The sequence below is a fragment of the Parasteatoda tepidariorum genome, chromosome 7 (genome assembly GCF_982258835.1).
Source record: "Parasteatoda tepidariorum strain Cologne lab strain chromosome 7, Ptep-v5.0, whole genome shotgun sequence".
NCBI lineage: Eukaryota > Metazoa > Arthropoda > Arachnida > Araneae > Theridiidae > Parasteatoda > Parasteatoda tepidariorum.
Genome location: NC_141761.1, coordinates 35,946,229 through 36,074,088, shown reverse-complemented (window position 1 = coordinate 36,074,088; position 127,860 = coordinate 35,946,229). Strand labels below are relative to the sequence as shown.

General features: G+C 28.7%; 2 protein-coding genes across 4 annotated transcripts; one reads left to right on the top strand and one right to left on the bottom strand.

The window, feature by feature from the left end:
* Positions 1-13,428: 13,428 nt before the first annotated feature.
* Positions 13,429-111,893, top strand: LOC107440022 (solute carrier family 12 member 2). Its single transcript, XM_087167672.1, has 24 exons — positions 13,429-13,912; positions 65,737-65,820; positions 69,223-69,298; positions 69,550-69,645; positions 70,710-70,849; positions 72,592-72,705; positions 76,282-76,393; positions 77,966-78,093; positions 81,780-81,989; positions 82,828-82,935; positions 85,278-85,401; positions 88,175-88,276; positions 89,299-89,454; positions 89,943-90,042; positions 91,405-91,516; positions 96,403-96,537; positions 96,609-96,715; positions 99,251-99,450; positions 100,578-100,790; positions 102,760-102,874; positions 104,359-104,445; positions 105,688-105,793; positions 105,925-105,992; positions 109,348-111,893. Exons 1-24 carry the CDS (start codon positions 13,529-13,531, stop codon positions 109,481-109,483), a joined length of 3,213 nt encoding a protein of 1,070 aa, XP_087023798.1. The 5' UTR covers positions 13,429-13,528; the 3' UTR covers positions 109,484-111,893.
* A 4,821-nt stretch (positions 111,894-116,714) lies between these two features.
* Positions 116,715-122,825, bottom strand: LOC107440023 (ATP-dependent RNA helicase DDX19A). 3 transcript variants are annotated; one of them, XM_016052796.4, is made up of 3 exons: positions 122,590-122,825; positions 119,566-120,734; positions 116,715-117,599 (listed from the first exon to the last, which is right to left on the bottom strand). In XM_016052796.4, exons 2-3 carry the CDS (start codon positions 120,721-120,723, stop codon positions 117,312-117,314), a joined length of 1,446 nt encoding a protein of 481 aa, XP_015908282.2. In that variant the 5' UTR covers positions 120,724-120,734; positions 122,590-122,825; the 3' UTR covers positions 116,715-117,311. The 3 variants fall into 3 exon arrangements, with proteins under 3 accessions (XP_015908282.2, XP_071039687.2, XP_015908283.2); XM_071183586.2 differs by having other exon boundaries at positions 122,455-122,592; XM_016052797.4 differs by lacking the exon at positions 122,590-122,825 and adding an exon at positions 122,492-122,565.
* Positions 122,826-127,860: the final 5,035 nt, after the last annotated feature.

Below are 127,860 nucleotides of genomic sequence, written 5' to 3'. Positions count from 1 at the left end.
AATTTCTTAGAATGTTTCTCTTGAATCATGCAGTTCAATAGATTATTTTTCATTGTTAGAGGACTACTCTTCAGTAATTTAATTTCAAAATATCTTGCAAGGGTCCCGGAAAATTTGGTGGGCCCTGAGCCTGCATTTGTCTTGATCGGTCCCTGGCTGTGTAGTTAGACTGTACGTCTGCTTATCCGTCCCACAGTTGACTAATCGTTAAGACACCGTTCCCAGCAGATCAGTGTGCGGGTGGGTGAGCACTTGGATCAGTCTGCGTAGGGTTCTATCGCAAAGTGCTCGACTTCGCGTGCAGGTCGTCGGACTACCGAAGCGGGTGTGCCATCCCCTCTGCAGAGGATCAAAATTGTGATGGCATGTCTTCGGATCATCCTCATGGTTGTTTCCCAGACCGTCGCCAATAGCCCATTGTGCAGCTCTAGTGCGACGTGAATGAATTACAACAACAAAATCTAAGAATATCCTCCGACTTTAATTATTTAAGATCAGGACCCATTTTTAAAACAAAAATAATAAAATTTAAGTTTGAAAATTGAAACATATTTGATTAAGAGTGATAAAATTAAATTAATAAATGTCAAACACACTTACCGAATTTAGCATACACTTTCAATTGTCAACATGCGTGCGGCACGAACGGAACTCTGGGAAGCGAGCTAGTTAATATGAAGTGTACTTTAAACAACCTCAAAATAAGCTTAGGTATAAATAAAATAACTTCAAACACCTCAATTAATATCTGACTCTCTTCAGTTGAAATAAGGTAATTTTTTTATACCTCAAAAATACCTCTTTTGTTATAAATGTCAGAAAAACATCCTGTATACCTTAAAAATCATTTCCTCAATCTAGTTAATATGAAGTCAACTTTAAACAACCTTATATTAAGCTTAGGTACAATAAAATGACTTTATACATCTTAATAAATATCTGACTCTCTTTAGTTAAAATAAGGTGACATTTTTATACCTCATAAATAGCTCCTTTGTTACAAGTGGCAGAAAAACAACTTGGTATACCTTAGAAATCACCTTATCAGTCTGGTTGATATGGAGTTAATTTAAAACAGCCTCAAAATGAACTTAGGTATAAATAAAATGACTTCAAAGACCTCAATAAATAACTTGCTCAAGTTAGTTGAAATGAGGTAAATTTTTTATACCCCATAAATACATTTTTTTTAATAAGTGTCAGAATAATAAGCTGCATATTTTGAAAATCACCTCATCAGCTTAGTTGATTTGAAGTGAATTTTGAACAATCTCAAAAGGAGCCGAAGTGCATGTAAAAGAACATCGTGCACCTCAATTACAACCTTTGTGAAGTAAAATTTTTATGGTTGTTTTCTCAGTATCCTCGAATATACGTCATATATCCCTCAAAACAACCTCGATAACTCAAAAATACCCCAAACTACCACAAATATACCTTAAATTTTTCGAATATACGTCATATATACCTCAAAACAACCTCGATAACTCAAAAATACCTCAAACTACCACAAATATACCTTAAATTTTCGTAAGGGAAGAGACATTCTAAGAGATTTTTTTTTAATCGTCGTTTCGTTGTCGTTTTTTTAATAGTCGTGTGCTATATCCAAGTTTTGTCTACCATAGTTACCTATAAGCCGTCGATACTAAAGCCATTGAGGATTATCCATAAATAAGTTATAAGAAAACGTCTAGTAGACGTTGATCCACGATGTCTAGTGGATCACGTGGACGAATTCTGGGCATCTAATCGGATCTTACGTTCTAGGTCGCAATCTGAATGGCTCTAGGATGTGATCTCAAATATGCTAATCGATAAGTGCATTGCAGGCGATATTTTAAATTTCGAAATCACTTCGAAAAAACATATTAAAAAAAATAAATTTCGAAAAACGTACTTTCTCTGAATAAACATACCTTTTTTTCGACGGATTTGGATTTCTGACCCCCAAAATATGGGGGGTAGCCACAATCTGTGAAATATGGTCCCCATAGTTTGGTCAGGAGAGCGCTCCAATGCTTGAACCCCTTAATGTTAATTTTACTTTTGCGTATTTCACTATATCTTGAGAAATTTTTAAGCGAATTAAAAAAATTTTGCACACAATTGGGTATAATATGAAAAAAGCACAACTACTTCCACTTACTAGGAATAACATTTATCTTTTAGTTTAATTAATAAACTGAGTTTTAAATATGCTTACTAAATTCATAAACTTCGGTAAAACAACAATATAAATTATTTCCAAAGGAACTAGACTAATACAATTCCAACCTGGCGAGTACCGACTTATAACAAGACTTTTCGTTTGATGCTTTTACTTGTTGCTAGAAATCAGGTTCGCAGAAAATGCTGTTTACTAGTTAAATTTAGTAGGAATAACACGATCTGTGAAGTAGGCTATAGTATACCATACCCAATTAAAAAATTCGTCCATCTAAAGATAATTCTATGCAAAAAATTACTTTCAGTAAATATTTATTATTTTTTATTATTTTATTTAATAATAATTGAAAAATTCTTGAATTGTAAGGTATTAAATTTTTTAATCATTTTAAAGGAAATAATTTTGCATGATAAAACACAAAATTTGAGCAAAATCGGTTGAAATACTCCTGAGAAATTGAATCTCAAAAATTTATCGGGATATTTGACCGATTTTGCTCAAATTTTGTATTTTACCATGCAAAATTATATTCTTTAAAATGATGTAAAAAATTGTATACTTTACAATTCAAAATTTTAAAAATTATTATTAAATAGAATAATAAATATTTGGTTAAAGTTATTTTTGCATGGTCTTGAATCTGTGGATAAATGAATTTTATAATTGTGTGCAAAAAATTTTATATTCACTTAAAAATTTCTCGAGATATAGTGAATTACGCAAAAAGGTAAAATTAATATTAAGGGACCCAAATTTTGGAGTCCTATCTTGACTAAACTATTGGGACCATATTTTCCAAATCGCAGCAACCCCCTATATTTTGGGGGTCAGTGAGTGGAATCCGTCAAAAAAAGTTATGTTTATTCAGAGAAAGTACGCTTTTGTGTCTGATTTCTTATTTTAAAATATTGTCTGCACTTATTAATTAACATATTTGAGGTCATCCCTTCAAACCATTAGGATTGAGTAATAGAACGTGAAGATTCATTAGATCAAAAGTTATTCTGAGTAATCGTTTTTTCTTCTTTTTTTTTTCATTTTTGTTTTTGCACACTGTACACAACTTATTTAATACGCAGTTTTAAAATTAATTTTAAGTAAAAATAGAGCATTTTAATGTTGTCCCAGGACTTTTTCCAGTCTGCTATTTCTATTCTGTTACCATAATTGCTTTAAATTTGTTGAGTTTTCTAAAATCGGCTCCGTAGCCGTTGGATGGCCTATTTTTAGATTGGCCAACCAGGCAGATTGGTAGCACTTAAAATTTATCATTATATTTGCTGTATTCCATAAAAATAAAGCTTTGCCAAAATAAGCATGTTTTCTTCTACGAGTACTTACAAGTACTCAGATACGCCTTCCCGGTATGGTGATCTTTTTAAATGCAAATCAAAAGATTACTCATTTTTGAGCATATAACCTGGACCCCCTGGTTAATACTCCTAGACCCCCTGCTGGAATTATTTGTAAAGACTTAAAAGTTGGATAAAAATCATTGATTATCTTTAGAAGCTAAATGTGCATTTTTTACCAAGAAGCTATAAGTTGCTCTGAATGTGACTTCAAAATCTTCGATTTTGAGTTTATTGATATTAATATTTCAGCACGGCTACGGCCTTTTTCTTAACTGACTTCGTTATATCCAGACACTTCAACCGTAAGATGAACTGCATCTCTCTGCACCAATGAAGCCTATTATGGAGGAGGTGAGGAAGAGTTCTAAGTATATTGCTCATAATCATAATTATTTAATATCCTACTCTAAATTAGTTTTTTACTGCACATAAATTTGTATAGTGTTCATCTGCATCATGTTAGATAAGCAAATGCGAACACCCCTTTCAATTTCCTTAAAATTAGATAAAAGAGCAGATACCCCATAGGGATAGGTATTCCGTATTTAAGTTTACATACAGCGTTAATTGGATTACGCAAAACATATGTTTAGAAGATTTCCCATCAAGTTAAAGATTAACGATATTCAGTATTATTTGGCATGACGCTAACGCTCGAGGCTTACTCCTCGTGGACAAAAATTAAAATAATCAAAGAAAAAATTTTCAGTGTTTATCCCATTCGGTGAGACGTAAAAAACCTATTTCCAAATTCTATAGCAAGTATCGAGGTACCTATATTAGTACACATAGTACATATTAAAACAGAACAAATAAACACAATATCAGTAATACTTATTGCCAAAAGTTTTTTTTTTTTTTCCGCTTATTTCCTTTAAATTGTAAATAACAAGTAACTCGTCAGCAATCTTTCAGATATGCGCGGATCCGAAATGTTAAGCGTACCTTTTATATATTTGACAAAACTATTGGCAGCTTTTTCTCAAAAATCGGCATGGTTAAGAGGAGACAGATTAAGACTACAATACACTACAAATTATACTTTGATTAAGACAGAGCAGAATTCCAGTTCATCTGGCTAACCATGAGATGTTTTTGTGGTTTTTACCTCTACTGTACGAAAATACTGATTAGTTTCGATTAAAAAAATTCTTCTCGAATGTTATCTGGTTCCTTAAGAAGGCGACCTCTTGTCTTCTAGAATCAAGGCTAAGAAGTTAAAAAGGAAAAAAGCTGCATATGCAAACTGAGTGGATGAGTGCATTCTCTGTTCATCGCCGTAAATTTGTGACGTGGGGACTCAAAGTAAAAAAAAAATGAAAGTCGCATCACCACGATAAAAAATAACCAAAACAGTTTTATGATAATTTTTTTAATTTAAAAAAATATGCCTTTTTTGCTTGAAACTGTTATTTTTTAATGAGAAAATTAAAGCCAATTTATATTTTCCAACAGCTATTAATATTGTTTGTAGTAAAATGAGTAAAAATACTTTAATTCCATTTTAGGCCTACTTTTAGGAGTAATAATATGATATAACATTTTGATCACAATAAGTGCTATTAAAAATAATTTTTTTAAAGTCATAAATTACTAAATTATCTCCAATTTAAGCGATAAATCGCCTAATTACCAAAAATAAATTGAATTATCAAAAAAAGATATACTATATATATTTAAGCGTAAACCGTCCTCTCCGCGAATGTTGAAGTCACGCTGCCTCTGAATCGTTTTGGGAAGACAAGATAAGATAAAATTTTATGCAAATTCGTTCCAAATTGAGTTTGCTAAAATGAGTTCGCTTCGTGAATGTAAGCTTAAATGCGAGGCGCATCCGGAAAGTTAGTTTCCCTAATTTATATATATATATTTAAAAAAAAGAGCTCACACTTTCAGGAACATGTTTATTGGCAGCAAGTACAGAAATGTTTCAGCTATTTTTCAACATGGCCGCCACCAGAATTGAGACACTTGTCGTATCGTGGGATCAACTTTTGTATCCCTCTGTCGTAGAACTCTTCCGCCTGTGAATGGAACCAACGTGTGACAGACGTCTTCAGTTCTTCGTCGTTGCCAAAACTCTCACCGGAGGACAGGAATTTCTTGAGGTGCAAGAAAACGCGAGAATCGCTAGGACCAATATCAGGACGGTGGGGTGGATGATCAAACAACAACCAGCCATATTCCGTCAAAACAGCTGTGGTACGTCATGCCGTATGTGGACAGGCATTGTCACGGAGGAGCGCAACACCTGCAGTGAGCATTCCACGACTCGTGTTTTGAATGGCACGACACAATTTCCGCTGTGTTTCACAGTAATGGTAGACGTCTGTCACACGCTGGTTCCATTTACAGGCGGCAGAGTTCTACGACAGAGGGATACAAAAGTTGATCCCACGATACGACAAGTGTCTCAATTCTGGTGGTGGCTATGTTGAAAAATAGCTTAAACATTGCTGTACTTGCTGCCAATAAATATGTTCCTGAAAGTGTGAGTTCTTTTTTTTAAAAAAATTAGGGAAACTTACTTTCTAGATGCGCCTCGTATATGTATGTTTATTTTAGTTTTTCAGACGAAATTGTATTCATTGAAAAATATTGAAAATCCTCCCTTAAAAACAATCAAATATTAAACACGAAAAACTATTTAAAATTCTTCCTTTATAAAAAAAGCTGCAATCAATTTACCCGCCAAAATTTTAAGAGTTATATCTTCACCAATATACTAAAAACATATATAAAGGGGAAAAGCATAAACGAGGAACGTATAAACTTTGAAACTCATTTACTCAAATTCACTAAAATGTTACTCACCTGATTCTTCCTCTAATCTCTTTAGTTGTTTTAAATTTTTTGCTTTAATGTCCATTTGATTTTTTATGGTGAGATCGAATTACGTTTTTCAGTTATATATAAACGTACCTTCTTTTCATTGAATGAACCTATTCAATTAAATTGACATGCACTTTCTTTTTCTCCTATTTCATTCTTCCTCTTAATTACCATGTTCTGGGTATTTTTATTTATTGACCTTAAATTTAGTATTTCGTTAAAAATTTAGTTTAATAAAAGAACAGTAGTTATGTATCAATATTTGAATGACTAAAATTCAGTTATTTTCTATGGAAGAACATTTAGCTCTGCCATAAGCTTTCCCCTAAGTTACCTCTACCATTTATAAAGCTTTATCTATATATATAAAAATCTCTTGTCACAGTTTTAGTGGTTAAACTCCTCCTAAACGGCTTGACCGATTTTGATGAAATTTTATATGTATATTCAGTAGGTCTGAGAATAGGTTTATAACTAATTTTTTTTCATTTTTTGGACAGATTTAACGTATATTTTAAATATATCTTTATTTAATCGTATTCGGATCCAAACTAGACGTGGAAACATAACAATTAAAAAACAATATTCAAGCACGTTGCAACAAGTCATATTAAACTCTAATACTTATGCACGCCCTTAAAGGAAGAGCATCAAATATATTTGCAAGTATGTGTATAAAGGCAGTGATATAGCAGTATTTCGAGTTGAAAATACCAATGTGACAGGTCTTCCAGTGAATTGGGTATAATATAAAAAAAACACAACTACTTCCACTTAGTAGGAATAACATTTACCATGACGCAATGCTAAATTCTATGCCACTATCCACATAAATGCCACTATCCACATAAATCAATTATTAATCAAAAATCGAATATCAATTACTTTTCTTTATAATGCAATAAAATCTGGCGAGCAGCTATTTAAACGATCAAACACTTCGTTTGTTTATTTGTGGCTTGAAGTTAGGCTCGCAGAAAATGCCGTTCATGGGTTAAATTTAGTAGGAATAATACAACCTGTGACGTAGGCTATAGTATACCCAATAACAACGACGAAAAAACGCTGTACCAAATAGACCGGTTCATCAGCTCCAATGAAGCTGTTTGGCGTATCTTTGGATTCCCAATTAATGAACGGGATCCAACCGTTAGTCATTTTAGCCGTTCATCTTGAAAACGGTCAGAGCGTATATTTCACGAACGAGACAGCGATTGACCGAGCTGCAAATCCACCGAAAACTACACTCGCCAAATTTTTTGAATTGGGTAATCGTACGGATGCTTTTGGTGCCGTTGCACAGACATTACTCTACTCAGAAGTACCACCCTATTTCACACGGGTTCAAAAAAATGGATAATACGCAAGCAAGGCACACCGGTTGATGCATGTCCCGGTTTATTCAAATCAAACGCCTTGGGGAGAATATTTACAGTCAATTCAAGGCAGACTGAGTGCTTTTATTTTCGACTGTTGTTGGTTAATGTCACCGGCTCATTGTCATTTCAAGATATACGTAAAGTCGATGGACATCAGCATCCAACGTATAAAGATGCATGCCTTGCACTCATCTTGCTGGAAGAAGACAACCAGTGGGAATGTATGCTTGCTGAAACAGCATTGAACTGTACTGCAAAGCAAATTCGTCTACTATTCGCTATAGTATTAACTACATGTTTCCCGGCCTGTATAGAAACGTTATGGGATAATCACAAAGATTCGATGACTGATGATATACGGTATCAACATCGCACACGTTGCAACGATCTAACGATAACATTCAGCGATGCTATGTACAATGAAGTACTGATTGCTATTGGGGATCTTTGCATTATTATTGCCAACTTGCCACTCAGTCATTTCGGTATGCCTTCGCCAAATCGAAGTGCATCTGATTTATGACATGAATCGTGAACTTCAATGCAATACGATAGAAATAGCAGCGATCGTTACTCGCAATGTTCCACTAATGATTGAGGAACAAAGGAACATTTATGACCGCGTTATGCTCGCAGTTTCGGCAGGACAAGGTGGATTTTTTTTCCTGATGCACCAGGTGGAACTGGCAAAACATTAATTATTTCGCTAATTCTCGGTGAAACACGATCAAATAATGGCATCGCGTTGGCCGTTGCATCATCTGGCATTGCTGCAACTTTATTGAACGAACCAACGAATTGAATATGTAGATGCAACAGTTATTGCCAGGTAACTTGGTGACATATAAATCCGTTGATGCAGTTTGCGATCCCATTGAAGCTGCAAATTTTCCAACAGAGCTTTTAAACTCATTGGATTTACCTGGCATATCACGGCAGAATTTAGTACTCAAAGTTGGATCTCCAGTTGTTTTGCTTCGTAATTTGAACCCACCACGGCTGTGCAACGGCACGCGATTTGCCGTTAAAAAATTTATGAACAACGTCATCGAAGTCATTATTTTAAATGACAAATTCCGGGATGAAAGTATATTACTTCCACGAATCCCTATGATACCCACAGATGTGCCAATTCAATTTAAACGCATTCACTTCCATATAAGACTGACATTTGCAATGACAAGGCCAAACAATGTCAGTTTGTGTCTTAGATTTGAGCACACCATGTTTTTCACACAGACGTGACATGCTCTCGAGAGGGCAAACCACCCAGTTTAATTGTGTTAGCTAAGGATGGAATGACAAAAAATATTGTATACTCCATTGCACTAAGAGATTAATATTGTTGACTAATATTTTCAGAATTCGTTGTATATATAATTTATAAAAAAAAGTTACAATAAATTAAAAAAAATAATATTTGGTGTGTTGTTATTTTCACATTCCGTCATCGTTCATAGCGCTCCATGCCTCTTCCACTCATATACCACATACGCACACACTTACAATAAATAAGATATATTTTCATACTATAGAAATAATTCATGTGGCAAAACAACGTTTGCCGGGTCAGCTAGTTTCCCTATATAATTAAACAAAAATAAATATTAGTAATTCATGGTGTAAATTGTTCACTGTTTCAGGCAATTTATTTCTTGTTTAAATACTTTTGATGATTACATTGGTTAAAATATTAAAACAACTATTTCTTATGATACTCTGATGTGATTAATAATAACGGATGTCCTTTTCAGAGTCAGAATCAAAAATTGATTATAAAATTATTAGTTTTATGAAATCTGACAAAAAGTTTAAAAATATAATCTAGTCTTGTTGAGTTTATGTAAAGATTTGTAAGAAAAAAAAGAAACAAAATCTAATTATTAAACTTATAAGTACCATAATGAAGAATGTTGGTTCAATTATGGAGAAATAAAAAGTCTAAAAATTTCCTAATGAGATTCTAATTATATATTTAAATTTTTATGAAGGAAGGCTGTTAATGGTAGTACTTTCTTCAGTGTATTTTATTTTGTAGCTCTGGTACCTGTCACACTTTCAAACGCTTTTAGCTATGAGGATTGAATAGAAATGAAAGAAGTGTAGTGCCATTTATCTGAAGAAGAAAACTTATTTCATCCAATTAATTTAAATCATGAAGAAAAAACTTGATAATAATAACTTGATGTGTAAAATGACGCACCTTAAGTTGATAAAAAAATATCTCTTCAACCATAAAAATATATACTTGACTCCTTGAGGTAGAAACATGTGGTAGCATATAAAACATATCATATTTGCAAAAAATTACCTTTACAACTGTCAAAAAATACACTTTAAGTAGATCCATAATTACCTCTGAAGTACTAAATGAAACATCTTAGGTTGTTGAATAGATAGTTCGACTGGTGTAAAAAATATACTTCAGGTTGATAAGTAATAACCTAAGGTTGAAAACGAAACACCTTAAAGTAGTAAATATCTACCTCTCCACAGATGTAAGATGAAACACCTCAGGTTGATATATATATATATATATATATATATATATATATATATATATATATATATATATATATATATATATATATATATATATATATATATATATATATATATATATTTGGCATATTTGAGGTAAATTTAGAGGTAAGTTTTGAGGTATTCATTTGCACCCCTTTTACCTAACGATGTATTGTAAGTAACAACCTCATTTTTACCTTTGAAAAATAGCTTAGAAATACCTCAATTTTTCCTTAAGGGATTGTTCAACAAGCTCTTTTTTCTTATTTTTATAACATTATAATTAATAACAGGGATTTTATAAAATTATATACTGCTGTTGAGTTTTAATGTTTTGAATTTCTGTAATAATTAAATTGAATTTCCGTAATTTGAATTTCTGTAATTGAATTTTTGTAATAAATATAAAATTATTAAAATACATATTGTTGTTCTTTATTTAATTGCGATTTTCACATAGTTATATTGGTATTTGGAATTTTATCAAACCTTTTTTTCAAAATTGGAGTAATAAAAAGCGTTTATAGTAACTTTGCAATAATATAAATTCAACTAGTTGCTATGCAAATATGTTTTCTAATTTTCTTTCCTGAAATATTTTTTTTCTGAGTTTTGTTAGCTCCAGTATGTCCGACAGGGCTCCTCTGATGTTAATTATAGTGAGTTAAAATTTTGGTGCTATGACATTACAATTTCACCATATTTCCTTCGGCTCATTAAAGTTCACTTACTAGTAACTAAACCCTAACCTTCAATTTTACTATATTTTCTTCTTTTTTCCTTCTCATGAAAGTTTACTTAGTTGCTTGTATTTTTTGTTTCAGGCTTGTTGTTTTATATCGAAACGGAAAAAGGAAGATTATCATTACTTTTTTCTAAGTTGATAAAACAATTCACATAATATTGAAAAAATATCGAACCATTTCACCCATATTAAGATATAAAAGTATTTAAATATTATTAAATAACAATTGATCGATTTATATAACCATACTATGCTGTTAACGATATTCTACATTGCTAAAATAGATAGGAGTTTTAATTATTTAATGATTAAATTTCGGTTTGTAGCTGTATAAAATGATAATAAATTCTGCTATATAAAATTGTTGTGATAAAATCTGTGTATAAAATTGTGTTTTGAAAGATATTGTGCACTAAAATTAATTTTTAGATTGGAGCAAATTTTTTTCCTCAAGATTACAGATCTGAATTTGCTACTACATATTTAGTAAATACAGATTTTTAGTCAATATGTTTTCTAAAAAAAATCAGATTGATAAAATCATGAATTTATTTTAATTTTTAAAAAAATCTTTCAGATAAAAAATAATAAATGAGAATGAACAAAATTCAGTTTTTATTCTTATGTTGTTATTTGAGGGATATAAATTTAAACATATTGCATAAAATAATTAAGATGTTATTTTATTTCATTTGAGCATTTTTATGTTATTTTAATCCTTCAGCTTATTTTGAGAATTTTTCGTAATCAATTTCTATGGCAAGATACATTCGTGTTAGATAAAGGACGCAAGTTTTATCTTCTATTCTATTTTTGCCGATTTAAAATCAGATTTAAATAATGGTAGGTTTTAACGTTCATGTGAAAAAAATTTATTAACATGAAAAAACAAATTATTTGCAAAGTTTTTATATTGTTCTCAAAACTTCTTAGTATTAAATTTTTTATTTATTTATTATTATTATTTTTTAGTAATTTGTTTAGAAACAGTGCTTACCATAAACTTCTGTATAGTAAATAATGTATGCCTCTGCGGTATATATTCTGATAATCTTTTAGAATATATTTATGAAAATATATAATATATTATAAATGACTGCTGTTTTAAGTTTAAAAAGGAAAGCTGAAAATTGTGTTGAGGTGTCTGACTTAGTTAGAAATTTTTTAAAATATTAATATAATTTTTTTTTAAGAGATTAGTTTATTTGTTTTATTAGGCGTAAAAACATTCAAAACTAACAAAAAAGTTATTATTTTTAATGGCCATTTTAGGTAATAAAAAAAAAAGAATTTTCTTTTCTGCATTTACGCTAAACACAGTAAAAAATTTCTATCGCCTAAGAGAAAAAAATCTTTTGAGGATTTCATATAGAAGGCTATCAACTATGCTTTGAATTATTATCCTAAAAGCAAGTGCATATATTACAGAGTTAGGGATCAATGTATTTAAAACAAAGCAAATTTTTAGGAACTTTCTCACTTTTCTTTACGCAAAATCATGCATAAAAAAATGAAACCCTACCCTACATTATCTTAGTTTGTAGTTCGAAAAATGAGGGCTATAACCCTAAACACTTCTGACAAATAATACACTATTTTTAGAACTACCTATTGTTATCATCTTGCACAAAAACTGCTATAACTTTGTAAATAATTGGAGTACAAATAAAAGTAAAGTTTTTTTAGAAAATCAAGAGTACGGAGAGAGTCAAGAGAAAATTTCGCCACAATTCATGCTTTTGCACTAGCTAGAAGTCCCTTACATAAGCTAGAGAGATTTAATTTTAAATAAGGTCGTTAAAATTAAAATTTAAATGACAGATTTCAGTCACTTGATTTAAATTGATGATACTAATTTTATTTAACTCATTTAAATTCATTATTTTTCAAAAGTTTGTAACAAATCTCTAGTAATTTTTTTGATCTTTATAAAATATCAATTTTGAACTACAACTATTCCTTTTCTCGTTAAATTTTGAAAAATATGATACCAGTGGTTTTTGTTTTAAATTTCATCTTCACTATTTTATGCTAATTCATTTAATTGAATTTGGAATATTAAAAACAACAAATTGGTTTTCTAATCAGTTCTTGTTTTTTGATTGAGTTTAATTCATTCGCTTGGAATCAAGTAACCTGGTTTACAATTTACGAATTTAAAAACGATAACTCATTCAAGAGTTTTGGTGCAAATTAACAGCACGAGCGTTTTTAAAACACTCATTGTTACGATTTAGTTCATCCTTGTTCAAGAATAACGGAACTGCAACTGATTAAACTTTTTCGTAACATTAGGAAAATTAAATTTGGTAACAGATTTATACTTTGGATCAGGCTCTCAATGCATAGGAATAGGACCTAATGACATCATAAGTTTACTAGTCGTGGTTATTTCATTTTGCAATAGAAGTGAAATGAAGAGAAAATACGTCAGCGATTGCGCATTGAAGTTGCTCCGTGAATCTACTCGCCGTAGTGGCGGAAACTCGAAAAGTCATTAGACCGGTGTTTACATTCGAAGAAGATGGCTGATATGTCAGAACCCGAAAGTGAACTATTGCCTCGAAATAATGATTGGATTGAAATGACGCGTAAAACATCTCTTACCGATCCAAAACATTCTCGATTTCAAGTAGCAAAAGTCGATTTTGCAGCTGATACACCTAAATGCAAATTTGCAAACGATACTGATGTTGCCGAACGTCAACCTCTGACAGATCAACAAAATACAGCTGATTCCGATGGTGATCGATATGATACACACAATGTCCGCAGCTTAAGACATTATACTCGAGAAGCTTTACCTAGAGCTGATCATTACAGAAATGTTATGTCCGTCCATGGTCAATTAAACCGTCCAACTTTAGATGAACTCCATAACCCGGGAATGTCTATTTCACCAGATAAAGTAAGTTCTTTATTATAATCAAATATCTTAAAGATTACTTTTATAGAACCATAAATTCTATTCATCTGATACTGATTTCGAGAGATTTAATAAGCATTTAACTCATGCTGTAATTATTATATCCTACACTATGTTAAAATTATCATAACCATGCTACCTTTACTCCCAGACTCTTATGTTTTAAAAAAAAAAATCTGTTTTGCCCAACTGACAAGCGCTTTAACTTTTATATTAAGCGCATATTTAGTAGAGTTATGGTTATAATTACAACTATAGGACTTTCTTACTTTCGACGCTCTTCCAGTAAATTGAGATGTTTACATGCCTGACATCTGTGGTCAACTAACTAGTGTTTTTTCCCCTCCAAAACGGTGCCGTCAGGCTCGGAAATGTTATAAGGGTTTAACGGATAAAACGTTATTGTCTAAAACCAAATAGTATATTGGTATAAATATTATTATTCATATTTTTAAGTAGTACATTGTGTCAAATATTAAATACTACTTCTATGATACAATTTCATATTTGTAGGACAGATATAAACTAAAACTGTGAAGGGAAATTATAATTTAACTTTTTACTTTTGCTCAAAATATAATTTCGACTAATTACTGTGAATTATATTTATAGCTTAGTATCCATTAGTACACTCCTATTTTCATATATATCTATTTCTAATAAATATTTGGATTGAAGTATATTATAAAAAAAAACTTAACATTGTGATTTTATGACCCAATCACGAGTTTTGATTGTTTTAACTTTCGACTTTTGTTATTTCAAAAAATTTTATATACTTATATTATTTTATTTGTAGGTATTTTTTATTACTTAAAGAAATTTCTTTATGACTTTTTTTCACACATATTATAATTTCTTCTGGGTTTTGAACTGTCTTAATTAGATATTGATACCTGTCATGTCAAAAACCTAACCCTGATTGCACTTATTGATGAAGATATGTTTTAATTAAAAGAGTGGTTTTATATAGGTTAAAAATTTCTAAGTTTTTGTTTTGTTCTCTTACTCTTCTATACTTTTTGTAAGATCAGAGTAATTCATTTAAACTGTAACAATGTGTCTGTTTCTCGCTTGCTTTTATTAGTACATTGAGTACCTATTACCACTGCACATATTACCCCAATAACAGTAATACCTATTATCACTATGAATTAAATTACCCTGCATCAATAATAAATTAATTATAGATAACTGTTCTAATGAATAAGCACCATAATTAATGCCAATTCTCTTCTGACTTGCACATAATTCTCAAAGAGAATGAGTTTTTTATTTATTATTAGAAAAATCTTATTAATATTGAAATTAGATGAAAAAGTTTTAAAAAAAAATTGTTGCATGACAGTCCTAGTTATAAAAATTTTATCTTTGTTATGCATTTTTTGTTTGATATAAAATATTGTTCAGTTTATTTATTGTTCATAATTTTTCTTTTGTTAAATAGTTTGTAATTTTAATGAATTTGACATCTTATTAAAATATTTAAATTTTCTTTTTTATTTTATAATAAGTAACTTGTGCGATTCATATTGAATGATGTAATTATTTAAGAAACTAAAACTTATTCATGAAACTTATCCTTTTTCTTTATGATTAAGTTTTTGAACTGCAAAGTCTTTTAAAAGTTGATAAATAGTGTATATATTTAAAATTCTATTTTCTTGAAAATTATAGTTCAACAATATTCCTAAAAGTCAATAAAAAGATGGGTGTCTTAAGTGATAGAGAATAACCTGGCTGATTTGCCAGCCTTATTCCAACTGAAAAACACTTTCCACGGTTATGTTTCTTTATTGTCATAATTGTATCAAATTGACTTAGTTGATTGTCAGTATAAAATTGAATCTTAGTAATGATCATAGTAGTTTCTACTTTGAGCAAGCTAAATTTAAAATTTAGCATGTAATAGGTTTGTTTAACACAAACATTTTCCTAACTATATTTTTTTATAATTTTCAGTTTTTTTAATCAAAGTAAAATTTATACTTATGAAACATTTCTCTTTGTACTTATATTATATTGTAGTAATTTTTTTAAAGTAATTCGTCTTAGAAAATTTGCGTTTTCTGTACCAAAGACCTTATCTTGGGTGTCATTCGTGATTGTGGGTATATGATATGTCCCCTTCAATAATTAGAAGTCTCTAAAAGTTCTCAATATTTCAGATAAATGAAGAAAATTGTTATGAATCATCCTCGATTTACATTCATCAAAGTTAAAAATAATCAATCTTTTTGCAAATATTTAGCAGACATATTCTGCAATCGGACATATTCTGCATCCCTGTTAATAACGAAGGCCCAGATTTCGGTGACTTTTGCATTTTTCAATTCTGTGCTTTTTAGGTTAAGGCATTTTTGGATTTTTTTTTCTAATTTTCGGCCATTTTTTGAGATTTTGGAAGTATTTTTTTTCTTTTTAGATTTATCTTAAAAGTTTTAGACAATTTTAAATATTAGGGCATTTTTATAAATTCTTGGAAAATAGAAAAATTCTAAATTGTGTCAATTTTTTATAAAGACGATTTTGTCATGTTATGCTTGACGTATAGATTGTGCAAAAACTACATTGATGATTGTTATATTGAACCTCTGAACAATATTTTTACTGAAAAGAGGTTTATTATTTTCATTTATAGGACTTTTCCTGTTTTCAAGAGCATTTTTTGTTATTTTTTAGGATTTTTTAAGTTATAAAAATTGTGGCTTTACTTGTAACTTCAGGGATAAATCTAAATATAATAGAACTGAGAGATAAAAATATTGGGAGGGTAAGGAGTCCATATAAAAAATTATTGAACATTTTAATAATATAATAGTAAAATTAATGCTTTGCTTTTTCAGTAAAGAATTCTTCAATAGTGTTTAAAAAAAATTAATTTCAAACATAATCTTTTTTGGATGAAAGCTGCAGAAAAAATATTAGCTTATGGTGGTGGTCACAAATGAAACAAAAACAGTTAATAGTTAACAGTTAAGAAGTTAGTTATTCATAAATAAAATAAACACAGTATCAATGTGTCTCAAAAAAAAAAAAGAAAGACAATATTTTATCATTTGAAATAAAATACCATGAAACATTTCGTCCATTTTCTTCTGTTTAATATAATTAAAGCGAGTGTCCAATTTTGTCTGTAAAAAAATTTTTTTTTTAAATCTTATTTTGTATAAATTATTTTGATTTTTAATATTTTTGGATAAATTTTTTTTAACATGTTAAATTATTATTTTCATATTTATTACATTCAGTTTGTACATAAGACACTTAGTGCCTGAAGCTGATTGCTAAGTTCTAAATTATTTAACGAATCTCGTTAACTTTGATTTATTTTAGTATATTGATGTAATTTTCACCAAAAAATACTATAAATTGTAAAAATGTTTATTCTGTTATAAAACTGTGTAAGCGGTTCAAATGAGTTTATCTTAAAAATGTAGCGTAATAAATTAATATAATGTAATAACGTTATAGTAACGAATTCATGTAAACGTTATAATAAAGAAAAAACTCTTAGTTTTAAAATGTTAGTTTAGAAAACAATCAAAATCAAAAACTTAATAATTGCGCAGTAAGAAAAGTTGTATAAGAAAAATAAATATTACAGGTAAAGACCTTTAAATTATAAAAATGTTTTATAGGAAAATGATAACTTAAAATAAGAATTATAACAATACCTAATACCTTTAATTTTTAGCTGATGACAACGAAAAAATACGGAAGTCAGTAAGGGAAAACTGGATTCTACCCGTGCGATTTTCCTGTCAACAAACACGTTAACATAACGATCTAACTACAATATGAGACAACTTTATTTTAATTTTATGTGGAGATATAGATTAGTGTAGTAAATTAAGTTTTCATAAATTAAATAATTGCAAAAATTAAAAAAAATTATAAAAAATTAAAGACAATTTATATTAATTAGTATTTTTTTTTTTCGTTTCTTATCCTTACAACATTCCAATCTCTCTGAAAGAGAACATAAAAAAAGAAAAAGAATTTTTTGGGTGGGTTTTAAAGAAAATCAAACTATATTCCATCAGGCACCCTCAACATCGCTTGCAAAGAATGAGTGTAAGTTTACACCATTGATGAAGAAGTTTTGGAGTAACCACAATCTTTTAATTATGGTTTAGTAATTTATTATTGCGTAAAGTAATTTTAAGAAATACATATTTTTTTAGCTCATTCATTTTTTGAAACTAAAATCTGAATGTTATTGGTTTAATTGTTCCCAAGAAATAAAAGTTCCAAAACACCACTGTTTTAAATTTTTTTCTCAATCACTATTTAATTGATAAAATTTATTTAAACTATTTTAATACTGTTCATTAAACTAACATGCAACCCGTTATATGTTTGAATTCAGGCAAATTTAACGTAACATAACCGAGTTAGAAGCGTTGTGTAACCTTCTGCAAATATTACGCATATGCAAAGTTTTATTATCTAATAAGACTTGTTGTTTTATTAGTAGGGACTTATAAAAAATATCATAAAGTGCGATTCTTTCTCTAGTTTAGGCTTGTATAAAAGTTAGGGACACATTTTTCTTTGTTCTTAAGTCGTACTTTTTCCTGAAAATTGGCGCTTTGTGATTTTTTGGTGGTTGTGATTTTTCAAGTGACGCATTCTTGCTTTTATGTTGTCATTAAAATAATTTTTTTTGCTTTACTGCTCCTTTGTTTTTTTTCCCCCAAGGGATGCCGATTCGTTTTTTTATTATTCAAAAATTGTTGTTAGGAAATGATGTATGGGCCCTTTCAGTGTCCATTCTGTATTATTAAAAAGCAAATATGGCTGTTATTTTGTTCGAGGAATGCCATAACGACATTTCGCGTCTTGAACAGCACTCCGTATGCGTTTTAAATTGAATCTAGTGAAAGTTATGGTTAATAATTTTTTGCTATTTAGTTTATTCAGTGGTGTTCTTGTTTTATAATAAGAGAAGGCTTAAGCTAATAAAATGTAGCCTAAGATGCAAACTATGAAAGTCACTATTTACTTGTTTTAAGATATTCACTTATTTATCTCTTTTTAGAGTGAATAAGTTTATAAATAAATTATCTTACATTTTTTTTTTTAAGAAATAGTTATATGAAACTATATATATATATATATATATATACAGGGTGTCCCAAAAGGTCGTTTACAAACTTAACATGCTGGTCTGTCATATCATGATGAACAAGATTTACATAGGAACTTGTGTCCGAAAATTAAAACTACGACCGCTAGAGGGCGATAATTGCACGAAAACGGGAGAGTGGGAAAAACAATCATTTCAATCGAGGACGTTGAAGGATTAATGAGTTTAGTAACGCAGAAATGGCCGACATGCATTACGTATACGGCACCGCTGATGGAAATGGACGAGCCGCGGCATGGACGTACCTTGAGCGCTTCCCAAACAGACGTCAGCCAAGTCATGTTTTGTTTGGACGATTGCACCGCAGATTATGTGAATCAGGTGCTTTCGTAGCACGTAGCCACATCGGTCGAGAACGTGCTACACGCACACCTGTCGTAGAGGAAACCGTGCTACAGGAGTATGCCATCAACCCGCAAAGAAGTCTCCGAGAAGGCGAACGTGTCTTGGGTGCAGGGGCGTATATATGGGGGGTGCCGAGGGGGCCAGGGCCCCTCCCGAAATCCGAAGGAAAAAAATTATATATATACACGTATAGTTAGTTAATATTCGGATGGCTTTGCTAGCAAATAGTTTCCGAAAAAAGTATAGATGGCGCTAAGAGTATCGTAAATCTAAAATGAAGGCGTGGCCTATTTTGAAGACCCAATCGAGATTTTGAATAGGTTCCTTTTCGAAGATTTTAGACTGTTCCAGAAATCAAAGCTTCTCGAATTTATGCGCTCTAACTCAATCTATATAAGCGGGAAACATTTGTTGTTAAGTCAATTGCATTCATAATGAAGAGACAAGCTTCTATTACAAATTTTTTTGCAAAAAAACAGATTGTAAATAAGTCTATTAGCGACAGTACTGAAGTTGGCTGTGCTACTAAGAATGTTTCTTCTGGTTTCGAAGGTATTGGTACGGTTGATCCACATCCAGCCCCACTTACAGAGGAATTCAACCAGGTAAAAAGAAATATCTATGATATTGGAAACTATTGTCAAAACGATTCCGTTCGTTCGTTAACAAATGAAGAAAAAATTTCGCTTGTAGAAAATGTTTGGAAACCACAACCTGCATACAAATTTCCTTCTAATTCCAGTTGTTCTACTTCAACCCATACTAGAACTTTTCAAATGAAATGGTTAGAAGAATTTGAGTGGTTAGCTTATTCTGAAGAAAAATCCGGATCTTTTTGTAAATATTGCGTAATATTTTCACCTTCCAATACTGTAGGAAAAGGAGATCATCAAGTAACAGGGGCATTAGTAACACGGGCATTTAATAATTTGAAAAAAGTCAAGGAAATATTTCGTAAACATGAAAATTGCACTTATCATAAAACATCAGTTTTGATTGCTGAAAACACAAAAACCATTGTAAAAAAAAAGCTGACAGTGTTATCAATCAAGTCAATTCTCAAAGAAAATTGGATGTTGAAAAAAACAGAAAAAGATTGATTCCTATTATACAAACTATAAGATTTTGTGGAAGGCAACAAATAGCAGTGAGAGGTCATCGTGATGGTGGACGAATAGGCCTAGAAGAACCCGAAAAAAATGACGGAAATTTTCGATCATTGCTGAGATACCGAGCTAACAGTGGAGATAAAGACCTTAAAGATCAATTAATGAACAGTGGTGGGAAGAGTATGTACACCAGTTCTTTTATACAAAACGAAATCATTGACACGTTTGGTCATTTAATCCAATCTCAAATTGTGACAAATGTCAGGAAGTCTATTTTTTATTCCATTTTAGCAGATGAAACCACTGACATTAGCCAAGTAGAGCAGTTTTCTCTTTGCGTACGGTATGTTGAAGACCAATCATACGAAATTAGAGAAGATTTTTTAACTTTCGTCCCCGTTCATGACGTTACTGGTGCAGGCTTAGCTAACACAGTGTTGGAGACCTTGTCAAGTTTAGGATTTGACTTAAAGAAAATGAGAGGTCAAGGATACGACGGTGCTTCCGCGATGAGAGGGCAATTCAGAGGGGTACAAGCTTTTATCAGAGAAAAACTTCCACTGGCCTTGTATACACATTGTTCATCACATAGTCTAAATTTGTGTTTGTCAGATGCAAGTAACATCCCTTCTATAAGAAATTGCATGGGCGTTATCAAAGAAGTCTGCGGATTTTTCCACAAGTCAGCCAAAAGAACTGAAATACTGAAATCGACGATATCTGACTGCTGTCCTGAACAGAAAAAAAAGAAACTTATTTCACTCTGTGAAACACGATGGGTGGATAGGCACGACTCTGTGTTTTTGTTTAAAGATATTTTAGAACCAATCATTCTCTCTCTTTTGAAAATAGAAGAAGAATCAAGTGACTCAGCACCTAAGGCACATGCTCTAGGTAGTTCTATCAGTCAATTTCAATTTCTTGTCAATCTTTTTCTTTTGAGCCGCATGCTGTCAACTACACATAACTTATCCGAGACGCTTCAAAAAAGAAACATAGATCTTTCTCAAGCCATATCAAATGTTACAAGCGTCTTAGATCTGCTATCGAAGCAAAGGGCAAATGCTGAAGACAACTTTAAAACCCTGTATGTTGAAGTAAAGGAATTTGCTGAAAAACTCGACATTAAAGAAGAGATTCCAAGAATTTGTCGTCTTCAAACAGCCCGCAACAACGTCCCTTACAGCTCAAAGGAAGAGTACTGTCGACGAATTGTTTATGTACCTTACCTTGACGATTTTTGTAATTCCCTAAAGGAACGCTTTCAATGTCACAAGGAAACAGTTGCATCCTTACAACACATACTTCCAGAATTTTGTATAAAAACAGATTTCAGTTCTCTGGAAGCTGCTTTCAATTTCTACGAAGACGATTTGTCCCATAAAGAGATCGTGAAAAGTGAATTCATGTTATGGAGAGAAAAGTGGAGTCGGGATAAATCTGAAGATCTTCCCAAAACAGCAATTTGTTGTTTAGAAAAATGTCACAAGACTTTCTTCCCTAACATTTATATTCTTTTAAAATTACTAGCAGTTCTACCTGTTTCTGTTGCGACTGTGGAAAGAAGCTTCTCAAGTTTAAGAAGACTGAAGTCTTACTTAAGAAACACCACTTCGGAAAATAGACTTAATGGACTTGCATTACTTTCCATCCATAGAGACGTTAAAATAAGCGATGAAGAAGTACTTGATAAGTTTGCAAGTGTACCAAGAAATCTGAACTTTGTTTTGTAAATTTTACTTAAAAAGACAAACTTCTTATATATAAATATATATATATGTATGTACAGTCGTCAATCCAAATAAAATCAATTGTTACGTTCAATTTTGTTTACTCATAGTTTATAAACTGAAAGCATAAAAAAAATGATAACGAGATTGTTTAGTTCTAACACTTAATTTTTTTTAAACTAAAAATAAAATTAAATGTTGGGCCCCCTCCAAAATTTTAACTTATATTCGCCACTGCTTGGGTGTAGCTCGTTCCACCATAATGCGCATACTGCACGATGACATGCAACACCCTCACCACTTCCAAAAAGTACAGGCATTGTGAGCTGACGATTATCCCTAACGCATTGCATTCTCACGCTGGTATTTGCAACAGCGGGTCGAACAGCCAGATTTTCCATCATGGATTTTGTTTTCTGATGAATCCTGCTTTACACGGGATGGTGTCGTGAACCTGCACAACATGCACGTATGGGCGCATGAAAACTCAAGATGTACACCTGCCCATGCACATCAAGAACGTTTCAGCGTAAACGTTTGGGCTGGTATTATCGGTGACATGTTGATTGGCTCTTACCTTCTACCTGAACGCCTCGACGGAAATACCTATCGCATTTTTTTAGAAAGAGTTTTGCCGGATCTGATGGGTGACGTTCCAGCCGCTACACGCCGAAACATCAGGTTTCAGCATGATGGAGCGCCTGCCCACTTTAGCTACACTGTTCGAGAATACCTCGATAGGATTTTTCCTAATCGCTGGATCGGTAGAGGCGGACCAGTCCCATGGCCGCCGTGATCCCCCGACCTGACTCCCCTGGATTTCTACCTGTGGGGACACATGAAGTCCATAGTGTACGAGACACCTGTAACATCGGACATGGATCTTATCGCCAGGATCGTGGAAGCGGCAGCACGTGTCCGTGACACTCCTGGCCAATTTGAACGGGTTAGTGAATCCATGTGCCGACGCTGTGAAACGTGCATTGTGGCGAGTGGAAGGAATTTTGAGCATTTGCTGTGATGTAATGATGTTTTATAATAAAAATCATATTAACACCGCTATCGATATCATTTTTTTCCTCCTCATCCAAACCTGCACTTATCGCCCTCTAGCGGTCTCAGTTTTAATTTTCGGACACAAGTTCCTATGTAAATCTTGTTCATCATGATATGACAGACCAGCATGTTAAGTTTGTAAACGACCTTTTGGGACACCCTGTATATATATATATATATATATATATATATATATATATATATATATATATATATATATATATATATATATAAATTTTTATGGGGGTGTTTATAAACGACCACCCCATTACGAGTCATTTAGTGCAGATGCAGTACCGAAAATGGGAAATTCTATTGTTGAAAGCCATTGTTACAGATTAAACATTCCCTTATTTCTTTTGAATGGCTTCTGGCGTTTTTTTACAGTTTGCTAATATTTTTTGGGTCATGTTTTTAAAGTTTTGCGTCGAGATTTCGCGGTGTTGATCATTACCGAATTTACTTACTATTTACTTTTTTCTCAACCCTTTGGAGGAAGCTATCAGTTATAAATTTATAAATTAGGGGATGGGTATTTCTTTTTTAAAGCGCTTCTACCACCCAGTGAGTGTTGAGAGCTGAAATGAATGTTTCAGGATTTATCCTCTGTCTGCTTTATGTCTGTCATCATCTTTCATTTATCTATGTTTGTTTCACCTGTCAAATGGGTTAGTCTTATTTTTGTTACACTCATTGTGTTATTCCACATTTATGTCTACCAAATTTTTTTTTTGGTAATAGGATGATGTATTATTGTATCGATGTTTCATAAAAGACAAAATCAGCGTAAGGAATTACTAATCTATTTTGTACGTTTATATAGTGGAATAACTATTTTTTTACCTTGGTTTTTAAGTTTTATGTTCATCATCACTAAATTTTTGTTCTTCTAAATGCCTTTTTATGTATTTCTAAAAACATTTGTTACAGTGCCCTATTGAATATTCCTTCCCTATAAATCTATAGAGATTAGTAGAAATTTATGTGCTTCTTAATTTTCGTAACCCCTTTTTATTAAGAACTTAAGGAGCATATGTTAAAAGTACATAAGCACTGAAATTTGTGTTACAAGGGAGACACTGCTTCAAAAATTGTTTAAAATGTAATTTTTTATTTTATTAGGGCAGTACTATTCTCCTAATAACATTTTTATTTATTAATTGTTTTGAACAAGCTATTCATTCGTGACTTATTTATTTTAACCAGAAATAAAGTTACTTTTCATTAAAAATGCTAAATAATGCCTAAACTTTGTATGATATGTTGGAAAGCATGATAAGACTGTTATTTGCTATTTTTTTCTTTCTTTATTGTGGTCTTCTTAGTTGAATAAAACGTAAGCAAAATGTATTGATTGTACACGGAAACATTTTAAATATTCAAAAATGCAGGCAATGAAATGTCGATGTAATTTATTTGGTTATATGCTCGATTTAAAGTTTGAATTAAGCAATTTTGAATAGTTTAATAATAGCCCAAAAAGGAAATGTAAAGGTGTTATTTATTCGTAGCATATTATTGTTTAACGGTATTATTTATTTGCATAAATTTTTTTCAACAATGTTGTGAAAAATGCTAAATTAAAAAGTCCTAAATGGTTTCACTGCCTGTTGAGAGCGTTCAGACTGTTGAAGGTTACATACGCACTTCATGTTATGAGAGATGTACTTATATTTTATGATAAATTTTTAATATTTCATCTCTGGGCTTTGAAGGTGTATACCATCTGCTATGCGTGACAAATGATTCAAATGCGATGGTTTTTAAGGTCAATGTTATCTTTCACGCTCTTGCGGTCAGACAGTTTTCTTTCTTTCTTCCTTTTTTTTGGAAGTCCGTCAACACAAAGAATGTCGCTCTTTTTTTTTTAATCATCACCTGCGCCTTTTCACAACTAACCATTTAAGAGAGGAAAATAATTATCTTTTTTCCCGGGAATTAACTTTGTTTCACTTATAGCGGTTTTGTGTGTTCGGGAAAATCTCTATTTTTGTTTTTCGGATTGATTAGCTGTTTTCAAAATCGTATAGGTATGTTAGGGCGTTGTTTGATGATGGCGTAGTGCTAATGCTCTTAGATTTGATTCTTTTTCTTTTCATTAGATTCATTGTCAAGGACACACTGGAATTTTATTCACACAGGTCCAGGTGATATGCGTGCACACGATGCGTTTCTTAGACCGAAGTAATAGATTTTATCGATTTTTTTTTTGTATCTACTCTCTGATGTGCGTTGCTCAAATCACGGAAGATAATATAAGCGTTCGGGTAAAAATTGATTTTTGGTAAAGTTGTTTCTGTTATTTCGGAAAGGTGTGCTTATATGTTTTTTTTAATTTTTTTTTAAACTATATTTTCCCTTTATACGTCCGTTTTTAAAATGAGTTCTCTCCAATATAGGGATATAAATACTGATAATAAGCGCTGAAACGTTATGTTCCTGAAATTTGCCAGTATTTGTACTCATCTTGTGATTCTTTTATTTAATTTCTTTATTTTGCTATCATTTAAATTTAAATAAAAATTCGTTTCAATTTATTTAGCCCATGTTTTAAGAATATAATAAACACAGCAAGAGAATGAAATTGTTAATGTTGAAATATCTTGAAAATGTCAAATCATGATTTCTTTGGTTGTGTTACAATTTTATAGCATATGTGTTATAAAATTAAATTAATGTTAACTTAATCAACTTAAATGCTTATTTACTTGAATAATAGTTATGGGATATTTCTCCTATTTTGAGTGGTTACAATGTACTGTATTTCAATACTGTTGAAAAACGCGAAGAAATATGCATTCGATCAACATACCTTTCAGTTAGCCTAATGACAAGACAACGATATTTATGATTGACTCATGATTTCCTCTAATCACCACTATTAGCCCTAATACAGAACCTTGCCAACCAGGTATGCATGTGGTTGATGGAATGGATTTCACGATATTCAAATCGGAATTATTTTTTTAGTTGCTAATACAATTGATTGCATATGTTTTCTGTGCATGCGCAGTAAGAAAAGACTATTTCAAATGCTCACATCTTGCGCAATTTTTAACTTTTTTTTCTCTTCAAATTTTAAAATAATAATTTTGTTAGTAATTAAAAATTGCACCAAAAATTATAAGAGAAAAAAAGACAATTTTTTTTAAATAAAAAAATATCCGTTTCTCCATAAATATTTAAGTTTTGCTTATGAAATTTTATGCAATTATTGCATATAATAACCAAAGTAATTGATACAAGTTTTAACTTGATTGCTGTAACACTTTATTGCTAGACAAGTTATAACTTATTCATTTTATGACCTAAATTCCTCTGAAGTTTTTAAATATATTGATAAATATTTCTTGAGAAATTTTAAAAACTAAAGGTCCATTACTTCCATTATTGTAGGTTTATTGTAAAAGTCCGAAATCTGGCAAATCCTAGATTTTACCGATAAAACCTGAGATTTACAAAAGTGGCTTGGTTTAAAGTACGAAGTATGCTGTAATATGATTTCATTTTGAACTTAAGGCAAGCTTTTGCTGTAAAACCAACCCTTTGACCAAAACCAACCCTTTCAGTTCGCATCCAGCACAATGTATCCAACACAGATTTCCAGTTCAATTTTGAACACTCTATCATGTCGGACAAAGGTCGAAATTTATAAATGACGATAATTTCTTTTTGGTGATTAATTTAATTCTGATTGCAGGTCAAGCAGTGATTGAATCTTGTCCTCCAGCTCAGAGTGACAGTTGAAATTTTAGTAGTACTCAATTCTTTCTATTATAATGCTTAAACGGCCAAAAATTCGATTGCAAGATTTCACCCTTACTCACACGAAAGCGAGTTAAAAGAAACGTAGTAATGAATAGTATTTAGTATTGCTTTAATTGACTTAATAATTCATAAACAAAACATTAGGTAAAGCGTTTGCTATACTTTTCCTCCACTGCACGTACAACCGTTTAAATGGTTTGCAACATACTTTAATTAAAAACGTTTCTGATAAACGGGTGACTCCTTCGTTAATTTTGTTATTTATGGCGTTCTTTAATCCACAACCACAATTTCATCATCGTAATTTTTTTTAATTATTTGTTGGGTGGTGCGTCATTTTCTGTATTAGTGTTGCAGAATCAGTGGCAAAGCTGAGCGTTAACTGCGGTTCAGTCGTAAATTAGGTTTGAAAGCAGGTCGTTTCATTTGACAGTTCAGAACAAGCTATCAAGTAAAAATGTAACGAGTTTTTACTGTAATTTTAAGTGTATCAGTTAAGAAAATTGAAGCAGCATACATTTAAATGATAAATTGATTTCATTTCAGTGATTACATTACACTTATTAGGTAATCAATTTCAAGTCGTGTGCGAAATAAGTGAATAAATTATTGAAGTGTGATTAATCTCGCAGTTGCTTGTAACGATTTATTTATTATTAACTCAGCTAGGAGAAGTTGTCAAAAAAAATCTAGATCATGATGACGATATTACTGAAATATGTCGACTGCGTTGTTTATATAAGTAGCAATTCACTTCGACTATAATTTTAGTTATTTAATTTTTTCTAGTTATAATCCCCTGAAAAACTGTTTTGAAAAAGTTTATTATTATTTTTTTTTTAGTATTAAAAAAGATCTGTTTTCCTATAAGAACAGCAAAAAAAAAAAAAAAATAAATAAATAAATAATAATGATAATAATAAAAAGAACATTAAACCTTGAGATATTTTTTTGTGTTTGCAAACAGAGTATACCGGGGGTGACCACTAATGGCTCGCTGCCCAAAAATAGCGCATGGATTTAAGACTGTTCTCTTAGGACTTCTTCATTTTTTTAATATTAAATTTTCGCTTTGGCGTTTCTATGAAAATAGGCTTTTTTTCTTCTTTTTTTTTCTTTAGGTGACGTTTAAAATTAAAATTGGCGACGTTTTTATACCATTCAGTTTATTTTTTGATAGCAAAAAGTTTATATTGAAAACAGGTTTATAAAAAGATAAAAATATAGAATCTCTTTTATTGCTTGTGGCATGGCTAACATTTTAGTTTTGTTTATACTACGATATGTAATGTTTCGCACTATAAAAATAGTTCGCATTGTTTATAATACTGTTAAAAGAGGAGGCAACGTACTAATTCAGATTATTTTGATAAGTATAGTAGGAATTATAAAGAATTTTATTAGGAAAAATAAAAATAAAATTCTCTAAATTTAAGTTATGAAAATAAGAAGAAAAACCAGCTTGGTTCACTTATCGGCATGCGTTACTTTCGGAAATTTTTTTTTCTCCTTCGCTCTCCAGAATTTCGCCTTTTATTTGTATTAATTTCCTTTTTTTCTATTTCTTATTGATTCAGTAAATTTTTTTTCATGAACTTAAAAACTAGAAAATTTCGTAGTTTGATACCTCACTCAAAATATGCTGTAATTATTTTTACGAATTTAAATTTTTTAAAACTTTTTTTTTCTTCCTCAAGTGTCTTGTTGGAGTCAATAAAAAAATAATGATTTTTATTATTATTATTTGATACATTGTATAAATTGGCAAAATATATAAGTGATTGACAAAATGTACGTTCTCAAGTATATCTTTTCCTTCTTGTGGTTTAAAACTATCATAAAGATATTTTCTTCCTATTTCAATTGTAGTGTATTTATCAGTACTAAGGATAACTGAGTCATATTGCTAAACTTTGATTATTTCCGTAACAGATAGTTATGCTATGCTACGGCGCGGATAGTGATTGTAGTATTGCTTCACATGTTTAAATTTAATTCTCTTTCTTCTGAAAATTGTGTTGGAATAAATGTAAGCAGTGAATATTGCTTTTATTTGACTATTTTTAATAAGAGTGTTACATTCTAATTAGTTATATTCAACATGAATTATTTTTAATTTTATAAAATCGCCCAAACTTAGCGGTGAAAAACATTTTTTGACACACTATTAGAAAATCATAAGAACAGACTGAGTCTTCCCCTGAGTAATGCTTAAAGGTTGGTTCATTCGCGAGTATTGTTTAAGAATTTATGTAAAAACTGTCGAATCCGGAACATAAAATAAATCTATCAACTTTTTATTTATTGCGACAGAAGTACGAGTTTGGCAACCTCAGGTTGTATGTGACTGACGCACACTAATTCGTGTACAAGTTTTAATCTCGTCACATTTGTCTTTTAATATTTAAATGAAATATATTTAATAGCCGCTGTCAAAGTAAACAAGCTTTCTTAAAAGTACTTTCTAAAGTAATTTTAATCATGTAATTTACAAAGAAAGAGCTGCAATTTAAATACTTTTATCTCACTTGTTACTCGTATCTTACGAATAATTTCTTTGTAAAATTTTAACGATTCTAAAAACAACGTTTATTAACAAATTGAAACCACTATCGTAATTAATTCTGTTCATATTACCTTTAGGTACATTATTCATCATTGGAATTCTGGCTTTTGCGAACTGTTAAAAACTAAATACAACTTCTTTAGGAGGGAGTGACGATTTGTTTAAATTAAATTATATTACTCGCCCCAACTTCAGTTTCTTAGTTATCAAAATTTGAAATATTTATGATTGTTGAGGATATATATAATACTCTCGTCCATAAAACTCTTACTCCACGAAGATAATCATTTCACATTAATGCTATTTAGGTAAATGTTGCAAAATAAAATCCTTCAATAAAAATAAGGATAAAAAATAAAATAATACTGAAAGTATCATTTAATAAATATTCTTTTTTTTAAAATAAAAAATAGATTAATATTTTTTTAAGCCACTGGTCCAGGGTTCTATCCTCGGAACTGGCAAAGTCGATTTATCCCTTCTGTAGGTTGATAAAATAAGTATCACAAACATGCTGGGGAACTAAACACTGCGGGTTTCGTGTTTAGCTGTCCATATCTGCTCCTTCACCTCAGAGGTCAAGAAAACTGGAATGGACATAGTAGGCCTAGGCCCACCATGGGCTGTTACACCACTGAGTTTAGTTCCGTTTAGTTTAGAACACATATTTTAATTTGTTAAATATTATTTTGCACATGGCTTACTTTGCTATCCGTGTAAAGTGAGCGCAGAGGAAATAGCGTGGGGGAAAAAAGCTTAAAACTGAGATTATTACACATAAATTTCTCTTTTCTTTCTTTCTTTCTTTTACGTAACGCATATTGCGTTTTAAAAATTTAATTACTGTTTTTATTGTTGTCGTATTATTGTACGATGCATCAACATTATTCATTTATTCGTAATGAACAATTGTTGTTTAAGATTTAAAATATTGTAATCTCTCATACAGAAGATTATGTTTGTATATTACTACCAATAAAATAAATGATACTCAGAATTTCGAATGAAACTAAGTATTATGTACAGTGGCTAGTTCATCGAAGTGTTTAAAGTGAAAATCTTTTATAAAATTACATTATCAAGCCCTAGCCCATAAATTTAATGTATTGATTCATCTTTTTCGTGACATGGACATAACATGTCATTTGACTCTCTGGAGCTCTACTCAACATTTTCTGCTTTCTTTATTTCCTTAGAAACAGTTAAATACGTACTAATTTTTTTGTTTTAAATCTTGTCGACAGTTTGTATTTGCGTGTTTTCTTTCTTTCCTATTTTTTTTTATACGTAGGTAAGGTATTGAATTTTTAAGTAATCGATATTAAGGGCAATTGATTATAATTTATTTTGATACATGTTTCCTAAGCAAAATCTTGTTTTTTTTTATTTCTTTATCCTGAATTAATGCTAGATAGTCTATCATCCTTTTGCAGCTATTTTTATTTTTTAAAACTGATTTAAATCTTTAGGGCTTGCTAATGAATTCGAGACGAGAAATACATAATATTTTCCTATGCAACACAGTATCACCGTTCTTAAATTATAGAACCATTAAACTATCATTTTTTAGGAAAGAAAAAAGCCCTGAATCATATTTAAAAATTTGGCGAAGTCTTTAAATATTAGCTGATAAGAATTTAAATAATTGGAGAAAGTTAGGGCGCTAAAATACTGTCAAAAGAGAGCAACGCCCTAAATCAAGGTATTGTCATCTGTTGATGAAAAAGTATGACATGCGTGTAATTATTTAATTAGGAGTTAGAAGCGAGATTGAATAAATTAACTATTTAAGTATGAAACTAGATAAATTTTTGAATTTGAAAGTAAGAATTATATAATATATTGTTCATAATACCTTTTCGCTTTCTTTCTTGCAAAACAAATGTTGAAAACTGTTCTATTTTTTTCCTGATTTTTATTTTCTTCTTATTTTTTTTTAAGGTGCTTTGCTTATATTTTCTGAAAATGAATATTTTCTTACGTAGCCCTAAGTTCCTTTTATCGGGTAAAAATTCCTTGTAAACTGCATGCGTAATTAAATTTGGTTATTGTTATTTTAATATTGTTAAATATTACTATCAGGGGTCTATCCTGACATTTTGTGAAAGGTCCGTTTTTGCGAAATTGTGAAAAAATTGCTCGTAATTTGTGAAGATAAAATAAACGTTGAGACACATTCTTTCAACCAGGGTCCGCTTTTCTGAATTTGTGCAAATAGGATCCGTTATTGCAAAAAACTTTTTCAAGGAGTTTTTAAATTGTAAAGACATACAAGATTATGCTCAACACTGTAAAATTATAATTAAAAAAATTAAATTTAGAAAATAAACACAGAATATTCATTTCGGACGAATAAAGGAAGAAGCGTCTGCGGAAGACAAAATTTTGTTCGTTTACATCTCTCATTCTCCCCCCCCCCCTTCCTCAGAAGGGTTTATTCGATTAACAAAACAATAATGAAGATAAACAAATTTGTGAAGGGTCCGATTAAAAGATAAATTATTTTGTGAATGGTCCGTTTTTAAGTTAAAATATTTCACGAAAGGTCCGTTTTTATGAAAAGATATTTTGTGAAGGGTCCGTTAACGGACCCAAATTTCTTCTAAACAGACCCCTGACTATTGTTAAAAATCAACTTGATTTGTAATAGAAATTGCATAGCTATTATTTTCTGCCTTAATATTGCAAAAAGTTAACAATTTTCATGAGGTGATGTCTTATCAAAATTCATTAATTTGGCCTTCATTGAATTCATAAAATAAAATTTGTTTTCTGTCGATTATGTGTCTATTATTATTTTATTTTTTTGATTTAAGAGTTAAATGTGTGGAAGATTAAGTATCTTCGTATGTTTACTTCATTCAAATTGTTCGTGAAAAATAATTAACTTATAAGCTTTTTTTTTCTTGGTGATCTGGTCTATATACTAGATATAAAAATCAGAGGACGCGGTTGTTTTTGCGTAATTTGGAAGTATTCCTAGTTTGCGTAATTGATATTCAAAGAATTTAACAATTGCACATTTCTAAATATTAAACAGAAACTTAACACCTTTGTTTTTCATTGAATAAGGATAGGTTTTTCATCTAGGGCGACTGCATTCTTTAGACATGTGACATAAATATATTAGTGAAATTTTGTTGTTATTGTTTGATATTCGGCGTAGGCAAGAATGTTGAAAGTGTTTCTTTTTTAGAAAGTGAGTCTTCATTTGTTTAACTTTTTAAAAAATAAAAATATAAAAACATTAAAGTGACTATCACTATACATGCTTTGCACGATACTTAGTGTCTCTTTAATTTATTTTTGAATGAAAAATTTGATCGAAATTGGGTGAAAAGTTTCTGAGATATCGAATTTTAATAATTATACAACTTTTTAAAATTTCATTTATGAACAATACGACCGATTTCGTTCAAATTGTGTATTTTGCCATAGAAAATTATTTTTTTAAAATGATATAAAAGCACCTTACAAATTGAGATTTTTTTCGATTATCATTTAATAAAATAATAAAAAAATAATTAGTTATTAAAAATTGATTTTTTTCTTTCTTTTTTGCAAAATTATCTTTGGAATTTTGTAATTGGGTGCAAAAATTTTTAAATTTGCTAAAAAAGCTCTCCAGACATAGCGAAGTAAAATTAACATTAAGTGGCTAAACTTTTGACCACTCTCCTGCCTTAATTATTGAAATCATAGTTTAAAGATTGTGGCGACCCCGTATATCTCGAAGGTCAAGAATTCAAATCCATCGAAAATTGAAGGTATGTTTTTTTCTGAGAAAGTACGTTTTTGTGTCTGATTTCGTGACTAAAATATCATCTGCACTAATTAATTAGCATGAACCATTATTAGAGTTCTAGCACGTGCAGATCTTATCATTAAACCAAAAGTTATTCAGACTGTTTAATTTTTTCCCCGCACTGTATTTTTGCTAACAAATGTAGAATATCTTGAAATGTACAATGTCTTGGAATTTTTTTTGCAGATGCCACATTTGATGAAGTTCTTGTAAAGTAAATAAACAAACTAAAAAATTAATATCAAAACTATAATTGTCAATGTGAAAATTAATCTGTTGAAATCGTCGTCGACGAGGTTCAAGTCTTAAAAATTAAGTTCAACTTGTGGATGAAGGGAATAATTATCTGGACTTTTTAGAACGGACAAATAACTTAAATATTTTAAAAGTTGTTAAACTTTTTTAAAAATTGCCAATCTGGCTGCATGTTTCCACCTATATAAGAAATTTATTAAAATCACTGCCTGATTCTCAGCTTTTGCAATTTGTTTTTAAACCAGCATTGTAGTAAGTTTTTAAATATTAAAATATTAGACCACAATCGCTCCTATACTAGCAGAGCTTACCTAACAAGCAATATTGGAGCAAAAAAGTTCACAAGTTAACGTTATGTTAGTATTGTGCTTATGTTAGCTCTTTGGAGCAAAAATAGATGAGTTGGCCTGTCTAATTCATGGGCTCTAGATAACGCTATCTTTAGATAAGCTAAATTTGTCCTAACAGTCACGAATAACTGTTAGGACTGTTGCAAACTCGCAACAGTTATGAAAATAGCATATTATTCGTAAAAAGCATCATTCTTAATATAAGATATATATATCTTATTAAGAATGATGAAAAATTCCTTAGGAAAAATAAATTTTTCCTAATGAATTTTTAGTCATTGATTAGAGTTTTAAGCTAACAGTTACTGAATGTAATTATATGATAGTGGTAGCAAAGTATTGCAAATACATTTAATATTGTTGTATCGTTTACTCAAATTAGAATAAAATTCATTATAACTATAGATTATTACTAATAAAATATTGATGATTAGATATAGCTATTTGGTTACGATGTTATAAAAACAAAGCTTTTTTGTTTTATTATGCAAATAATCTTCGTACTTCGAAGCATCTTCTGTTAAATATTTCAATTTTTATAAAAAATATTTCATTAATAGCAGTAATATAAAGTTGATTGCAAGTCAAATGTTATAATTAACTCTTTGCCAGTTCATAAAAGAATACGAAAGTTGCAATTACTTAATTTTCTTAATAACATCACTAATTATTTGCAGTGCGAATTTTTATAGAATTTAAGTTTGAGTGGAACAGACCGACTGATTCATGTGAAAAGGGGGTTAATTCCATTTTAACGGCAAGTGTTGTAAATATATATGTATGCCTTGCGTACAATTTTAATATATCAGCGATTAAATATTCTTCGTGTATAGCTGCTGCAGATAGACACTTTCGTTTGTCGGTTTAAAAAACTACAATTCGAGCAATTGACACGTTTCTCATACAGAAATGATGGAACAAAGTGCCGCTCAATGGAGTTTCATTGTCTTCTTAAATTTGCTCAAATGGAAATAAAATGAATTACTCTCGGGGAGTCCCTTCGATCCAACTAAATGACTTCTGAGAAAATTAACATAGATGTGTTGAAAGGGAGGATGTGCATAGGGAGAAAACAGGTCACGAGATAAGAGAGCCTAATGAAGTGCATAAAAATTATTTCTTTTGATTTTTTGACCCATTAAAAAACGTTTTCTACTCTTGGAGGCTATTTTGATTATAAAAATAATCCATTGCGGCATCTTCTGTTTTTTAAAAAAAATTTAGTGCATAATTTATCTTCGTTAAGGGCATTTAATCATCACGTCTCAAAACTCATCTCTGAACTTCACCATTCAAAATCTTTTATTTATTTTTTACTGGGACATTTTTTTACGTGTTTATGTTTGGTAATTTTTGAAACAGTAAAATTTGAAACTTTCTCTTTCTTTCTTATGATTTGATTGTATACATGATTTAAAATCGTTATCCTTTGAAGGTGTAAATTTATATTAAAGGTATATTCGCTCTTACCTATTGCTTGATTCTACGATTATACATTTAATTAATTTTTTACGATTCTTGTTACTTTGTTTGAACTGAATAGCTTTTTAAAGAATTATGAAAAGATGCGTTTAATCAGAATTATAGAGACGTAAGAAAACAACGTGTTCACTAAGTTCTTACTAATATTTGTAGTTATAAAACTGCTGCCGCGCTTAGTATTTAAAAATAAGTAAAATAAACTGATTTCAAATTTTAAACAATCCGAAATTTTGCAAACCATAGTAGTTAATTCTAAATTGAATGTTGATGTGCAGATTTAATTAGAACAACTTTTAAATTGAAAATTATGTACGTCCTATTTATAGAATGGTGTGGTTAGAAAGGAAAAAAAAAAAAAAAGAAGCAATTTTGTTCTTTTTTTAAAATTACTTCCTTTTTATAGAAATTAGAAAATTTTAGATATCGAATTATTTTTTTGCGATCGATTTATGTGCCAAGTTCGGTAGTTAATATTTGACATAGTTTTTAAAGAAAATATTTTACCATAACATATTCTTCTACAGAGTGTGTTGAGTTTTCATGCACTTTTACAATGTTAAGACCTTTTTGGGTTACATTGAATTGCATCTGTTAGTGGTGAAAAGATTGCGCAATACTGAAGTAAATTTTTAGTAATTATATACTAAAAAGGCGTCATACCTTATTATTATTTTCCTATTATTATCTGTATATATATTGAGATTTCTTATTAAAAATAATAGCAGATTTGTATTAAATCAGTTATTTTCTAAAACTTTGGTACAACAATACTTTACAGCGAAACCCGTTACTGAATAGTGTATTCCTAATAAAATGCCGTCACTGTTTTCTATAGAAATCGAAGATTATTTTTCCAATCATGAGAAGTGAACAATGCCTAACATCCTGTCTTTCGAAATAGTTTCAGGGAACAAAACCCAACATCCTCTTGTTGATCCTCCAGTGTCAGCAAGCTCATCTTTTCCTTATTTATGGAAGAGAAAAAAAAAAAAATGTTTTTTCGCATTATGATTATTTTTTTCGATCTTTATATTTCAAGTTAATGCTACAATAAGATATTAATAAATTTTTTTTTTTTCTTTTTGGCTGAGATCCATGATCATTTTTAGACTATCGAAGCATTTTTGCCTTAAAATCACATTGGCACAATTTTTGTCTGAAGCGGGAAAAAAGTCATCGATTCTTTTTGGCTTTGAGTTTTGAGCTCAGCTGTTAATTACCACGAATAAAAGTATTTCTCAGTGCATTTTTCGAAGTATTGGTTATCTGAAATATTTTATTATTGTCAAATATTTCTTTCTCATTTGTTCATTTTTACATGTGGTCGTAAAGTATGGGTTAGTTTTACTTTTACTCTCTTGATGATACGCTTTACAAATACTTTCATCATAAAATTTTCAGCGCTGTTAATCAGAAACTTAAATCTGCAAGATTTTTATTTCTGAAATATTTTTTCAAAACTTTTTATGTTATAATATTTTTGTTTTAAAACGTCTCCGTGCAAAGGTTGTTTTTGTATTATTTTTAATTACTTATTAATTTTTATCTAAGAATGGTTACTATGAATTTTCACGATTTCAGACCAGTCGTTTTTATGATAAAGCACATGTTGTAAGTAGAGTATTTTTAGTATTTCATGCATTATGTAGTAATTTAAATATTGAAATGGTATGAAAGACTAAAAAGCAGAAAAATGAAGTTAATAATGAATAAAATCTTTTCAAAACACCACTTTAATCAAAAATCTTGAATTTACCTATATTTAAAAAAAAAAAAAAAAAAAATGACGTAGTTCTTGTTGTTAGAAAATTTTTGAATGAAAACTATTGTAATGAGCAACTATTTCATGACGATAAACCAATTACAATTGGATGAAAAATTATAAAATGCAGCCGCACTTTTAGCGAAATGTTTCAGGAACATTCTGAAATAAGATACTATTGATGCGGTCCTAAGTTTTAGAGTTATTTTATGCCTCAGTTGATTTTTTTTTTCTTTAATTAGTAGCCTCTAGTGCAGAGGTCGCCAAAGTGGTCTATATAGACCCCCAGGGGTCTATTTAACAAAAGCGGGGGTCGATCTGAGACAGGGGGGCGAATGGGGGTCGATCCGAATCGGAAGGGTCGATTGTGGGTCGAAAAAAAAAAACAGTTCTCAATACGCAAATCACACATACCTAATTAAGTATGGAAGAATTTACCCCGACCCGCCCTTATTTAGGGCATACGGGTAAATGTTTATTAAAATCAAAAAAAAAAAAAAAATATCCAGAGAACAGTAGAAACATAAATTACATAAAATACACATCAGACATGGCAACAGCCCATGAACATGGCGGGCGTAGAACAGCTAAAATCATGTAAGGTGCTAAACATTAAAACAGCAATATATTAAAAGTGTCAATTAAAAGAATAATTTAAAAGAGCAATTTAAAAGATAAACGTGCAAAAATTACAAGAGAACAATATTGTAAAACAATTAAAAGCATTACTATTAAAACCAATTAAATAGTACAAAAGTAAATAACAATAAATTGGAGCAAGTAAAAGAAGAATAGTTTATAAAAGACATAGTAAAAAAAATGAGACACCCAAGCTGGAAGGAACAAGTTCCGAGACATTAAGGACCGTCCCCCAATACACCCTCTAAAGTTTGTTTAATAATCTTTTTTATGATATTTCTACAAGTCAGGTTAGCATAGCATTGATGTTGGCCAATATTATTAAAGTTATTGCCCCGGATTGTCTGGAATTGAGAACAATTTATTAACAAGTGATCAATAGATTGATATTCACCACAGTAATTGCATTCTGGAGTTTTGTGGAATAATTTATATTGGTGTTCTCCAAACACTCCGTGGCCTGTTAAAAATTGATTGAGATAGAAGTTTGCTTGTAGTCTATTTAATTTCGGGTCTTTAAAAAATTTGAACGTCTGTCTCCCTTTCTCGGAACTCCGCCATTCCAGCCCCCAGCGCTTCATGCTATATAATTTAACCTGAGTTTTAATTTGGGCGATGGAGCTTGGGACCTCAAGGGCAACCCGGCAGAGATCGGTGGCTTTCTTAGCTGCTCGATCCGCCTCTTCGTTGCCTTGAGTACCTATATGAGCTTTAACCCAATTGCAGAGTATATTGGATCGCCATAATTGTTTAGTGTTTTCAACAATTTTTGAGCTTGATACTGGGTTTTGTAAGGCTTGCAACGAGGAAAGCGAATCAGTATAGATAGTGGCGTCTGGATATTCTTTTTTAGAGAGCCAGAGAAAAGCATTATTAATTGCCACTAATTCTGCCATGTAAACACTACTATTGTTTGAGATCCTGGTGGAGGTTGCCTCGATTAAAGTACCGTGCATTTTAGTAACAATGCCGAAGCCAGTTCTATATTCTGTGGTATCAGTAGCGGAGTCGGCAATCTCCATCCTTGATCCATCAGTAAAAATTTCAAGGCCGCTGTTTGTTGGAAGTGATCTACCGTAGGGAACGGAAATAAGTTTATACCTAATTAAGACCTAGTATGTGACCTACCTAATTAAGTATGTGAAATTTGTGTTTTTTTTAATATAATTGACTCAATATCAGTTTCTTTATAAAACATAAATTAATAAACGTATATTTATTGGGGTGAAAAAAGTATTTACGTACCACCGCGCAGTGGCACGAACTCAGCGCAGTTTATAAGTTATATGCATATGTGCGCTTGTCCAAATGTCACGTGTGACGAGCATTGACGTTACAAATGCAAATATCATACGCAGTTTCAGCTATCTTTGCAAACTGTGTTGAATATTTGCAGTGTCATTATTAAAACTTTTACAGTTTTGGATAATTAGTTATTGTTTCCATAAAACCATTCGTTTGGTTTAGATATCAATTTTAATTATCAATGCACAAAAAAAGGTAAGTATTAATAATATGGATTAGTACAGCCCGCGACAAAACTATAGCACACTTTGTATTTTTTTTACAAAAATTACAAAACTGACCAATTTTGACGAAAATTAAAATTGACCAATTTTGAACCCAATATAGCGAATCTTGCAAAAAAACACCAGGCACACCCATCTCATTGATCAAGAAGCAGTAAATCTTGAATTACTTTACTTATTATATCTACTTATGCATAATTACTTATTATTTAATAATAAGGTATTTAAATTTCAATATTAATATATTTTTCATAAAACTATTGTTACACAATGTACTATTACTTTAATAAATGTTTAAAATCATAAAATAAATGTACATACACAGTATCTAATATTGTTTTATTTTAATTAACAGAAAATTACTTTTGCGGGGGGAGATTTCGAAGAATTATATAGGGGTCGATGATCAAAAAAGTTTGGCGACCCCTGCTCTAGTGTAATTTAAATACGAGAATTTGAATGTTTGAGTTATTTTATGCCTAAGTTCTTTTCTAAGTAAAGATTGAAGTTAAAATAAGTACCGTTATCAGTAACCGCGCTAAATTTGAAAAAGAGCGATCGTGTTTAAAGAGTAGCGATCTCGAATTCCAAAACGGTCAGAACGGATTATTATAAATTTTCAAACAGCATTTTAAACAAACAAAATGCCGTTTTAAACATTTTAAACATTGAAATCTAAATTTTTTGATAGATTTCATTCAAAAATTACTTAAGGCTGCATATTCAACCGTTTTAAAAGATATTAATATTCGAACACCGCTGGGAAAAAAGCCGGCTTATGTGTTCTGACAAAAATACGATAAAAAAATTTAAATAAATTTTTAATAAACTTGATCCGACGTGATTTTAATAACTATTGGCAGTAAAATATTTAAAAAGAATATACAGTGAATTCGCGATAACTCGAATCTGATAGGACTGACGAAAAACTTCGACATATCGGAAGTTCGACTTACCGTTAGTTTCGGTTTTGGACCTCCAAAATATTATCGGATTATTTAATTAATGCTTATTAATTACAAATCTTCTAAATACTTACAATATTTAAGATCATTTTTCTGACAAGCCATTTACGATAAGACTGTTTGAAGCACTTTATGATACCCTGGTCCATCAGCTGCAAATTTGCTGTTGTGTTTGGCGGGAGAAACTGCAAGTTTACTGCTTTCAAATCAGGTAGATCACTATGCGCTGTGCATTTATCCATAAAGAGTATCACTTTTCCTTTTTCAGCGAAGAATTTCCGATCCAGTTTTCTTGCATAGTCTTTAGATAAAACTGATGTCATCCAAAACTTTTTGTTAGACTTGTAATCCAAAGGAAACGTTTTTACATTCTCGAAACATCGGGGATTTCGGTATTTTCCGATAACAAGAAATGCAATTTCTCTGTCCCAGACGCATTTCCTCCAACTAGGACAGTCAAACGTTCCTTGCTCATTTTACCCCATGAGCAGTTTTCATCCTTAAACATCATAGCGTTATTTAGAAGACATTTAAAAAATAAACCCATTTCATCAATATTGAAAACATCATTTTAACAGTATCCCTTAAGTAAATTTGGTAACGTTTCATTTAACCACTGTTCACATACTTCAAGAGGGAAAGCTTTAGCTTCTCCATGAAGAGTGCGAAAGACATTGTGTGTGTGTGTTGCAAAGGAAGGGGCAAGATATCAGCTCCTAGGTTTTTTTTCTTGCTTTAAAAGATCCAAAAAAAATCGAGTTAAAGGGAGTAAAGTTCGAGTAATCGAGAATAATTAACATGAAGTTGAAGATAAAAGGGTCGGGACCTCATAAAAAATCGAGTTATAGTAATATTCGAGTTATCGTACTTCGAGTTATAGCGAATTGACTGTAAATCTTATTATTTTTCAGCATTTACTTATTTCATACTCGTATTATTACAGTTCAAAATGTTATTTGAAAGCTATATAACTTAAAAGAAATACGTTAGTTGTTCTCGTAATTTTCGAAAATATAGTTTAAAAATATGCATTTAAATTTTAGATTTCTGTAAAAAATATCAATTTTTTATATTTAGGTGTACCATTATTTCAATTTCCCGTAATGCATTGGTAGTTTTTAAAATTTCTTTAAAATAGTAAAGAATAGTAATGTGCTTAAACTTAAGAAAGGTTTCTGAATGCGTGCCTTTTAATTAAAAATTAACAATCTCTCTAATTTGTGTAACTTCCTCATTAATGTGGAGTAGTTAAATTGTAAAAGAGCGTTTTTTATTATACTTACATCAAACTACTCAAATGTAATATTTTTCGCCTGATTAATGGTTATAAAGTCTAAAAGTAGGGAATATTTATATAGACTAAAGCGAAGAAAATGAGCGAAGTGATCTGAAATGAACTGCATAAGGACTTCCAGGAGTTGTCGAGCGATAGCGAGAAGGGGACGGAGACTCCTAGTTAAAATCAACGTTTCTTAAAAGAAGGTTTCAGACATTTTTCCTTCAGTAATTTTGCTACAAATTTTTTTTTCTTTTTAATAAGCCTGGATGGAAAAAGTGTATGCATATCATAAAAGTTAATTATTATTTATTTTATTTTATTTTTTTAATATTGATCATTTTGATGACGGCTTTAGAACATTATGCAGGAGTGATTTATTGCTGGAAGCAAGTTCGTTTTCCACTTCAGATCAATTAATTTGCCGAATCAAAAATAAATTAATAAAATTACACCGAATAAACAAAAAAATCTAATCCAACTTGATCTTTTGTAATATGCTTAAAATAAAAATTTATTTAACATTGTAAATAATCTCCAAAAAAAAAAAAAATGATTCAATGTCTGCAGTCTTATGCATTATATCTCGTTTCCGTAAACTATTACGGTGGTTCCACGAATAGTTAGTTTCAGTGTCAATGGCTGATGAAGAGTTTCTAAAGGTTGACCTTTTTGGTGGTTTATTTCTTTTTTAGTGTTACGTTTACTCATAATAATTGAAAGATTTTTCTTTGGTTCGGAATGTGGTCCGGATACGTTTCTTTCGTTCCTCCGTGTATATGAACTTATCCTTTTTATTTTTGTAAGCTGACTGGTTTTGAAAGAATCTTTCCAGTACCACTTTTTTCTCTTTGATTAAATACTAATATAATATGATAATCTGGTTTTTATTTAATTCAGATGCATAACTGGTACTGAATACGAAGACGATGGCTCTTCAAGTTAGCCTAGGGTTCCCTAAGTGTGTGTTTCAGTTTCAAAAAGGACAAGGGGTTCCGCAAGGTGTCTCTGACTTCCAAGTCCAATGTTAATTTTTTAGTAATATTCTGTTGATAATCAAAAGTAAAAAGTTTTGAGCTTTAGTTGATGCAGCATGTTCAATATGAGTATTCTGCCTTTGGCTGAGAAGTAATGTGGATCTCATTTCCTTTGATACTTCATTTTTGCGTTATAGCTGTTGCTGTTTTAAAAAGTTTGCTGTTTGATCATAATTTTTTTTTCTTTTTTACTAAAGATTCAATAAAATATTTAAACAGCTATCCCTTCAAGAACCGTGCCCAAAGCAGTGGCCGCCATTCATAATTATCAACGCATTAATTTTTCGAAAAATTCAAAATAAATAAATCGCACGCAAGAGTACATAAATGTATAATTAATTTACCCACTATTTTTAATTTATTGTTAACATTTGAAGAAATCAAATGTTTCAAATTCGTCACGATTTACAACAGTTTAAAGATATGGTTCTAGTCATTACTGTTTTTAACATTTTTTGCCCTAGACTTAGATCTATTTTAGTGACATCTTTACTTTTCAAATTTTTCATCTCAAAATTCTTGTATTGTTTCGTACACAGGAGAACTGGGGGAAGAAAAAAAAAACAAAAAAAAAAAAAAAAAAAAAAAAACAGTATTTTCGCCATTTTCAGATCAACAACATTTCAAAATATCTTATTATATCTTATAAGTGACAAACAATATCTTATAAGCAATAGTGAGGAAAGTTCACTTCAGAAAGGTGCATTATGAAATAGGCGGGTGGCCGTTGTTCGGAAATCGCTGTTAAAAAATAGTTTCTCCTAATGTAAATTCTAAAGAGTTTTTTTTTTTTTTTTTTTGGGACGAGTTAGGTTTCTATAAATGATATTTGAAATAAAAAAAAATTTGTTCATCAGCTCATTGAAGCTTGTGTGATATTATTGTGTTCCTTAAACTAAATACGTGAATATTTGATGTTATTATAATTTTAATGATAGAATTTATAGTTCATACAATGGTAAACAGATGGATACACGTATTATCGGTCCGCTGAGGTTTTGGGTTTAAAGAATAAATTTATAGTTTTTTTAAAATTTTTTGTATTTACAACTATATCTGATCTGATACTATATCTATTTTGAAAATCTGTATAATATCTATTTCTTTGATTATCGCCCTGAAATGAAGCTGGAAATGATTATATTTCACTTTGGGCATATCAAATAAGAATAATCAGGGCCATAGCGAGCGGAGGGGGGGGGGCAAGGGAGCAGTCTGTTCCTACTAAGTTGGAATACTGTAAAGTTTTAAAAGAAAATTTTTTATTTAAAAAAATATTAAAAAGCCGAAAAACAAAATAATGAAAATATATAATATCGTCATCAGCTCACACGATTATATCAGCAAAAAGGGAGTGCTTTTCTAATATTGTATCAATATATTATTTTTCTTTATTTTCTCCGTTTTCCTCTTATTTCTTTTTGTATTTAGTGTGTTCAGTCCTCTTCCTGGTCATACAAAGTTGTTTCCCGCAATAAAATGTCATACTCGGAGAGACAATGAGAAGAAGTGTGGCCATTGCAGTTATCACGTATCACTGAACATTTCATTCCAGCTTTCCTAAAAGAATAAACGGCTTGACATCATTGTTTTGCACGCTCTGGTGTAGTATTTGATATCAGAATATTTTTGATTGTCTCTCCCAGGCCCAGTTCTGGGGAACAAGATAGTTTCATCGCCACAGTTGCACTTGAAGGTATTCCCTCAGAGAGTGTTGTCGAACTTTTCCTCAGTTGAGGCAAACTTGCGAATTTGAAATAATCTTCGAGTCTTTTGAAAGAGATGTTAACGAGTTAAGAAAAGATTTGTTGTGTCCTATACATAGATGCATTATAAATGTGGTTCCTGCATCAGTAGCCTGATTGGGCGTAGCTTTAGGATCATTAAAAATTGAAACATCCCTCTGAAGGTTGATGATCTTTTGGAAAATGTTGACAAAAATTATGTGGCCTTTTCTGAAAAAAGCGGAAGTACTATCGCAGCCACTGAAGGCGTGTAGAGATAATATAAAACTATCCTCAATATATTTGGTCTTGTCTTGTTATTTCCTTCTACCCCAAATCATCCAACTGGCTAATTTGATCTATTATCTTCTTTCACTCAAGTCACAAGTGCTTGGATTTTCTATTTAATTTCATGTAGCCATCAACAAAACACTTACGATTTCTTAGGGCAGGGATGGCGAACCAGTGGCACGCGTGCCACTTATGGCACGCGACACAATATTTTGGGTGCGCCACCGATCACAAAGTTTACTATGAAGCATATTAACAATTCAATTAAAATTCACTAAAAAAGAACAATTAATGCCAAAAAAGCAATTAATAACCATAAAAAAACAAGCGAACAATAAATAACAAGCAAAAAAAAATTAACAGTTCTGCTTAAACTAACATCTTATAACCCTAATATAAGTTATTTGTCATCTAATCTGCAACAACAAAAGTCACGCTGATGTTACTTTAAGTTGAATTACGCGTATAACTGAGACATTGCAAAAGTTGAGAATTGCATTTTTTCGTAGTAAATAAAGAGTTTTGAGTTGATAGTATTTAGTATTATTATTTACCCAATAATCACGAAGTAAAAACTATTTGTCGGCACGTCTATGACCTCATTACAATATATTTTAGAAAAAATGGCACGTTGGTGCATGAAGGTTCGCCACCCCTGTCCTAGTATCTTGTTTGGCAAACATGCAACGAATTTAGTGAGAACAGGAAATGCTAGATTTCGACTTTTAGAATTTGTGTGTTTTTACTGTTTAAATTTTGCATGTTTGTTTTTTATTTATTTATTTTTTAATTTGTAACTGAATTTCATATAAAGTTTCAATATTTCTGAATGTCGGTAAGGGGTCGGTAATTTGGGTCCGTTAACGGACCCTTCACAAAATGTTTTTTCATAAAAACGGACCCTTCACAAAATGTCTTTCCATAAAAAACGACCCTTCACAAAATTTATCTTTTAATCAGACCCTTCACAAATTTGTTTATCATTATTGTTTTGTTAATCGAATAAACCCTTCCCAGGAAGGAGGGGGGGGGGGAGAAAGACAAATGCAAACGAACTAAGTTATGTCTTCGGCAGAAGCTTCTTCCTTTATTCGTCCGAAATGAATATTCTGCTTTCAGCAGTATAGGCTAAATACCAAATATTTGTATGTTGCATCTCTAATTTGGTAGCAGCAATTGCTGTTTATTTTTTTAAATTTAATTTTTTTCAATTATAATTTTACAGTGTTGAGCATAATCTTGTACGTCTTTACAATTTAAAAACTCCTTGAAAAAGTTTTTTTGCAATAACAGGACCCTATTTGCACAAATTCACAAAAGCGGGAACATGTTGAAAGAACTGTGACTTAACGTTTATTTTATATTCACAAATTACGAGTCATTTTTTTTCTCACAATTTTACAAAAAACGGACCTTTCACAAAATATCTGGACAGACCCCTGTATACAGAAGTGGGTAATGATAATGATTCCCTCAAAGTAAACTGTAAGATAGCCTGTGAAAGGGGTTTACGGAGTTTATTTGAAGATTGAAAGCTACACCCACGAAAAACGTCTTTATTTTTTTGGCTATTTACTTATATCTGTGTGTAGGAATAAACAAAATATTAAAATTATACGCGCCCTGAAAGCAAATTTAGATGCTTTTTAATTTTTGGTAATTTATGTTCTTCCTTTTCAAAAGCAGTTTTGTTTAACAGGTGTTTAAAAAGTAGGTGTAACGCTTTTTTCACCCAAAGCGAAATATTTTGCTCTTACCTTAATCGTTATCAACAATTCCGTTTGCCGCAGAACAATCGGATGAGCGAAGAACCCTCATAGTATAAGTTATTAGCATGTCGAGTATGAAAATATGTCAAAGGCGCCAGCCAAATGAATTACGCCTTTTAATGATTTAAACGAGGCGTTCATTAAGCAATTGCCACGTGCAGATTAATATATCCATTCACTTCTGTCGCACTTTTTCTTCCTCTATTTCATTCTTCAATGACAGAGTTCCTTTCTGAGTAATGCAGATTGCCTCTTCTCTTTTTCATAAATTTTGATCTGATTAAAGAAAGTATTTTATGTAACGCAATCTATTAACATTGTTAATCGTTACACTCGTTAAATGTTTTGGAGTTGAACACAGGTAGTCAAATGAACACTACATCCTGCGGTTGAAAATAAAAACTTATAAAGGATATGTTATTTTTCTAATATTATCGTATTTGCGATATCCATGACAATATTTTATGTAACTTGCACGCACACACAATAACACAATTACACAAATGATACTAATATTTATACTGATAAAAAGAAGTGAGAAGTAATTTTGTGCCTTTACAATACTTTAAAATTACGATAGCATTAAATGTATATAGCTTGCTTAGCCTCATATTTTGCGTTATGTATACAATTTTGATTTAACTGATTTAATGAAGAAAAATGTGATCACGAAAACATTTTAGAAATAAATTCTAAAGAAAAAGCATCACTGGCTCTGGTGACCACTTTGATCAGTTTGCTTGGGGAACGAGAACGCGCTGTTTCTCGTTGAAATATTCTACCGTAAAGTGTCTTGACTTCGAGCCCAGGCAACACCTACTAGAATGTCTAGTCTAGGTGGTTATCATAGAGATAAAGGCAGATACCCCTATATTAGTCCCTGGTGGTTATGGACCAGGTCGACCATAGTAGGAGTGCCATCCCCTCTGCAAAGAATAAAATTCTGATGGCATGTCTTTGGATAATATTCAAGGATGATTCCCAGACCGTCACCAATAGCCTATTGTGCAGCTCTAGTGCGACGTAAATAAAGTACCTACCTAACTTGAAGGTGGAGAAATTAGTTAATTAAAAATACAGATAGTTAATAAAAAATACAGATATGAAAACTGATATATAATTATGTTATAATTAGCTAATTAGTTTTTTCAGCCATCCATATCAAACCCAAACTGACTGAATCATTTTTAAAAAAAATTCCTAATTAATTCCATTTAACTAAATACTTATTTGAGAGTTTGTCAAGCGTCATGGCTCTAACTCTAATTTATTTGAATTTCACAGCGCATGTGCGAAACGGTAGCACTCCAGTTAACTTAGGATAATATTCTCTGTTAATGACTCAAATGTTAATCATAATTCTACGTTAATGACTTAAATGACTCAATGCCAAATCTATCTAACAATTGGCCTAATTTTTCTTCTTCTTTTGTTAGCCTTTTTTCATGATTAGAAAAAGCTTAGAAAGACATTATATTCTTTCAGTCTTATTATTTTCAAAAATGTAGCGTAGCAGTGCGCGTGGTAACTTAAAAAACTATTTATTTATTATAACACGCCTCGTGTGAATAGTCTTTTATAAACAACTAGTCAAAGGCAGTATCTTGATTAAGGGATAATCTGGATAAAGCCACACAAGTCGATATTACTTAAATGCCAGAAAAAACATTGATGGTGAAAAAATAATCTGATATCGATATCATTAGTGATGAAGGGATTTGCCTTATATTTATTTATATATTCATTGAGGATAAAGATTGTTGCGTTGTATCAGAGTAAAGGACACAAGTGTAGCCTGATAAAAGTCATCTCACAACCTAATCTTTAAATTTTAAATGGATCTACTTCTATGGTCTAATTCAGTGTTCCCCAACCTTTTTATCACCGCGGACCTGTCAACGTTTGATAATTTTACCGCGGCCCGCTGAGGAGGGGGGGGCGTTGATTGTTTATATTTAATTGTATTTTGATTTATTAATTTTAATATAATTGTTTTCAAAAGTAAATACAGTTACACCAAAAAATAAATATAAAGTAATTTAACATTTCAACTTACTAAACGTTAAATCAATGACAACCCTGAGCTTGTTTCTTTGCAATGAGACTTCCATCTGGGGGGTAATCGGAGACAATGACACCCGAAGTCTGTTGCTTATGTCCAGTATATTCCGTTGCTTTGTTTTGGTGCTGTTACTGCAGAAAACCCCGTTTCACACAGATGGGTTGTCGGAAAGGGCAATAGGGATTTAAGTGCTGTGGTGGTAATATCGGGGTATTCTGCCATGACTTTAATCCAGAACATCGGCGGAATTGTTGTCTCGAACGTAGTTTCAAGGCCGCCATCATTTTCAATCTCCAGCAGTTGATCTTCTTGCACAGACATGCTAGATTCGCAATGGGTCGCAGATCCATTCCTTACCAGATATTTTTAATTTGAGGTATAAGCCTAGAAATTTAAATTCAGTTTCAGTGAAATGGGCGGCCCGGTACTATTTGATCCACGAACCGGGGGTTGGAGAACACTGGTCTAATTGATCATAAGTGTAGAGGAAAGTATTTGAAAACCAGTTCTTCATCGACTCTTCAAATTTTACATTTATTAAAAATTGCTTTTATAAAAACATCAATAAATGCGTTTATTTTTTATACAGACCTATTTGCAAGCTTCTCGAGCTTTCGACGAAAAATTTTTCTCAAATATTTAAAGTGGTTGATTGAATAATTTATTTTGAAATTACTTTTGAAATTTCGTATTTATAAACACGTTTCTAATTTGAAATTCTAATTTGTTTGAAAGTAATTTCAATTTTAAGTGCTTTTTTCCAAAGTTTGTTTTCCTCCTCTCTTTCTTTTATAAGCTTTGCGTTACATTTTGCTTTGCTGCTCAAAATCTATAAGACGTAAAAACCTGAAATTACGATAGTGTGTAGAAAAATGTACAAGGAGTTTGATAGAAAAAAAAAATTATGCTTCGAAAATCAGTTAGAGAACTATTAACTGTTAAAATTGTAGTAAAAAAAATCACGTCGGCCGATCTACTTACTATTCGCTGAATCGCAACACAAAGTTGAAATTTGACGTGCTAGTACGACCATTTTGTATTATAATTTTAACTAGAGTTTTTTTTTTTTTTTTTTTTTTTTTTTTTTTTTTTTTTTTGGAAATAACTATATTTGTTCAAAAGTTATTGCAAATTTAAGTGCATTTTTGCGATTTTTTTCCCTTAGCTTTTTTGCTTTAAATATTGAATATTTATTCATTGTTGTAGAAAAGTTATTTGTTCCTCTTTTATCTTTTTTTTTTAATTTTCATTTTATATGCTCGTACTCGAGTAGATGTCAATTAAAAATTATATAAAAAAGTGAGAGGTTGCATGTTGTTAGATATATTTCCAGGGCTGATTGTGAGTCCAACTCAAAAATCCGGAAAATTTCTTGAATAAAATCATTAAAGACGCATAATGTCTTTATAAATTTAAATCATTGATATTTTCAAAACATTGAATTCTAAATAAATTATATACAGCATAATTTAAATGAATAATTATTTATAAGTTTATTTTTTATCTCTAATCACATTTATTATTCTACCGGAAAAAATATTTACAAATGAAAGATATCAAGTATAAATTCAAGTTCTTCTTGGGCACTACAGCCTATGACAGGCCAAGGCCGTCCCAAAAAGTTTTTGCCATCTTGATCAATTCTGTGCCATGGCCTAGTTCTAATATTTTTAAATAAAATATTCAAGAATTTTTATTCATAAATGTGATCGATGATTTCTTGAAACTTCTGAACCTAAGATTTCCGGAAACTTCCGGAGTGGAATTTGGGAAAAATCCTGAGCACAATCACCCCTGTATTTCATATTGAAATTTTTAAAAACGGAAGAAAGAAAAACCCATGTTAAACAGCTGTTAAACCCGTTATACCCTGTTTCCACTAGCAGGTTTAAGTCAGCTTAAGATGCTATCTTTCTTTTAAGTGGTGACAATGCTTGTGAAGATCATTCTCAAGTTAAGCTCGTTATTTTCCCCAAGATGACTGCTTTAGAAAAGATGGCTATGAATGGAAAACAAATTATTCTGAAGAGACAGTTTTAATAAAACAACATTTACTTAAAACATCAACCACGCATCAAAGCAGAAATTAAATGCATTTCCTGTAACGGGATAAGTATACAGCTTAAAATATAACAAAACAATTTTTTTTTCTTGATCTCGTTGTCCTGTTTTTCTATTAATGCTTTTGTTAGCTGGATATTTTTAGGACTCTATAAGGGATCTTAAAAGTGGTTGGTTTACTTGGCCTGAATAGAAATAAAAAAGTTTATGAGCAAATGGAACAGGATTTTAAAATTTATGGTGTCAATATTTTCCATTTTAATATAAAGAGTCGATCGATAAATGAAAAACGAGCAAACGTTGTGTTTTTGCATTCAAACAAACACCTAACCTTGTTATATCTAACCCAATTTTTTAGCGATGTTACGAAAAGTGATTTGGCCGAATAGCCGAATATTCAGCCAAACAGCAACATTTAAAAAAAGAGAAAAAAATCAATAATATATTATTAATGATTTTTTTTATATTTGAATAAGTATAAATAGTTTTATACATAAATAAGTTTAGTCATTATTGAAAAATAGTCAAAACTTAGCTATGTTATTCCTATGAGGTAAAGGAGAAAAATAAAGCTATAATAAAAACATTTAAGATAACAAAGTTGCAAGGTAACAAAAAATAAAGGGAGAACTTAACTAGTAAAATAAAAGAACTTTTCAACAAAGTCATCCTAAAAAAATAACAATAAATTAATAAAAATATTATACAAATAATCTGTATTTAATTAAAATTAAATTTTATTTAAAACGTCTAAGGAATGTTTAAAAATAGCTAAAATGCAATATGTTACGATATTTTATTTGAAAAAATGAATCATAAATAAGATAGATTAATAGATAGAAAAATATAAAGTACGATGGTAAAACGTGAAATTAATTTTAAGAAAGAAATTATTGAAGTTAAGCCAAATTATAATGAACTATATATTTATTACAATCACCAAATTAACGAATTAATGTAAAACAACGCATGTTTAAAAAAAACGCAATACATTTCATGCCTAATTATTAAGTAAAAAGAAAATGATAAAATGCAATATCTTATTAATCAAATTGAATAAAAACAACACAAACAATTACCAGACAGAAACGAAAATTAAAAGAAGCGCTAACTTAGCTGGATGTAATGTGATCAACTTAGTTTGAAAAAAAATAAATTATTTATCATAAAATGCATGAATAGGAAGAATTAACTTATTAAGTGCGAAATTTATTGTGAAAAGGGGGGGGGATTCAAAAGGAAGTGAAATTAGGAATGTATCACTTGATAAAAAGAGATGAGAGAGAAAGAAGAATCTGCTTCATTAAATATTGTCTGTTTTTAGCAATGAATAATCCTATGCTTATGAATAAATAAGCATCTGCCCCCCCGCCCTTTTTTTTTCTTCTTTTATTTAATTTTTTTTTTTTTTTTTTTTTTTTTTTTTTTTTGAGAAATCAGAATTCATTTAATTAAAAAATATTGTTTCTTAAAAGATATCAAATAAATAAATATAGTAGACGTTTCAAAACGTTTTGTTCGTAATAATTAATTAATGTATCATCCAAAATTATGAAACACTAATTTGTCATAATAAATGAAGGATGACGAAAATTGATAAAAGTGGATTTTTAAAAAAAAAAAAAAAAAAAAAAAAAAAAAAAAAAAAAAAAAAAACTAGTTAGAAGTTTTAAGTTATTTAAGCCTGACATCCAATTGACATCACTCAAGAATAATAGAATCTTGAGGATACACTTAATAACGGCCAGTTCGAAAAAAAAAATCTGATTTTTTTTTAATCCTCTATTGCGGAAGCGCAAATTATGTTTTAAAACGAAAGAGGAAGAGTGTAATATAGCAATTTGATAGGGTATCAAATCCCTGACAATTTCCGGTTTGAGGGAAAAATTAAGTTTTTCCCTGACAATTTCCTTGACTTTTTTTCGAATCTCGTTTTCTCTGATAATTCCAGGTTTTCCCAATATTCCAGGTGTGTACGAACCCTGAGTTGTTTAGAAGCGCTCCGTTATAATGCTGCGCTATGAAGGGGACTGAACACCGAATAGTGGTATTCGTTACATCCCTAATTTTAATGTATCCTCACACCCAAACAAGCTTTAGTTAAACGAGCTCAAATATATGTAAATTGAAATTGATTTAACCTCGCTCTGTTTTAAGTTGAGCTTTCTTTAAACTTAAGCTGGCTTAAACCTGCTAGTGGAAACAGGGTATAATAGAATTGCTATAAGTCTCTTCAACGAATAAAATTATTTATTTCTTCTTATTGTGTTTCACAATCTGTATTTCATAGATTAATTAATAGACTTTCAAGTATAGATGATTATTTTTCCTATCTATGTAATCGTCTATTTCGTCACGATTAACGGAATCTTCATACACAATTCTACATTCTGTGTTTGTATGGAAATTATTTTTTTAAATCTGATTTTATTATTTTTTTACTTTTTGTCATGATGCATTTGTATAACCAATCCTATAAGGGACGTTAAACATTATTGTGTTAAATAACTACGCCGATTGTGTTAAATAACTAGTGTTAATGGCTCCTACAATTTTTCTCTTTTTATTGTATTGATATAAAAAACATTACCATCACAAATAAATGAAACTTGAATTTTCTCTTTTTTCCAGTTACGACATAGAATTAATAATTGTCTACTTTTAAAGGGGACTTCAGTTTCAACTTAGTCACTTTTATTTCAACCTAGTTTTGGGCGTGGTATAGTATAAAATATATTTAAATATACTTAAAAAAAACTTTCTCGTGACTTAAAAGAAATCAAAATTATCAAAACTTTAAAAAAAAATAACTCGATTGAACAGTGTTTACAATCATGAGATTTTTTATTTGTTTCTTCAAGTAATATTAGAAAATAATAAGAGTCTGGACTATTTTTTTCTTCCTTAAATGAAGCGACGACATCGTATCTAGTCTAGCTCTGTGCGCAAACAACTTGTTTGGTCCATAACTTTCCCTAAAAGTTAACGGAACTCTAATATCAAATATTGACGCTTTTATTTGTTTATTTTATGGTTACCGTATTTTATGTTGAGATGACATATTATCTAATTCTAAAATAAAAAAGCTTTTAATTTTTGATAGCGTCAGCTGTTCAATCGCCGTTTATTTACCTTCTTTAGTGTTCTTTCTTTATCAAAGGTATTAGAAATTGACGGCTTTCACCGAGATAGCAGCTGTTATATATCATTTTTATTTGAATTTTCAATATTTGTCTTCGTTTTAAGGAAAACACATGCGTGTAACAGGTTGCCGTGATTTTCGTTTTCTATTCAAATACGATTGACTGATCAATCCTCTAATTACATTTTACTGATGAGATTACACATTCTCGTAGATTTAGATTGAGGTTTATATCGTGTATTTCTTTATGATGATAAAAAAAAGTAACAAAAGGTCAACGCCGTTCTTATTTTAACGTTGAAATGCACATAAATGAACTTGTAACCGCAATCGTCTATCTTAAATCGTTAATATACGTTAATGCTCTAAAATTGCTTAAATTGTGGTGATGATTATACTATATTTCAAGGTTTGCCATTCTAAATTGAGCACATGCCGTTCTGAAGCAGTTAACGTTTTTCAAATACGAGTAATTTGGCTTTTCAATCAGCAGTACATTTTTAATTTCGGATAATTAAGTTTTCAGAATAAAGCTGAGAGATTTCTTCTCCCGCCATTGGAGCGAACCAAACTGAGACTGAGTAAATTATTTCTTTGGCGTGATTGCTTGTTGCCATTAGTCGGAAAAGACTCCAAAGCGATTCTTGGAGCTTTTAATGTTCAACTTCACGACCTTGCAATTTTGAAATCCAACATAGGATCAGAGCTGTGGAATCAGTTGAAATGTTCGATTCGGACTATTAAAATTTTTACCGAATCCTCGGAAAATATTATAAATATGTTATTATTAAAATATTAATTCCAGTTTGTGTATGGACGATTAATTAAAGGTGTTTTATTTAAAACTTTTAGGTGAATATCTGGTTTACCTACACTACGCAAATTTCCTGCTTTGCCGTTCCACGAAATCACTCCATTTTATGAAGCCACTGCTTCACGGCTCCACATTGATGCTGCTAATATTTGCCAGATCAAGAGCCATAGATTGAAAGAGCGTAAGCTCAGAAGGAAGCAATTTGAAGCATTGAATTCCCAATTATTCCAACTAGGGGTCTGTCCAGGGTATATTTATTACCGTTTAGCGGTACCTTCACAAATTCAACTTTAGGAAAAACGTAGTTTCACAAAATACTTTTAATAAAGCAAGTTCTCATACAAACCCCGTTCTCGTTGAAATTTAAGTAAAAGAGGAGTTTTTTTTACCCGATGTCTTTTACGAAAAGGTAGCATATGTTTGGTCAGATGCTGCAATATGGTACACCTAACCAGTCGCTCACGCCATATCAAAGTGAGCTTTTTTTTTTTTTAGCTGAGTTTTTTGAAATGAAACAACGAGGGTCTCCCTTTGTAAACGTTATTCTAAACATTTGAACATTATCTTAAACACTATTGTAAATTTATTCTAACAGGCCTTTATTTTTTATGAAGCATTTTTTTTTTCTCTGAAGCTTTTTTCTTATGACCTAGTCGAAAATGTTCTCATAATGAAAATAACTTTTAGTGCTAGTATTAAATACATGTTTTTATTAAATTCAAGTTGAAATATAACTGTAGACAATGTTTTTATGGAAAATTGAATGCAATTTTAAGCCCACGATTTTTCAATAAGCAAAATTATCTTTTTTAGATGGGGAAAAATATACAGAAATTTACTTGTCATAAATGATTTTTATTTGAAGTGATAATTTTTGAAAATATTTTCGTACAATATTTTTGTGTTGATTTTTAATGTAACTTTTAATTTTCACAAATTATGTCTAAATTTTCGCAAAATAGGTACCTCTAAAAAAAAACCTAAACAGACCCCTGCAATATATATATATATATATATATATATATATATATATATATATATATATATATATATATATATGGGTCATTCTCACAAAAACAGTCATTTTCATGTCCCCAGTATATTTTATGTTTGTTTTACAGCTTACAAAAAAAAAATTTCAGGGAAAGTGTCCTTCGGAATGCAAGCTAACAAAAGAATAAGAATAAAATTATCAATTTTTATTTTTTATTTATTTTAGGTAATTAAAATATACCAATATGTCATTCCCTCACTTGTCCCCACTGCTGATTTAAAAAAAGAAAAAAATTGTTTCTGAAATAAAATTTTTTTTTTTACAAATTCGTGTTTTTTATTTCAGAATACTGAAATATAGAATTCAGAAAATCAATTTTATATTTAATTTCTGATAAAAATATTAACACAGCACTATTTTAAACTTTGTCCCCAGTGTTTCGCGTCATTCCCTCACAACAATGTTCTTATCACCTGCAATCTTCTTAGAATAAAAATATTTTAATAAAAACTTCAGAAGTTAACAACTGGCATCATAGAACAAAATTGCAGTATGTTTCCATCTTCAGCTTAAAGAAGCTTTGCTGTGGAATAAATTTGAATGAATCAAACCAGGTAAAATTTTTTACATTTGTCATTCCCTCATGTCATTTTTTAGAGTAAAATAAAATACAACTTCATCGAGAAAGTGGATAATTATATGTTGCTTTCTTGTATGAATATAATTGTATGTGATTGACTTCAGAAATTAATTAGGCCTAACTGTTATTTTTAAATTTTATTGAATTCGTCTTTCCCTCACTAGTGTATAAAGTGAGGGAATGACGCTGAAGTGAGGGAATGATTCAAGATGAGTATATTATGAAATTTTTTTTTGTTCAATCGTGCCAGCCAATTTTATTTCCCAAACCTGTAAAAACTATTAAATATATAAGACTAAATTATAATAAATATTAGATATACTTAGTATGTTATCATTTTCAAACTTTAGGTAGATGTAACTTAGATAAAAACATGTATTAAAATAAAATATCATTCCCTCACTATTAGTGTCATTCCCTCACTTTTTAAATAGTGAAAATAATTAATTTACTTATTAATTAATTTGAAAAATAAATTTAAAAATTAATAAATTAATTTATTAAATTAATTAATTTATTTAATAAATAAATAAATTAATTATTATAAATTAATTAATTATAAATTAATTATTTAAAAAATTAATTAATTTAAATATTAAGTATAATTTATAGGATATATACTTTCTTTATAATGCCATTACATATTTCTATTAATATAAAAAGTTTCAGAGCTTTTTATTCACTTTACTTTTTTAGGATTTTATGAACTGAAAAATGACAGTTTTCGTGAGAATGACCCATATATATATTTGAACTCCCCCATTTCCCAAAACTATTAAATGACAAATGCTAGATTTTCCAGCTGCACAACGCTTAGTAAAAGAACGCTGCTTCAAAAACTCTAGTTCCAATTATCTAACTAGCTTTCTCCCATCTCAAGAAGTTTGTTACCCTCTTTATTTTATATAAACAGTTACCTTAATCATTTTTTTAATCCCGTATTGTTTCGTTGCACCAGACATAGGTGGAATTCGTCGTGACTGTTACTTTTAGTTCAGCGTAGTAAATCCGATTCTAGGAATTGAATTTTACGAAATTGTGTAGCACAAATTTAGATGCCACAGCCTTAATTCTGGGTTCTATCTCAATAAGCTATTCTGTCCCTTGAAAAAGAATATTTCTCCGTTTTAAAAATAAACTTATCATAACGTTTGAGATTTGATCTTGTCATATTCATCATTCATTATTCTTGAATGGGAGGACCCCTAAGGTTTCTTTGCCTTCTTTATAATTTTTTTTTCTTCTCTCTCTCTTTTTTATTTTATTTATTTATTTAATCACCTCAGCTATTGAAATTGCTTAATTTTTATCTTAGAATGATAAATTAACTCTTTAGCGCCAAAGATATAAACTATATATTGCAAAAAAATTTATTTTTTGGTGGATAAAAAAATTATTTTTTTAGCTTGTTATGTCCGACTACTAAAGTCAAACATCCGCATTTTGCTTAAAAAAAAAAAAAAAAAAAAAAAACATTTTAAATTTGTCTGAAATGTGTCTGATTAATTTCTTAGAATGTTTGACCCTACATATAGATGGTGATTATGTGTTAAAAATGAAGAAAACAGGGAATAGATAGCATATTTCGCGGAGGGCTAAAACCCTGTATTTCGCTATCCCTTCAACTTATAGTTTCAGAAACTCTGCTTTTAGATTTTTCTTATCTTTTATTTAAGGATGGAAAAAATAAATCTTTCTGCGTGTTTTCCAGTAAAAATTATACATATTCTCAACCCAGGGCATAAAAAATTTAAAAATAAAAAAATCTATGCAAGGAATTGCAGTGAGGCATAAAATTCAACAATTTCTATTGTTCGTGGAAATCCTTATACATCAAAAAGTCCTGTTTGGCAAGTAACTCTTGATCTTTAAACATGTAAATAGGTTGACATATCCTCTTTTTTATGTTCATTTATTTCATTTTTTATTATTCAAGGTTAATGATTAGAAACTGAAAGATTTAGTTTTTCCCTCCCCCCCCCCTAAATAGTATTATTTTTGGTAACAATGAAATATTATTTGTAAATTAATTTCCAACAAGAAAATGTTTTATAAATCACTCATATTTGTCTTACAGCTGTTGATCTAAATCGTAATATTGTTAGTTTAATTTACAAAGTGTGTTTCAAAAATAACTTTTTAGTTTTGACTCACAGTAATGCTTAATATAAATTCGATAATTTGTTGCTTTCGCTTGTCTTATTTACAGCTAATTTTTTTTTTTAATAAAAATTTTAAATTATTATTATTGATATTAATTTTTGCATGCTAGTTGCTTGAAAAAGTAAAAACTAAAGTTTTTTTTTTTAAAAATTAATTTTATAGTTAGAACCTAACGGTTTTATCTTGGCAGTTTAGTGACGATAAAAATAACTGTTAAATTCGTACAATTCTGTGATGACAAAATCACAATTCACAATGTGAATGAGATGGAGTCTCTTAATTGTTTGTGTTTACATGTTTATGCTTGCCTCATAAGTCAGGTGATCTCTGAAGCAAGAAAGAAGTTAGTTAACTTATCTGCATCACAAAATGAAGATTTGACTAGTTGTCCATTAAGTTGATGAAGTTCGGTGAAGATAAGAATAATTATTATAGCCGGAATTAGTCAGTCAACTGTTCCGAAAATAACACTTGTCCACATACATAAGATTAAGCAAACATTGCACAAATTATGCTCCTGAGTTATTAAATTATTTGTTAGACTATAAGTTTGAATCGCTAGAAATTGGCGACCCGGATAGAACTTATTAATGAGCCTTGAGAAGATCCGCTAACCGTATTTTGCTTGCTTATCTCTCCGTTAGTCCATCGCTTTGATGCGTAAGTAACTTAATAAAAAAATCGCTCCAAAAACCTTTATTTACTGCTAAGATTGTACAATAAACTAAACATGTTCCATGCGCAAATAAATCGTATTTATTTCCCTTCTTAATTACATTATAAAGTTGGATCGATGATATTGAGAGCCTTTGCCAACCTTGAATTTGAAACCCATGTAAAATCTTGTTTGTACATAAGTTTTGATCTAATGATCATATTTTCACGTACTAAGATTCAATTTTAATTACTCGAGGAGCTAACCTTAAATATGCTGGCTAACTAGTGTAGAGAAATTTTTTTTCCCTGAACAAATATATCTTTTTTTTTCTCCCGGCGGATTTAGATTCCTGACCCTAGCAGCAATTTGAGAAATATAATCCTCTTAATATTAATTTTGCTTTGATATTGCTCCATATCTCAAGAACTTTTTAAGCGAATCGAAAACTTTTTGCTTACAGTTATAAAATTCGTTTCAATAATAATAATTTTAATAGTTTAATTAAGTAAAAAAAAAATAAAAAAAAAAATTGCAAAGATCTTAATAATAATTTTAATAGTAGAAAAAAGTTTGAATAGTATGGTATACAAATTTTTACATCATTTTAAAAAATATAATTGAACAACACACAGTTGAAATTTGACGTGCTGATAGGACCATTTTGAATTTTAAAATAAGTTTATTTTTTCGAAATTTGAATTTGTTAGAAATTTTTTGCTATTAGAAGTGCTTTTTTGCTGTTTTATTTTCTTTAAATATTAATTATTTACCCATTGTTGTAGAAAAATTTATATCGCAGACGTTTTTCCTTCCTACAGACGTTTTCCCTTCCTTTTCGTTTCCTACAGACGTTATAAACTCGCGCAATGTCAAAAGTAATAAAATTAAATAAATTAAAAATAAGCGAGATTAGATGTTGCCAGATATAAATCTTAAAATTTTTATTAAAATTTTAAAAGTCTGATTGAGAGCTAAAAACTGTTTCCAATGCGAACTCTTACATGCTGTAAGGTTTTCGTTATGTATCGTTAAGAAGTAAAATTACGTCTCATTTATTACTTCTTTTGCGTCACACATTCTGTATTCTTAAGCTTAATTTTTTTTCTTCCAAGTGCAGTTGATTAATTTTCAAATCCAGGTAACTTTTCATTTCGTTACCTTTACATAAAATTATAATTTTTGGATAATTTTAAAAGCAAAATTATAATTTTTTACCGATAAAAAAAGAAAAAATCGACGATGAATGAGAGCAACTACGGGGGTTGGTGAGCGATGCGAACAGGGGCGGAGCCTCCTAGTATTTAAAAAAAAGTTATTAAATTTATTGTTTTTTAGTGAAGAAATTAGTTACATATCTCAATGTGAAAAGAACAATTTTCAACAAAAATTTGAAAATTCCAAAATTTTAAAATCCAGTTTTTTCGTTTTTTTACTCAAGAAAATGTTGAGGTAATGGAAACTCATAATTAAAAACATCGCCATGTAAATTAGTGAATAAGGTTTACTAACTTTAGGTGAGTGAATTTGACGCTATTCCAAGAAGTCAAGGAAACAAATAGGTCCTTTCTTTGGAAAATTATAACAAGCTCTCCAGTTGAAGGATTTTAAAGTATCCATTTGTTGAGAGCCGTTAACATAAAAATAGAGCTTGTTAAGTGGAGGGTTTTCGCGCGGGAATTAAGGAAACCCGAACGGAAACATCAATTTCACCCTTTTCCTCTCGGACGGCCTCTTCTCAGATGACCTCCTATATTTTAAGGCTATTTAATTTCATAATATTTCTCGAGATATGTAATTTATTAAAACAATTTATTCATTTAAATAAGTGTTTAGCCGGGAAATCTTATTTAAAGGACTTTCCTTGCTGCAAAATAAATAGAGAGACAGAGTGAATCGGCGGACAGCCTTGCAAAACTATAATGATTTTTTTAAAATTGATTCAAAATAAAATACAATCAGGGTTTGCTGATATATATCAATGGATATATATCGAACCGTGATGGCTTTGGGGTTAGAGTGTTCGCCATCCATTGTGGGGACCGGGTTCGAATCCCAGCGATGACTGGTCGATACGAACTCCGCATCCGGCTTGCACCGACCACAATATTGACGTAAAATATCCTCAGTGGTATATAGAATTTTCGGTCAAAGTTTAAATTATCCCTATGTCATCTCAAGATATCTATTATAGACTGCTATAACACATACTATCATTCTTTTTACACTTTATCTCCTTGTAACAATCTAGTTATAGATTGCTCCTACTCCTACTCTCTACCTTCTTATAAAAATCCATTCTTTTGACTATATTTGATTTCAACCACCCTACTTTTTACTAGGGAAGCATGAAATTCCGTGAGATAACCAAGCTAGATCTAAGTAATGGTTCAGTGTACAGATGTTTGCTTGTAGGTTTTTGGTAAACAGTACTGTTAAAAAAATTTTAAAAAAATGCCGAGTTTAAAAGATGCTATTTGGAACCAATTTGTTTAATCCGAGCTACGTGATCTATTAGAGATTGAATATTTTGAGGTTTGTCAGCTTGAAACGTTTGGTTTCTGCCCAATGGCAAAAATAATTGAGTACATATGTTCTGTATAGTGATTGAAGGTTTTTACTCTTTAGTTGAGATTTAGTTTGAGCTAATTTCTATTGACCTATGCAGAGTAGTATGAGTGTCTCCTGAAATTGTTAACCAAAGCATACTGATAATGTTCTAGAGAATTTCATACATACATATGCCTTTATAATTTGATCGTTAAAAAGCTTTACGAATTCAAAATTTACGATCACAACAGAGTTAGAATTAAAAAAAAGTTTTAAGTATGTTGAAAGAAGCGTTTATGGCATTTGGGTCTTAAAATATCTTATTTTATTGCATTTGAGTGTGACAAAAGAAGGAGGAAATCTGTCAGAACTAAAAAAAGTCGGGGAATTTTAATCAACTCCAAGAATAAGAAAAAATGGCTTAATTTAGGTTTGAAGAAGGCTCATTTATGCTTCTAACATTATCGGTGCAAATTTTTAATTTTTTTTATGGTGCTTAAAATTGATTCATTTTATGTAAATAAATTGATGTCTAGTGCAGGTGTTTTTTTAAAACCTTATTCCTAGGTATTTATTATATTTTTAACTTATGCTAACTACATTAAATGTTTCCCGTAGCTACATTCACAGTTCTGTCATCATTATTTACATACAACAAAACAAAACAAAAAGTGTGCGTGTCCTTTACTATCTATTTACTGCTGTTTGCCTAAATGTTTTCGCTTAGCATGTTTGTTTAGTTTATTCTTCTATTCTTGAATTTAATTATTTTGAATTGAATTCTGAAAAGATAATGTGAAAACACTTTTTAAACGAAAACTTATGTCGCACTGAATGATTCATAAGCCATTTGACATTGAATTGTCTGAACATAAGTCATTAAATTCTCATCTAAAAAATATTTGAAATTTCCTTTCGGGGCTAGAGCTATTAATATAAATCGAAACTTTTCCTTGAATTTTTTCTTATTATTATTTAAGCATACCTTATGTTATAGCGTTTAATTACTCCCCACCAAAGTTTGTCAACAAGAGTGGCGCCCAGTCTAATTGGATGACCTATACCTCGGGAATAAAGATAGTAACAGCCATGACCTTATTGATATCTTCTCACTGTAATTATATCCCTCATCCGTGTGATGCAATCAATCAATATTCCTTAGGCGCGTATTATCATAAGAAATTACCGCTAAGAAAATTCATCGATTTATGTGGGTCATTCAATTTGTCAATCTTACAATTAAGATAAATAATTCAAATATTTTTCTAATGAATAAATAGTGTTTATGATTAAAAAAAAAATTTTTTTTTTTGTTAATTTCGCTCATTAATGTATACGGAAGGCGTATAGATACATTCTCATACAAGAAAATTTTTCTAGCAATTGGCTCTTTTTTTAATTTTTATTTTTTTAATTTTTTTTTTTTTTTTTAAATTTTCTTTTAAAAAGTATTAATAATGGTTATGGATGTGATGTAATATGGGATTGTATATAAAATTAAATTTTTAAAAAATTCAATAATTGTACCTTGAAAAATTTAATCCCACATTTAATTTTTAAAAGTTTTCTGTAGCATGTAAGTTTGTGGTTGTTTAAAGTTATTTTTACATAAGTTGTGGTTTCATTCATTCCTCTCCTCTTATCTTTAAAGATGCCTTTTACTTCATTTTTAATGTACTTGGAAATTTGCAACTCGTTACAAAAAGTAACGCTTTGTGATTTAAAATTAACCATACGTTTCAATATACTTACAGCGAATCCATTTCCTCACATTTTTTCTGAAAATTTTTGTAACATGTTATTGAGTCAGTATTTAGGAAAAATGGTATATATGTGGAGTTTTTCTTTTCAAAACTTTGATATGTCTTCTATATTGTTTGAGTTTTACTTGAAAGTTACCGTATTAATTTTAAAACGTATCCACTTTTGTTACCATGCAATTTTTATTTTTTAATTATTATAATTTTTTTAATTACTGATTTGAAATTTGGGATTTTTAAGAAATCGTTCTCAGAATTTCGGGATTTTTTTTATTTGTGCTTACCGGCAACATCTTATGCATATTTCTTACTGTTTTGACTCACATAATTACACAATATGTAAAAAAAATCAATAATATTTTTGCAGGATTAATTGATATTAGTTATTTAGAGTTTTTTTTATTCTATAACTATAAAGGTAAATGGATAAATTATTATTAGGAATTTCGAAAATGGTCTTAAGAATATCGATTTTTTTTTGTACTCTTTAAATCTTGGAGAGGTTTAGCAGGATTCCATTTTATTGTCATTTTTATATAGATAAATAATGAATTAATGAGTAATTTTGTAATTTCACGACGTTAAATAATTATCAAAACACGTATTTTCTAAAAGAAACTTGTGGCTATTCTTCAAGAAGATGTGGCTTCTGACAAAGTTTGTTCACCTGTTTTTTTTTTGTCGTGCATCACGCCGTAATTCAAATCATTTGACTATTCTGGTAAAATTCTAGGAATTCTAAACATTGGGCATTCCAATGTTGTGCTTGATATGGCCTAATTGATATTTCTTCATTTTACTGAGCGTGCTAAAATATCCTTTTGACATATTTTTTTTCCATCTCCACTGAATTACTTATGAAACGCTATTGTACTATTTTCACCCCATTGTTCGACGCGTTTAAAACTTTATTTTCTGTAAAAAATGTCCATTTTAATGTGTCTACACCAAAGCATCTTAAAAAAACTTTTTTTTCCCCTTCACTTTTTTGTTTGTGGAGTTTAAAATTTACTAAGGAAGAATAGACAATAGAATTATTACAAAAAATTGTTTTGTTCAATGTTATGTTATATTAGTCATCTATTTTTAAAAAGAAAAGTTAAAATTTATTTCTATTTTTTTAAGAAAGAGAGAGAGAGTGAAAGTTCTTAGATAAGTTTTTATTCAGATCTTGTAAGTCATATTATACGTGGGTTTTATTCACTTCCTCATAATAAATTAGTTAATTAGATTGTTTCCTAGGCTATTATAAAATTTCTGTTAATGAGCTAAATTATCGTTTGCAATTTCCTTTTTTTTTTGTTTAAATTCCTGGTACTCACTTGTTATATAATTTTATTTTTTTTATTTTTATTTATGAGGACAAATGATACTCTGACTTAATCATCATTAATTTTTTCAGATTCTGTTTTCGTCAAAAAGTGTGTAAGTTACAACTCATTGTCCTTAGTGTTCAGTTTAAAGTGGTGTGAAATTTTACATATAAAAGTTTTATCTGAAATATTTTAAAGATTGTATATCTTTTAATGAATACATATTTGTTGTGAAGAATACAAACTAGTTTTTTTTAAAAATTATTTAATAATGTTTTCTTTTTATTAAAAAGTGTTTATTCTTGAATAGAATGACATCGGGAATTCTGTCCGATTCCCGATTTTGAAATCCCGATGTTTTTCATTGCTCAGTTATTATTTATATTCTCGTGAATTTCTGAAATACACCGATATTACTGCAAGTGAAATTCGAATCGCGGATTCAAGAAATCATTCTTTGACAGGCGATATTCTCGTTATCCACGCGTTATATTTAATTCACATGATTTCGCCGTCGGTTTTTTTTTTTCTGTATTCACTGCTACGGATTACACGATTTTTTATTTTTTTATTGATGTGATGATGATTTACGAAATGCGGAAAAGGAAATAATTAGTGTTTTCTTGTTTAGTAAAGTGTGAGAATCTCGACCATGATATTAGAATAAAAAAAAATTACATATTCATTTAAAAATTAAATACAATTTTATTTTATTCAAATGTTTTTTTTAAGCACAACGTTTCTGTTTAATTAGTAATACGTATATTTGTTATTATTAAAAACATCTTGCAGGAAGATATCAGTGCTAGAGAGGTTTGTCGCAGAAAGCTCAAAAAATTCTGCCACAGGGCCTATTGAAAAGAATATTATTTGAAAGTAATATTTAGCCTGCCAATATTGAATATTTTTTTCAGGTGTAATAAAATTTTTATATTTGGTTTTGAATGTATTTTTTAAGATTAATGTGCTTCCTTAAATTAAAAATGTGTTTGCATTATTTATTTATTTATTTAATTTTTCCATACTTTGATTTTAATTACAGCATTTGAAAAGAGGGAAGACAGTGGATGAAATTAGAATTTTAAACTCTGGAGTTGTAAAACTAGGATGGATTCAAGGTGTTTTAGTAAGTCAGCTCCTTTCTTATATTTGTAACTTGCTTTTGCTGTATTTTTTAAAGCAACTATGTACTTAATCACGGATCTGTCCAAGCCAAATTTACTACCGTTTAGCGGTATCTTCACAAATTCAACTTTAGGAAAAACGGCAGTTTCACAAAATACTTTTTCTTAAAATTTTATTTTTGTGTCGCCTAAGAAACGATAAATATATATTTTTGTGTTGATTTTTTAATATAAGTTTTTAATTTTCACAAATTATGCCTAAATTTTCACAAAATAGGTACCTCTCAGAAAAACCTAGACAGACCCCTGTAATAATGTTATTACAGAATTTAGATTTTTGATATTATTATTATATTTTATTGAATTTTATTATTTGAAATGTATTTATTTTGTGTTTCAGTATTAGTCGGACCATAGTTACTTTCTGTAATTATGGTCAGCCTATGATAGCTGAACATTTGGATGTGTGCTCTACACTAAGTGGCTACATTTGCATTGTCGAAAAGTATTGGAGCACTAATGGCTTAGATGCTATTGATTGTAGTGTGTGGCACATGTTTAAAAAAAAAACTGGTACCACTTATTTTTATAGCATGTAACCTTGATTTATCTTCATTATAGTTTGAGGAGTTTTATAAATGTCTTTAATTTCTACAAAAGAATTTGCAAAGTAAAATATTACAACAATAGAAGAAATATTTAAAAAAAATTAAAACTGCTCAGTAGAAAAGAAAACTACTTAGAAAAAACTACTTAGTAATCATTAAACAAATAATGCAAGAAGGAATTTTGATTTAGGATTGAACATTTGTCGGGAGAAACTTACTTTTTACATGAAAAGAAACTGAATGAAATTTAAGTAATGATGTCCAAAATGGCTACAGACAGAGATAAGGCAGGCTCACCCAGAGTCGAGGACCAACACAGGCTCTAGTTCATTTACTGAAAAAATGTTTAGGACTCCAGCAAACTTGGACTCGTGATAAAATTTTCATAACTTTTTTTACTACATTTAAATGAACATTTGGTGTAGTTATTAAGTATAAAAAATCTAAAATTTATTGATTATGATAAAAAGATTTTAATGACTAATTTCCTTATTTAGGCATCAAAGCCGGAGTGGTGAGACTGCGAAATTTGACTTTTATCTGTGGTGTAACTCGGGCAAGCTTTAATTAATCCTATGTATCGCGGCTCCGATTAAAATTCTTCCGGCTCCATTGTTTGTTCATTTTTGTAATTGTTAGTTTAAATTCTTTTTAAATCAGTCGATATTTTGTTTGCTTAGTCTTTTCAGAATTGAGCCTATTTGCTTAGTTGAAATATTTGAAAAAAGAAATTCAGTAATATTTTTGTGAAATTTTAAATGTTTTGACTTAAGAAAAAAAGTATTAATCATTACAATTTTATTTTTGCTTGAAGGAGTTATTTTCCTGATTACGAACAAAGCGCAGTTAAAACTTCAATGTAGGTACCAGTTGAATGTTTTAATTTTTTTATAAAGTGTCCTGTTTTTTTCCAATTTTTTTTAAGGAAAAGTTAATATAGTTATTGTTTAAAATTATCATTTATAACTGAATTAAATTTATTACTGTACTGCAGAGGTGCAGAAAGTTCTCAGTCTAATATTTCTCTAGAATATATTTTTTTTAGTTTGAAATTTTCCCAAAAATTATTGCACTTTTTTTTTATTTTTTAAATTACAATATTTTTTAAAAAATATTTTTTTAAAAGTAAGTTTGTATATTTTTAAAGTTTTTTGATAATAATTTTCGAAAAACAAAGAAAACTAATTCATTTGGTTTCATACAATTCTTGAATAAACTGGCATATGTCTTAAAACTAATATTAAAATAGTTATAATTTATAAAATTGAACTTAAGCTCCCACTCATAAATTTTAAGATATTGAAACTAATATCTAAACAAATTGACATATAAAGTTATTTGTGTTATATTTAACATAACAAAAAATATTCTCTTTAGAGAGCAAGCTGAAATGGCATAAGGAATATATTAAAAGAAACTTTAAAAAATGAATATTTTAAAAATTTAAATGATGATATACTTTTCCATTTCTCGTGTGCCGTATTTGTCCATAATACTACATTTTTAATATAGCAAAGTAGCAAGATTTTATCATAGTTAGGAAGTTGAGCAGTCTATTTTTTATTAGACCAAAAATTTCTCCACAGTTGCCTGAATTTGCCTTTAACCTCTTTCACGATTGGACATATTCTGAGCTCCTGCTGTACTGCTTTCTATTCAAAATAAAATATTGATTTTACTAATATAATATTTTACACCTTTTCTTTGTTTTTAATTAAATTTGCATTAGGAAATTTTAATTAAATATTTAGTTAAGTTTTGCAATATTTTGTAAAAATGTAATAACTGGTTATTTGTAAGATCAAGTGTTTAAATTTTTATTCACAAAAAATTTTCTGTATTATAACAAGCACAAAATAAATTATCGCATCCATTTTAATACATATTGATGTAACTTTGTTTATAGTTACAGATGATGAGTAAAATGTAATAAATAAAAAGTTAACCTGCATTTTCGGATTTTTTGTTATAGTAGTTTTTGTAGTTTGATTTTTACCGACCAATATCTTTGTTTCCAGAGAGAGAAAAAAAGATGAAAGGAAAAATTATCTTTCGCTCAAAATTATAAAACACCAAACTTTTACTTATGCATTTAAAACACATGATTTTAATTTTATATATATTCCCGACATAATAGTTCGTCTGTGAATACTTGTTTTATCTCCTATATGAACCATCTATTACAATTCTACACAATGAAAGTAAATACAGATTTCAAACAAAAAAACTATGATGGATGCGTTTGTTAACCCTTTGTAAAGAAATTTACAAAGATTATGAATCCTTATAGGAGACTCTGATTTCCACACAAAGATGCTATACACACTTCTAATTCTCAGTAATGAAAAGTTGTAGACAATCATAATCTTTTATACCATAGTTTATGCCTCTAAGACCACCTGGAAAAAAATAGTTGTCTTGTCACTCTTTTTTTATTCATGGAGAATTCAAGATATTTTACAACAAACGGGACTTAAGGTATCTGTCACAGTAATGGAAGAGTTGTACTAAAACCATAGACTGTGTTAATTTTTTTAAAAATTTTTTTTGAATATTGTTATTACGTTACACAAATTAATGCTAACAAGTTTATGATTAATGTGAAAAACTTCATTTTCAGAGATCAAATATGTTTTCTTTAATCTTTTAAATAATTTATCTTAGTTATTTTTTCATGCAAATTTATATAAAAAAAAATTTCAAATAAATACAGCTAAATTATTATTATACCTCTTGCCTTACATTTAAGAAATGTTTCTTGTTGAAAAAAGTTCTGAAATAGCATTTTATTCACAGGTCCGATGTCTGCTAAACATATGGGGCGTCATGCTTTTCCTCAGATTGTCTTGGGTAGTTGGACAAGCTGGAATCGGTAAATTTTATATTAAGTTAAATTAATATTTCAATCATATTACTGCTGCATATTTACTGAATTTTAGTAAAGCTTGTTAGGTTAATATTGCAAAATGTTTTTAGTAGAAGAAGCTGTAAAATTTTTTTATCAAAAGTTCTTTCCTGTATTGCTGTGCAAAGCACACCAAAGTTTTGCAAGTTGGTAAAGAAAAAATATGTATAAAATTTTCGTATGCATGTAATTAAATTAAAAAATATTTTTATTTTCAGGCTTAGCAATTATGATTATTCTCTTGGCTACAGTTGTCACAGTTTTGACATCGCTATCAATGTCTGCTATTTGTACAAATGGAGAAGTAAAAGGAGGTAAGTGAGATATTGATAGAATGCTTTGTATTAAAATAATTGCATCTACTTGTATATAAGTTTATTCTTAATAATTGCAGTTACATACAAAACAATAAAAAAAAAGTAATTTTTGATTTTCTAAAAATCTGCACAGGCATTTTTTAATTATTATTATAATTATTTTTTTGGAAAAAAGCAAAGAAAAAAATAATGCACCCTTTCTTTGTGATTTTTATAACTTAATATTTTTATATTACATGCCTACCAATAGGGCATTTGTTATTGTCTCACTGTGTAAGTAAGGTATACAATAATTCTCATATTATATACTTTGCCTAAAAATTCCAATCTTTGTTTACAATTATTGACTCTATTGTCATTTGATTTACTTCCTTCATTGTTGTTTGATTCTAAATAAATAAAAATTGCCATCAATTTTTTGTGAGCAAAGAGAGTAATATATTTGTTTCTGAAAATGTTTTCTTTTATTAAACTGTGTTAATTTCCATGTGCTATATTCTATTAAAACAAGAATGGCAATTCTTTAATTTTTTAGTTTTGATTTATAACTATTTACTATCATTTATAAAATATATTCACCTACTGTTTGATCAGGGTGAGTTAAGGGTCAGCATTTAAGAGATAAAAGAATGAATAAAATGGAAAGAAAGCATACAGCCCAACTGTTACACCATGAAAGCACATCAACTAGAAAGTCTTGTTAGTTTAAAAGAAATGAAATTAAGCCTATTTTTATCTAAGCAGTTCTGGCTGCTAATTTTTAACAGTGTAAAGTTTTTAACCATGCTCTTTAATTTAAGCTTATTTTTGTTTTAATAGAAATTTTAACATATGTATACTTTCCTTGTCAGATAAAATAATAATTAGAAAATAAAAGTTATCTTTTTCTCAGTCATTATTTTAAAATAATTATTTTACAATTAATAATTAATTACTCTCTCTATTCATACATTATTTAAAAAACTGTGAATCATTAATTTACGTTTAGTGTAAATTTGAAACAAAATTATAAGACTATAAGATTAATTAGTCATTGGTCTCACAAATATTTGATTTTTTAGGAGGCACCTATTATATGATATCTAGAAGTTTGGGACCTGAATTTGGAGGGGCTATTGGTTTGATATTTTCTCTGGCAAATGCTGTAGCCGTTGCCATGTATGTTGTGGGATTTTCTGAGACTATGGTTCAGTTGTTGAAAGTAAGTTTAATTTTTCTTCTATTTTCACAAATTCAGGATGGTTGTATATTTATAGTATTTCTTTAACTGGCTGAGCATTTGTAATGCTTGTGCCTAAAGGCGCCTTTTTAACTGCTGTTTTTCCTGTTGTAAACCAAATTGCTGTCTTATTGTTCGACGAGAAAGTTGTGCTTTGTAAATATATTTTTAAACAGATATGCCTAAATTTGAAATGCTTAGTTAGTTAACGTTGTATAATGTTGATTATTTCAGGGGTAATTCACAAATTTTTGATGGTACAGTTTTAATGCATTTCGTTTTGGAATGCTTATATCATCTTTCTATTTATTTCAAAAAGATGAACCTTAATAGTTTTTACAATCACAAACTTATAATAGTTCAAATTTAGGGATCATTTGTTAATTACATTTATTGTTCAGACTTAAAATCTTGTTTCAGTCTTTTGGACATCAAGTAAAGAAGAAATTTAGTATTTTTGTGACTGAAATTTTTTTTCCTAATATCCGACTGCTAATTTGAAAAAGATGTGAAGGATAATACTTATTAACGTTATTGAGTTGTAAATTTTTTCTCTTGTCCATCAAATTGCAGTGAACGAATTGTTTTTCATTCCTTATACATTTCATTTCATTTATTGTTAAGTCTAAAATACTTTTAAATAACATTTATTTTAAGTAATGAATTAATTTCTTACTTTTTTTATCGTGATGATTTTATTTCCAGACTAAGATGCATTACTTTTTCTTGTCATTTGTTTAGTTTTGTATACATCTATTTTTTAGTATGTAGATTATATACAAATTAATTTTGAAACAGTTTATTGTTGCTTGAAAGTAACTATAATTATCAGTTTTCGTTTAAATTTATTTTGATTGTTCTTTATATTGAGGAACCTGTTTCTAAAGTCGAGAAATTCTAGATTCCGAGATTTCTCACCTTTTGTAATGCATGTGTGAAATAGCACCTTTTTTTCAAAATAATTTCTGATCAACTTGTTCTTATTTTTAATTTTTATTTTAAAATATTGAGTATTGTCAGTTTTTTATTTGTTTTTATTTTGTTTATTTAAAAAGAAAATTGTGGTGAATTAAAAAATGTACCTCACAAAGCAAAATTTCAAAACAGTGCATCACACTATTTTTAGCTCTTTTTTAGTTATTGATTTTTTTTGGAAAATTTTTTACTAATTATATATATTTTTTTTTAACCATTACAAAGCTTGAATTTTTCCTAGAATTGTGAGTTTACAGTTGACAAATATAATAAATGGGGAGCAGTAATTTCAGAATTTAAGAGGGAGATTAATTAAATATGCAAAGATGCATATCAGAGACAGGCTGTAATGTATGTCAACAGATGTGTTAACGTCTTTGTGCATTTTTGACGCCCTAGGCTGGCCTTCCAAAAAAGAAAATTCTTGAGTTTACGGTAAGGGAAATAAAGAAACTCTTGGTGTATTTTATCACAAATCTCTTATGAACATATATATATGTATATTTTCATTCAAACATTTGAATACAAATAGTAATTTTTGGCACGTTTTGGTGTATATATTGGTATAAAAATGACCTCATTTTGAAAGAAATTTTTTTTTTTTAAAGTGAGTGAAAAGGATAATGGTCTAACAGTTTTTAATTTAATATTTAAATTGGTTTCATTTAATAAACTGATTTTTACCTTATTTCATTGAAAAAATACATGTTGGTGCACATATTTATTTTAAATGTTTTTTATTTCATTAGAATCATGGGCTCTCAATCGTTGATGCTGGAATGCATGATGTGAGAATTATTGGTTGCATAACTGTCATATTCCTATTTGGAATTGCCATTATTGGAACTGAATGGGAATCAAAGGTAAATTGGAAAATAAATTTTGAGAATTTTGAAAATATTTTAATTTTAATCTACTTTTTTAAAAAAATAAATAAATTATAATGCTCAAAAGAAATTTGTTTATTTCTTGTTAAGTTTGTTGAGAGTTTGAATTTTTGTTGTGCAAGTTTATTTTCACTGCTAGATATATATTGTTTAGCAGATATTTTAAAAGTAGATAAATATGCAACAACTTTGAAATTTTTTGATTATGTTTTCTTAATTTATATTTTAATGGGTTAAAAACATTTTGGGAAGCTGAGGACTATTTCAGTACAGAAAACTTATATGTAATGAGGAACTCAACAAGAAACTTTGAATGCTTGTTAAATTCAGCCATTCATTGGTATAACAAATTTCAACATAATTAAGCTTAAATTAAATGCTTCCAGATAATATTTATTGAGGAGGAGAAATATGTTTCACTAATATAAAATATTAAGCTGAACAAAATTTTATTATATTTTAATTTTTATTTAAAGTATTAAATTCATTAAATAATGCTTTAAAAGAACTAAATACATTAAATTTTCATCCTCTGTATTTTCCATAAATTCAAAACAGTGTTCTATATTTTATGACTACAGCACCAGAACATGTTTTAATTGTTTCACATTTTAAATTATTGTTATAAGTGATAATTATACACTGAAAAACATTTGATTTTGAACAATTGATAGAGTATTGTATGTTTTTTTATTTTTAATATTTTTTCATGCTTCTGAAATTATTTCTCCTGTTAATATAATTAAATCCAAGGATAACAGTGGTGCAAGCTGCGCTTAAAAGCATAGAGAATGGTAATAAAACTACTCAATTTTATTTCTTTTCGAGTTAAATAACACATTCTTAACGACCAAAGCTTATTTATAATAGTTAGGTATATATTTTTAGCTCTATATCTTGACATCTGTGTTTTTAAAATTAAAAGGTTTGTTTAAAATTTTAGTTTTCACAAACAAAATAGTCACCACTTTTTATATTTTTTGGCGCAGCTTGCACTCCTGGGATAATTAAAAAAAAAAAGCTTAATAAAAGAGTACACTCTAATAGATTTATATAATTGTTATAAACAAAGTACTTCATTTTCCTTGTTAAACATGAAATCTTGCTAAGCATGTGATCTTTATAAGTGATTGCTACTGTATTAGTTAATTAGTGTGTTCAATTTTGCTATTTGTAATCTTCTTGAAAAGAGCAGAAATATTAGCTTCTTGCACAAATTGTTATATAAATATATTTTGCACTCAAAAAGGTTATAAAAGATGTAAAACAATTTTAAAACTTAAAAAGCTAAAAAAAAATAATAAAAATGTTACTCTTTTTTTTTGTTGTTTTTTTTTTTTGTATGTATATAAATATACAGTGAAACCCATATTTTCCATTGTTTGTTTTGTACGTTTTACTGCTTCTTACGCCATTTACTGCTGGTCCGTGAAAATTGCCCATGCTGATAATGCTTAATTATCTTTACAAAGTTCACGAACTTTTTTTTTTGTTAAAAAAAAGAGACAAGTTTATTAGTTGTTTGAAATTGTTTATACATTCTTTCGATTCTATCTTGTGTTCCTTTTCCCCGTGAGAGGAGATTTCTTTCCTGAGTCAAGATCATAAGGGTTCTGGAATAGGCAAAACATAGAAGGAAGTATGGAAACTTAAATTGCAGAATTTGTGAAATGAAATTTTTTTCAAGCAAGCTTTGATTCTTTGAATAATCCATTCATTTGAAGAACGTTATACTGAACAACTGGTGCAGTAATCATTTCTTCTTTTTTCTGGTGACCTGCAAGATGCTTCTAAGACAAAAATAAATGCTCTGGATGCTCTGAATTTGATCTCTTGCAGTGTTGCATAGTATCAACTAAAATGCATTACAAATGGGTTTAACAAAATAGGTGTCTCAGTATTCAACGGGAACATTGGCCCTTCTGAATAAAATTGTGTGGCTGAAAATCTTCCACTATTGATGGTACGCATATTGAGTGTAACACACGTCCCTTTCCTTTTCAATTTCTTCAATATCTGATTTAATGCCTACTTCTGATGATTGTAATGAAAATGACAAAGATGAGTAGAAAATATCGGAGGTTATACACACAACAGATGAAAAATTTCAAAGCTAAAATCTCTCAGACAATATTTATTTGCGAATGTAAACCAAAAAGCAAATTTGCAAACAATAAGTATTGAGAGGGATATTGTTGAAATTGTATCTAAAAATAAAATACAAGAAAAGATTGCAAATTCTTTCTAATAGTTACTCTGGTAAGTGTAAATTTATGAAAAATAGGCTTAGATTTTTTTTTACCCTTATTCTATGCTTTCCTGCTTCATGCCTTTTTTAATGCTAGTTTGTCGGAAAACCTAAAATTAGGATTCTACTGTATATATTAGAAGAGCTTAGTTGAAGAACCGGCTAAATGACACTTTAATGAATTTGAATAAATGAGCGCTAAATTTTATACGTTCCTCTTTTTTCATTCAATCATATTTTTAGTATGTTTGTGAAGGCATAATTCATAAAATTTTTGGAGTCTATTTATTTCATTCTAACTTTTTTAAAAAGGAAAATTTTTAATGTTTTTCCTCGAATATAATTTTGTTTGAAAAGGTGAAATATGGTACATACAGTCAATTCGCTATAACTCGAAGTACGATAACTCGAATATTACTATAACTCGATTTTTTTATAAGGTCCCGACCCTTTTATCTTCAATTTCATGTTAATTATTCTCGATTACTCGAATTTTACTCCCTTTAACTCGATTTTTTTTGATCTTTTAAAGCAAGAAAAAAAAAACCTAGGAGCTGATATCTTGCCCCTTCCTTTGCAACACACACACAATGTCTTTCGCACTGTTCATGGAGAAGATAAAGCTGTCCCTCTTGAAGTATGTGAACAGTGGTTAAATGAAACGTTACCAAATTTACTTCAAGGATACAGTTAAAATGATTTTTTCAATATTGATGAAATGGGTTTATTTTTTAAATGTCTTCCAAATAAGACTATGATGTTTAAGGATGAAAACTGCTCAGGGGATAAAATGAGCAAGGAACGTTTGACTGTCGTGGATGCGTCTGAGACAGAGAAATTGCCCTTACTTGTTATCGGAAAAAAAGCGAAATCCCCGATGTTTCAAGAATGTAAAAACGTATCCTTTGGATTACAAGTCTAACAAAAAGTTTTGGATGACATCAGTTTTGGATGACATCAGTTTGGATGACATCAGCCGATGGACCAGGGTATCATAAAGTGCTTTAAACAGTCTTATCGCAAATGGCTTGTCAGAAAAATGATTAATAAGCATTAATTAAATAATCCAACAATATTTTGAAAGTCCAAAACCGAAACTAACGGTAAGTCGAACTTCCGATATGTCGAAGTTTTTCGTCAGTCCTATCAGATTCGAGTTATCGCGAATTCACTGTATATTTAGGCTTATATTCATAGAATAAAACTTTAGCAACCTTAATTTGAAGCAAACTGGTATCAAGTTTTATCCAGCCTTGCTAGTCTGAAAGGCAATCCAAAAAGATTTGTATATTGCCTCTTTTCAGGCTCAAATGGGACTCTTGGTAATTCTTCTAGTGTCTATGTTAGATTTTGTGATTGGTTCTTTTATTCCTCCAAGTGTAGAAAAGAAGTCTTATGGATTTACTGGATGGGACTGTGAGTATTTTTTTTCTTCTTCTTTATGATTTTTAATCCTTCAGACCTAATCACATGCCTTGAACCTTTAGTTCCGAGAATACTTAGATTTTTGAAATGAGAAGAAATTAAAGATTTTAAATTGGTTGAAACTTGATTCATTAAAAACCATTCATCATTAGTATGATTATAAAAAAATTACTCCTTTACAATCCTACTTAAAAATTAATCTTTTTTGAACAAAATGTTTGATGCATTAAATATGTCACTTACTGAAAAAATCCTCTATTTTATTTAAGAATTCTGAATGTTCTCTCATATTTGTTGAAAAATGTTTTGAAATTATTGTCTGGCTCTTTTATCCCCCCACATAAATGCAGTGCAGAATTGCACGTAATTATGATTATATTTATTCTGGGGAAAAAATACCTGTTTTTACAGATTATTTTATTCTTTTGAAATTCACACCATATTTTTATTCTTTTTCAAATTCTTTATTTCCTCGAAAATCAAATCAAAAAGAAATAAATTTTTTTTTATCAATTTAAATGCAGAGACTCTTTTTTAAAATAAAGATAATTCTAGTTTGATTGATTTAAAATTAATTTCAAGGCATGGAAACCTAATTTATACTAAAGCAATTCATTCATCAATTGAATTAAAACTTAATAAATCTAGAAAAAATAGTTAATTTTAATTCATGTTATATTATTATTTTCTTTCATTCTTAAAACATACAACACCCTAAACTTAATGAGTGGAATTTGCCTCATTTTTATTATAAATTTTAAAAAATTTCATTTTTTATTTAACGGAACACATTAAAATATAATTTTTTTTTATTGATAGGGCATATGTTTTAAACTAAAAGGAGCATTTAGACTACTAAGCAAAACTAACTTAATATTGAAAAGAAGTGTTACTATTTAAAACGTTGTGTTCTAAAGCAGATGAATGATGTGAATACAAAATTATAGTTTGATATTGTTTGATATAATTTAAAAACGTATGTTTTAAAAGTTGATTTAGATTTGATTGATTATTATTTGGCAAGAGTGATGAGTAAATGAGATGATTATTAACTTTAATTTACAAAAGTTGATTTGGAATAAATGGTTCCTGCAGTTCAGTCTGTAAAGCAGGTTGATTTCAGTTTTTTATATTTTCAGTGTCTCTGAAAATATTTAAGCTATAAGTATAGAATTAATCCAAAAATAGTTCAATGCAAAAAAAAAAAAAAAATTTAATTCAGTGATCTACAGCATTTTCGATTATAAGGATACAGTTTTTGAAACTAATTTAAACGATGTAATATTAAATTACTAAGTATGAAATTGATTGAACAAATTTTATTTTTAAATATCCTTTTTTCTAGAACTATTTTACTGGTTCCATTCAAATTACATATTTTTAACTCAATATTTCTCTTCAAATGTAGTCTATTGTTTTAATGTTATTTTTTATCATTTTTACTGCATTTAAATAAAAGGGTTTTTGTAACCAGTTATCCATAACTATATTTTTTGAATATCTTTCATTTCATTATAAAAAGTTCAGTATTTTCTTGTTGAGAATAGTTTTATAAAATTTTAGTGGATGTAATGCAAGAAAATTTTGGACCTGCATTCCGTCAAGGTGAAACATTTATATCTGTGTTTTCTGTTTTTTTCCCTGCTGCCACAGGAATTCTGGCTGGTGCTAATATATCAGGAGATTTAGCTGTGAGTGAAGTCTATCCTTTTATTGATGTTTGTTAATTATATTATATTAAAAGATAAAGTACTTAAATGTTATCTCCCTATCAAATGTGTAACCATCTGCTTCAGTACCCTCTGAGAGTTTATTCTAAGCTGTATTATAATCTAATACTAAAATATATTGAGCTGTACTATGAACAAAAAAAAGGAAATGAATCGTTACTTGTAACTTTATTTAATTATCACTTTTTAAGTACAAGATTTTATGTTAATGGTTAAGCAGGGGCATAAAATTTCACTTCTAAACTTACTAACCAAAATAAAATCATTGCTTGCCACTATTTAACTTCATAAAATTGTTTACAGATGTGGTAAGTAGAATTGTTTTGTTTTCAAAACCATAAAAAAAAGTTGAAAGGTAGAATGTAATTTGTAACAATAATAGAATCAAAATAAGGTTGTCTTAAGATCTCAATGTTTTCAGAAGATATGATTTTGTAAATAAAAAGTAGATGAAAGTTTTGTTCTAAGTAGGAGAAAAATTCAGATGCTTCATATCTTAAAACTTCCATATGTTGCTTCATTGAGGTACAATTATCTAAGCGTATATAGTTTAAATTAAATATGAACATTTTGAATCGTAGAACATACTTGTCATATATAATGTTTATATATATATTTTTTTATTAAAATAAGTGCATGTATAAGTTAGTATATATGTTAGTATATACGAGATAATATTGTTATGCACACAATTTTCATTAAAATATCTTGTTTAGGTTTAAAAATAAAGCTTGAAACACGATATATAACTTAACTAAAGTTTAAAATATGATTTGAACAGCTAGTATGCGTTTAGGTGATATGGGGGGAGGTAAAGAATATGTTTAAGTGCATCAAAGAGAAGAAGGAGTTCAAAAGTTATGGAAAAAAGTGTAATCAATTATGGATAGGCCCTAACGAATTATGCTTTTTTTTTTTATCTCATTCAAAATTTTCATTTTAAAGTTATTCTTAATTATTTGCATGAATGCAGAAAAGTAAATAATAATCTTGACTGTTTATGCTCTATGGGTCAAAAAAATAATTTTGATAGCTTAGAAATTTTTTGCTCTTATTTTTTGTAAGTAGTTTGTTGAACAGCAGAAATGTACATTGCTATGCGCCTCAATAAATCCTTGGAACAACAATCTTTATCCTTTATTGTTGTTATATTTTTCTTTTGTTGTGAAAAAGAAGTTGAGAAAAGATGATGGGAGCTAGCTGATATGACTAAAGAAAAAAAACTCTGCTCTTTATTAAATAAAGGAATGAAAGTGTACCTTTCAAATCATTAGGTGTTAAGAAAGAGCCTGAATGTAACAAATTGAAGATTTCTTGAAGAAAAGAAAACCATCATTCAAATAAGGTGTTAGAAGTAATTATCCTTTGTCACTGAACAGGGTAAGCATAGTAAATCCAGTTCTTTTGTGACTAAGCCCCAAAATGCGAAGCTAAATGGCAAAAGTAATTTATATTGTTTGAAAAATACTTGGAATCCACTTTCATTTACTAAATGCCAACATTTGTTGAACCATTTGGAATTACTGTCATATGATCAGGGCTGATTGTGCTCCGGAAAAATCCAGATTTCCGGAATTTTTGCTAACAGTGATCCGGAAGTTTCCAGAGATCGAATATCCAGACCCTTCAAAAATTCATTGATCAGAGAAGTTTCCGGAAATCAAATTTTCAAAGGTGGAACTAAAAACACAGTTTATTTTATTTGTTTGTAAAAGAGAGCCAGAGAGATACTTTATAATCTTATATTCATGATTGATATTCATTTTTTATCAGTAAATAGTTGTTATAATCATAAACTCAAGAAAGAAAGACATATTTGTAAATTTTAATTACTTCTCCAGGTCATCATAGGTATATGTAAATGGTATAGGTATGCGTAAAATTTTAAATATATTTTAAGTAGACTAACAAATATTGAGAAAAAGGGAGAAAAAACTGGTTTTTATTTTTAAATTTTTTTTTGAACTCAAGAAATTTTCCGGAATTTTGACTTGGGCTTACAATCACCCCTGTATGATTAGTTTGGTAAAGTTTGTGATGGAGTGCAGGTGGTTAAATAGAATTGAAAATTTGCTTATTTGTAATGATAAATTTAATCTAATCAACAATATATTCGAATTAATAAATTATTTAATTTAATAGCAGTTTTACAAATTAATCTCTAATCAAAAGGAAATAAAAACAAAATAACTATTAGCTTATTTTAAATTTTTGTGGTTGATTTTGTACTATTTAAAAAAAAGTATTATTGATTAATTACTATACACTTTTGTTACTATACATGAATTTATTACTATAAAGAATAGCTTTAAAGTAATATTTTCACGCTGAAATAGATTTGAGACATTTTATGTGGAACAAAATATCTCCTAACATCTCCTTGTTGTAGGTGCAACATATTTATCAACAAAACTAGTGATCCATTAAAATAGTTCAGAGACTCATGTTTAATTTATATAATGTTAAACAAAATAAGTTAAATAAACAATTAAATACAAACCAAAGTATAAACTATTTTTTAAAAATTGTTTTTAAAAACATATATTTTTATCCTGTTGAAGAGCATGGCAGAAAAAGAAATAGCAAACTTGCATTCACATTTTCGTTACGCAAAATACAAAAACTTGTAAATTTATATAAATGCAAGAATTATTTATTTATTATATTAAATGCTTATATTAAAATATGTCTGAAAAGAAATTAATTTATTTAAATAAATTTTACGCATAGAAAAATATTATTTGTTTGCTGAAAATATTATTGTTCATTGCAGTCAAAACAATTGTCCACTTTAGCACTTAGCATGTTTTACTTAAAATCATACAATGTTGTACTAAGATTTTCAGTTGATTTTGCATTTACATTTCTCCAGTAAACTTCTATTTACATAATTTAAAGGCTCTCTCATTTGACAAAAAAAATTTTCAATTACAATAATTGTCATTTTTGATTAACTGAACAATTTTAAGTAAATCTTTTTGAATTAATCTTTTTTTCACTTAAAAACTATAATTGTGTAAATACACAGTAAATTTCCTATGCAAAATATGTAGAACATATTTTTAAATTAAAAGAAACTCTCAAAGTTTTGCACATTTGGTCTTCTTCAAAGAATTGAAATTATAAGTTATCACAGAGTTTTCCTTTCTCTGTGGAAAGATTAACTATATATATAGATATTGCAGTATTTTACCATGTCTTTGATAAACATTTTAAAAAAATAAACAAAAATTGATTAAAAAGTTATAAGATTTAAATCTTTTGGCAGTCATAATGAAATAGTAGCTCTACATTTTGGAATTATTATGTTGTAATTGCAGTGCTTTTAAAAATAGTTATAAAATTTCTTGTGCTAGTTATGTAGTTTATTCCAATTATTGACTGCATGGTGTGAAGCTACACATTAACCATTTGAGGGCTGTATTTGGCCCCCAGGCTGACGGTTGTCAATCCCTAGCACACATCTATAATTTTTATTTGTCTCATGTCTCGAAGAACAGTTTACTATCTATATAAATTCTGCTAATGTTTTAATGTCTTCAAAATACTAATTTAAAGACTTTAAAAAATCTTTTAAATTACTTTAATTATATGATATGTTTTCTGTTTGTAATGTTCTTGTAAACTAAATGTAAATATTTCTTCAGGATCCTCAGACTGCTATTCCCAAAGGCACTGTTCTTGCCATTGTGATATCGTCTATCAGTTATATATGGTTTGCTTTCACTGCTGGATCTGTTTACTTACGCGATGCTAATGGAAATGAAACTCTTGCAATGAACGGCACTGACATGATTAGGAACTGCACTTTTGGTCCTGATGGAATGTGTCCTTATGGCATGATGAATTTCTATGAAGTATGTTCAACTAGTTTTCAACATTTTTTTTAAAGCAAGTTATTTAAGTATGGAAGGGTCATTATTTTTTTAGAGTGTATCTCAGACCTCTAATTGGAAGTTAGGGAGAATCTGATATACAACCATCTTGTATATGTAGCACATGCACACTTAATCTGTTATGGCTATAAGAACTTTTTAATGAAATTTGCCGAGCTTATATAATGATATGATTTAATAAGAGAATCCTTGCTTTAAATTAATGTACAATTAATGACTGTTGTAAATTAATTTAAAGCAAGGGATTTATGGCAATTAATGACTGTAATAAAGCAATTAATGATTATTAATTTATAATTAATAACTATTGTTATGATGATGATATTAAAGGGATTGAGAAATAAAAATTATTAAAAATGAATTTTTTTTATAAGTGAAAGTGTTGTAAAATAATGTTTATAAATTACTCTATTGGTCAGAATGTCTTAATTCTTAGTTAAAAATTATTTTTAGAAAAGATTATATTTATTTTTTAATATTTTTTCACTTTTTTTTTTTGAATTTCAAAATTTATTAATGGTACAGGTATAAAATACTGACACATATAGAAAAGGTAACCTTTCATACAAATTATATTTTCTTGCATATAGATTTAACTGCACGATAGCTGTGTAAATCCTTGATATTATAATTTTTATGTCTTTGGTGCAAAATGGCAGTTAAAAGCAAATAGTAAATAAAGTTTTACTTATTACTATTTCGTCAAAAGTTTTTCTTTAAATATGGTTTCTAATTTATAATATCTTTGTGTAAGTCTTGCTATCTATGTGTAAATCAGCTTCATATATATTGATTGTAGGTTATGGAGACAGTATCAGCATTTGGACCTATTATATTAGCTGGCATTTTTGCAGCTACTTTATCATCTGCTCTTGCTAGTCTTGTTAGTGCCCCTAAAGTATTTCAAGTAAGTACTAATGATATTCCGTTTTTCTGATAAAATCACCTGAGATTTTTTATTTTATGATCCATTACAATATTTGTACGTAAAAGATATTAAAAAAATAAAGATCTTCATCTAATACAAATTAAATTTTCTCTTTTTAATTGTACTTACCAGTTTTAATTTTACCAGTTCCAGATTTTTTCATTACATAGTGTAAAAAGTACAAGGCATAACTCTCCTTTGTTTAGTCTCTAACAAATTGGACACAGCTCTAAATGTGTGTCTATGAAAATGGATTTTCTGTTTTTCAAAGTTCTCTTACAAACTTTTTTTAAGAGAATAAACAAATGGATACAAATATATTTGTAATGTCACATCGTTCATTTGCATAAATCGCTTAGTAAATTTATTTTTAGATCTGACTTTTTGAAAAAATATTTAAAGTTAATTTTTGTTTTTAATAGATTGTTACGAATCCTATAAATTTATAAAAGTGGCTATTAAATTAATGTTGTATGAATTTGGACTTTTTAAAATCACTTTACCATTTAGTGTTCTGAATAAGAAGAGATGGCTGAAATGTTACATTTGCAATGTAACCAGCCATTGTCATAAGTCCAGGACTATGCCCCCGTTTTAATTATGCTTAGTGTTTAAAAAAGTAAGGAAAAGTAAATACAAACATTGACAAAGCTCATTTTTTGTTTGCGCCCATTTTCTTTTGCACAAATTTATAGCTGTATGCAGAATAAAAGCTCACTGACAATATATTGCATTCAACTACAGTTAATTTTTTTTCTTTGCCATTTACTCTATAAAAAGTAAACTAACTTATAAAAACTTCTCTGCCATGCTTTTGATATCATGAAATCAATTGACAAGTCTTTAATTTCATAGAAAGTATTTGTTGCTAAATTGACATTGATGCTTACATTCTTAATTGATTTTAGTAATTCAATTTGGAGGAAAAGCAAATCAAAAGTTATTTCTAGTTTTATGCTGCTAGAGTTAATTCAATTTTATTTTTCCAGATAGGGCAGTTATTCTAAATCTTTTTATAATGAACTTTTATAAGTACTACCTCTTTCTTGCTATTCCTCACCTACCCTAAGTAATAGCTTTGCAATTCTATATGAATTGCTTAGAAAAAGCACAATTTTTATTGTTATTTTCTCTAATTGTATTGAGCTAGCCCATACGATACGGCAAGAAATTCTTTACTTTGCCTGTATATTTTCTGATAAAATTAGTACAAAATGTGTGCATATAACCTTACTATTCTCTTTTAAAGTAATCATCAAGCAAATTTAAGTAAAAATAATAATTATTATACAAATACATACAAACACTAAATATTTTAATAATCAATAAACACTAACACTAAATATTTCATAATGAATAAACACAGTTAACTCTGAACAATAATATTGTTTATTCATTTAATATGACGTTTTAAATAACTATAATATGGATTTAACTATGAACAATAACAGTGAATTTTTAAGCAATAGGACACATTTTACTCTGCACAATTTTTATATTGTTATTTATACCTATAGGAATGATGAACCATGCTTATTGTCCCTATATGGGAATTACATAAAAATTAGGCTATCTTTAACGGAGAATGTTAGCTTATGTGTTTGGCTTCATTTCATGTTATTACTTGTATCAATTATATTTTCTAAAGCATGTGCATAGTCAAACAACCTTAGTAATAATACAGAAATCCATTTGTAAAATATTTTAAAACGCTCTTTCAGAAATTGTTTACAGAGAAAATCTTATTTGAGCTTTAAAATAATTTCTATTCTTGATGCTATTTTTTAATTAATGTTATTATCACTAAATAACTAAGAACCAAAAATATTTTTGAAGTTTGGTTGAAGCATAGTTCAATGCTATTTTTATGAGGAAAATATTTTGTAAAAAAATTTGCCATTGGTTCAAAACCTTTAAAGAATTCAGGACTTAGATTTATATCTGATTATTCTGAGTGTTTTGTGGCTAACATTGTTTAAAAATAACCCAGTTTCTTAAAAAATTATTTTAATCTAAAGGTTATATGATGAAAAACTTTTTTTCCCTTATAGAAAGTTATCAATTAGAAAAAGGTTTCAATTAAAATTTGCCAAAAATTCTTTTTAAAATAATTCAAGTATTGTTATCAATAATATAGTTTGAAATGTTCATTTGACCTTGATTTATAATAATTTTATACTAGTCAAACTAATTAGTATGTTTGAAAATTCTACATGGCAATATAGTAATTTATATGTGCAGAGTATTGGCCCCTTTAATGTTTTTTGTTTGAATTATTGTTTTAAATTAACTAAGAAAAATTATCTATTGTATATTTGTAGGCCTTATGCAAAGATAAACTCTTTCCTCATCTGCATTATTTTGCAAAAGGCTTTGGCAAGGGAAATGAGCCAAGAAGAGGATATTGTTTAACGCTAGTCATTGGTTTAGCCTGTACAGCCATTGGTCAGTATTTATCGTTTATTATTTTATAGCAGAGTTTAGTTTTTTACCTGTCAAGAGTCAAAAACCAAAGATTATAGTCATGATAATCATAATGTATGCAATAATGTTTTTAAAGTTAATTAATAGTAATAAATTAACATAAAAATACCTACAAATGTATGAATATTGGCTAATAAATTAACACATATCTAAAAATACCACTTGATAATAATTGTATGAAAGTAAAAGTTATGGTTTTGAGCCGAAGAAAAAAAAATGCTTTTAATTTACACTTTTTATTGTTTTTTACTTGAAAGATTTTTTTAATGTCTCAATAAAATCTAAATTTTAGTATAATTATTCTTAATGTTTTTATATCATATGTATAATTTTTTTAATATTTTGTTTACATAATGGTAATGGTTTTACCAGTACATTCTGTTAAAATTTGCATTTTTTAAAAATTTAAGTAACTAACAACTGTACAATATCCAAAGTATTACAGTGGATTAATTTAAAAACAGAATTGTAAAATATAAGAGGAAAGGAAAGGATTTTGAGAAGTAATGAATAATTTTAGAATGTTAAATTTTTTTTTTTTTTTGATATTGTAAAAAGGTATTCTTTAAAACAACTTTACAACTACTGTAGTCTATATTCAGGGATGAGATTTTTCCGCTTTTTATCGGATTTCCGCTTTTTTCACTTTTATCTCTTGAATTTCAGTTTTTGTCTTGAATTTCAGTTTCCAAGCCTGGAATCTGCTAATATCTCGATTCTTATTCACAAGATTTTAATATCAAACATAGCTTTGCATATGTGCGTGTTGCGATTCTTATTCACGCGATTTGAATATTGCATTCTTATTTACGAGATTTAAAAATCCGATATTGTGATTCGTATTTACGCCTTTTTAAAAACCTATGTAGCGATTCGTATTCACCCAAGTTTAAAATTAATGTCTTGATTTGCTCATGCGGTTTCTAATATCAAACATTGATTTTCGTATTTATACATGATTTTAAAATAAGGCATTGGGATTCGCATTCACGCATTCAAAAAATTATGCATCATAATTCTTATTTATGCAATCTAAAAATTACGCATCATGATTCGTATTTACGCGATCTAAAAATTATGAATCGTGATTTGTATTTACGCGTTTTAAAAATTCTATATCCCAGTTTGTATTTCCTCATTTTCAAAATCGTATATCTAGTTTCATATTCATGTGATTTCAAAATCCATAATTGTTATTCATATTCACGCAATTTTAAAATCAACTTTCGCGATTCTTGTAAGAAGTAAATTTTTTATTTTAATTAGTTAGTATAAAGGTGACTGTTTTTATAACAACGATTATTAGTATATGTAAGTGTTACAACATCAGAGAAACTGGAAGGGAATATATTCAAAACTTACATTCTGTGCTTGCAAAGAAGAAAAAATAGGATTTGTCGCAAGATGTTTGAAGATCGACTAACAACTAAATATAGCAAACATAAAAGATATAGCAAACAAAAGCAATCACTTAAAAAGGGATTTAATTAAAAAAAAAATTTTTGGAAAAAGAGTTAATTAACTCATTATCGAAATTTTATTTATAATTGCTGTTATTTATGCTATAAAAGGCAAAATTCTTATCAAATAAAAACAATTATCTAAACAGATAATTGTTTTGTCATGTAATTTTTCAAACTAAAATAGCAATTTTTGTATGTTAAGGAGTTACTATATATTTCTACTTCACTGTTATTGATATGTTTCAAAGGGCTCTAGTTAGATTAGACTATAATATGAACATAATGATTCGGTCCATTGTTAAAGTTTTTCTTTTCCAATATAATTTAAAATCTAATATTACTGATATATTTGCTATAAATCACATAACAGTATTGATTAAAAGAAATGAAATATTAATGTATATTCTTAGTAGTTTTAATTTGCTAAACCAGGTAGTTTTTCAAGTAATAATTGTCTCTTATGTGAACTGAGGAAAAATATAATTTCCAGCTTTATTTTTTCAATTGGTAGTTTTTATTTTCACTAAATGTTAAGTAACAATGTAATCATTTATATAATAATAGATTAGTACACATTTGTAGTTCAACACATTATTTATAACCTTAAACTGCCTGGAATGTATTATTAAAGGGTTGCGCTTGCGTAAAATTTACTATCGTGGAAATTCAGCTTTTTTGCCTTTTGGCTAATCTCATCCCTGTATATTTGTAATATAAAGTTTTTTTTTCTCTCCCAACATACTAAAAATTTAAAATTAAACACCCTATGCAATGTTCTGTTTAAAATATAAAAAATATTTTTTACCAGTACATAATTGATATTTGAGTGGATCTTTTTATCTGTGAAATCTCAAAAATTTGTAACCCTACTTTAAAGAATTAATTCTTTTGTATTTACTTTATATTGCTTAATTTTCAACAATTCCATGGTATGAAGTTAAAAAATTATTTTTGGTTAAATGTTTTAATGTATTTTCATTTATTTAAAATCAAACTATTTTGTGGAAAATATTACATAATATTTCATAAATTGTGAAAAGACATTCTTTTACAATTTTAAAGTTTTACAAAATTCTTCAGAAATTAATTGCAATTTCAATTTTTTTACTTTTATTTCAGATAAGATAACTGATTTTATCTTATTTTTCTCTATTTTGAATATCATAAGAAATAAACTGCAAAAATTGATTTTTTTTAATGTTTCTCAAACTGTTTGTTATCAATGTTGACCTGGGTTTTCTATTGAATAATATTTTCTTCTCTTTTTCCAGGGGAACTTAATGCTATTGCTCCAATCATCTCCAACTTCTTCTTAGCCGCATATTGTTTAATTAATTTCTCTTGCTTTCATGCAACATTTGCTAGATCCCCAGGTAATCGTTACATCATTAAACATCATTATGTTGAGAGAAAAAACAAGTAAATAAGCACAATAATTAAATAAATAAAATAGATATTCAACACTTTCTAAGGAAAGAATTTTTACAAATATTTTTGCCATGAATGTATTTTTTATTAACATCAGGCACTATCCTGTGGTTATATCAACTAACAAAACAGCAATCATGCCATTAATTTCAATCATATAAATAAAATAATTTGTCTTAATAAAATTCTCTTTTCACCTTTTTTTTTTTTTTTTTTTTTGTAAGTTTTAGAACACTATGTAGTTTTTAAAGAAAAATTCATAAAATCAAATTAGAAATAAAGGTCACTGGTGCATTTTTCATAAAATCTATGTCCATTGTTGAATATTATCTATGATGAAAAAAGCAAATAACTTTGAAATATAATTGATATTTGAGAATGCAAATAATTTTAAAGTTTAAGTGACCATGCATGATCATGTATGGGAAAATAAGAGGTGAAAACAAACAAGCAATTTGTAAGAGATTTCCATCATACCAATCAAGCTAAAAAGCTTTAAATGTAGTTTTATATGATAATAGTCAATATTTAAATAAAATCTCACTTTTGCAGTAAAGCTCTGAATTTATTATTTTTATTGTTGCAGTTTTTAGTTAAGGCTAATTAGTCTTGTATCTAAATTATGGTAGCGTAACACATGCATCAGTTAAATCTTTAGTTCATCATTAAGAATGAATTCCAGATTTACCAATATACAGGTATTAATAACATAGTAATGTATCTTTATGACATTAACAACGAAATTCAAGAATATGGAGAAAAAATTCTTTAGCTTCTTATTAATTATCCACCCTTAAAAATTTTTTGATTAAAAAAAAAATATTCTTGTGTTTGTTTAAAATAAAAAAAAATTATTGTAAAATCCCCTATTAAATTTATTTTTGAAATAGTTTATTTTTTACTTTCTTTGAACAATTAAAAATGTTCAATAAAAAAGAATATAAGTCATAAATATTTTATTTTTTAGGATTTAGACCATCTTTTAAGTATTACAACCTATGGCTAAGTTTAGTGGGTGCCATTCTTTGCCTTGCCGTCATGTTTATAATGAATTGGTGGACAGCACTTTTGACATTTGCTTTAATTTTGGGCTTGTACATCTTTATTTTCTATAGAAAACCTGGTAAGAATGATCTAAAACTTTAATTCTTCAAAGCTCTTTGACACTAGTTTTTTAAGTTCAGGGAAATTATTATGCCAATGATACAGTTTTTGCAAGAAATAAACTTTTATGAGCATGTACTTAAATTAGTTTTTAGAGGGAAATATTTTTATTTTATAGAAGAAAAAGATTGTAATTTTCAAAGAATCATCTTTCTATTACCAATTTAAACCTTTTATTTTCTATAAAAACTTATACATAAGAATTCTTTTTAGCCTCAATTAATTCTACTGTCATCTTGTTAAAGTTATTGAAAACTGTATATCTCATTTATATAATTTAAAATATACTAAAAGTATGTTTATTTATCCTATAATAAGATTATTTTCTGTAAAATATGAAAATGTAAAAGTTTCCCTCTAACATAAGGTTTTATTTCTAAGTCATATTTTTTGTTTCTTAACTTTTCCTTTCTATTTGTTTCATGGACTCAAATTTTTTCTATTTAGATGTAAATTGGGGCTCTTCTGCACAGGCACAGACATATAAGACTGCTTTGAGTTCCGCTTATCGTCTGAACCATGTTAGTGATCATGTTAAAAATTATAGGTATGTCTTCTTCTATACTTCAGAATCCACAATAACTTTAAAAAGTTTTGATATTTATTAAGTAAAAAATGTAATTATTCCTTTTTTTATTTATATGAACTTCTTAATTTGTTTTAATTTTCTGGTAAAAGCATATATAATAAATAGACATATTCATAAAACATGTTTTGTTTATGTAAATATCCTTTATTTATTAATTTATTTTTTGTTACTTGTATGTCACTTGAATTATTGCCTCTTCAAACAGTCTTTAGCGTTTTTTTTTAAATAAAAGTTTTGTGTAAATTGATTTTAAAAAAAAGTATATGTAATTTCTTACCTTTCATCAAATTCTACACAGCAATTTATTTTGTATTGTTTTTTTGTTTGACTTTTCAGATATTTTCTGGTGACAACTAATAATATATTGGTTCAAAACCCTTAGCATTATTATAAGTTGAAATTACATTGAGTCATCAGAATATTTAAATTTATAGAAAACTACTATTATTATTTTTTTATGGAGGGGGTAAGGTTCATATAAAAAAGAGAAACGCAATTAAAATATTGCTAAATGTAAAAAAAAAAAAAAAATTTAAAAAAAAAAGCATATTTTTCAAAAAAAAGTTACAGAATATGCATTTTGTTAATATTCAAAGAAGTAAATTCTTATTATGTTCAAGAAATTCTGTTTCAAATAAAGACTCACGTTCAATAATTTTTTCCTACTTGCCAAAAGAACTTTATTTTTAAGTTTGACATTTGAATTGGTTTTAAACTTTACATATAAGGATTCCATTAATAAAATGAGAGAAATTAAAATAATTTTTTCGAGAATCTTATTAACTCCTTTACATTTGGTTGACACTGTTTACAACATTAGACACTTTGGTAGGCAATGTTTTGTGATTCTAAAAGTTGTCTCAGACTGTAGTTTCCATGTGTAGGAAATAAAAACTTTGTTGATTTCTCTAAAAATTTAAATTATATTAGAAAAAATATTCAATGTAAAGCCCAGGTCTGAGACACGATTATAAAATTCCCTTCACTAATCCAATAATCAAGTTAGGTGTTGATTATTGGATTATTCATTGTTATAATTAATGTTGCCATGGTGGTATAAGTACAATAATGGATGCCATATAACACTACTTTTATTTATATATTTTTTGTTACATTTTAAAAAAAAGAGCTTGTAGCCATTTTAGCATATAACATCTCATGATCACTTATTATGTTTGGGTTATAAAAATTCCATGTGTCAATTTTTTCAGCTGGTACAAGTTTGTTTCAATGTTTATGACAAGTATCAATTCATTGAAACAATTTTAAAATTCAGTCAGATAAATTTTATTTTATTCATTTATTTTTTTCTTCTTATAGACCTCAAATATTGGTGTTGACTGGATGTCCAAGTAGTAGACCTCCACTGACAGATTTTACTCACAGTATAACTAAGAAAATTGGACTGCTTATTTGTGCTCACATTGTTAAAGTAAAATTATTTGAATTTTAATTATTAGTTGCATTAACTATTTCTATATGTAAAGAAAAAATAATGTCACTGTAATTTACTAAATGTCTGTTGAAATTAAGTCTTTGACACATTTACGATATGCCCTGAATTCAAAAGTAGAAGATAGTTTAGCTAATATGTATGACATGTCATATTTTTAATATCAAAAGCTGTGTGTATTTCAGGGAATAATATATATTATACAGGTATAAAAGTTGTTTTGTGATTAATAGAAATATAATTGCATTATAAAATCTGCTAATTTTCTTAGTCAGTGCACACTTTCACCAAAAACTATATAATACTTTCTTTTTTTTTAATTCTGAAAGAAAAAAATCTTTTTTATGCCCTGAATTCAAAAGTAGAAGATAGTTTAGCTAATATGTATGAAATGTCATATTTTTAATATCAAAAGCTGTGTGTATTTCAGGGAATAATATATATTATACAGGTATAAAAGTTGTTTTGTGATTAATAGAAATATAATTGCATTATAAAATCTGCTAATTTTCTTAGTCAGTGCACACTTTCACCAAAAACTATATAATACTTTCTTTTTTTTTAATTCTGAAAGAAAAAAATCTTTTTTATATATTCTACAACAGGGAAGTGTGGTAAGTGTAGTACATGAGAAAGTATGTTTATATGCGAGCCATCATAAACAATGATGATAATAGATGCGAGATACCACTACTTGTATTATAATTTTTAATTTTTTTAAATCAGTAAATAAATATTTTGTTTTGATGTAGGGTTCATAGTGGACCCCTTTTTGTAATTTATGCAGAAAATTTTTTTTTGTTAACAGTGTTATACTTTATTTCTTTCATTCAACTATTAAACATAATTATATATCTTGATACAGTAGACTTTTGATTACGAGGATCGGATTATCCAGGATTGAAAAAAAAAAGAAAGAGAAGTGCGAATTATGCCCATTGAGATGTGTGGAAAAACTGTGTTCTTCTCAACTCTTTCTTCTTATTGTATTGGATACTTCTAGCCAACTTTGAGTACAACCAATTGTTTTGCTCCAGTTCTGTAACACTTTTGCGGAGGGACAAGGTGGTCCGACGAGTCATGATTCACCGATCCTTGCAGTATCAGTGTTGTTCAGATTAAAAATTTTCCATGTTTAACACTATGAACACTTTGTTCATACGGTTAACATGAAGAAATGCAAAAGAGATCTTAAGTGTAAATCAAAAGCTGGAAAACAGTTAAATCATTATTGCATGATTATGAGATTTGTGATCTGACGGTGGGAGACACTATGAAAGAAAGGGGATAAAAAACAATAACCAAGAGCTACTTGAACTTGCTAGAATTTCAGATTGCTCAAAAAGAATGTATTAGAAGAGCAATTAAAACCTTGAAACATTAAATATTTAATGAAATTAACTCTAAATGTACAATTTTTTCTTTCGAATTAATTTAATTAATAATGCTTTAAGGCAGTGTGTTCCAAACTGTGGGGCGCGCCCCCTTAGGGGGGGCGCGAGACTGTTGCAGGGGGGGGCACGCAGCTGATTCCAAAATATCATTTTCGAATACATACCAAAAAAGTCGAATAGGTGTCAAAACAATTAATCAGAAAAACGGTTATACTTAATCCACAATCCTCGCCGCGAATTTCTCGGGTATAAATGCTAAAAAATCCATCCATACTCTTGCTGGAACGAAAACATCTTGCTTTCCCGTTTGGAGCCGAGCGCAAGGAAACACTAGACAAGCACTCGTATCATCGCGGGTATTCTCGGGGTTACTCCCGCCAAACTTCAGTAAACAGAAGCAGGCAGCAGGCCCCGACAAGGCTTATGAGCCAAGGCCGTCGTTAATTCGGCGACGTCAGCGCTCATAACATCTGGTGTGGAACTATCATCAATTGCGCGCGACTGCGGGGTTTTTCAAACTCGGACGACGCGACTACACCTGGATGCGTGCGCCCAGACGAGAGCAAACACGCGGCATTTCGTTAAGAAACGTTGGTTAAACTCGACCGTTTCCACGCAGATTGCCTACAAACTCTGCAAACTCGCTTTGGTACACTTCTAAATTAATATTGAGGTAAATTTCAAAACTGTTATAAAGTATTTTTATTTGATTTAAAATAATAACCCTTTTAGATGGATAAATACGTAACTGGGTTGAAAAGAAAATTGAAGAAAGCAGAAGCAGACGGCAAAAGAAGAGGTAACGAAAATAGCGGAACATCTTCGCAAAATAGTAAACCTAAATGTAGAAAATATGATCCAATGTACTTATCATTTGAATTTACATGTAAAGTCATTAATGGCCAAGAACGACCAATGTGTTTGCTGTGTCTGAATACTTTGGCCTCAGACAGCATGAAACCAAATAAATTAAAACGGCATCTCGAAAACGTACATGCAGATCACGTTGGCAAGACAATAGAATTTTTCCGAAGAAAATTGGAGAATTTAAATAAACAAAAAGAAATGTTTTCAAAGACCATGTCTGTTACACAAAAAGCATTGCTTGTGTCTTATAAGGTTTCTTATAGAATTGCTAATTGCAAAAAACCCCATGTAATAGGAGAAACTTTAGTGCTACCTGCAGCTATTGGCATGGTAGCTACGATGCTAGGTGAATCATATGCTGATCAACTTAAAATCATTCCACTTGCAGATAATATGGTGGGAAGACGAATATCCGATATATCTGAAGATCTTTGCGATCAATTAATAGAAAAAGTAAAACTATCTTCTTTCGCGTTGCAAGTAGATGAGGCTACAGATGTTCTTAAGGATGCACACTTGATTACATATGTAAGATATGTTGTGGAAACTGATGTTAGAGAAGACATGTTATTCTGTAAACCTATTGAAGGCAATACTACAGCAAGTGAAGTTTTTAATATGATTGATAAATTTTTCAATGAATATAACATTCTGTGGGAGAACTGTGTTGGACTATGCACAGATGGAGCTCCATCTATGGCAGGAAAAAACGCTGGTCTACAGGCACTAGTTCGAAAGGTGGCTCCTCGGGCAAGTTGGACGCATTGCATGATTCATAGACAATCACTTGTTTCAAGAGATATGGGTGAAGATTTACTAACAGTATTTCAAGTTATTATAAGAGTTGTACATTTTATCAAAAATAGCCCATTAAGAGGAAGGCTTTTCGCAAAATTGTGTAATGACATTGGTTCAGAATATACATCACTTCTATATTAATGTGAGGCACGTTGGCTTTCTCGTTCCAAAGTACTTCAAAGGGTGTTTGAGCTAAAAGAAGAGATCGCCATATTCCTTACTGATAATAACAGAGATGAAGCAAACTTGTTTTATGACACGAAATTCCTTGTAAAACTTGCGTATTTAGTGGATATTTTTCAAAGACTCAGTACTTTAAATAAATCAATGCAAGGGCCTCAAATTCATGCTTTTGTCCAGAAAGACAAGGTTACTGCATTTATGAGAAAATTGGAACTGTGGATAATAAGTTTGAAAAATAATAACTTTGACATGTTTCCCACTTTTAAAATTACCTGTCTTGCAGATGAAATAGAAGAAAGTAAAGTTCTTATTAATAAACACTTGACCAGTTTAAGGGAGCAATTCTCGTTTTACTTTAAAGATCTTGACATGTCCAAATATGAATGGATTAGAAACCCGTTTGTGATTGAAAAATATGATGATTTTGGCCTTACGACAGCAGAGCAGGAAATGATAATTGACTTATCTAGTGACAGCACATTAAAGCAGATGTTTCAACACGAAAATAATATTGTCACGTTTTGGTTACGAGTAAAGGACGAGTTTCCTACTTTAACAAATAAAGCTTTAGAAATTTTATTGCCCTTTGTAACATCTTACTTATGTGAAACTGGGTTTTCTGCAGTAGCTGTCTTAAAGACAAAGTATCGATCTTGCTTAAAGATTGAAAAGGAACTGAGAACCGCGATATCTTCAATGATACCACGGTTTGACAAAATTTGTGCTGAAAAACAAGCTCACCCTTCACATTAAATTTTTATAATGTTGTATTAATGTTGAATTCTATTTTTTGTACTTTTGTAAGATTTGTTTTTATTACATTATATTATTATTTCTTAAAATAGATAATTATTTTTTATGTATTTTTATACATAATATTGTATATTATTTTGTAGCCCATTAAATAAATTACAATATCAGATGAGTGTTTATGAAATTGGATTGTTAGAAAAATTAAGGGGGGCACAAAAATTTTTTTTTCCAAAGAGGGGGGCGCAGGTACAAAAAGTTTGGAAAGCACTGCTTTAAGGTATAATAAGTTTACATTTTCTATCATTTTTTCATGAGAATTTGCATTAATTGGATTATCTGGGATATTTGCTTATACGGGGGAATGCATTTCCTGACCATAATCAAGAGTCTACTGTATAATAAAAAATATAGTTTCTAACATATATAATGAAAGTCAATTATTGAAAAAAATATTTCTGAAGAAATTTTATGTGGAATCCATGATCTACAATGAATGCAATTTTGCTCTCCAATTTTTAATTTATTATTAGTTTACATGATGTCTCTAATATAAATTTACATTTACTTTAAGTGAAGAATTATGTCCCAAATTAATTATTTTGGCTCAAATATTAATTTTTTACAGTATTTTTATCATTATTTAGAATAATAGTTCGATTTTTCTTGTTTAAGTTTAAAAAAACAGTGCAATCCAATATAGATCTCACTGTGCCGTTCGTATTATTGGAAAAGATTTGATGAGCAAGGCTTAAAGTTTTTCATTTATCTAGATTTTCATCACTATCAAATTAAAACCTCTCAATTATTCTGAAATTGGTTTTATTGCATGCATGTTTGCTTCACTTTTATTGAAATGCACTTCTTTTAAAGGAACCCATCACTCAGAGGATGAGGAATGCTTATTCGAGGCAAGCATATGGATTCCTGAACAAGAGGAAAATCAAAGCTTTCTACACACTCATAGAGGATGAATGCTTTTCGAGGGCTGCCAGGGCACTCATTCAGGTCAGTATTTTGAACAATGACTGACTCAATGTGTAATCACACATAGTGCATAATAATTCAACATTTTGCAGTCCACTGGAATAGGAAAAATGAAGCCCAACATCGTCTTCATGGGCTGGAAATCAAATTGGCAGGAGGGTGGAATTGAAGACATTCAAGAATACTTCAATGTTATACAGTATGACATTTTTCCCTAATAATTTCTGTTTAAATGAAGTTTTCTCATTTTCAATTTTTCTTTTCAGAAATAGTTTTATGCAATTCACAGAGTTGTTTTTACATGCTATAATGGATTTTTTATGAAAATTTGTAAATGTCAGAATGCAACTTTGGCAACTCTTTAAGTCCTCGGGTTCTGAAAATTTTATGGGATAAAATGCAAACAATTTAGCCGTATGGAAAATATTTCTGTGAAGGAAAGAACACACCTTTCACAAAACTTTTGCGGGTTGAGGAAAAAGTAAAATGCCCATCCTTATTCTCAGTACCCAATTATCCCTACGAAATTCTATGGTTAGCTGGTTTCTGCAACCCCTTTCTGTCGACCACTCCAATTTGTTCAGAGCCGTTTCCGTCCAGGGTACAGATATGTTCTATATTTTTCTTTAAAACAGTTATTTCTTTAAATAAATGGTGACAAAACAAATTATCAACTGAAATGAGGAACAAAATTTTGTTAGAATAAAGAGATGAGGAAATGTTTTGTTCCACTTGCTGTAATGTGAAATCTGTGAAATTAATAATAGCAGCAGTATCAAATTGAAGGAACTAAAACAAATTCGATGATGACTCAGCTTTTACAATGCTGCAACAGCAGCTAACAAAGCTTATCTTTCAAGAATATGTCTCAGGCTGCGAAGGCAATACCTGCCATTGAAAACATTAATTTGATTTTAATCAAGTTTTTAATTTTTTTTATTGATGTTTTATATGAAATCTACAAGATTAATAATAACAGCAATATCAGATTGAAGGAACTGAAACAAATTAGATGGCGCGGTGTTTGCAATGCTGCAACAGCAACTTACAAAGCCTATCCTTCAATTTTAGAAACCTCCCATGTATCAGAAAACTCTGAGATACGAAAGCTGAAAGTCTGTTGTAGAAACTAAACAGTATGCTCAGATATTCTTGAGAGCTAATTAAGAAATTGACTAATTTGTTTCAGCATGAAAATGTTATATTTTCTAAAATCTGGCCTCTTGTAGTATCCTGTATTTCTACATTGGAAGCTTGTACTTACTAATGAATAGAGTGATGAATCTACAATTTCTCTCTTCAAGAGCTGCAACAAAATGGAATGAATGAAATTTAGGAAGTGTCAAAATTCTATTTATAAATAAAGTAATTTAAAATTTGAACAAACGATTTTCAAAAGAATCATTGGTTATTCTAAATGCACTCTCTGTAATATTTTAGCCAAATAACTATCCTTTAATACAAAATTATTTAAATGGATATGGTGTGGAAAGCTTCAACACATTCATGGATGTCCTAAATGTGAAGTTTTTGGTCAAAAGTTAGCTTTTAAAAAATGTTGCAATTTATGTGTTTGTTAATAAACTTAAAAACTCTTGATCTGTAAGATTTTGTAACACTTGTAACTAAGGATTATTGTGAGGATTTTCCTCAATTTTCGATACAGGCTAAAATTATCTTGGTAATTCCAATAAGCTCTGCAACAATTGAAAGAAACTTCTCTTACATAAAGAGAGAAAACAAGTGCAAGGAATAGGCTCACAGTAAAAAAAAAAAACTGATGATTTCTGTTTGAGATTTTGATGATTGATATTTGATGAGAAAGAAAATTGTAAACTTATAAAATTTCTTTGTATTTAGAGGAAATAACTATTTTTTACTCTAAAATGTACAGTGCTTAAAATAAAAAAATAATGTATGGTTCCACCTTCTTTTTATTTCATAATCTGATTCTTATGTATTAAAAAGAAATTGTTATTCAAGAGGCTGGCTGAAGTATGTTAATTAGTTGGGTGTGATAATTTATTTTACGAAATCAGTCACAAAAACATACTTTTTTTTTGTAAAAAGTAATATAAATTTTTTCACAAACTTAGATTTTGAACATTAAAACTATAAAAAGGGTCACTCTTTGGAAGCTATTGTTATAGTAGTTAAATTAAGACTCCTTTTTTTCTCCTTTGCTCTATTTTTACTCTGTATTTAAACAAATCTTTTGAACTGTTCAATCTAAGCAGTTTAAAAATGGCTTATAATTATAATTTTCCAAATATATTTTTGTGCGAAATGAACTGTATAAATTTTAATTTAAATATTTTTTTAAAATAAAGCCTCAACTTTAAATGAAAGCAATGGAATATTTCCAAAGCAAAACATTAAATGAATAAATAAATCTTACTCCAAAAAGTTTCATTTTTTAGGGCACTATTTAGTTGCTATTTTGATTTATAAAATTACAATAATTAAAATGCAAAAATTTTTGAAGTTCATAATTTAAAGTGATTTTGATCATTTAATAAAATAATAAGAAATACTTATTAAAAATTATTCATACAACCGATTAAGCAAACAAATTAATAGTTATTTTCAGAAAAAAAGGAAAATTTTCTTTAATATTTGTGGTTATGACTCTTGGATAATTCTCTCAAAAATGTATTTAAATTATAATGTTATTTAAAGAATAAGTCTTTTAAAACTATATCTGTTGAGTATCAAGTGTATTGCTTATTTGCAGTGAAGCTTTTGACAAGCACTTGTCGCTGGGTATACTGCGATTGCAAGAGGGTTTGGATTATTCTGAGTACAATGACATTGAGGATGTTGCTGAGCTCCCAGCCACTAATGGCAAGAAAGCTAGGCGCCTGTCCTTCCTAAAGAGTACTGAACAAGGAGAAGGAATGACTAGAGATCCATCTAGTGCTCAGTTGTCTCAAGGTATTTTTATTATTTGATAGCGCCTTTATATTAATTGAAAAGCTAAGTACTTATTGTGTTTCAACTTATAATGGATAAGCCCTTAAACAAAATTTTGGTGAATGCTTATAACTTATATTGAAAAACGGTAAAAATGCTATGGAAAAACGAATTTTTTTCTTCTTCTTAACTTGCATATTTTTATACCCAATACTTTATTTGTTTACAGTCATTCCCCCCCCCCCCCGAAACTTCTTTATTATCCGATTTTTGTTGGGAAGTTGTGACCAATTATGTCTGCTGTGTGTTCTCTTTTTATTTAATATTATTTTAAAAAAATGTCATGGCTAGAAAATTTTTAAATATTTCATTTAAACCAAAATGTTACACTGTTGATATCAAAATATAATATTAGCTTATTACCAAAATATTTGGCCATAATATAATTAGCTGTACGAAAAATAATTAGATTTTTTTTTCAACATTGTCTGAAGTATTCTTCTTTGACCCCAGTGAGGCAGAAATAAATAAATTGTAACTAGAAACTGCATTAAATATACTGTAGTAAATATTTTAGGTTTTGAAAAACTGTTTTTAGTTAACTCTTTTGATATAATAGCTTTAAATAACATTTATCAAATAGACTACCAACTTTATAAATTTAACAAAGTCTGACTGTTACCTTAACATTTAAAATCTTAAGATTGTCAATATTAAATTCTTTCATTTTATCTATATTTTAATCAAAATTTAAGTGTTTCCCTTGTGCTACACTAATTTATTAGATGTTAAATGAATTAAACATAAAAATAAGCTCATTTTTATTTAACAATTATTTAAATTTAGTTATCTAGGGTTAATGTAGGAAATAAAAAGTTTCTGCTTTACTGTCTGTAAAAATTGAAATAAAATGCAGAATATTATCAATATGAAATTCAATGTCTTCAAAATTTAAAAAAGTTTGTTATATGATTTTTAAATTACGCTATTTTAAAATTAAGTAAGCAAAAGTTTCACTTTATTACTCGCTTTTAACGGAAAAATTTACCTTTAGATAGCTTGCTACCTGTGTTTTCATTCCTTTTGTTTGAATGTTTAGCTAAAGAAATAAAACCATTTACTAACTTCACTTATTCTACCTTCATAAGCTGAAAGCTCCCCGGAAACAACGCCTCCGTCTACACCTCCTGCTGATAGGAAGTATTCCGGAGATGTAGGAGGAAATCAATCTGGCAACAGCAACCAAGTGGTGCGCGGCTTGTCTAAAGCCATTCCTAAAGATGTTCTGTCCTGTGTCAATCAATTTCAGAGGAAACAAAAGAAAGGAACCATTGATGTTTGGTGGCTTTACGATGATGGAGGTTAGTGAAAAAGAAAAAAAACATAGGTATTCTTGAATAAAAATAACGGTTGTATTTTTCAGATTCGAAGTTTTCCACATGGCAGAATTTTTTCAGGGTTTCTGTAACAAATCTCACTATCACTAATATTTTTTGTCAAGATATTTTTAATTTATTTCAATTTTAATGTGTTTTTAAATAAATTGTTTTTTCACAGAAATTTTTGTTTTAATGAAAGTTAATATTTAGTTACACTGATATTCTTGCGGCTATTTCGGCTGTCAGCTAATATGGCATGTGAATTTAAATGTTTAATTATCCGGTTCTATTGCATTCGATTCGTTACGATCCCTAATGTCATAACGTTTAGAAGATGGTTCTGGTTTTTCAAATTATGATATTTTAATGCTAAATAATTACGACATTTGAATTATCATTTTTGACACGTTCAAGTCGTGATAATTCCATCGTACTTTCAAGTTGTTGGATGATAATTTTTCCGTCTGTTATTCAAGATTTTTCGGCTTTTTTCTCAAGGTTATTCAAACTTCATTATTTTTAAAGAGCTGTTATAATACGTGAATGTTGAATTTCAGTTTTGACGTGTTCGATTTTATGACAATTCGTGCTGTTGTATTCATGCAGAAAAGTTTTTTGGAAAGCAACTATTGTTTTAAGAAAACTTGGGCTTAAAGGAAAGTCAAAATTTTTTGTTTCCCAAATGAAAAATCTTTCTGAAAAAAAAATCAAAGTTCTGACATAACGTCACACTCCCTCCGCAATTCTGCCATGGATGGAAGGTCATAAGCCATTTCTGTGTTGTTACATCATCATGGGAAGTCTGTTTTTTAGTATCAAATCTATGATTTACATTATTATGACAATTTTAAAAATCTAATAAATCTTTATTCTTCAAGTTTTTCAAAATATTTTCTCTTTTCTATGTTATTATTTTTTTCTTCCAGCTTATAAAAGTATTTTATAATATTTTAAAAATAGTGGCATAAGTTTTACAATTAGGTGAGAAAACATTTGCTGGAGGAAATAGTCAGCTAATAAAGTTTTAGTTTGATTTGATCATTGAGGTTTCCTATGTTTTGTCTTTACCTGAAATAAAATCTTTTGATAAAATCAATAAGTTTGTAACATTAAAAGGCATAATATATATTTTTGTATCAAAATATTTATTTTAATGCTTACTGAGAACTACATGCTTAGTTTATAAACTAAAATTTAGCATATTTGTATCTCATTAAAATTTCTTTCTATAAATTCTAATTTCATTAATAAGAGAATATATTTTGCCATAATTTATTTCTTATTGAAATTTGGACAATCTTAAAGTTTCTTGGTGGCTCAAGTTTTTAGTTTTAAAGTAAGATTGAATATAGATTACTTAAACAATAGAGAACAGATTTTAAACTTAGAAAAATTACTCCTTAAGAGGAAGAGATTCTGTAATTATTGTTTAATAATTCTTTATCGCTTAATATTCTTTATGAAGTTCCAATGTTCAATAAAGTATAGTAATGCATGTATCAACAAAATTATTTTGGATCTAAAGATTTTTACCTTTTCTGTAACCGCAGCTGTAAACTCAACATGTGCTTGCTACTTTGTTTCACATCTTACTTATGTGTCCAAAATATAAACTTGGATAATGAAATAATAACTTAACCAAAGTATTCTATGTTTGACATTGTTATAGATTTTATTTTTATCTAGATAAATTTGGTTTGTTTTTCTTTAAAAATCAGTTATGTTGATGGTATAAAGATATCAGTTTTAAAGACAAAGTTCCAAAATCAGATTTCTTTCTTTTTTATATTTGTACATTGTTAAAATATAAATTCAACGATAAGGCTTTGCAGTAAAATTAAATTATTATTTTGATTAGTAAAACCATTGAAATTGTTTCTTTTCTTAATTCTTGTGTGATAATATTTTTTTCATAACGTTTTTGAAATTTGAGAATTTCATATGCTTTTAGGTCTAACAATGCTTATTCCATACCTTCTTATAAATCATGCTCAGTGGAGTGGTTGCAAACTCAGAGTTTTATCCTTGGCTAATAAAAAAGATGAACTAGAAAGAGAACAAAGGAGGTAAGTTTCACTATTTAATGTGTTAAGCTAATTAAGTTTTAATTTTTTTAATAAGTTAATTAATTAAATATTTTAATAATAATATTATTGTTAAACTGTTTACAAAACTGCTGCTTAAAATCTGTCAAAATAGGTTGAAATTTGAGAGATGTATTCTTTACTTTTGTAAATTATCTTAATGTTTTCTATTATGCCCAGAGAGAAATTAACTTCACAATGGTCTTAAACGATTAAAATATTATTTGCATTAAATTATAAAATGCATTATTTTTACTATGAAGACTAAAATAACTCTTATTTTAAGACTAAAATAAGAGTGCCTTTTCCCTCATGCTGCAATGAAATTTAAAAATATGACTACTAATAAGTTTTATAATAACCATTTTGTCCCTATTAGTGACAGTGAAAAAATAAATGCTATCAAATAAAGGGAATAAAAATACTTTCAATATCCTGTGATAAATGTCACCTGAAATTATCTTTTCTCAACTTCATACAATTTTGAAATTCATTTTATTTGACCTTTGAAGGATTGTAGAATGAATTTTTTCTACCGAAAAGAAAAATATATACTCCCGTTAATGTGGAGAAAAAAAGGTCAAAGGATATTTTTTACAACAAATCATGTACTTTTTATTCGATTACAAGTAATTTCCGTTCGATACATCCCATAACCATTTACAATTATATTGAGTACAGATAACGAAAGCAACGAGAGATTATGTAAATATAAAGAGAACTACAGATCTCCACATTCGTTTCCATTTTATGCTATCTCGTGGCAAAATTTTCACCTATGCTTTCCATCAATAAAACAAATTAATTGGTAGTAAGATGCATATTATCATTCTGCTATTTTTACAGAAAATATTTTTTCTTGAGTCAATAACATAATTTTGCATCAAGTTTATCATCCTATATTACTGCTTTAGTGAAAGAAGTTATCAAAAATTAACCCTAACCCATTCATATTGTTTTTATCTTAAGGACGTTAAAACAGCACCTAAATTTTTTTATGCTCTCTCCTATTCACTGCTCATTTACTCTTCTTATTGATAATAGGTTAATTTACTCGCTAATAATTTGAAGTCTTTAGCGAGGACCCTTGTGTTGTGATTTTAGTTAATAAAATGTTCCGAAATGTCAATATCAAGAAAGGTATTTGTGATTTAATTTTTTAATGGAGGCAAATTTACTCCAACATTGCATTATTTGAGCTCAAAAGAAACGTGACAAAATTGAGAATTATTCATTTTTAGTAATTTATTAGGTGGAAAAATTTTGTGAAATTGACAATGCTTTTAAAAGTTATAACTTATCAGATATTTGAGCCTTTTGTCCATTATCATAATCTCATAAAATTATGCTATATTGGCACAATTTTTTTTTTTTTTAATTTGATTAGTTTGTTTTCAATTTGTTTACTGTATTTCATGTAATCCTTAATAATGTGTAACAATGTTTCGTCCCTTATTTAATTTTAGCATGGCTGCTTTGTTGAATAAGTTCCGTATTGATTACTCTGATGTGATGGTTATTCCTGATATTACTAAACCACCACAAGAATGCAGGTAAATAAAATTTTGTTTTTGTGCATATAAGGCTTGTTTGTTTTGTGTAAATGAAATTATGATTTTGTGTGTGATTGTTTTATTTGCTAGTTTTTAGTTTCAGTGTTTAAGGGTATGTTTCTACAGACTTCGGAAACTACGGTTCTTTAGACCTCAGCAGACATTCCAAATTTCTGGAGATTTTTTTTAACTAACAGATTCCAATTTAAACTAATGTAAAGGCACAATATTCTCTTTGATGTGTACTAATTCATTATGCTGAGTAGAGCATATAAAATAACTCTTCGGTAAGGTTATGATAAAAGAAGCAGTTCTGTAAATTGAATAACGTTGCTTGTATTTCAAAAGAATTAAAAAAAAATGGAACAACTAACATAACATTAACATCAAATAATATTAAATGATCATGTTCGCATAAAGAAATATAATCAAATAATAGTTTAGTTTAATTTTGCCTACAAAAAATCTAATGATGTGCTATTTTGTTTTTTATTTTATTTTATGCTGGAGATTTACATCTTCTAAAAGTTGTATCATAATTTCTTTTGCATCCCCTCTGTGAGGTTTGGTGTATTTGATGCACTATAGCTGGTAAGTTAAAGCATTGTTACAAAATAGAAAGTCTAATTGTGCTCATATGTTAAGTTAAAATAGACAAAAATTTCGATTTTGAATTTTCTCTTTCCCTGGCTCAGATTTTGCAAGCAATCACGATAACATGTGGATATTTCTTCATTCTCCATTCCTGACAGTTAAACAGAGTCTGTGCAACAGATAAATCTTTTTTCTAATAAATTTCTTCTTTTTTTTAAATATTACAAGTTATATTGTTAATGAGATAAGACCATTATTAAAAACATATAACTTTTTAAATATAATTTTTATTATAGAAATTATAACCTTTCATTCTTAGTTTATTACTTATTATTACTCTTTATACACTCTGCTTTACCCTTGATCCTGAAAAAAAAAAAAATTGTATTTTCAAAATGCAAAATAATTTGTTTAAAATTACAATTTCTGTCACAAGATTTTTTTATTCTCTAACTAAATTTATTTTAAATTCTTTACAAGTGCATATAGTTTGTATCTAGTATATGAAATCTGTCCTATATATTCATGTGTAGTATCAGCTTTGTCCATATTGCTTGCAAGCAATCTCTATAGAAAAATTTAAAGTGAAATTTGAGTTATTTTTTTCCACTGAAAGCTATTATGAATTTTCTTAATATTTGTTTGTAGTAAACAAGATTTTGAAAGAATTATAAATCCATGGAAAGAAACAGATGATGAAAAAGATGATTCTAGTTTGATAACAATGTCTGAAATTTTAGCTCTTAAAGACAAAGTAAGTTTGTGTAGTTTGAATTTTTATTTATTTGCAAAACTCCTGATATAATATGTGAACTAAAAATTTGAATATTTAAACATTATTTTTGTGATAGTAACATCCATTTTAATTGTTGTCTCTTTGTATAGACAAATCGTCATATCCGTTTAAGAGAATTGCTGATACAGCATTCACAAGACGCAACTTTAGTTGTCATGTAAGTTGTCTTTTCAATTTTTTTAAGGATAATGAATACATTGGGATTTTGTATTGATAATATTTTATATAACTGATAAAAATTTGCTGATATAACTTTGTTTTGCATTATTTGTAAATATATTGATTTATTTGCAAGCAATAAAATTTATTCTAAATTTTTTCCCCTATGTTTTGATTAGCTGATTAAGACATAATATTGTATGAAGTGTGCTTTTTAAGTAAGGGTTGTAAATAAAAACCAATTGGAAGAAAATTTTCAAAAGCCAAATATATTTACAGATTCTACTCACATTTCTCTATCTTGCAAAATAGTTGCCACGTTTTGTCATATCTTACAACTAAATTTAGAATATCCTATTCATTGGAATTTGCTACCTTCTCTGACAACCAAGAGGTCATGGTTGCTTTAATGTCTTCATCATCATTGTCAATACTGACCTAGGTACTTCAAGAAAGTTGCCTGGCAGAGTGCTTATGGCGAAGCATCTGTTTTCAACACTTTTTGTTTCAACTGAAGCTATTTTTTAGTCAATGATCACAGATGGACAAACTGAGCTCATGGATGTTGTCGTGGCCAGCTTTGAAGTTTCTGACCCATTTATATGCTTATCTTTCACTTGTGCTCGTAGCTCTGTAAACTTCACGAATCTGCCAGTGAATATCTGAATCAAACAGGCTTCTCTCCAACAAAAAATATGTCACTGACCATACCTCGCAGGGGACTGAGAATTCGATAATTTTGAAAATTTTAGATACGAGGAACAGACTCTGCAGAATACCTATACAGCTGACACCCTGGGGCACGACATAAACGTTATTGTGACAGGTTTCTCTCTGACAAAAAAGGTATCATTGTCCATACCTTGCACGGGACAGACGATTAAATAATCTTGAACATTTTTCAGGCTTGGAACAGATGGTGCAAGTTACCTATACAACTAACACCCTAAGCACAGTTTTCCCCTGGCATGATACAAGCAGTTATTGTGGCATGCGCACCACCTATTAATGTATACAACGAAGTGGCCCTTACTTAAAAAATATGCCTCATATCTCTTGTAATACTGTAATGTTTTTTTTTAATTAATCAAAAAAAAACCTTTTTAATAAATTTTAGCAGAGGGCAGAAAAACTATTATTTATTTATAACTATTATATTATTTTTGTAGTTTGCTACAACAACATTGTTACAACTGTAGTTAACTGAAACTGCAACTATTTTTTTATTAGTGTAGTAATTACTAACTACTTTTGAAATGTAGTAACTACTTCTCTGCTTTGAGGAGATGGACTTTGCTGCAGAACTTAATTTATACTTATGTTCAAAATTATTTTTTAAAAAAAAATTGTCTTATGTTTATGCACGTGGAGTTATTCATGTTTACATAAGCCAGTTTGTTATTCTAAAACATTTTCTATTTAGTTCATTTAACCTTCAAATTCTTGCAATTTCCTTCAGTTTTTAATGCTCTGTATTCCATCTAAGAAATTAAAGTACGTCGAAAATAATAAATTAAAAATAACACCAATGTCTTACAAGTGTGCAGTGCACAAAAGAAGACCAACAAATAACTTTTGATTTATTGATCAGATCTTTGCGTTCAAGGACTCAATCTTTATGGTTCGAAAAAGTAACCTCAAATATGCTAATTATTTAGTTCAGATAATATTTGAAGTCACAAAATTACTATATTTTGTACTTTCCCTCTGAAGGTACATACCTTTTTTTTCTTCTTTTTTGACGGATTCAGATTTTGGACATCCAAAAAAAGGGGATAGCCATAATCAGTGGGGAAAAAAACAAGTAAAATGCAAAATTTGAGCGAAATCCGTCTAACAACTCCGAATACGGCTTTTTTTTTATCCTATTTTATAACCTATCTATTTTATCTCATGACGATATGTATGTGGGTGGTAGGGGATGACACTTATAGACAAACTGGAGAAGGAGCTAAAAATATTGAACTGAAATTGTTACGTCATTTATAGACTAAGAATATGAACTCATTTATGGACTATATATCTAAAGAGTAGTTAATTCTAAGGAATTTTCTTTAATAATTTTTTTTAGAAAAAACTTCTATAAAAATTACATTTCTTACTAAATTTCATAAATATTTTTTTTATATTTATCTTAAAGAAAAATTGTTTTAAGAAATAAGCCTCCAACAAGGTTAAAACCAGAAACCTTTTAGTTAGGAATCAGTTATTCTGTCACTGCTCCATACATTGATGCTCAGGCGACTCTTTTTTTTTTTTTTTCCAAAAAAAAAAGCTTGGTATTTAATGAAAATTTTACTCACTTAAGGGGTCACAGTACCCAAAAAATGACAAAAATACCAAAATTTTTTTTATTGCTTACAATAAAACTTCAAAGTATTTCAAACGTACAGAAAAAATTTCATCTCTCTGTCTACATTTTTAAAAAATTTATGAACGATTTTAAATTGTTCTAATACAGAAACTTGCTCAGCAGTCTGACTTTAAAGTGCTTTTTCGCACAGATGATAATTTTGTGTCTTAATCTTAATTAAATCCCTAAGGAATTTTTTCTATTTAAGATAAAGCTTTGAAGTAAACTTTTTTATCTTGAGTATAATATACTTATTTAAACTGTGCATGGAATAAGAATTTTATGAGGTATTACAATTTTTACGGCATGTTATATATACCAAACAGGAATTTTTACCCTTTTTTTTCTACTTTTTTGCAAAATAATCTATAAAAAATATTCTAATTGATATATCAACAAATGAATGCACAAAATTGTTAAGATAAATATTGCAAGCACTATGAAAAAAACTTTTTTTGAAAATATGTTAAAATAAAAAAGCCTTAGGGATATAAAAATTTAGAATTTTTTCCACTTTTTTTAAAATTTAAAAAAAATTAAACAGTTTAATCATTTTTTAAAGATAAATTATTGATTATAACTTAAATGAGCATGTAAAGCATCCTCAAAATGAATGATTATACCTTTATTTTAAAAAATTGTTGCAAAGGTACTGTGACCCCTTAAGCTTCCCTTGCAAAACTTTTTATGGCTGTTACCTTGAGTCCCAAGTGCCATGTATGTTTGTTAAATTAGCTAAGATAAAACATATTTATGGTACAGACGCAGATAAGAGGTTGAGTATAAAATTTCTTGATACAGAAGGATATTCTCTCACCCAATCAATTTTCTTAGGTCTATTAAAAATATATGGATTCCTCAATTATCTAATCTAGCTAGCTGCTGTTAGTAAAATCTAAAAATCACACTTAATTTTTTAAAAAATCAATAGTTTAATAATTTTTTTTGTTCCTTTTTTAAATTATATGTGTTTTTAAACCATGAATTTTATAAATTGCAGGACTTTGCCCATGCCCAGAAAAGGAACATGTTCAGCTCCCATGTACATGGCTTGGTTAGAAACCTTGACTAGAGGCATGCCACCATTTTTATTAGTGAGAGGCAATCAAACCAGTGTTCTTACATTTTATTCATGATGCTTTTTAGCTCCACACTATTTTTTTAAAATATAAGGAAGAATAAAACCTTGCATGAGAAATAAAGCATGCCTAGAAGAACAGTTTGTTTAAACTAATGATGTGTAAATATTTTATTATTATTTACTTATGACCAATATTTAATATTGATGATATTTACATAAAGTATATATTAAATAGATTGTGACTTTTACATAAATTAAATTTTTTGATGATTACAATTTATTTATTCTAAAAAAGGCATACATGATAAGTATAGATACAATTCATTGTAAAATTTCAGTATTAAAGCAAGTGATATTATTGTTTCTGGTTGCATGTTGTGCCTTTTGTGTTGGATGCCTTTTCATTCTTATAATTTTTAATAATAGTAATAGTCAAATTAAATCGAAGAAACAATATAACTGAAAAAAGTAAGATTATTTTTTTTATCAAACAGGAGGTGCAATGTATCTTTAAGATAATTTTTTTTTAATTCTTAACTATTGATCTCCTAACAATTGTACTTTATTGAATATTGAATTGTAAAATACTTTTTTAGAAATGAATGATGCTTAGATTACAACTTGCTTGCAAATTTGTTTTTAGTTCCTAATGTTTAGAAAAAAAAGAACAGAAAAAAAATTAAAATATATTTTCTTATTTATTAAAAAATGTGTTGTATTTGTCCATTTTAATAAAGTCTCTTTTAATCTCTTTTATATGAACTTGTGTAAGATTTTGAAACAATTTGCGTTTTCAATTTTTTAAACTTTTTTTTTAATAACATGTGAATAATACAGTAGTGTTACTCTTCTATTCACTAAATAGATTTCTCTGATAAAAAAAAAATTTTTAGACAAAATTTTTAATTATGCACAATTTTAAGATTAAAACAATAACTTAATTTTCAGCAAATATTAAGCAATGATGTTAAATCATATTTGATAGTCAGCATTTTGCTTTTTGATTTAAAATTAAGACTTGATTAACAATTGTAACTTGTTAAACCGGGGGCTATCTGCAAAAATTTATTGAAGGGATTGAGTTACTTTATCTATAGTATCTGACTTGTTGTATAAACTTTTTTAACCTTTAAATAATTTTATGAAGGAAAAAAACTTTAATTTAATTGAATAGCCATGAAATTTTATTTGGATGTTGAGAGTCCATTAACTTATTTGTTATTTAAAGAAGATACAGTAATAAAGCAAATATTGTACAATGGATATCTTTTTTCTAATATTCAATAAATATCTTTGTATCATTCATTAAAAATTATTTCAATCTCTTTAATAATTTAATTGAGTTATTCCCAGATTTATTTATTTATTATTTTTTTTTAAATAATGTTTGGATGCATTTGATATTATTGAAACATTTCTTTAATGTTTTTATAATATCAGCAGCTAGGACGCATTTCACAAATTGGTAAAAAAAAATTTGATCTTGTGAATTTTGATGAGTGCCACCTCTGGTTAAAACATTCTAAAATTTATGTTTTGAAAATTATTTTTTTTATCAAATACTTTTTCTTTCGTATAACCTAACCTGTATAAAAACAGCTAATGTTTGTAAATTTTAAGTTTTATTTGAAATTTTACTAGCTTTTTTCTAAATATGATAAAATAAGATTTAAATTTTTTTTTTTTTTTTTTTTTTTTGAAATTAAAATAAGCAGTTACCAGTATATTATTTAGAATATAATTTTAAAATTTTATTATTAATGTATTTTATTCTAAGATATTAAAAGAAAATAAAAGAAGTTAAAGAAATAAAAGAAGTTGAAAATTTATTAGTGTTTTGAGAAACTTGCACTTAAAATAAATCTGGAATAAAAATTATTTTATTATACAAATATTTTACTGTTGCTAAAAAAAAACAATTAAACTAATTTATTAAATCAGGTTACCACTTTACATAGTTAGGTTACCTTGTAAATATCACTGTTATATATTTGATAAACAATTTAGCTTTTACGTATATTTTTGGCTATTTTAGAGTAAGGGTTAACAGAATAATTTTGCAAAGTCTTTAAAATAACTGATAAAACTGTGTATTTGTGAATGGTTTACATTTTAGCTTTATATTAACAACATTATTTTCTTACCGTCTGACTAAATATTTGTAAATTATAAAATGAAATGAAGAAAACCAGTCTTAAAGTTAGACACTCAAACTGTGCCTTCAGTGAAATCTGTCCAAAAATTATAGACCATTGATTGATCTTTATTTTAATATTGCTATTCCTTTTTTTTATGAATCTCATTTTTGTAATGATGTTTTTGTTTTTTTAAAATTATGAATGTCTAAGTGTAAGGGTGCATAACCTGCGGCCCGCCGACTGTTGATGTGCGGCTTGCAGAAACTTCTGAATGTAATGATTTTTTATTTTAGAAAAATTAAAGAATGTCAAAAGTTTTGAATCGTATATTTGAATCATCACTTTTCAATGCTCTCAATTCGCACTGATTCTATTGTGAATCTGTTGTTTCTCGATCACTTTTTTATTGGTTGTTATGAAATTCCACATGCTTTTATAAGACCCAATATTTTTAATATGATATTAAACCAATTTCGAATTGGAGTCATCTTTGCTGTGTTCATCAGAAATCCAAGTGACGTTTCGATCGTTTTTTTTTTTTTTTTTGGCATTTATAATTACTAATTTCCGTGCACCTAATTTATCACTTTCTGCCTATTCCATCATAAATCCAAGTGACTTTTAGAGTGTTTTTTGGCATTTATAACCACTAATTTCCATGTGGTTTATAAATTCCCAATACTTTTATTACTACTCGTGAATTATAAATGGTGCATTTAACTTATCACTTTTTATATGCTTTATTTGTGCCAATTTCATGTTTTATTTAGATGAAGTTATTGGTATGTTTTTTACAACACGTTTGTTTCAAATCACACATTTAAATAATTATTTTTTGACGAGCTGTTTTTTTTCCCTTCAAATTTCATCAATAATCCTAGTGATGTTGAGATAATTTTTTGGCATTTATAACTATTTTCATATGGTTTATAAATTTATTTTGATATTAAGACTCGTGAGTTATAAATCGTGCATTTAATTAATCACTTTTTGCCGTACTTAGTTTGTGCCGATTGCATTGTTAATCCATATTGTTTTTTAATCATGTTTTCAGCAGTTTCTGCCATGCATTCTCAAAAAGTTTTAATAATACCGATTTTTATAACAACGTACGAATTTTAAATCGCTCATTTAAATAACTATTTATTGGCACTATTTATTTGTACTAATTTAATCTTATTTTTTGCAATTATTGCCACGCTTTTCTTTGTGACTTTGACGATCTCGTTACTTTAACTACGATGTTAATATGACACGCGAATTTCTAATCGCGAATTTAAATAATCACTATTTGATACAATTTATTTGTGAATATTTCTTCGTACATATAAGTTATTTTTTCATAGTTTCGTTATTGCACCATGCATTTGTACATGGTATTTTGAATCCTAATATTTTCATACAATGTTATTGCACCATGAAAAATTCGAAAACATGAGGAATGCGAGAGTTTTTAAATTGCTTACAGTTCATAATTTTACTTTGTTTTAAATTTTTTTAGTTTAAGTTATTTTTTTTTAGGAAAACACTAAAAATAAAACGTTTTCTATTTAAAATTCTTAAAACCTATAATAATTCAAGAAATAAAAATATCAGAAAAATAATACTATATCAATATGGAATTTTATTTTGTACCATAATGAATTTTTTGTTTAAACATTATAAATTTTCTCTAATAAAAAAAATTCAAATTTATATTACTCTATAAAATGCATATATTTTTTGCACTCTCATTCTGTAAGCTCTCTATTTTTTTTTTTTTTTTTTTTTTTTTGTCAGAATTATTATTTCTCCCCCAATATCTATATCAAATTAATTGTGAAAAAGAAGAAAAAGTTTTTTTAAAAAAGTAAATTTTTTTATTTTTAAACAAATTCAAATAAAAGCATTTAATTTTCTACAAATATTTTATTAAGTTTACGGATAAAAAATTTAATGCTTATAACACTAATGATTGTATAAAAATTATCATATTTACCACATGATTAAATATACGTGCGTCCCTTATTCAAAAGTTGTGCACCTCTATGTTAGTGTTTATTTCTTAATGTATATTATTACATTTCTAACCAAACTATTCCATTCGATGAATGTCTTATTTACATTTTCCCTCCTAACAGGGTTGTGATTTCTTCCCGGACACTATAAGAAAATAAAAATGACCTACATGAATTGATATTACACATGACCCAAATATAATTTGCAGGTTTTTGCATTTTGTGTCAGTGATGGCTCTGGAATTGCCTAATAAAGCAGGATTCCAATTGTTTAAAATAGAGGCACCTAAATAAATGCAGGGTAGAAAATAATAGTTCATTCTAAAAACCTGCCATTGATAAACTAGGGACTCCTCTTGCAGTTGGGGTCTAGTTTGCTATCAAGGAATGCCCATTTTTTAAAAACTGACTTTATTTTTGATCCAAAGCATATTTATCATGATATTTTGCAATTTTCTCATTTTTCCAACACTATGTAATCACGAAGAAAAAGAATATTAAGAGGATTTAAAATTCAAGAAAGTATATATGGTCAACAGGAACATAAACACATCATTAGAACTAAAGCAATTCTTTTTTTACTATCCAATGTATGATTGGATATTTTCACATACATGATAAAGATAACTTTAGATATAATGATCTCAAACTAAGATGCAACCTACATTAAAAATTTGTTAAAGTGTTTTTAAAAGCCTGCACCTAAAATAAATCTGGAATAAAAATTAATTTTATCATACGAATCGGACATTTCACTTGGGGGGAAAAAACTATTTATTAAATCAGGTTGCCACTTTACATAGTTAGGTTACCTTTTAAATATCACTGTTAAATATTTGATAAATGATTTAGCTTTTATGCATATTTTTGGTTATTTAAAGTATGGGTTAACAGAATAATTTTGCAAAGCCTTTAAAATAACTGTGATAAAACTGTATTTTTGTGAATGGTTTACATTTTGATTGCTGTGCTTTATATTAATAACATTATTTGCATACCGTCTAACTGTGTGTGAAATGAAATGAAAAAAAACGGTCTTTAGACACTCAAACTGTGCCTTCAATGAAATCTGTCCAAAAATTATAGACCATTGATTGATTGATCTTTGTTTTAATATTGCTATTCATTTTATTTTTATGAATCTCATTTTTTGTAATAAATGTTTTTTTTTTAAAACCATGAATGTCTTAGTATTTATTTCTTAAGGTATATCATTACATTTCTAACCAAACCAATCAATGAATGCCTTTTTTACATTTTCCCACCTAACTTGAAACAGGGTTGTGATTTCTTCCTGGACACAGGAAGAAAATAAAAATGACCTACATAAATTGATACTACTCATGACCCAAATATAATTCATAGGTTTTTTATATTCCGTGTCATTGATGGCTCTAGAATTGCAAAATGCAAGACAGAAAATAATAGTTAATTTTTAAAACCTGTCATTAATAAACCAGGGACTCCTCCTGCAGTTGGGGTATAGTTTGCTGTCAATGAATGTCTATTTTTTAAAAACTGAGTTCATTTTTGATCCAAAGCATATTATGGTCAATAAGAACATAAACTCATCATTAGAATTTAAGCATTTTTTTTTAACTCTCCAATATATGATTTGATATTTTCACATACTTATCATAAAGAATAAATAACTTTAGATATAATGATCACTAAAATGCAACCTCAATGATTAGAAAGACTAACATAAATATGCTAATAAGTACAGACATGAATTCAAAATAATTTTTTCACAATAAATTAGGGTTAATTACTGGCTAGAGGTTCATTGGGGGTGCATCAATTTGTTATACCTATTTTTCTTTCTACCAGAAATTCTTGTGCTGGAAAGAACAGATTTTCTTCATAGAAACTCATTAAGAAAAGTATTGCAGTCAACTAGGGTGATCAGATTAATTAGAGAAGTTAATATTTGTACACTTGAAGTATTGCGTTTCTAAAGTATGGCAGTATTTAGATTAAATTGGGAAACATTAGAATCATGTGAAAATAAAACTAATGTGATAACCATTTTTTCCCCTCCATTTAATGGGTAATTTAAGAATTCATAGTCTATTTCAATTGACAAAATTTTAGAGTCTATTTACACAGTGTATGTAAATTGAAAATAATTCAATCATAAGGTTGTCTCAAATTTTTTTTACATGTTATGAAGATTAGTGCGTGAAGAACACATAGAAGTTGATTTTTGTTAAGGATTATTTAAATCCAGTTGAAGATAAAATACTATTTAGATGGAACAGTTAGTACATTAGAAACATCTTTATTCGCTGATCAGAAGCTCCAATAAAATGTGTCTTCAGTCTAATGTGCACATTAGTCATTTTAACAAAAATTACTTAATCGATAAAATGTTGAATTTAGAAAATGGAAAGGAATGCCTAATTGAAAGGAGATGGATCTCAAACAATGCATATCACTCTGATATGAAATGATAAATGTTAGTATTAAGACGCTGAAAATTTTGTCAAGAATAAGGAATTCGTGCTTAAAACTATTTAACAAGTATCAATTATTGCCAAGGTCTTCTCTCATAGCCTTAGACATCCAAAATATGGTGATAAAATAAAAAATGTCTTATTTTAAAATACTGAAACATCACAGTAAACCTTTGGTCCTTGATTTCTAATGATTGTATTTTTATTCTGATTCTGTTCAGAAAGTAATATCGTTTTCTTTTTCAATGAACTTGAAAGGATTTTCTTATAGTAAACAAATATTTTATAGAATTATATATTGTCCTTTCTGGTTCAATACCTTTCGCCATCTTTTTAGCAGTAGCATGATTCCAGCGTCATCAAACTTTTGCTATTTGCAGGCAAATGACTGATCCAGGTGATTTTTTAGCTCCTAACATTTTGTAGAGACCTCAACAAATGTCGTAAAAAACTCAATCTTATCCCAGTGAGGACATTCAACTTTAAATACAACAGATAATAAATGAAAATACGTAAAAAGCTTTTTAATCATAGTAATTGCATTTAAAAAGTAATTGAATTGAATTTAAAAGAACACTAAAAAGCTTTTAAATATTTGGTTATGTACTAGATGCTTGTTAAGATTTAGTAGACCAAGAGAACATTTTACAAAATAAAATTACGATTACATTGTATTACAATAAAACAGAATAATAGAACTTCATAAATGAATTTATTTACTATGTGCAATATATACACACTTTCATTAATTTGGGTTTGTGTAATCATAGAAATATTGAAATGCATTAAACAAGAAAGCATATAAAGTGACAGATATTTTTCTTCACAAAAAATATCTACTTTTTTACAATATTCAAGTCAATTCTAATCTAATAACAATAAATCAACAATCATGAATAATAGAATTTTCTATAAGTCAGAATTTTCAAAAATTTAATGCTTGAATTATCAAGACTTTTTAGTGCATTTAAGTTATATTTAAAACAAAAATTCAGATACATCTCATTTTAAAAATATTTAATAATTATATATCCCTACAGAGTAAAATTATTTATAAAAAAATAATAAAAATTGACAGTGTAAAATGAGCTTTTAGCAATAAGAATAAAACAGGTGAAAAACTTAATGCTTCGTCATTATATAAAAGTTTTTCAACTTTGCTTTAGTTTTTATTGATAAAAATTAACTATTTAAACATAAATTTAAAAAAATTATGCCATGAATTCATTTTAGATGATTTTTGATTTAATGAATATATTTATGGTCAAGATTGATATATTATGTTCATATTTTTATCTTTTGCCCATTTCTTCCAATTCGTCAATTTCATTTGCATCTACTTTCTTGATTTTCTTTTGAAAATGTTCTTCAATTTGTCTTAGAACAGCCATAGATTTCTTTCCATCAATCATGTTGATGGCCAGTCCAGATTTTCCAAATCGTCCCGTCCGACCTATGCGATGAAGGTAAGTCTCACAATCTGCTTCACCAGCTTGATTCATTGGCAAATCAAAATTTATAACCACAGTTACTTGCTCCACATCAATACCACGAGCACAAACATTGGTGGTTATCAAAACCTGTAATACAACAGAAATAAATAAATCGCCCTTATATAAATATACCCTTTTGTTACTGTGGAAACAACTGTTTATATTTGTTATGGTAATAGAAAATTCCACAGGTTGCACTTGAATTTAAATTGAATCGATATGTGCTTACTGGGTTTTTAAAAATCTCATTCATTATGACAACTCAATAACACTAAAAGTACTAGGTGCTTAACATTTCAACCATCTTTCTTGACCTGTAATATTTATTTATTTTGATGGCAGCAAAGGAATAATTAACTTTGCTTCTAATTTTTTGTAGCTTCAAGTTCATAAAAAACCATTTAAAATTCCAAGAATATTTTATAATTCATTAAATATAAATGTCCTAAAGCTAAAAATATATTCAGAGCTAAGCATTGAATCTTATTTTGAGCTATAATGCATCATTGCACAAAATAGTTAAATTATTTTGGAATAATCTCATAAAATAAAATTATTTTAGACCCCATAAAATTTTTTGAATTAAAATATTTAATTTGCATTTACATTGCTCAGTAAAATAATTATTTTTTACTTTTCTTCTATGAACATTACATTGAATTTATTTTAAAATAAACTTTTGTATTCTGCAATGTGATAAAAAAAAAAAACATTACTTTTTTCCCATCTTTATATTTTTTTCGATAAGTCTAATATTTGACCAGAGGAAATATATATATTTTTGAAAAATATCAGTTAGGTAATCTTCAGTTCTGAATGAATTTCAATATTTAATAAAAGCATTTAATTTTATGCAAATTCATTACTAAATTGGCTGATAAAAAATATATAGTGTCTTTTAAAACACTGAGAGTTAGATAAAAATTGTCATACCGTCAACCAGGCTAAATACTTGGGCATGCGGACTTTCATTGCACAACCTGCTGTATAAGTGGCCCTTCACTCAAAAAGGCTGATGCATCAATGCAACATTTATGAGTGTTGTTGGTGTCTAACCTCTCGCCATTAAAATTTGGATTATTCTATAAATTTTTCTGACATTTTCATTTAAAGTATTTTATATATAATATGCAGCTACAGAATTAAAATTATTAATATTTGGCTTAAAAGGCTTTAGTAGAGTAGTAGCATAAATTTAAACGTCTCGAAATTTAAATGCCATTTTTACATAGAAGCATATTATTTTATATTTATGTTTTTTTAAAATTGCTTGTGCTGGTTAAAAATATTATTTCTTGAACTTTTGATAACTTAGTCAGCCTACATATTTGTTTCTACCATGCTGTAGTAATGCATGTAGCATTTTAATAATAAGCTTAGTGAGTTTAAATTAGGTATTTTACTTTACTCAAAATATCACCATCTACTATTTTTTTAAAAACCTTTTTAACACAGCTGTTTCCATGGATATAGAATATTGAAACAATGAAAAAACCAGTTTTGAATTATTGCCAATTGATAAAAATAAAATATCAATCAGTAACAAAAAACACAGAGCCAATCGGAGAAGCCGTTCAAACTATATTAAGAAAATTTAATCTGTAATGTCACAATAAATTTCAATTTTTCGATCTTGCATCCAAACTTTATGACACCTGAAACCACCCCATGAAAATATTACCAACCACAGAAAAAAAAAACATGACCAAAATATGTTAGAAAGATACTTTTGTATCAGAGTAAAACTATTATTAAAATTGAAAGAACTTAATTAACTTTTTAACCCCATAAATTTAACATCAAGACTAGATGTCTGAATTAAAATTGTTTTTAAAAAAATAATTAAATGATATTATTAAAAAAAGAAAGACACTTCGATGATTTAAATAATGAAAAAAAAAATTTAATATGCGTTTCTCAAATCTTTTGATAATTTTGTCATATCCAATAGATTTCAAAATTAAATTCGATATTTTTCAAATCATGGCCACCTTGCTAATCTGTCAATAAATAATTCTATTCTCAAACAATTCAAAGGTGACATTATACTTACTTTTTCTTGTCCTTTCTGGAAACGAGTTAAAACAGCGATACGCTGTTCCACACTTAATTCACCACTTAAAAGAGCAACATTGTGACCATCTTTTGACATTTTCTCAGCTAACCAGCCAGCTGTCTTTTTAGTGTGGCAAAATATAAAAGCCTGGCCAATAGAAATAGTTCCATAAATATTGCATAAAGCTTCATACTTTTCTTCTTTTGTATCACAAACAATGTAATATTGTTTAATATTGTCCAAGCTTTCCTCCTCCCTTCTTAATCGAATGATGATAGGATCTGGAACAATAAGTTCAGCAAAATCTATAACTTCAGAAGAATAGGTAGCAGAAAACAACATCATTTGACAATCCTTTGGTAGTTGTTTATGAATACGAATGGATTGGTCCTGATAACCTTGTGTTGCTATCATTACATCAGCTTCATCCAAAACAAACACTTTAATTTTCTTTAAGTCAAAGAATTTGAAGCGAACAGCCCAGTCAAACACTTTGCCAGGAGTTCCAATCAGAAAGTGTTCTTGTATCTTCGTTCCCCTCTCCAAGTGTTCACCTCTGACAGCATATCGAAATTCAATATTTGGACAGAACTTTGCCATCTGCTGTGCAACTTTTCCAGTTTGCATAGCTAACTCATAAGTTGGGGAAAGTACCAGGACATGCGGGTATTTGAGAGATGGATCTACACGACTTAGACTAGCCAATGTGAAGGCAGCTGTTTTGCCAGTTCCACTCTGAGACTGTGCAATCATGTTTTGGGGTGGATCAGCAATTAAAGTAGGAAGGGCAGTTTCTTGTATCTTAGAGGGAGAATTAAAACCCATGTTGTACACACCTTTTAACAGTTCAGGACGTAAGTTCAGCTCATCAAATGATTTCACAGAATATAAAGGTGAGTTGGGACTTCTCTGTTGAACATCAATATCACTTGTGACATTTATCAAATGAGATCTGACTAATTTTTTCATAAGTGATATTTCTGCAGGATCCAATTCAGGTTCTTCATTCTCAAGAGCTTCACTTTTAGCTTCTAAATTGTTTTCCGGTACAGAAGCAGGAGGTGGAGTGGGACCATTTATGTTTAAGTTACGAAGAGAAGATAAATTTTTTTCTTGGACGTCAGCAGAAAATCCCCAGTCCTCAACATCAGCCATTATTTTTTGCTCTATAAAAAATATATATATATCAGATGTTAAATTTGTATTAAAATACAAATTTATACCCACATATTTTATAACGAAATATTAAAAATAAAACTTGTTATAATGTTACAAAAACAAAACCAGACCTCAATCATCTAGTACAGTAATTTAAAACATCTTTCTTGAATGAAAATATACATAATATTTATCAAAGATGAATAATATAATTCAACACTTTTTCAGAAAATAAAGATATAAACTGCAACTTAATTGACAGACTGATGAATTAATATCAAAATTCAGCAGTTTCATTATCTATTTACTGGTTTTAGTTAAGGTGTTGAATATGGGCACCTTGGTTTAGTTCTAGATTTTGAGCAGTTTTGCTGAAAACCCATGGTTTCTGGTTACCATGATATTCTTTGTTCTACAATGATGTCTCCTTCCAGTTATTGCAACTTTTGTTTACCATTATAGGATTGCTTCTTGGTTTCTTTTCTAATTGTTAAATATAAGAAGAGCCCCAGATTGTACACTAATACTCAGTTTTTAATATCCCAGACCTTGTACTTACAAGTAAAGGTATTGGTACCCGTTCACTCCAAATATATCGGGAAAAAACTATTTACATTATTTTCATATGATTTAAAAAACTATATATATGTAGAGGATTGTCAGGTTTAAGATTTCCGTAACCTGACCTACAGAAAAATAATCATGATGCTTTGGCAACTTCCGAGCAGTGGCCCACGAGGAACTAAAACAAAAAATATTGCAGAATGAGATAACTCCTAACCATCCCCGGACATGTGAACCAGAATTGAAAATTTATATTGAAAATTGTTTTAAAAATAGATAAGTTTAAAGTCAATTTAATGGCACGTCAGATTACAATACGAAAAAAAAACCTGTGATGGGGAGTATCAAATAGTTATATAATCTTCAGGTAGGTCTCCTTTAGTGTGTGTGTGTGTGTTTTTTTTTTTTTTTTTTTAGTTTCTGTTCAGCAACTGCCTGGTGGCCCTAAAATTTAGGCAATTCTTTTAGTGCATGGGGATATTTCTGAATCATATTTTGTTGCACCAACTGCAATCACCAAATGAATTTCAATCATGCAAATGTTTTGAAAAAAACAAAGGTTTGTCCGGGGATTGCTAAGAATTATACTTTGAAGTTGGTCTCCGTCTGATGTTTTTTTTTTATGTTTCGTGTGAGCCACTGCCCCCGGAAATTGCCAAGACTTTGTGATTATTCGGCGGCTGATCAGGATACAGAAATCTTCTCTAGTACATGTAATAACATTGGGGATTATTTCCGTATCGGTAGTTGTTCGTGCCAACTACTATCGAGAAGGGACTTGTATTTTTGCAATACAATTTTTCATTTCAATAAATATATTCTTTAAAAAATTGTATTACAAAAAATATAGTAATTATAACTATATATAGCGGTTTTCCCAGGAGTAGCTAAGAGTTAGACTCTTCGAGTTGGTTTTTCTCTCCAATATAATAATTTTTTATGTGAATCTTTTCTTGAATGCTTTAAATCTCGCCACTGCACTATACCTTTCAAAAATCTTTTTTTTAATTGATTTTTTAAAAAAGTTAATATAATTAAAAATAACATTTATACAGATAAGATTTTATGAATGAAAAATAATCACAAATTTGTTCACTGAATGGCAAAGAATATCAATTATAACTTAAATTATGATTAATACTGTCTATACTAGAATCAAATTACCCGGCCTCACAGAACAAATAAATAATCATAGAATTACTATATTTTTCAAATTATTCTGAACAATAATCTTCAAAAATAAATGTTCAGAGACAGTCATTAAAAAATTTAAAAAATAGGATAAAAGATAAAACTTACTATAGAAAGCAAGCTTCTAAACCAAAAACAGAGATACAACAAAAAAGATTCTTCAATTCAGTTCAGTCATGAAATGAAATATCACTTTCTTCGTTGGACGTTGTTTAGCAGCCGCTACTAATAATTAAATGGATAAATCTTATTGGCTTACTTCACCATTGTTGATAGCGTTGTCGCGTAATCGTTTGCTAGATTTGGCTACTTGATCTCTTCTTAGCGTTTTCAAATTATTTTTTGAGTTCTCAAATTCCTATCGTATTTTCTCAATTGACATTGTACTCTGCATTCTGTCTAGAAAAGAACAGTCGGGATTTTCTTTTTATTGTCAAGAAAATGTTTGCACTAAAAACATTTTATCCATAAAGCAAAAATATTGCAATTTCAAAACTTTCATCCGAAAAGGATAAAAATTATTTTTATCTTTTTATCCTTACAAAATACCGTCACTTAGGTTAAAAAAAGAAGCGAATGGTTAACCTTGTTTTAGCATTTTTATCATAGTTTTCATGATAAGATAAATAGAAATACCAAGCTAAAGGCTTTTCGAAAGAAACAAAATAATACAAATATAAACCTTTTCCGCAAAAATTTTAAAAAACAATAAAAAAAATCTTATACAAAAAAAACCTCATTCAACGGAAAGCAAATAAACGATCGTAATACCAAATATTTTATTGTTTTCCATGGTCCTGCGAAACTATTAAACATGAAACTATTAATTATGCAGCATACTTATAAATATGCTGCATAATTAAAAGAGCTCGAATTTTTCAATACATAAGATGCTTATTGTTTCTTTTTATATTTTTAAGATAAAGATAATTGTTTAATGAAAAAAAAATTCTTATGATTGTTACTTTATTGATAACTTTTTTTTCGAGTTACTAAACTGTTACTAAACTATCCTTAATATTATTTTGTTATCATTTTACTTTGATTAAAAGAAATAAATATATATAAATGAAAGACACTTTATGAACCCTTTTCAAAACAGTATAAATTTTTTTTCAAAAAATATGTATGTGGTATATGTGTAATGTAAGTGATATGTATTACAAAAGACTTATACAACTAAAAAAATAGTAATTATTTAATCTATTTTTCTTTAAAAAGAAGTCAGAAAATGGTAAACTGAAGTAAAAGAGAAGAGGGGGTAGATTACAAAATTTTGCGCCCTAGATGCTATGGAAGCGCATTCCATTACTCGAAAAAAGTTTGATAAATATTAAATAAATGTAATTTAAAAATACGAAACAAACATGTCTTATTAGTTTTTGCAAACCTGTAAAATTAATTTTTTTCAATTTGTAAGTAGAAGCAGGATTATTGAAACTTACACTTAAAGCATTAAAATATAATAAAAATTGTGAGTGAATAATACTTCTGTGACTTGGAGTACAAAAAAGCAATGTCAACAACTGACGATAAGTTACTTAATCTAACTATTTAAAAGAAAAAGAGAAACAAAATCGAACTTTTACGAGTGGTTAAACTCAAAATCTATCGATTAATGAATAGAAAGAAAAGCGTTTCTTGGTTGTTGGAGACTATTTGCTGGATGCAATGAATGTCACCTTATACACACAAAATAATTTATTTATCGCAAATATTTTTCAGGAAACTTAAACTATGTTCCCACTAACATTTGAAATTTTAACATTCGTTGCTTTTTTCACTACATATTAATTATAATAATAATGCATTAACGAGTATTTAATTATGCAATATATAATTATTAATACAAAAAATCAATGTGCATATTTTTACAATTTTCTGTTTTAGCAGTTTAAAAAAATAAGGCATATCCAGCCTTTTCCTGATATAACAAAATTTTTTTGAACTGTGCTAAAGTTATAAAATAATATTAACAACTTTTTAAGCAAATTTTTTCAACATTATCCTTTTTAAAAGGACAACTTTCTTAAAGTTAGCTGGCAAGAATAACTTTGAACGTCAAAATAAAATTGTATGCTCTTAATTTTTGTTCATTTAAAAAACAAAACAAACTGCTGTATATTTTGCCGTGAACACATACATACTTACTTCTCATTACTCAAATAAATAATAAATACGAAACAATAAAAAAAAACAATCAATAATTTATCTTCATTTTTCGAAAAAAAAAGTATGCTTATAGTAAATAGTCAACTGTTCTGCATCGAGTAATTTTGATCAGCAGAATATTTCTAATTTCTTAACAAGATTTAATTCTCAGCTAGTTGGCAATAATTCTAAGTTTTCTTTCAATAAAAACTTGACAATAATTTAAAAAAGAATTTTGCATTAAAGGAAAACATAAATTAAAGTACTAAAACAATTGATTAGCATATTGATGGAAAAATAATATACGTGGTAGCGTAAAGAATGAGGTTTTGAGAAATGTTAAAATTTAATTCAATAGTTGGTAAAATAATTCTACGAAACACGCGCGGACAGGTAATTAACAAATTTATTTTAAGATTAAGATTATATATTAGATGTTGAGAAATTTGAAGATGCTAAAAATGTTGACTACGTATTCGAATTAATAATTATAAAACATATATTGAAGAAATTGATAAACATATTACTCCAAATCTATGCACACTTTTGTATATTATTGAAATTGTATTAATTATTGAAAGAACAAACTAAAAAATTAAATTAAAAAAAGACGATGTATAATCGTATTCTATCAGAAACATGCTTTATGAGAATTCAACATTCGTCGAAAAAAACGTTTTTATTCAATAAAATGTTTTATTAAAATCGCTTTAAATTACAAATAAATTTTTAGACGACTAAAAAAGAAACATCGTATTTTATAATAAAAAAAAACGACTGAGCAATCGAAAGAAGCGAATAGCGAAAGAAGTATGAATGAAATTTTATTCTACGGGAGCGTAAGTCAAGTTCCTCGTAAGTTAACCACATTTAAATATTAATGGCCCCATTTAAATATTTCTTCATTGTCGCAAAATTTCTTTTTTTTTAAATAATTAATTTTAATTTTTCTCTGCTTCTACCAAATAAAAACTGTGGAAACTTTAGATTCTGCAATAGAAATATACGTAAATTAATATGGTGTAAAAAATTTATACCTCATAGTTCAAAATGTTTTCATCTACAATTAAATGAAATAATAAATAACTACTAAAAACAATTTTTCGTGTGAAATTACCTTTGGGTAAATGGGGTTTATTTACCCAAAGATAATTAGTAATTAATTTTATTTACCCAAAGATTTTTTATTTAGAGTGCATTTTCTTTACGGCATAATTAGTTTTAAAAATATGACTGAAAACGCAGAAAGGGAAATTAACATTAAGATGTCTGAACTTTGGATCGTTCTCTAATATAATCTCTAACCAAAGTATGGGGACTGTAATTCCCAGCTTGCGGCTACGCCCTATATTTTGAAGGTTAAGAATCCAAATCTGTAAAAAAAGAAAAAAATTTAAAAAAAAAATGTTTATTCAGAGAAAGTGCGTTTTGTGTCCGATTTTGTAACTTAATTAATAGTTGGCACTAAATAATTTGCAAATTTGATGTCACCCTAAGAATCATTACGATTGACGCTTAGTACGTGAAAATCAGATCATTAGAACGAAAGCTATTATGGGTGATATCTCCCCCCCCCACTGCACAGTCCTAAAAAAAAAAATGACCCTGAATAACTTTCGTTCTAATGGTCGGATTTTCACGAACTAAGTGTCAATCTTAATGATTCCTGGGGGTGACCTCAAATATGCTACTTAGCGCTAACTATTAATTAAGTTACGAAATCAGACACAAAAACGTACTTTCTCTGAATAAACATATATTTTTTTAACATATTTGGATTTTTAACCTTCAAAATATAGGGGGTACCCGCAATCTGGGAAATATGGTCCCCATAGTTTGGTCAGGAGAGCGATCCAAAGTTCGGACCCCTTAATGTTAATTTCACTTTTTGCGTTTTTAGTCATATTTTTAAATCTAATAAAGTAATTCAAAGAAAATTGCACTCAGTTATAACACCCATTTACCCACAGATAATTTGATGCAAAAAAATAATTGTTAATAATTATTTATTATTTAATTTCATTGTGGATGAAAAAAAGTTTGAATTATGAGGCATAATTTTTTCAAAATATCGTTTTAATCTATGTATTTTTCTACATCAAAATCTAAAGTTTCAACTGTTTTTATATGGTAGAAGCCGAGAAAAATCAAAATTAATTATTTTTAAAAAAATAATTTGGCGACAAAGAAAAAATATTTAAATGCGGTGATTAATCTTTAAATGTGGTTATCTTACGAGAACATGATTTACGCGATTAGAGTAAAATTTCATTCATATATTTTAACTGATAACCGATAAGACTGACTTTAACTGATAAGATTTTAACTGATTTTTTTAAATTATCAAATATGATGTTTTTTTTTTTTTTTTTGTTTTTTATTTTATTTTTCAGTTTTCAAGAAAATTATTCTTAATTTAAAAAAGAGATTTTAATAAAACATTTTATTGAATAAAAACTTTCTATTAACGCATGTTGAGTTTTGTAACAGCATGTTTCTGATAGAATGTAATTATATATGAGCTTTTTTCATTTTAATCGTTAGTTGGTTCTTTTAATAATTGATACAATTTCAATAATATATCAAAGTATGCATAGATTTGCAATAAAATGTTTATCAATTTTTTCAATATCTATTTTATAATTATTAATATGAATGCGTAGTCAACATTTTTAAGCATCTCCAAACTTCTTTACATATTATATGTCGCCTTAATCTTAAAATAAATTTGTAAATTACCTGTCTGCGCGTGTTTTGCCGAATTATTTTTCTGAATTTTTAATTAAATTTTAACGTTTCTCAAAATCTTATTTTTTATGCTACCATATATATTATTTTTTCCATTAATATACTAATAAATTGTTTTAGTACTTTAATTTATGTTTTCATTTAAAATAAAATTACTTTTTAAATTATTGTTAAGTTTTTATTGAAGGAAAATTTTGAATTATTGCCATCCATTAAAAATACTCTACTGATCAATATCATTCGAGGCAGAACAGTTGACTATTTACTAAGCATACTATTGTTTCCGAAAAATGAAGATAAATTATTAATTTTCTTTTTTTTATTGTTTCTTATTTATTTGAGTAATGAAAAGTAAATGCGTATGCGTGCACAGCAGAAAAATACAACAAATAGTTTTGTTTTTTAAATGAACAAAAAAGTATGGACATACAATTTTATTTTGACGTTCAAAGTTATTCTTGCCCTTCTAACTTAAAGAAT

Coding starts and splice junctions, on each gene's coding strand:
- LOC107440022 (XM_087167672.1), top strand. CDS start 13,529: ATGGCTGATATGTCAGAACCCGAAAGTGAACTATTGCCTCGAAATAAT. Junction 72,706..76,281: donor GAACTGAATGGGAATCAAAG/GTAAATTGGAAA, acceptor GCCTCTTTTCAG/GCTCAAATGGGACTCTTGGT. Junction 82,936..85,277: donor GTGCCCCTAAAGTATTTCAA/GTAAGTACTAAT, acceptor GTATATTTGTAG/GCCTTATGCAAAGATAAACT.
- LOC107440023 (XM_016052796.4), bottom strand. CDS start 120,723: ATGGCTGATGTTGAGGACTGGGGATTTTCTGCTGACGTCCAAGAAAAA. Junction 117,600..119,565: donor TCCAGAAAGGACAAGAAAAA/GTAAGTATAATG, acceptor GTTGTATTACAG/GTTTTGATAACCACCAATGT.